General features: G+C 45.4%; 1 protein-coding gene across 1 annotated transcript; it reads left to right on the top strand.

The window, feature by feature from the left end:
- Window positions 1-7,618: 7,618 nt before the first annotated feature.
- Window positions 7,619-86,954, top strand: ITIH5 (inter-alpha-trypsin inhibitor heavy chain 5). Its single transcript, XM_055332417.1, has 14 exons — window positions 7,619-7,803; window positions 17,382-17,426; window positions 30,520-30,683; window positions 31,614-31,715; window positions 34,777-35,027; window positions 50,113-50,282; window positions 50,967-51,083; window positions 72,761-72,929; window positions 75,967-76,276; window positions 78,632-79,191; window positions 81,185-81,238; window positions 83,264-83,380; window positions 84,560-84,937; window positions 85,918-86,954. Exons 1-14 carry the CDS (start codon window positions 7,714-7,716, stop codon window positions 86,199-86,201), a joined length of 2,811 nt encoding a protein of 936 aa, XP_055188392.1. The 5' UTR covers window positions 7,619-7,713; the 3' UTR covers window positions 86,202-86,954.
- Window positions 86,955-129,270: the final 42,316 nt, after the last annotated feature.

The following is a 129,270-nucleotide window of genomic DNA, read 5'->3' as shown; positions in this document are numbered from 1 at the left end:
GACTTCAGACCTCTAGAACTGTAAGGGAATACATTTGTGTTGTTGTAAGCCACTAAATTTGTGGCCATTTGTTACAGCAACTATGTGAGACTAGCACAGGTGGCCTCTTATGGCATCTGCCACTGACAAATATATCACTTACCCATCATATAAATACAGTATAGAAAAATGATATTTCACTCTCATAATTACAAATTTATCTTAGCAAGATTCTGTATACAAGGGGAGCATGATTGGTATTCTTGAAAAGGTGGTAAAACCCTGGCAGCATAAAAATAAAAAGAAACTCCATTACCAGGTTAAATTACATAGTCAGGGGCATTTCCCATGCTATATTTAGTGACTTTGAAAATTTAGGATAGAATGTGACAAAGACTAAATGTTCAATAAAAATACAGCAGCCTTATGAGGAAACATAAGCCATGTAGCTGGGATTTTGAATTTATTTATTTTTTAATTTAAGTATAGTTGAGCCACAATGTTCTGCTAATTTCAGGTGGACAATATAGTGACTCAGCAAGTTATGCTGTGCTCACAAGTGTAGCTGCCACCTGTCACCATGCACCGCTATTACAGTACCAGTGACTGTATTGCCTATGTGTTGACATTTTACTCCAGTGATGTATTCATTCCATAACTGGAAACTTGTATCACGTACTCCCTTTTTTGCCCATCCCTCACTGACCTCCCCTCTGGCAATCATGAGTTTGTTCTGTGTATTTATGGATCTGATTCTGCTTTTTGTTTGTTAAGGTTTTTTTTAATTGAGGTGGTTTATTTTTTTAGAATCCACATATAAGTGATATCATATGGTATTTGTCTTTTTCTGTCTGACTTATTTCACTTAGCATAATACCTTCTAGGTCCATCCGTGTTGTTGCCAATGGTGAGATCTCATCCTTTTTTTATGGCAGAGTAATATTCTAGCATGTGTGTGTGTGTGTGCCTGTGTGTATGTGGTACATCTTTATTCATCTCTGGATGGACACTTGGGCTGCTTCAATATCTTGGTTATTGTAAATAATGCTACAGTAAACATAGGGGTGCTTACATCATTTTGAATTTGTGTTTTCATTTTCTTTGGGCAGCCATATAGCAGCTTTGAAGTTCAGACATATGGTCCTAAACCAGATGGGATGATGCACATGCCAATACGGGAAGGTTGTATCAGTCAGCAGTAGGCTGCTGTAACAAAATACTACAGACTGCGTGGCTGAAGCAACATTTATTTCTTATAGTTCTAAAGTCTGGAAGTCTAAGATCAAGGTGCTAGCCAATCCAATTTAGTTCCTGGTGAGAATTCTCTTCTTAGCTTGTTGATGGTGGTTTTCTCACTGTGTCCTGACACAGGTCTTCTTATAAGGACATGAATCCCATCATGGGAACCCCACCCTCATGACCTCATCTAATCCTAATTACCTCCTGAAGGCTCCACCTCCAGATACCATCATATTGGGGATTAGGGCTTTAACATATTAATTTGGAGGGGGATACAAACATTCCGTCCATGACACAGGTGGTGACCAAGGACCAGAGGCCGCTCCTTTATGCCTTCCCTCTATTCCATGATGACTTAAAGAAATTTAGAACCAATCCAATGGATAAGCAAGAGGGCAAAGAACCTTAAACTAGGAAAACAATAATTTAATTAAAAAACCCCATATTGATGGTTTATCATGAATTGGCAAGAGTAATGTTTGTTGTTCTCCATGAGAGAATGGGAACTCAGTATGGAAAGACCTTGAGATACAGGGAAGAAAGGATCACATATTTTTGTTCAGCGAGTCCGCACCTGTGAGATCCAAACCTGCTGCACATGTTACATAGACAAGAGGCTTTCTCGCTTGCCAGCAGGCAACTAGCCCATGAGCAGCACCGAAAGAACCTGATGACAGCTCTGTTGTTAGGTCTGATTCATGGAGTACAACATATCTCTCAGCATCAACCACAAAACCAACACTGTTTTGTTTTAGTCAGAAGCCTTCCAAAGACACACCTGTGGCTTTTAGTGAAAGTTCTCTGGACATCTCCCAACATCTGTCTGGAAAGGATCTGGCAAATCTTCAAGGAGAAAACACACCCTGTAGATCAACTGCAGGTTTCGCTGGCTTCTCTGTCTTCATGCCTTGGAGTCGTAGACAGTAGCAGGGTGGGGTGGTCATGCGGGGTGCAGAGGCAGGTTGAACTGAATGTCCGTCTCCATGATATCATCAGTGGATCCTCTGTGCTATTCCAAGTCTTCTGTGGTCCCAGGTTAAGCCCCAGAAAACTAGGACAACACTTGTTGCTCTAGGCATCCTTCCAAAAGAAAATAAAAGTGATTTTTTAACCTTGCACTGCGATTGTTCACTGTTTAATGAGCATTTCTATAGGGACAAAGCCTTGTTCGGCTAACAAATATTTCTCCATAACTGTTTCCTGGGGCAGCCCGGGTGGCTCAGCGGTTTAGCGCTGTCTTCAGCCCAGGGCATGATCCTGGAGACCCTGGATCGAGTCCCGCATCGGGCTCCCTGCATGGAGCCTGCTTCTCCCTCTGCCTGTGTCTCTGCCTCTCTCTCTGTCTTTCTCATGAATAAATAAATAAAATATTAAAAAAAGAACTGTTTCCTGGCTTTGAATTATACGTTAATGCAGATGTAGAAGATAAAGACAGCCATTCACAGCTAATACCAAACAGTGAAGAACTGGCAAAAGGAAATAAGCCAAAGTTAGTGTTAATTGTAGCTTCTGATGACCTTGGGAATATTAAAAATATATTACTACATAGAGACCTTAAAATTTTTCAAGGGAGGGAGGTGCTTCTTATGTGTGTGTTTGAAGACAGATTCTAGCAGTTTCTGAAAGAAGATTTTTTGAGGGGAGATACTTAAAAGAGCAAGGGTATCTGGAAACTAGAGGTAGGAGTGGGGAACTGTTGGATTAAAACTCATTTCTCTCACCACGGAGAATTCAAGTATATCAGGAATGTAATAGTCTAAGAGAAGATGGAACATCCTAGGGTATTATATCAAAGATCTAAAATTCACTTGTTTTCCCCCAGTTCTTATAATTCTCACAAAGATAGATAAATAATGAAGACAAATAATTGTGGGCTAAAATTTTTTTGAAAATTGAGGGGTCAATATTATGTTTTTCTTTAAATATATTTACTTCAAGAGAGGTCAATACTGTCTATGGTCTTGCATCCAGTCACTGGCCACACAGATTGGTGTTACAGAAATTCTCAATGAACTGCACACTATGGAAAGCATATGATTCTGAGTCTTCCTTACTTATTCAATAAATATTTCTCAAGATTAGGTGACTTGCTGGATGCTGACAAAGCATATAAAGATGAATGCAACATGAAGTCTGCCCTTCATTGGGTCTTGGTTTAGTGAGAAATACATGTAAACACAAAGATGAGGGCTCCGTGAGAGGTATAAATACCATTTACCCCTTTGACCAGAACCACGGAGGAAGTGACGTTTGTAGGATTGGGTAGGGAGTCAAGGGGAGGCATTCCAGAAAAGAGAAGAATCCATGAAGAGTGAGGGCCAAGAAAGAACAAGAGGCTGTTTAGGAAACTGTGTTAAAGTAAAATATGATGCGTTGCACTTTGCGAATAGTTGATAAATTCAGCAAATCATTATCAGAAGAAATTAGAAGACTGTATTCTCTGTTTCCATTTTCACAAATCTACTCCCTGGATAAAACTCGGTGGTTGGTAAAAAATAGGTAAAAAGTGGGTGTGATTAGACTCCCAAGATATCCCGGGCTCCTGAGAAATATGGAGTCAAAGTTGAAGGGAACCCATTTCCTCCCTAGGCCTTTTGATTAAGAAAAAGGAAAAAAAAAAGCCAAGGTTGTAAGAAACTGTAGCAATTATGCAAAGTTGTCAGGAGTCCAAGGGAAACACAAGGCCATATAAGTAGATAAAAAGGTGAGACCAGGGGGTGAGACATGGCTGGCCCAGATTAGAACAGTGACCTTGTAGACACTCAAAACAGAGCAGGGGGAAAGGAGGGACCAAAGGAGGAGCCCAGAGGACTTGGGGAGGACTTGATTCTCAGAGCAGCTGGATGGAGGAATTGGGGGCTTCAGGGTACAAATTCAAGGGAGAGGAAAAGAAAATAAATGGACAACAACCCACTGTTTCCTCTTCAGTCTCTGCCTTGGCTGGCCTAGCCAGGCCTTCAGCTGGCATCGGTTGGCAGGCTGCAGCAGGAGAAAGGATGAGCCCCTAACTCTAATGAGTCTGGTGCTAAAATTTTGGAACCCTTGGCCCACCCTTTAGTTATGCGGGGAGTCATTTCCTAGCAAAAGCTGGCACAGAGGGCCTCTCCGACCCTGGCAGGAAAGCTCTTCATCCTTCTCTCTGAAGCCCTGGATGCTGAACCCCACACTAGATTCTGTCGATGAACAACTGGAGCCTTGCCAGAGATTTCTCTCTAATGGAGTGAGGTCCTGGGCAAGCCTTGTGAGGTGTCTCAATGGAAAACTCAGGAGTGGGCTAGATGTCCTTTAGGGTCTTTTGAGCTTTGAGCTCTGAGGTTCTACGAGTTCAGTAGTCTCAAACTAGAACACCAGCTCCTCTGGAGCAGAATGAGAAACATAAAAAAAAAAAAAAAAGAACGAGAAACATGACATCAAAAGACAAATGTGTAAGAGGACACCTCAGCTCCCTTTTCAGGGGACAGTTGATTTTTTCATCCTTATTTATAAGGCTGATATAAATCATGGCCTATGTTTGTGAATAGCTTTGGAAAACTTTTACTGGATCTTATTTTTGTTACACTTACCTATTTTTTTGTATCACTCTTCAGTCCTATAGATGCTTGGAAGTCACAAAGAAATCCAGGCTATTAGAGTTTGCAAATTCTGGGAATTTTGGAAACTCTCCCGAGTCATGCAGCTAGATAGGGGCCAAGTTGGGACTACAGCCCAGCCTTCCGTGTAGTCAGCACAGCCAGCTCAGGCTTCCACCCCCAGCTCCCAGCTCCTGATTCCCTTCATCAAATGTTCATTAGGTGCTAACCATATATTTACACAGCGCTAGACCTTGTGGGAGATGCTTTTCCTCAAGGACTTTCTGATCCAATTGGTAAAGCTGTCCTAAAAATGATCTTGTAGGAGATCTTGTAGGAGAGTCCTACAAGATGATGCAAGGAAAACTCATCTTCCTTGACACTGGACCTCTGCAGAAACCAGTGGGGATGGATTTGGGAAAAAGAGCAGCTACAAGGCCCAAAAGAGTGTTGAGATGGGGAGGGGAGTGGTAGGAAGGGGGAGACAAAGTTCTGTTGGAGGATGGAAATAATAGTCACTGCTGTCCCATTTCAAAACCTGGCTTTGTTCCAATTCAACTTTCAGTTCTCAAGTAGGTATTTTTCTTTCGGGGGGTGGTGGTGGTGGTGGTGGTGAAATAGGCAAGTTTTGATTCCAGGAGGCTAGGGACTGTCCTCCTTAGTTAACCTAACCAACCTCTTGGTTAGATTATGTCAAGGAACTACAGATAAAAATCCTCTGGCCCTCTTCAGAGTTCTCCTTTACTGGTGGTTTTTGTGGTAAAACCTCGCTGGACCCGCTACTGTTGCTTCTTGTTGGTTTTGTGCATTTCAGCGTGTGAGTGGTTAGGGGCGGAAATGATTCAGTGCTAATGACAACAATTTTCTTCCTTTTATTTTATTATTTTTTTTGAGCCTGTGCAGCCTTCTATTTATTTGCTTCTCTCTCTTTGAAATCTCTTTTTTAAAATTAAAAAAAAATTAAATTGGAGTTCAATTTGCCACCATATATCATAACCCCCAGTGCTCATCCCACCAAGTGCTCCCCTCAGTGCCCGTCACCCAGTCACCCCAAACCCTGCCCACCTCCCTTTCCACTACCCCTTGTTTGTTTTCCAGGGTTAGGTGTCTCTCATGTTTTGTCACCCTAACTGATATTTTCACTCATTTTCTCTCCTTTCCCTTTATTCCCTTTCACTAATTTATATATTCCCCAAATGAATGAGACCATAAAATGTCTGTCCTTCTTGACTTACTTCACTCAGCATAATACCCTCCAGTTCCATCCACGTCGAAGCAAATGGTGGGTATTTGTCATTTCTAATGGCTGAGGAATATTCCCAATCTCATCTTCCTTTTATTTTAAATGGCATCATGTTTCCCCCTTCTCTCAATGTCTTGGTTGGTTGAACAAACAGCATGTCCATAAGGGTAAATAAAATATTTTAAAAAGACATATCACCATACACTAACCACCCACTCTCTTCATTTTTTACATTTTTCCTAGTTCTTATGTCCATGTGTATGCATTTTTACCTAGTTACAAGCATACTGTTGATATGGGTGTGTAATCTGGTATATTCCCCTCTAGATTACACGATAAACATTTTTCACGTTTCCACAGACCTCATGATTATTATTTAGTGGCTGCATAATATTCCATAGGACGGATGTTCCATTCTTTGAGCGAGCCGTTTCTCTGCCCTTGGCCATCGAGGTTGTGGCCAGTCTCTCCCTATCATTCAGTTCATGGACTTCGATGCAGTTTTTATAGAGACAGAGAAAGTGTCTTTCAAGTGATTGTCCTTTGAAAGTGGAACAAAGGCGCAGCTCTAGCTACATCGTGTGTCTAGCAGATAAAAAGATGGTGCCCAGGGTGTAAAAGCTGGAGGTGTGTCGAAGCTGGAGCTCCCAGGGTGGAAGGCTGGAGGATAATAATTCTTCTTACTGCAGAACAGAAGGATCACCAATAGTTTGTAACTAACATACGCAGTGATAGTCATTTCCATGATTAATAACCCAAACCTTAGAAATACCACTACACGGTGCCAGGGCTAGCCCCTCGTTTCCTGCCGGAACCGCATAAAAGGGGACACATTGCTAGTACTTTCTGCATTGGACTAGTAATTAGCGTCGCTTAATTTGGCTTCTAAGCATCAATGCAGGATGCCAAGAGGCCTGTGCTGCTCTCTGGGCAGAGGTAAGAAGGTCTCATGTTGGCTTTATGCTAGCAGGTGGGGAGTGGTGGTGGATGGTACAGATAGCAGGTGAGGGATGCCGCGGTAGACACGGCGGGTGGGGGTGGGATATACAGGTGAGGGTGGATACAAGGTGAGGGTGGGATACAAGGTGAGGGATGCGGAGGTAGACACAGAGGGTGGGGGTGGGATATACAGGTGAGGGTGGATACAAGGTGAGGGATGCGGAGGTAGACACAGAGGGGGTCAGGCTCGCTACTCGCGCATCCTCCTGCCACGGGAATTCGAGCTGCTGGGGGAAGAAGCATTTCACACCTCGCAGGAGAGAGATTTGGGGGTCCGGTGGCGGGTGCCCCCAGCCCTGAAGGTGGCAGCAGAAGGCGACGGAGGGGACGGGGTCTGGAGGGCGGAGCAGAAGGGCGGGCCGCCCCCGGGGGCTGTGGGGACCCGACTGGGACCCGGGTCGGCGCGGGGGGCGGGGCCGGCGGGCGGGGGGCGGGGCCGGCGGGGGCCAGGGGCGGGGCTGGAAGGCGGGGGCGGGGCCGGCTGGCGGAGGCGGGGCTGGCGGAGCGGGGCCTGGGTGGAGGGGCGGGGCCTGCGGAGGAGGGGGCGGGGCCGGCAGGCGGGGGCGGGGCCGGGCCCGGGGGGCGGGGCCGAGCGCGGCCGCGGAGCGCGGAGCCGGGAGCCTGGAGCTGTCCCCTGCGCGCGTCCCGCCGGGCCCCGGTGCCGCCGCGCGCTCCGGCCCCGCCATGCTCCTGCTGCTGGGGCTGTGCTTGGGGCTGCCGCTGTGCGCGGGGTCAACGCGAGAGGCGCGGCCCCGGGATGACACTTCGGAGCGGGTAAGTAGAGGCGGGAGGACCCCGAGACGGCCCGGGGCGCGTGGCTGTAGGACAGACGGCCTTGGAGGGCTCCCGGACGCCAGCAGGCAGGGATCACCCCCCTCCTGTCGCATCGTCCCCCCTTGTCCTCTCCGTCCCCCCAGCGGCTGCTCACGAGCCTCCCCATCTGTTGGTCCCTCTGGGCGAGAGTCTGGATGTCACTCGCCTGCAGAAATGTGTCTGGGACTCGAGAGCCCTGCAGAACCAAATCCTGGCTCCTGTTGGGGGTGCTCCGTCTTGGGAGAAAGCCCCAAGTTAAAGCCAACGTTTCTTCTTTAAGATGCATGTAGGGGGTGGCGTATTGCGACTTGTGCCCAGGTGATCAGAGGGAAAAGCACGATCTAGAAGTTGCAAACTCTCCTCCACTTTCTCCATCTGAAAGCCAGGGGAACCCGACTTTCCCATCAGGTTCTTTTTTTTTTTTTTTTTAATTTATTTATGATAGTCACAGAGAGAGAGACAGAGACACAGGCAGAGGGAGAAGCAGGCTCCATGCACCGGGAGCCCGACATGGGATTCGATCCCGGGTCTCCAGGATCGCGCCCTGGGCCAAAGGCAGGCGCCAAACCGCTGCGCCACCCAGGGATCCCTCCCATCAGGTTCTCATCAGTGGGGCAGCAGCTCGGAGGTGGCCTGATGGCCCGGGATCGACCACCAACCAAGAGCTCACTTACCGTAGTTCATGTTCTGTGCATCTGCCGCAGATTTCGTGTTTTGAAAGGTTTAACCTCTCAGGTAGGATAAACCCTGCAGGTATGAAGTCTCAATGCCATGTCTGAGGAACGGAAAAGCTTTTTGAAAAATATAAGCCGAACTGATGCAAATATCAAGGTGAAGACCTTATAGGGAGAAATGGCCATGTCCCAATGAAAGTAGGCAGTGCTTATCTGCATCCCCTGGTGCTGCTTACACACGTTATCATTAAAATTATTTTAAAATCGTTTAGCTTAAAGCGTGTTTCCCGTGATGGGAACAAGAGATAAGTAGTCATACTTCTCCTCCCCTTTTCCAGCATCTCGGTTCGAAGAGAAATCTGGAAGATGGTTACTCTCTTGTTGACTCTGCACATGGATGTGTTTTCTGTACCTTGAAAGAAATGGCCATTCTCTTGGAGGGTCGTCAGGAGGACTAAGCAGTCCACGTTCCAGGGGCCTGAGAGGCTGGGGTCAGGGGAGGGCACAGGCTTTGGATCCAGAAAGAAAGACTTGTCTTGACTTTGCCTTTTGCAGTGGGCGCTCGAGAAGCAGTAGACGTGTTAGTAAGTGGTTGAGGGCACGCGCTTGGTGTCAGGCAGCTGGGTCTGTCAATTGCCAGCTCTGTGATGCTGGGAAAGTTCTCCAGGGCCTCAATTTCCAATTCTGTAAAGTGGGGGAAATAATAGGGTATTAAGGATTGAGTAGTTAATACACCTAAAGTGCTCGGGTCAGGGTCAGCACTTCCAGTTACCTCTTGCTGTCCGGCCTGGGCTGCTGTATAGCCCAGAGGGAAGGAATTTGGGATAAAGAACTTGAAAGTTTTTTTTTTTTTGAGGGGGGGGGGGAGTGGAGAGAGGAAAGTGTGGGAGGAACTGAAACAAGGATTCTGTTTATGAGCTAGGAGGAGGGATTAAAGCTCCAACATCTGCCAGTGCAAGTAGGCTTAACATTCTAAACTTTTCCTGCATAGAGTAACATAGGTTTGGCCCATTTTAGCAATTTCATGCTGCCTTCAAAACACAGCACTATTTATTCATCTTGAAAGTGACTGAGACAAAAATTTCTAAGACATGAAGTTCTATGAAAATCAGCAAATTTTACCTTTTTGTCTCTATTAAAAAAAAAACCTTCAAAACAACCACCTGTGTGTGTGTGTGTGTGTGTGTGTGAGAGAGAGAGAGAGAGAGAGAGAGAGAGAGAGAGATGTAGGATTCTCCAGAACCAGACTTCTCTGGTCCATATCCTGGCTCTGCCCTCCCTGGAGAGTTACTTATTGCCTGTGAGTCTCTGTTTACTCATCTCTAGAATGGGGATGGTGAAATCACTTAATTAAAAGGATTTTGAAGATTGAAACATAGAGCAGTACCTGGCTACCTGTAGCACATAGCTGATGTTTATTCTCTATAATTATGGTCTTCAAAATGATGTGTAAACTCAATTTATAAATGTAAATGAATATGTCAGTTTTATGTAAATTCTAACATATGCGAACCTGCCTGTTAGCTTGCACTGCAGTTGTTATTTGCTGCCTACCTTCAGTTAGCAATATTCCTAATAACACCTGAAATTCAAATTCCTTTCTCCCCTCTGGGTCCTCTGCTCCATTTGTGAACAGTATCGCCCAGAGTGAGGGACTGCTCTCAGCAATGGTTTCCAAACTTCGGTATGAAGAGGACCCTCAGAGGGCTCATTAAATACAGAGCTTCCTGAGCGCCCACTCCCATCAGTTTAGATCTACAAGGATTGGGGCGGGGCCTAGGTGATTCTGATACAGATGATCCACCGACCACATGTAGAATAATATCACTTTAAAAGAATCTTTCAGGAAATGTACATTCCAAAGGAAGACTCGTATAAAAGCAGCCTGTTACAGATTTACCTGTTTCTTAAATTTCAAATTGATATAGTTTTCCTTAAATCAGGATAGGGCTGTATTCCTGTTACCACAAAAGCAGTTTTTAATTTACAAAATAACGCTAGCCACTAATTATTTTTTAAAAGGTTTTATTTATTTAATCGAGAGAGAGAGAGAGAGAGAGACAGAGGCAGAGACACAGGCAGAGGGAGAGGGAGAAGCAGGCTCCATGCAGGGAGCCTGACGTGGGACTCGATCCCTGGTCTCCAGGATCACGCTCTGGGCTACAGGCAGCGCTAAACCGCTGAGCCACCCAGGCTGCCCCGAGCCACTGATTATTATTGAGTGTTCCTAATGTCCCAGAGAATTTGCTAGTGGCTCCATGTAAAAATAAGAAGAAACAATAAAGGAGATGGTGAAGAGCACTCCAACTGGAGCCAGGCTGCCTGGGTTCAGTTGTGCATCCCAGCAACAACCGGCTGTGTGTACTTGGGCAGGTGACTTAACCTCTCTGGGTCTCTCAGTTTTATCATCTGCAAGATAGAATCATTACTCTCATTGGCAGGAGTGGATAGGTTCTTTAGAGGCAAGTAAAGTTTACATAATTGGTAGAGCCTCTTGAAGGAACAGAGTATCAAATTATGGCCACAAAAATTAGGTGCCGAAGTAAACATTTATTTAGGATGATAAATGAATCACAACAAATGCGTGGTTTTACAGGCTGACAACCACCCCAGACATCACCTGTGGTTGAGGGACTGTACCAGCGAGGGATCTTGAAGCTTATGTGTTATTAGCTTCTAAATAATAATAATAATAATAATAATAATAACAACAACAATAAAATAATAAACCCACTTTTGCTTTTACAGTGGCTTTGAGGATTCAGTGGGTTAATTCACACAGAGTACATGCATTCAGTGAGCGTTAAAGTGGTATTAGTTATTTTTGTTGTTTATGGACAGCCTGGCTCTGCCCACCACTACAAGGAAAGCCTCAGTGTGCTGCTCACTTTCCAGGAGAACCACGGAAGTCCACCCAGGGGAAGTGATAGGCCCAAGTGATACATGCGGAGCCTGGATTAGAACCTGAGTCAGGCTTTCAAGGACTCCTCCAGAGACCAAGCCACTTTCCTCTTTATAACATGATAGAATTTGTTTCAATGTGATTTTAATTTTTTTAATTTTTATTTGTGGCTCCTGGCATATGGACAGTGTTCAGGATATGCTTGTGGTACCATGTCGATGGTGGGGAGACATTTCTGATCCCCTGAATTGAGAATTTCTGGAGTTTTAGTTTTTTAAAATCTGTCCCTCAGAACCAAACCCCTGCATTTGGAAACGCAAATCAAGCATCAAGACAGCATTCTTTAGTTTTTTTTTTTTTTTTTGTTCTTAAGTCTTTAAAAAGTGAGGTCAGGGAACCCTGGGTGGCGCAGCGGTTTAGTGCTTGCCTTTGGCCCAGGGCGCGATCCTGGAGACCCGGGATCGAATCCCACGTCGGGCTCCCGGTGCATGGAGCCTGCTTCTCCCTCTGCCTGTGTCTCTGCCTCTCTCTCTCTCTCTCTGTGACTATCATAAATAAATAAATTTTTTTTTTTAAAAAGTGAGGTCAGTAAAAGATTTTGGGAGCTTGGGACCACTCAGTAGTGTCTCCTTTATGCACATGCATGTGATTGTTAAAAGGAGTCATCGAACTGAAGGGGAAGGAGGATACTGTGGGAGAGAGTCCAGAGATGTACTCACTCCCAAACCAGCCATCTCTTGTTTCATTGAGTGGAAGGGGGAGGGCGGAGAGGGGCGTATTGAGAACCAGGTGCATGAGTTTATGTGACTTCATTTTCCTAACCAGCAGTCTTCCCTAAACCTTGGATGCTGCACTGAAAGCAGCCTTGCCTCCCGTGCTGTTGGGGGTCCCGTCAGAGACCCCGGCTAGCTCTCTGTAGCCAAGGAGCAGCTGGCTGGCTCCATTTAGGAAGTTGGGGCCATGGGATGGAGACCCAAGCTTTTTTTCAGCTTGTTTCCAGAATTTCCTCCTTATTTTCCTACAGGCAAAGTCCAATTCCCTTGTTTTTCACAGATGAAAAAAGAAATAGTGACTTGCTTAAGGCCATTTTTTTTTAAGACCTACCTGGAAATTGTTTGATATTGTAGCCCAGAAGTGAAGTTTCTTCTTCAGGGCTGAGGTTACGGGTGCCCTGAATTACCAATGGTTATTAGCTGAACATCCTGCAGCAACATTACTCCGGAGGAATGAAACTTTTGTGCGAGGCATGTCGAGTTACCGAGGTGACAGATGGCGACTCCACTGCCTTTCCAACTGGTGGCCCTTGGTTATGTGTCAGGTGCTCTAACAGATCTGTGAGGCACTGACTCCTGAGTTCGTGAATCTTGGTTTCAGGATCACAAAACCCTCAGGAGATGGGGATAGGAGCCGACTGGTAGGTAGGTTCTCAGTACAGAGCCCTGCAGGAATTCACCACTTCTGTCCCTTGCTGGGGGTGTGGCTGAGGTTGGCCCAAAGGCAGCATCCCCTGGACCTGTTAGGGGACTCAGACATCTCTGTTCAGGCAACCTGGGTCGTCAAAGCATCCATGCCCAGAGAGAGTGTCTGTGTTCTGTGTATTCTGAGCATCTTTCACCCTGGTTAGAATTAGGTCTCACTATTTTCCTCGCTTTCATGCTCTTTCCCATTTATGGACTTTTTTGGAAGGCTCTAAGGGTATTTCTCTTCTCTTCTAGTCGTGATCCAACACTGTGATAAATCTTGGGGGAAAGTACAGTCTCTATTATTCAAATTATGAATATATAAGCAGTGCCTGCTATCTATGTATAGCTGGACTAACTATCATGTAGATGGGGGATTCCAGACTCCAAAGCCCTGACAGTGTTATGGCTGCATTCTTTGTGCAAAGGAAATCATCACCCACCCTCTACCACCTGGTGGTGAGCGCTGCTTGGTTCCTTCCTACGCATTGGGGAGGTGGTGGTAGATCTCTGAAACTATTTCTCAGTGTAGTTGCTGTATAGAACCTGATGCTCCATCAGTTTCTCCTGCCCTTTCATCCCACTCCAGCAAATGCCTACACGACTGGTTGAACCATTCTTCCAAACATAAAACATCTCATGGTCACTCTGGGGCATACTGAACTCTACTTTTTCCCATTTCCTTTGTAACTTGCAAAAACTACCCTATTAAGTTTTCATGTTTCTTTCTTTCGAGTTGTGTCATATGGTCCTTGATGGCAAGGATCATGGCTTAATGTTTCTCATGGCTTGTGTTTCTCAATAAATATTGTAGCCTGGACATCTTCCATTCTGATGCTGGAGAAATAAGCTCAGCTCAGTAGGGGTAAAGAATCTTACTTGAGCCATCTCTTATGTCTATGATTTAGAACCCTCAAGCTCTTGAGATTACTACTCAACGGCAGTCCTTGACAGTGAGCCGAAGTGGGTTACATATCTGTCCTGAAACCCTGTTCCCAGATTCTTATGAGGCATGGGGAAACACTCAAACAATAAAAGGGATCAAGAATTCCTAACTAAAAACAAGGATGACGACCTTGATGTCGTTTCCAGTTCCAGTCTCAGCTGGCACCAGGAGTCTGTCTGTACCGGGAAGCTCTGATTCTAGTTCAGTCTCGTTTGAACTTGGACTGAAACACTGCCATGGCGATCCCCTGAGACATCAGATAGAAATCTCAAAAATGAAAAACCAACTTCTCTTATTCTCCTTAAAGCTTGTTTGTTTTCTTGGAAAACCTATTTTCCAGAGGAGGAAACTTCAAAGAGAATACTTTAGATCAATTACAGATCAGAATACCTGAGAGAGGTTGGGCTTTCCTTCTGACCATCGCTATGCTAAGCAGTCCCCAGCCCATTCCACAATTCGAGGAAGGGAAAGGCCTGACACGAACCTGCAGAACTGGTGAAGACCTTGCCCAGAACGTTTACGATGGCTTTCCTTGGATAATGCCTCAGACTTAACACCTCATTTTAGAAAGACAAACCAGTATCATCCTACTAATTGTTTGGTCCTCATTTGGACTCAGGGTGGTGAGTGTCAACCTAAATCCTGTACTATTTCTCCTATTCCATGTTCTATGGAATAGGAGGCTCTGTAGCGGCTTATAATGATAATTTACAATAGTATATATAGATTTTTTTTTTCCAGGGGGATATTAAGGGAGGATAGGGATGAAGACAGTTACTGTTATGATTGGAGTTTTCCAAATGGAAACATCTTTACTGTTTTGTTTCTGTTATGGAAGTAAAATGTTAACTTGTGAAAAACTGAGATAGTACAGGAAAGTTTAAAGAAAAAGAATTCAGTCACCCAAAGGCAGCAGCCGTTGGCACTTTGGTGCTCATTCTACACATATCAACACTCAAACTTACAAAAATTAGATCATGTTAAATATAATGTTTTGTTACCAGATTTAATCACTTAACATGGGTCATGGATCTATTAATCAGGATGGGCTAGGTTATTCTGTGGTAACAATGTCTTAAAAATCTCAGTGTCTTAAATTCCAAACATTTATTTCTTGCTTGTACAACTTGTCCGTCTTGGGTTGGTGGTGGTCACTTGGGAAGTTGAGCTTGATGAGCAGCTACCATTTCAAACATTGCTAATTACTGTACCAGAAAGAAAAAGAGCAGTTCTGGAGGATTGTACATCTGTAACTAAATCACTTGACCTAGAAGTGAAAAGTGCTACTTACATTCCTAACTTGTTGGCTGGAGCTGGTTGCATGTCCCTGCCTTCCCGCAATGGGTCCAGAAAATGCAATACTTCTGGCAGACAGCTAGAGAAATATTTGGTGAACAGCACTGAAGTCCAGTAAAATGAATGTTTATTGATGCCAATAAACATAGATACACATCATTCTTTTCTTTTTTTCCTTTCCCTTTCTTTTCCTTTTTAAAAGATTTGTTTATTTGAGAGCAAGCGAGTGCAAGCATAAGCAGAGGGACAGAAGGAGAGGGAGAGAGAGAGAATCCCAAGCAGACTCTTGGCTGAGTGGGGAGCCTGGTTCAGGGCTCGATCTCACTACCATGAAATCATGACCTGAGCCGAAACCAAGAGTTGGACACTCAACCGCCCAGGCATCCCATACATCATTATTTTCTATAGCTGTGTTCTAATGAATCCCTGCATCATAATATACTGAATGATATACTGAACTACGCTTCGTTTTTTAAATAATATGCTGAACCACTTTTTTCCCCTTTTTTAAAGAACCACTTTTTAAAATAATATACTGAACCACACTTCTTTTAACTTTAGGCAATTGCTAATTATTAACAGTTGTTTTAAACGTTGCAAAGAGTTTTCTTATTTTTCTTTTATGCTAATTTTCTGTAAGTAGAATTTCTTAAATTAAAAGATATGCATACTGATGGGAATGGAAGAATGTTTCAGCCACTTTGGAAAATAGTTTGAGACTTTCTTAAAAAGTCAACCTTAAATTCACCATATGACCCAGGCATTCCACTCCTGGGTAGCTATGTCCAACATAAAGATTGCATGGGAATGTTTATATATGTTTCATGTTATTCAAAATAGCCAAAAACTGGAAACAACCTGGACATCACCTGTGAATGGATAAAAAAATGTGGGAAATTCATACAGTGTAATATTATTTAGACATGAAAATGAGTGAAGTACTGATAAATGCTATAGCAGGGATGACTTTGAAACGATTATGTTAGGGACCATAAGGGAAAGGAAGGAAACTGGGGAAAAATTAGAGAGGGAGGCAAACCATGAGAGACCCCTAACTCTGGGGAATACACAAAGGGTCGTGGAAGGGGAGAGGGATGGGGAGATGGGGTGACTGGGTGATGGGCTCTGAGGGGGGCACTTGACAGGATGAGCCCTGGGTGGGTGTTACACTATATGTTGGCAAATTGAATTTAAAAAAAAAAAATATATATATATATAGAAAAGCTTATGTTCAGTGAAAATGGCCAGTCACAAAAGACTATATATTTTATGATTCCATTCCTATGAAATGTCCAGAATAGGTAAATCCACAGGGTCAAAGTAGATTATGGTTGGGAGGTGACAAGTAAGAGGTGCAGGGTTTCTGATGTAATAAAAATGTTCTAAATAAACAGTGGTGATGGATGCACAACTCTATGAATATACTAAAAAACACTGAGGTGTGCGCTTTAAGTGAATCATTTATGTTATTTATAAATTACACATCATAGAGCTGTTAGAAAAAAGAGATGTATAAAGTCCAGGCATATTTTTCAAGTTTTTGATCTACATGATCACATCACCCTCCAGAAAGGATGACTTATTACTCACAGCAATAGCAGTTTAACACTTTCTTTAAACAATGATTTGCTGTGAATAATGTTCAACCACCAGCTAGGACTTTTAAATTACTCCAGAAGTGGCTGATTCATTAATACAGTTTTTTTTTTTTAAATGAGGATTTTATCACCGTCCCATGCCCCTCCTCCACATGTGGGAGAGTATAGTTAAAACAGCCAGAAAAAAACGCAGTGAAAAAATTCACAGTGAGTTCAGTTTTGCTTGCAGAGTTTCCTAAAGTTTTGAGTTGAATAATTGAGCCCATCAGAGTAGAATTGAATCCATTTACTCCTGGTGATAGACGCAATAGCAAAGAGCTTCTTTTCAAGCCAGAAATAAAATAAAACGGGAGTACAGATATTCTGGTGAATTCTTTGTTCTTGTCATTTCATGGTCCTCTAAGAGACAGAAGAGCATGCAGGTGATGGGGTGGTGCCCTCGGGGGGGTGGGGTGGAGGCAGTCAACCATACCTGAGAGGGATGGATCCTGGCTCTAGTTTGGCAGCTCCCTAATCAAAGGTCCAATCTACTTTTCAGGATGGGTTTTTTTTCAGGATCAAAATCTGTGACTCTGAATCGATAATTAACACCCTCCCCCCCCCATGAAATTCATTTCAGAATGAGCTCACAATCGTTATTTCATGACTGTCTTCTTCTTACAGGTTGGACTCAGGGTGCCAAGGCAGGTCCGACTGTTGCAAAGGCTGGTATGTATGTCCCTGGTGCCCCTGCAGGGTCTCTTCCACCCTCAATCTTCCGAGTATTTTGAACCAGGCCCTGGCTGTGCTTGCAGCTCCTCCAAAGCTTGTAAAGTTGATTGTAGAAGAATGTTGACATTAAACAATGTAGTTTTTATAAGGCTTTCTAGAAGTGGACTTTTCTTTCTGGAAAGAGGCTTGCTGATTTCAGTAGGGCTCTAAGGACAGAGGATGGAGTTTCAAAGCCTTTAAGAAAAAAAAATTAAAGGGACGCCGGGTGGCTCAGTGGTTGAGCATCTGCCTTCGGCTCAGGGCGTGATCCTGGGGTCCTGGGATCGAGTCCCACATCAGGCTCCCCGCAGGGAGCCTGCTTCTCCCTCTGCCCTCTGCCTGTGTCTCTGCCTCTCTCTCTGTGTCTCTCATGAATAAATAGATAAAATCTTTAAAAAAGAAAAGTAAAAACTCAACTCAACCTCTACTTTCTATGGCATTCTTACACAAGAAGCAGAGGCTTTGTAATGAAATGAACCACCCCAAAGCAAGCAAAAGCTGGACCTTGGTAGATAGAGCTGCAGGTCGTGGAGCTGAGCAAGGCTCTCCTTGCCTCTGGGCAACTTGCAGATTGGAACTTGGGTGCATGTTCTCGAACTCGAAGAGTTTATTCGAACCGACCTCGGTTCTCTGTTACCAGCGTGTAGGCAGGGACATATCAGAATGTGGAGACATGCCTTCAGGCTCTGGGGGTGGGCATCCCTCCAGGGACTCTCGATTCTAGCCGCAGTCGGGCTGTGACGTCGGATTCTTGTTTTTCTCTGCTTGGCTTCCCCCTCTCCCTTCTTCCTTCTGGTCTTCCCACCCTTGTCAATCTCTTCGTCATTCATCACATGTTCACATAATCACAGACAGACATGCATGAACGTGAGCATGTCAAAAATCGCGAAGATCCTGGATTTCCCCCCACAACCCAGCCAAGAAGTGAGTTCGTTGCCTTTGCGTGGATGCCAGCAGAAAACAGGAGGCTCCCAGGTCAGGGACAGAGGGCGATTATTGCTCCCAGAATGGCAGTGCCCAAGCGTCTGTGTTTGCCCGGTTCCTGGGCCCCGATCCGTTCCCATGTGGTCACCCGGAGAGGCCCCGATGACACCGACACCCGACGGGAGCTCTGCACGTAGGGAACCTGACCCTTTTATGAGCACTAAGCCTGCCTGACCTTTGTCCCTGGAGGGCCACATCATCTTTACTGTTCTAGATATTAAACCAACTTCTCCTTTGCTCTGGAGGGAGACGCCGCCTCACTTGGCCAGAGCCATTCTCCAAACATCCTTGAAGAGACAGTTCAGAACAAAGGTAGCTGGTGCCTTGCTTGGAAAACGGGCGGAAACATCAGAAACTCATGGAGAATAGCCTCCCGGCAAGACCGGTGCATGCCCTCATTCGCTCATGCATGCATTCATGCCAACTGGTATTTTTTTTGAATGCTCACTCTCTACGCTGTCCCAGCGTAGGCATCGAAATACAGCAATGAACCAGAGGGACCAAAGACCCTGTCTTCCCTAGAACTTGAATTTGAAAGCGGGGTAGAGAGGGGTTGGGGTCCCACAGCTGGCTTCTGTGTGTGCTCTTAACACACGCCCCGTCTTCTCAAGTACAGGTCTCTTTTTCCATTTCTTACTATTTTTGAGCAACAATATTTCACTTGGCCTAACTGTATCCATTCCTTTAGATGGTGAAAAATATTCCAGGTCATTGGTCGTTGGCACACCGTAATGTATTAGGCATTCTGCAGTGGATGAGCTTTCAGGTTGTCTCCAGTTTTATGGCCCCTGTAAAAAATGCTGCAAAAACTTTTTTAAAAAAATTTATTTATTCTATTACGTGGGTGTTTTTTATTCTGTGGGCTACCTTTTCAATAGGAAGATTGCTGGATCAAAGTGCATGGACATTTTACATTTTTGAGAGATGTCATCAGACGGCTTTTGAATACTATTGCTCTTAATACTTACTATCTGTCTTGGTTTCATGTCTATCAGCAATGACTAACATGCACATTTCTGCCAGCAAACATATAATTACTCCTTTTGGCTTGTCGGTGTCTTAGATATAAGTGCTGTCTCTGTTCCTTTAGCATTTGCCTGTCTACTAATGAATTTATTCCTTTAAAAAATAACATTTATTGGCTGCTTAGAGTGATTCTTCTGTGAATTGTTTGTGCGTGTGTGTGTGCGTGTGTCCTGTTCCCGACTTTCCATTGTGTTTTTTTTTTTTTTTATCCCTCAGTGGCCAGTATGTTAGAGATCTAGAGCTGCTCTGTCTCCTGAATTGGAAGAACTCCTCCCCAAATGTGTTTTGTCGACTAACATTGCTTGTGGTAGGTTTTCCATGTAGAGGTTTTTAAGTTACCCAGTAATAAATAAGTTCATCTTTTCTTCATAGCCTTTGAGTTGTCATTTTTGGTTTCAAAGATTTTTTTGATCCTTAGGCTTAGAATGTTTATTTAATCACTTAGATTTTCTTGGAAATCTCCAAGAACTTTAAAAAGTCTTACTTTTCCATGCATTCTCTCTTTTTAACATGAACTTTATTTGTACATCCAACGGGTACTAGAATGATCTTTCCGGCAGTAGACCTGATGCATCATTCTCTTTGGAAAATGTCTTTGGTGAGTCCATGTTACCTATAGAATATACTCCAAGGACATGTAAGGGTCTGTGTGGTCTGACTGAGGCCTGCCTCTGTGGCCTCAGTTTATCCTATGAGTCTTCTATTTTATGCTCTAGCTGTCTGCACCAATGTGAAGGTCTCTGAATGTTCTCTAATGAATAGAATGTGGATGGCAACAGCTGTTAGTCTCTTATCACTGCCAGCTCATGAACCATAGGGATTTGCTTGATTTTCTTTTGAATTGATTGGATACCCTTTTTATGATGCTCTTTGGCAACACTCATGCAAAGAAAATTTTTATTTTAAAAAGCAAGGGTATCTTGTATCTGAGTATCCCTGGCCCTTAACAGATAGTGGCCTGGTTTTCACTCTCATCACTTAACCTCTTGGTGACAAGACCATGTCTTAGCATTTTCTTCATAGCAGGTATTCTAAAACTTGCACTTGGGGTTTGCTTTAAGCAGACATGGTAAGACATGGAGATCTGGAAGTGATCATCATGAAGGAAGATGATTGTACTCACAGATTCCCTAAAACAGGAGGCACCGTGGGGGTCTCTGGTTGTCTGGGATCCAGCCCTGGGGTGATGGGGAAAAGGGAATATTGGCTTGGTGTGAGCTCAACAAAGGAGGTGGCTGGGAGTGTAGGCTCTGGACTGGTGGGTTGTGTATCAAAGGTGTGCTCATGCAGGAGTAGTTGGCTGTCTCTGGGAATCAGCTTGCCCTGGGGGGACAGTCTCTCCAGGAGCAAGGTCGCAAATGCCAGAGCCTCAAGAACACAGCAGATATAGTCAACCAGCATGGTGCTGGGCATCGTTACCTCACTGAAGGTTAGTTACTGTTAGTGTCTGTCTCCTTTGTTCTGCCTCCAGCCATCCGGTTTATCTTTTGTTAGGAGGTATACAGAGTAAGGTTTTTCCCTCTATGTAAAGGTGATACTTGCGTTTTATGTTTCCTCCCCTATAACGCAATGAAACGTTGCTCAGTAGAATGTCATTATCAGGGCAGCCCAGGTGGCCCAGCCCTTTAGCACTGCCTTCAGCCCGGGGCGTGATCCTGGAGACCTGGGATTGAGTCCCACATTGGGCTCCTTGCATGGAGCTTGCTTCTCCCTCTGCCTCTCTCTCTCTCTCCCTCTCTCTCATGAATAAATAAAAATCTTTTTTTTTTTTTTTTAAAAAGAATGTCATTATCACAAATAGGCAATCCAGAGCTGATGTCACGCTCGGTCTACAGAGGAGCAAAATTGTTTCACTAGGTGGGGATGTCATGTAACAACGACATGGGTTGGGTTGTTTTTTTTCTCAAAAGGGAGAGACGTGAAGGTGCAGTCAACATCCTTGGACCCAGAGTCCACCAACTGCCAGGTAGCCAGTCTTATCCTTTATCATGTGAGGCGATGAGGAGTTACATGATGTCTAAGGTCCTCTACCATCTCCAAAGCTATTTCTTCTAATGGTCACTAGAGAAATGTTAGACCAGAATAAAACAATAAAAGGTTAATCTTCTGGAAGAGACCTGGTTCTGGCCGATGCCATTGCAAACATTGCTCAGTTACATTTCCAGATGGCATCTTGGGTAATTCAGGACATCCTCTGGGTGGCTTGATTTTAAGTGACTCGCATGAGTCACACAGAAGGCTTTGGTCCCCTGAGCAGCTAATTAAGACACTCCCTGCCTCAAACTGTTTTTCCATCTGTTTAGCTTTTGTAGGAGAAATAATGAAGCAGCTGTTTTTTCACAGGAAGACTTGATTTTTGCCTCCTATTTTCCAGTTGACATCCTCCCCTGAAATAATGAGTTAAATATAAATACCGAGAGCATGTTGGATTTTTAAGAACGGTGCATTGGGAAAAAAAAATTGAAGCACCTCTTTTATATCCTTCCTTCTATGACAAATTTTTACAAGCCTCTGCTGCTCCAAGTTCTCTGCGCTTGGCTTTGGGCATCGGGGTTTCCTGACAGTCTTATGTACCTGTCCGGGGTTCTTCTCACACCGTAAGCCCCTTTATAATTAAACTCCTCGATTTTTTGTTCCAGGAATGTGCTAAGGCTCATCCCTGCTTCTGTGCCTTTTGTGTTTTTAGAATGTTCTTTTTGTTCTTCTTCCTTCACCGTATACAAATTCCACATCTATTTTTAAAACCTTTTCTTACTGTTACAGACCTCACTGATTTCTCCTTCTTCTGAGCTCTGGAAGGTCTTCCGGGCAATGAGTGTATATGTGTATCCCTATATATCTGCCTATGTTGCTTTATGGGTTTTTTTTTTAATGCTTTCTTCCAAATGTGATCATAGGTACCTTGAGAGAAGGATCCATGTGTAATAGTTCTTCCATGGAATTTAATCTATAGTAGTGGTTAATAAATTTGAGTTAATTACCATTTCTTTTAGTGAAGGGATATTCTTCTTTAATTGTTCAACAATTAAATTGTTTGACAATTCCATTTTATAAATGTTTCTGAGTTTTGCTCTATGTTGACAGCTATGGGTAAAAAAAATGAGATGAATAAGTTCTGGTCCCGTTCTGCCCATGTGTACAGTCTAGTAGGGTTGGGGGAAGGGATGAGCAGCCAGGGGGTGGGGGTAGATATGCGCATGAGTGGTTTTAGTAGGTTGGGGACTAAGGGTGCTGTCCGGCAGGGCAAGGGCCACCGGGCCTAAGTAGCAGTGGGGGCTCCCGTGGGAAATAGTAACTGGGCAGGAGCAATAAAACTAAAATAGTTTCTTGAAACTTTTCTCAATCTGTCTCTTGGGCTCATAAACTATGTGTCCTATTTTTGATGTAATAGTGTGGAAAATTTCTACAATATCCGTAATCTTAATGTGAGGCCAAAAAACCCCCCTCTGAAACAAAAAAAATCCCATCATAGTTCAACTTACGGTTTTGTTGGGCGTCTCCTAATTTCACGTTTAATGAAAGGATAACTGACAAGGATCTCATGAAGAAGGACAAATCAGCATGACATCACAAGCAGTCTCAAGTGTACCAAGTGAAGACAATTTCAAATTATTGTCAGAACAGTGATGGGCAAGGATTATCTATGGAAGGAGCTCGATTGCATTGGGAATGGCCTGCAGCTGTGCACTTTGTGTCTCTCAGCTAGGAACTTACTAGGTTCTTTTCCAAATTAATATTCTACTTTTGTGTGAAAGAGGCAAGCTGGAGGTTGATAAAAACGTTTTTGAAAAAAAAAAATAGAACGTTTGGAAAATGGTGGAACATGAAAGCAGCGTGGAGTGGCTTGGGCTTGTGTCCTGTGTGTCAAATGTTTATGGTGTGATGGTGGAAAGTGAGGCATCCCAGTCGCTTGTGAGTCCGCCCCAAAGACCGAATGATATTTAGTGTATGTTTGGAGGGCTGTATTTTACTGGCTAGCTGACAGTGATCACATGGAAAAGCCTCGAACTGCTGAGCTGCAGGGCTGCCTCTGAGCTCCTTTCATGAAAGAGGTGGGACTGGAAGTGAGGGCTCCAGGTTCTGGCACTGGAGGGATGGCCTCCTGCCTGTGGGACCTGAGGAAGTAAACTGCTGTGGCCTAGGCTGGGAAAGCAAGGGGGTTAGACTCTTATTCTTTATATTTTATCTTTATGACTTTGTAACTTTGTGCTTCCTCCAGGGAGATTCCTGGGGTATTTCTCATACATAGAAGTTCACAAAACAAAATAAAATGCATAGAGATGATTTGTGTTTCAGTTTCTATTGCTCTATAAAAATCTTCCCCCAACCCAGTAGCTTAGAGTTTGGTGTTTCTGTTTCTATTGCTCCATAAAATGCATAGAGATGAGGTGTTTCAGTTTCTATTGCTCTGTAAAAGTCTTCCCCAAACCCAGTAGCTTAACGAATGCAACAACCATTTTATTAAAGCACCTGTGGGGCAGGGATTTAGGCAGGGCTCAGCCTAGTGATTCTTCTGGCCACAGGATGTCCATGTAGTCACTTGATTGGCAGACGAGCTGATCTGGAGGGTTCACTATAGTTCTCTCGTGTGCTGGGCTCCTTGACAGGCATGGCTGCAGCCAGGCTCAGCTGGTTCTGTCAACTGCAGTCCTACACATGGCCAGCCCAGCACAAGAGGCTCAGTCTAATGTGGTGACTCAAGGCCTCCAAGAGAGTGTTGGGAGACACCTGAGCACAAGAGCTGAGGCTTCTTTGTGACCCGGCCTTAGAGTCCCAGATCATCACTTAAAAAAAAAAAGATTTATTTATTTGAGGGGCTCCTGGGTGGCTCAGCCAGTTAAACAGCTGCCTTCACCTCAGGTCATGATCTCAGGTTCCTGGGATGGAGCCCTACGTTGTGCTCCCTGGTCATCGGGGAGTCTGCTTCTCCCTCTACCCATCCCCACATTCTCTCTCTCTCTCTCTCTCTCTCAAATAAATAAGTAAAATCTTAAAAAAAAAGATTGTTTATTTATTTGAGAGGGGAGGCGGGGTGCTGAGGGAGAGAGAAACTTAAGCAGACTCCATGCTGATCAGGGAGCCTGACGCAGGGCTCGATCTCATGACCCTGAGATCATGACCTGAGCTGAAACCAAGAGTTGGGCGCTCAACTGACTGGACCACTCAGAATCCCCACTTCCAGTGTGTTCTGTAGATGAAGCAAGTCCCTGTGGCTCAGATTCAAAAATAAATGAATTATACTTCACCTGTCAATGACAAGAAAAGCAAAGAATCTGTGGCCATCAATTTTTTTTTCATTTTTTTGCTATCAAAATACACATAACCTAAGAGTTACCTATTATAAAACACTGCAAAGTATACAGTTTGGTGGTCTTCAGTACATTCACACTGTTCTACAGACATCACATCTATCTCTAGAGCTCTCTTTATTTGCAAAACTGAAACTCTGTACCCATTAAACACTAACTCCCCATTCCCCCTCCTCCCAGCCCCTGGCGACCACTGTTCCCCTATCTGTCTCAATGAATTTGATTATTCGAGGTATTTCATATAAGTGGAACCACACAGTATTTGTCCTATTGTGACTGATTTATTTCACTTAGCATGAAGTCTTCAAAATTCATCCACACTGGGGGCCCTGGGTGGCTCAGCTGGTTAAGCATCTGACTCTCAGTTTCAGCTCAGGTCATGATCTCAGGGTCATGGGATTGAACCCTGAGTTGGTCTCCATGCTCAGCATGGAGTCTGCTTGAGATTCCCTCGCTCTCTGCCCCTCTCCCTGCTTGAGTGCACTCTCTCTTTCTAAAATAAACAAACAAATCCTGTAGCGTGCATCAGAGTTTCCTTCCTTTTTTTTTTGAGTCATATTCCATTATATGTATAAACCACCTTTTGTTTGTCCTTCCATCTGTCAACGGACACTTGGGTTGCTTCCACACTTTGGCTACTGTGAATAATGGTGTACTAAGCCTAGGTGTACAGACTGTGGCCATGTAAAATCTGGTAAAACAGAGGATGTCAATGAGTAGAATAGAGTTGGAATAAGAAAAATTTTAGTACAAGCACAGTGCAAATGGCTGCTCACTCTCAGTGTCCATGAGACGGTTGGGATTGGTAGGCGTGGGGAGCTGGGAGTGTAGGATTTGGGTCTGATCTAAAGCAGCAGCACCATTAATTAATGCCAGCAGCTATGGCCATGTGGGAATGTGCATGCAGAGTTGCTCCCACTGTCTGTTCCAAGAGAAATGGCATTATGGATGTTTATGTCAACTTTCCGATTTTTAAATGTCAAATGAAAAATTTTAAAAGATTGTGCAAGTCAGATAAAAATTCCCCATGATCTATATAATCTGAGATTTCTTCCTAAAACACACCAATTAGTAAAGGTATGTAAACGACCGATCTCAGGGCTTTATTTGCTTAAATAGTACAAACCTCCGGGATCAGCAAACTTTTACTTAAGTGGGTAGATGGCAAATAGTTTAGGCTTTGCGAGGCTGTCGAGTCTGGCATGATTACAAAGCTACTCAGCTGCCCTATGTTGTAGTGTGAAAGTCGCCACAGACAGTATGCAGATGAATGGATGTAAATGAATTTGTGTTCCAATAAAACTTTATTTACACAGTCTTGTGGCCTACCCCCTAACCCCTTGATGTAGGTGAATCAGAGGGCAGGGGCATCTGAAGGGAGTTTCAGACAATCATGAAAAATAATTCTAAAGGGTTGGTGCACGAGAGGGGACTGGTTAAATAAAATATAGTGTGTCTGTAAAAAGAAAATACGAGTGGCTACTAAAAGAAGGATGAGAGGGATCAATTTGTATGGTGGCGGATAGCATTTTTCAAAGATAGTGGCACTTTGATACTCCTCCCATAAGACAGGACCTGGACCCTCTGCCTTTGGAATTGCATGTCCTTTGGCGATTCTTGTGCCCGGTAGAGTAGGGTGGAGTGATGCTCGGTGACTTCCAAGGTTAGGGCATAAAAACAGATAAAGCTTCCACCTAGATGTCTCGCGAAGTCTCTGGCTTCCACGTCATCGGTCTGACCAATGTGTGAGGTCCATGCTATGAGTCAGCCTGAACTTGACCTTGTGGAAGGAGCAGATGGAAGGGCCCTGGGGCAACATGAGATAGAGATACCGGCCAGCTCCGGGGCCAGTCACCTCCTGACTGGCTCCCCCTGGCCAAGCCAAGCCTTTCTAGAATTCCTGCCCACAGAAACCACAAGAGAAAGTGTCATGATTGCTGTTGCTAAACCACGAAGTTTTAGAGTGGTTTGTTACACAGCAGCATTGGGTACTTGGAAGACGCACAGATACACACACTGTATCGTTAGGTGAAATTAAAGCAAATCAATACAACATATACTTAGGGAAGGACAGACCAAAAACTGTTCATTTAACTGCTGTCTCTAGGGAACAGAACTGTAGATCCAGAGCAGGAGGGATACCACTGTGTTTCTTTTTATTTTGGGCATAATTTGAAGTTTTCACCACATGCATATGTTACTTGATACTTTTTAAAACACTGGTTTACATTTTAAATAAAGTGAAGATTGAGAGTTAAAATTTTCTGAGTTCATAGGATCTTCCTTCCTTCTTTTTTTTTTTTTTTTTTTTTTTTTAAGCATGGGCTCCTTTTTACCCAATGCATCTATAGAACTCAGAGTTGTGAGCAATGGTATCTTAGACCCTTCACAAATTCACATATGTAAGAACATGAAGACATTGGAGATAAAGGAATATGTCAAAACATAGATAATTTAGGAAGAAAATCTATTTCCAGGGAAACGTAAGTGAAAGTAAAACACTGTGTCTCCATTTATGCTTTATTTTAGGGTTCCATTTTGGAAAGATGAGGAGATACAAATTTTAGTTAAAAAAACCCAACAGGTTATTGTGTTCTTAAGACCATTATCATTACCACTTTCCCCAGTCTACTCCCATTGTCTTTACTGAAATTTGCTATATGTGTGTGTATGTGTATATAAATATATATATATTTTTAAAGATTTATTTATTTTAGAGTGAGAGAGTGTGAGCCCATGTGCAAGTGGGGGGAGGGGCAGAAGGAGAGAGAATCTTAAGCAGGTTCCACCCTCAACAGAGCCTGATGCAGAGCTCAATCCTACAAACTTGGGATTATGACCTGAGTGGAAATCAAGAGTCAGATGCTTAACCAGCTGAGCTACCCAAGCGCCCTGAAATGTAGTATATATTTTTAACAAGATCATTTAACAGAAGCGTTTGGCTAAACCACATCTAGAATCTCTTTGTAATCCAGGTCACTTCTGGAGAGATGGATATTGTCCTAAGGAGGAAAGATTTTCTTGGAGACTATTTACAATCAAGTATTTCTAAATTCCAAAATAGTTTCCTAAAACTCAGTTTTATTACTTACTTTCAGTTTTGCCTTAGAGTCTTGGATCTCAGACATGGACGTATTTTTTCAAGCCCTCTTAACTTAGAGACGAAGAAATATAAAGAGGTCCACCTCCTCGTGTTACTTCAAAACAGTGGTTTTGAAGGACTTGAGCATCAGGATTTCTGGCCCCATTCCCTGTGTTTCTAATTCTGCAAGTTTGGAATGGATTTTGAAATTCTGCGTTTTTAATAAGTTTCCAGGTGATGCTAATGGGCCCTAACTTGAGAACCACTGCTTTGACGTAATTCCTTCTCAGACCAAATCGGAGAACTTCTTTTCCTCTTGCAGGTGAAAAATCTTTCAAATATGTTTGGATTTGTTTTCTTCTTCATCATCACTTCACTGAACCTATATGCTTATCTTTTCCCAACTTTCCAAGAAATATACACATTCTCTTGACATTTTTCCTGAACCTGTTGCCATTTGTTTCTATCCTTTTGAGTCACCAAGACCAGAAGTTCAGCCACAAAGATGAATGATCCTGGCACTCGCCCTTTCTGGTCTTGCCCATGTGGACTCTGCTCCACGCAGCTCTCCGTCTTGCAACTATTTGTGCATGTTCTCAGATGTGCTTTGTGCTGAAGGGGGCTCAGTCCTACCTCTCTAACATATCCTATAAGGTATCTGTCCAGCTTTTGGTGGTTTGCTGTGAAAGAGAAGATTTGACGCAAACATTTAAATATGTCTAAGTAGAACAATGCATTGTGAAACTCTCTTGAAATGGGGTTAAGATTCCCTCTGGATGTCACAGGAGCAGTATGCCTTGATATCAACAGGTCATCATCTTATATTTATTTTGAAAACCAGCTTAAGGCTGGAAAGAAATCTAGAGAGCAGATGAAGGTCAAAATAAACATGCACTGGGTAGGACAATGCCAGTAGGGGAAAGTCAAATCCAGCAGAGTAACCTGGTTCCATTCAGCATTTATTGAGAGCCTGCTGCATGCTGGAGAGCATGCGGGTTTGAGTACACAGAGATAGAAAGACATATCCACAGAGGCAGCCTATCATCATGATGGTGAGTGTGGACTCTGGAGCAGGTGGGATTGAATTTAAGTCCCCCTCTCCATTGATGCTGATGGGCCTATATGTAAACTTGCAAGCTTGACTCCTTCTCATGTATGAAATGAAGTAAAAAACACCTACATTGTATGTGTGTCCAAGTCTCTAATGAGATAATGCCTTGTCTTGGTCTCTTTGGGCCACCATAACAAAATACTGTAGACTGGTATTAAACAACAGAAATTAATTTCCTCGTTCTGGTAGCTGGGCTGTACAAGATCAGTATCTGGCAGGATTCATATTCTGGTGCTGACTTTTGTCTAGCTTTTGGTGGTTTGCTGTAAAAGGCAAGATTTGACTCAAACATTTAAATATGCTTGTGGATGACCACATTCTCATCCACATGGCCTTTCCTCCATGTACGCATGGGGAGCAAGAGCAAGCTCTCTTGTGTCTCCTCTTATGGGGCACTGACCTCATCATGACGGCCCTTGTACCTTATCTAACCCTACTCACCTCCAAGCGCCCCACGCCCAAGTACCATCACATTGGGGGTTAGGGCTTTACTGCATGAGTTTGTTGCAGGGGGAGGGGGGCACGGACATTCATTCCCAGCCTGTAAAGTAGTTCAGCCAGTTCTTGGAGTTAAAGAACCACTGTGCTGACTTTCCTTCTTAATGCTTCCTTCCTTCCTTAAGCTTCTGCTGCCAGCTGTCATGGGATGGAGCACTAGAAAGCTAGAAATACATACACTGAAAAGTTTTAACCAGCTTTTAAATCTTTTTTTTTAAGATTTTATTTTATTTTTTTAAAGATTTTATTTATCGAGAGAGAGAGAGAGAGACAGAGACAGAGACACAAGCAGAGGGAGAAGCAGGCTCCCTGTGGGGAGTCCGATGCAGGACTTGATCTCAGGACCCTGGGATCATGCTCTGAGCCAAAGGCAGATGCTCAACCGCTGAGCCACCCAGGTGTTACCCAGCTTTTAAATCTACTCCATGTAGTGATTGCTCTTATCAGAGGCTTTGGAGATAAATTTAATGAAAATAGACTTTCCTTTTTCTGGGTTCTAATGCCCCACATACTGTATTGAGCTCAGTATTGATTCCTACTTTACAGTAATGTGACCGTAGTGATGGTGGGAAAACCTCAGAATCCAGTCTCTAAGGGGATATTGAATGTAATTTGAAAATATGAGAGTTTCTTTAGGTATGCTCTGATGTTTTCATCAATTCAGGATCCTGTAAATATGATCTAAAAGTTTATCACAGGAAAGAATTACATACTTCACTTCTAAAATCCCAGTACTTCATTAAACTACTTAAGCGGTGTGTGTTCTCTGCCAAATGGGAAATCTTCACTGCGTTCATTTGTTAGGTTGAAAAATGTGCTTCTGTCTCACCAACTGGTTGCCCAACCACAGTTGTTTTATGAGTAGAGAGAGTGGTAAGTGGAAAGTCAGGACAAGACAAAGAAAGCAGAAAGGACTCCCATGCTAAGGGCTCCCAAATTGGAGATTATTTCTTTGTGGGAAACAGACTCACACCTACCCCAGAATGGTTAATTCGCATTTTCACAGGTTGCGGAAAGTAGCACGTGTTTTCATTCCAACAGAAAACCAAACCCTTGATGACAGAATTTTCGGTGAAGTCCACCATCATTTCTCGTTACGCCTTCACCACAGTCTCCTGTAGGCTGCTGAATAGAGCTTCCGAGGACCAGGAAATTGAGTTCCAGATGCAGATTCCAGCTGCAGCTTTCATCACCAACTTCACTATGTAAGCGACACTTTGGTCAGAGACCCTGGAATGAAGATGTCTGTGTGGGGTAGCCAGGGCGAGCCTGAGAGGATGTGAGCTCCACAGCCTTCAGGCATGAAGATTTATCTCAGCAGGTGGCATGTGGCTCACAAGGGTGACTCTCTGCCTTCCTCCTTCTCTAACTTCCTTCTTCCCTTTCTCTCTCCCTTCCATCCTTTCTTCCTCCTTCTCTCCTTTCCACCATCTCTTTAATTCTGTTCCTGTCTTCTTCCTGCCTTCCATTCCCCTTCTTGTATTCTTTCTTTCTCTCCTTCCAACAAACGAGTGCCCACTCTGGGTCAGGAACTCTTTGAAGCGACCAGGATACTTCTATGAAAAAGACGGTGTCGCTCTGCTGCAGAAATTGCAGTAGGTAAGCAAATCAATAGATGAGGTCATTTCAGACCATAGCAAGCGCTTTAAGATGGATGGAGAGGGGCTTGTCTAGGCAGGGAGGAATCGGGGAGGTGACTCAGAAGAGGCAGTGCTTAAGATGAGACCTGAATGATGAGATAGTGTGATCCCTCTGATATATAAAGTTAACCATATTTCTTCTTTTCTTCTGAACTAGGAGGCAAAGACATAGAAAGTAGGGTGGATTTTTTGGGTTTCATTTTGGGTGTGGGCAAAATTCGAGCTGGTGAATCTTCAAGGAAATTTGAGCAGATCGTATTTCCTCCTGGAACAATGAGAGGCACGATGGGTCAACCCTGACGATTTGAACCTGTTGAAAATTGCCCTAGAATGAAATGAATGATTCAAGAGTAGTGCCTTGGTCTGGAATGCATTCTTTCTGCATATCCAAGAGTCGCATAAAAATATTTTCTAGGGTTGTCATGGTTATGAGATCCATGTCTGAATTTGTCTTGGAACTGCAAGCCAGTAACATGGCTGTCTCTTGTGTTTCAGGCTCCTTGGAGACCAGGTGTTTCAGGGAGAAATTACAGAGAGAGAAAAGAAAAATGGTGATAAGGTAAAAGAGAAAAGAAATAAAACCTCAGAATATAATGGGTAAGTGCCATCTAATTAAGGAATTAAAAATCCACTTCAACTTGGAAGGCAACCATTTAGAAACATCTAGAACATTTTGACACAGTGATTTTACATGTGTTGAATCCAGTAATGAAAAAAATTGAACTTAAAAAAAATCCATTTCAGCAACATGTCACATATTCTGCTCCTGTGCCCACCCATCTTGCTCTCTTCCCTTCCTTTAAGTATTTATCTGCTTTTTTATTTTTAGCAGGCAGTAAATAATTAAATATATATAGGTAACAATATAGCAGGAAAGGGTTTATAATAAAAAGGAACATCTTACCACTACCACTACCCAGGTCTCACTTCCTAGAAGCATCCACTTCTGATACTTCTGTAGCTGTGTGTGGGTTTTTTGTTTTGTTTTGTTTTTGTATGACCTCTCTAACTCTAAAGTTTATGGTAGTCTTGTTTTTTTTTTAATTTCTTGATAGAAATCAGACATTATCTGTTGATTCTCTGCTGTGAAGGAAGAGGGTTTAGCATATATGCAACACTGCCACCCTCCCTCTGAGTTCCACATTTTTCCATTCTTATCTCTTCTTCCATCATTGTAAACCATGTTACATTATCTTAGCCTAGCCCTACTATCTTAAATGATAATCCCCTCTCCTTCATTGACACCTTACCTTTCCTTTCCCATTTCCACTGCTCGTCCGTTTTTACCTGATTATTTGCTTCTGCACTGTCAGAGTTGCCAACATTTAAATTTTGATCTGTAATGATATGTTTCTTTATTTTGTCCATAACGTGAATCTAAACATTGAAAACAAATAACTAGTATTTGGTTTTTAATGATTACATAAATGGCATTAACTGCAGAGTCACTTGGTATCCTAAGATTCTACTTCCCTCTCTGCCAGCCCACTTGAAGAAAAGTGATGTGTTCCCCTTGAAGAAAAATAATCTTGGTATCCAGATAAGGTGGTGTGAACATGGGAACCTGTTTTTGTTCATTAATAAAAGGATGTAGTTTTGAGAAAGCTTGTTCTCTAACATCATAGACGTCAGAAATTTTGCTGTTGGATATCCTATTAGCGAGAATGGAACATCTTACTCTTGCCTGGAAGATGTGAGTCATGGGTTTACTTTGATACAAAAAGCAGCCAAGGTCCACAGCTTCAGATAAGGCATCGTTGGACACAAAAGTCCACATTTATCTTAGCTTTGTAATTCCTAAGGACAGAAAACCTCAAGTTTGCTTCTCAGTCGAGGGTGATACTAACACTTTACACATAGCCCTGCTTTTTCTCGAGCCTCCAAACATTGCTTCATTTAACCTTATCTACACGCCACTTTTCCTCTAATCCTGTGATATTACCTTGTGTCTGCCTTTGGTGAAATTCTCCATGATGCGTTTGGCATGTAGTCTCCCTTACTGCAGCAATTTACTAAAACCTAACTTTGTTGGTGGATCTCAAGTGGTCTTTATCATATGAGTTTTATGAAGAATATCTTTCATCATAGTTCATAAACTGTTCATAATCATGCCACAGTTTAGTTGGATTACAACATAAGCATTTCTATGTTTCCTGGAGTTTTAAATTGTCTTTCTTTTTTCTTATGACATAAAATTTAATTTTGTCACTGTTAACACCATTTTGAAATGGTGTCTAAATGAATAGTTATGACTGAGTTTCTGCAAACAATGACATCCATGTTATTGCCAACAGCAGTTGGAAGGGATCACTGATAGGGAGGCACAGCCTGATTTCAGGGCTGTCAATCACGGAAGAATGGTGTGTCCAGGTCCATGGAATACTGCCATTGCTTTGCAGCCTTGTCAGTAATGTTTACCCTGGGATTTCTCTTCATTTTCTTCTGGGTTGCTTTTATTACTCCTTGTATTCCGTGTTTTTCACTTTTACTTTGCTGGAAGTAACTTCCCCAAGATGGATGTGTGAGAGGCAAACTTTCGAAGACCTTGAGTAATATTTTGACTGTATATGGAATTTAAGATTGAGAATAATTTGTCATCCCCATTGTAAAGACATTTCCCTCAGTGTCTTATAACATCTGGCATTGCTGATGATGCATCTAATGTGGTCTAATACCAATCCTTTTCTGTGTTTCCTCTAATTGATGTCCTGAGAGTTGATGATAATTCATTTCGGTGTCAGTCTTTTTTCGGTCATTTTTTCCATTCTCAGTGAAGCTTTTCCATCTTAATATTTGCGGGTTTTTTTTTTTTTGTTTTGTTTTTTAGCTCTGAGAAAGAGGAGTGTAGGAAGCCTGTCATCTTAGTCACTCATTCATATATGGGCTTGGAGCTCTCCTTCCTGTATTTGGTGTCCTTCCCACTCACATCAAATGCTGAGCCAGACCCTGCCATCTCTCTGACATTCTGTAGATGGTTTGCACCTTGATCCTTTGCTGCAGCTCTTTCCGACATAGTCGGACCTACTGAATTCTGCATCTTCCAAAAATGTCTTTAAGTGCCGTACCCACTGATGCTTGCCCCTACCACTCATCCCTTTGCTTTAATCCTTTACTATTCTTTTTATGGGCAGTCTGCCATCTTTAATCAGAGAACCTTCACTCCAAGCACTGAGAACATTTGGAATGGTTTGTATTTTGATATGCTGTGCGATCCTTTATTCTTTACTTGTACCCCTAGCCACATTCACGAAACTTTACCAAGTGTAAAAACCTAATGGATTAGCTATTTTAAAGTGACAGCAGATGTCAGGCTCCTTTGGCCATTCCTGTAAGGAGAAGAATGCAATTCATGCCTTGAGCCCAAAGCTCTCATTTCCAGGAGTTCACTTATTTCAATATGCCCTTTCCCTTTTGCCCCCGCAGGCCTGACTCAGGGAGAGGCAGGGAAGTTCAGCAGCCTTTGAATTTTGTCCTCTTCAGTACCTTGAACCTTTATAACAACCTTCTTCTAGTGCATGGCTTTGCTTCTCTTCCCAAGACTAGCCCATAGTTTTTCTCCTAAGGACCCTCTTGAGAAAGTGGCCAGTGCTCTGAGGGGATTAAGGGAACCTGGCTCTCTCTGAACTGACCCCTGTGCTCCCTTTTCTCGCCCTTACAGGGAGAAGGGGACGGAAATGTTCAGAGCCTCTGTGGTCATTCCCAGCAAGGACAAAGCTGCCTTCTTCCTCAGTTATGAAGAGCTCTTACAGAGGCGGCTGGGGAAGTATGAGCATGTCATCAGTGTACGGCCCCAGCAGCTGGTGGGGAGGCTGATGGTGGAAGTGAACATTCTGGAGAGATCAGGCCTTGAGTCTCTGGAGGTGCTGCCCTTACAGCACAGCAGGCAGAAGGGCAGCGGGAGAGGGGAAGGTGAGTGCAATTGCTGGATCTTCTAACTCAGAGCTGGGTGTTGACTTTAGAGAGATCTATAAAACAGATGGCACCCCTTCAACAAAGGCTCTGAGAGTTTGTGAGAATCAGAAAAATAGCAACAAAACAAAGGCAGTGCCCTGTATAGTTGCTGTTATTGTTTTTAAAGCTGATCCTATCTGGAGATTCAAAGATATTTAAATCATTTGACACAGTAATCTCACTTCTAGGCATCTAATCCAGGTGCGGCATCTAAAATATCAGGAGTGTTACGTGTGCATCCCTGTCTGATAACATTTGAAGTAGCAAAAACATTCTCTCATCCTAAATATTCAGCCATACAAATGTGATTAGTAAAATATGGTTATGAAAACAGTGCAACATGTGATGGGGGAAAGAGACACACTTGTATATGTTCTGCAATGTTAAACATGTTAAGCTTGTTAAATGTGAAGTTGACAAAAGACTAGATGGTTATATAAAATAATCCTTTTATTCTAGGGGGTGAGGGACTGCAGCGTTATTTTTCTAAAAATCCATTTTCGAAACATTAAACATTTAACACTAACATAAACATTTCAATGATGTGTGAGGCTCTTTCCAAAATTAAATAGTCAAAACTGTGTACCCTACATTTGATTGAGGGCAGGGACATTTTGGTGCATTACCCAGGACTGCTGAGTGTAGGTTTCTTTTGTATTAATTTCAGCTGATAGTTTATATTAAATGTTCGCTGGTGTTGGGCCTCACTTTAAGTAGACCAGTCAAACTTCATGTCAAATCAGATAATGAGACAGACGTGTCAGAAAGTTGCACCAGGATTGGAATCTCTAGATTTCAATTATCTGTGACGTTGAGGTCTGGGAATGGCTGAGCAGTAGGTGAAGATGCAGAATCTGAACTCATTTTTTTTTAAGATTTTATTTATTTGAGAGAGAGAGTTCATGAAGTGGGAAGAAGGGCAGAGGGAGAAGGAGAAACAGGTTTTCTGCTGAGCAGGGAGCAGGAAGCCCAACTAGGGGCTAGATCCCAGGACCTGGGATGACGACCGGAGCCAAAGGTATATGCTTAACTGACTGAGCCACTCAGGTGCTTCAGAATCTGAACTCAGCCCCTTGGCTACTAGGAGAGTCCATTGAGAGGATCCAAGAAGGTTGCTTGGGTGAGAATATTTAGGAATGAGATTGAGAGGAGAGTAGACACATGACTTGATGAGGGGAAAAGGAGAATGTTGTTATTTAACATAATGTGAAAATAGTCAAGACCCAGAGCTGGTATGTGGAAATTAAGTTAACTGTGCAGAAAACCAGCTTTCTTCTCATCAGCAGGCAGTTCAGTTCAGGACTCTCCACGTGGCGACTAGTTTCATCTCAGAGACTAGAGTGTGTTCTCGGTTCTGTGAAGGGGATCCAGGTCTTTTGTTATGTGTTCATTCCCAACCCTGAGTGTGACACCCTCAACCTAGATCACATTGAAAATTAAAAATATCACTAAGGTGTCTGACTTTCAGAAATGGTATGAGATATAATAACAACACCATTCTCATGTCCTACAGGCCAGCCACCTTGTGCGTGGTTAATGGATTTCAGTTCGGCTATTAACTAGAACCCTGGACAAAATTACATAGGCCTTGGAAGTCTCAGCTTGCACATCTGTAAAGCATGGGCAGTAACTGTTTCATAGGGTCATTGGAAAGCGTTTGTGTGTGTGTGAAATGCTTGGCCCAGAGTAAGGGCTTAATAACTAAGTATATTATTGTTATTGTTATTATTATTATTATTATTACCATTATCACCTCATATCGACTTTTTTTTTCTGTGCAAATTGTATCTCCCCTTATAGGTCCTAAGTGACTTGAAAGGCAGTTCTGTGTCCAATGACTTTGTCTCCTTATGATATTTAACACAATGTCTTTTAAACAGTTGCTAGGATCTCAGAGAGGGCAGGGCCGCTGTGGTCCTTGTGTCTAAGATGGGGAGCCTCGGGGCTGAGCCATGTGTGGAGGCGCTCACCTGTGTGGACACTACTCAAGTGGTCCTGCTGCAGTAAGGAAACGTGTGCACTTTGCCTAATTTTCAGAACCGCCTCGACTCTTCAGGGATGCGTGTGAGTTGTGGTGTGTGCATGTGTTTGGAGGCCATATGCATTACAAATGTTAGCCGAAAAGTTGCTTACTGTTTATATTCTGGGCCTGTGAGAATCTCAGAAGAATTTTTCCAGACCATTGATCTCTTGGGATCTGTTTATTTTTAAGAAAGTTGTTTTCCTAGCTTTTTGTACCAAAGCGGATATTTTTCCTTCCAAAGCATGGAGATTTCACAAGTATGTACCCAAGCCAGGTGCCGTGGACCTATTCCCTTTTGGCTGCTCATTCCTGTCTTTCAGTGGTCAGCTGTCACCGTCCCTGCAAAGTGGCAGCCCCAGCATCAAGAGGCATAGGATGTTGTGATTTTTGTCTGGACACTATTGCGTGCTACCAAAAGAAATCCAGGGGAGAGATCAAACTAGAGCCGGGCTTGCAGCAGAAAATGAGCTGTAGTTGTGTGAAGGTGGACCCCTGCCAGGACATTCCTCTCATAGATCTGGCTGCTGCTAAGGGATCAGACGTCTGGAATTTCTCAAAGCAAATCTCTGACCACTGGACCCATCGCATCCTCAGGGATGTGCTTCTGGATTAGAATTACTGTGTGCTTGGTACTAGGTTCAGCACTTCCTGTATTGTATCTCACGGAGTCTTTATAACAGCCCTCTTGGGTTGTACTTTCTATCCGCATTTTATTTGTGAAGAAGCTAAGGTCTACAGAGTTTACTATGACTCGTATTTAATTATTGTGAGAAACACAATCTGGGGACACCTGGGTGGCTCAGTGGTTGAGCATCTGCCTTCAGCTCAGGTTGTGATCCCGGGGTCCTGGGGTTGAGTCCCACATCGTGCTCCCCGCAGGAAGCCTGCTTCTCCCTCTGCCTGTGTCTCTGCCTCTCTCTGTGTCTCTCGTGAATAAATAAATAAAATCTTAAAGAACAAACCAGAGTCTGAGCATAGAGCTGTCTGACTCCCAATTTTATGCTCTTACCCATTGAACCGAGTACATAGAAGATCATAAAATACTGAGGGTGTGAATTCACATTCCATGTCTCACCCTAGTTGCTTAAGAATGAAAAGAAAGGCTCAAAGCAACAGAACCTGCCTTTGATCAATTTAATTGTCTGTTATATCGGGATTGGGCCCAGAGCTATTGCACCATAACTTCATGGGCTCCTTCTCAGTATAAAAGTTACTTCTGTGAGATGTAATTTGGAAGCCAAAGTATTACACTTACTGGATTACTAAAATAGTTAACTCATGTGCATGGCTCAAAATCTAAGAGATTATAAATTGGTTTCCAGTGACACACAAGACTCCCTCTCTCTTATGCCCTCCCACTCCCACTTCCTCCCCATGTCTAAAATATTTTGGTGATTTATGAGCTCACTGGGACAGAATCTTTGAAACCAGGACTTTCCTGGAACATCATGGGTTGTGTAATCTTCTGAAGGTGTACGCCAAGATAGCTCTTCCGTGTATGTGGTTGGTTCAAGGCTAGTTATTTCACTTTCTGTGTTAAAATCTTGAACTTCCTATTGTCTCAGGGCACCTAAATTGCTGCCATTCCCATAATTCCAAATTGTTTTTGGCAGAAAATTTTTATTTATGCTAAGGTCCCAGTTAGCTGGGAATAAAATAGAATGAGATAAAGTAAGAAATAAGATGCCTTGCCTGTTTTATTCTCTTTTGTTTTGTTCAAATCAGTGATGCTCAAACTGGGCTATACCCTTTAGTCACCTGGAGAGGTTAAAAAAAAAAAAGGATGTAGATGCCTGGGTCCTACCCTCAAACAGCTGAATGATTTCTCAGAGTAAGGCCTAGGTAGCTGTATTTTTGGGTGTGATATCTTATGAATTTATACAAGAAACCAAGCAATGTATTAATGCCTTTGACATATTTATTTAGTTGTAAAGCTGAAGAATAATGCTGCATATTTTTCTACCACTAAAATACGTATGGCTCTATGGGTTTGGTAGTTTCCCCTTTATATTCTTTACTTTTTAAAAAGCTGTTTTTTTGAGGTTTAGTTTACATAGCATAACATTTGCTTGTTTTAAGTGTATAGTTCATTGATATTTAGTAAATTTGCAGTTGTGCAACCGTCACCACAATCCAGTTTTAGAACATTTCTATCACCCCCAAAAGATCCTTGTATCTATTTGCGGTCACTCCCTCTTCCCACCCGAGCCCCAGGCAGCCACTAATCCACTTGCTGTGTCTCTTCAGACAGCTGTATTTTTTTTAATTTTTATTTATTCATTCATGAGAGATACAGAGGGAGGGGCAGAGACACAGACAGAGGGAGAAGCAGGCTCCATACACCGGGAGCCCCACGTGGGATTCGATCCCGGGTCTGCAGGATCGCGCCCTGGGCCAAAGGCAGGCGCCAAACCGCTGCACCACCCAGGGATCCCCCAGACAGCTGTATTTTTTAAAGCACGCGAGGTGATTCTGTTGCTCTATAAATGTTGGGGACCCTTACTTTGAACTTACCAGCAGACTTTAGAGACATTAACTATGTCAAGATCTTCTCCTACAGAAACACCTTTTAAAATAAGTAAGGTTGTTCTTTTACTATCATGGGACTCTCAGAATACTTTTGATCCTTATCAAGATGTATATCGTTCCTCTTTTCCACCAACATGTTTTCACTATTGGTTACAGGCCAACATAGGATTGCTCACACAGTTGGTGGAAAATAACCTCTTCCCGTGTGCAGCTACTTCTGTTCATCAATATAGATGGGACTTGTAATGGAAAAGTACCAACAGGCCATCCCAGTGGGGTTGGTGCAATCTTTCTAGCATGGTCTTGAGCTTATTAAACTACGTATCCCGTCTTCTCTTGGAAGAGAGAAACGTGATCATTCAGTGCATTTGGGGGGTCAGAAGAACTTCTCTCCTTTCCTTGATTCCCACCATGGCTTCTTGGACATCTCCTTTTCTTCCACACTCATCCCCACTGCAGTGAGAGCAGAGGCTCCTACATTTTGAAGCCTGTTTTACTGTTTACCTCCACCCTGCCTGTTTCACACAGCTCCTTTGCCTGGCTCAATGGGTCCCAAACACCAGTGCACATTAGGATCAACCGTGGAACTTTTGGAGATCTTCTGGGGAGCATGGAGATTAGCCATGTGAATTAGAATCACCAGGGCTGGAAACCAGAGGATTGCTGTCTTGTTTTCAAGTGTTCTTTGGCTTCATCCCTACTTCTTTGTTCTCTAAAACTCTAGTCCTGGGCTGTTGATTCTGTTTCCAAGCCTCCCAGCTGGAGTTCCTGAGTGATCCCAACTCCTAGTCTTTGTCAAAACCAATGGACTCATGTGAAGTCACCCTAATATGACATTAAAAGGAAATTATAGTTTCAGGAGCTAGGAGACCAGCAATAACTGTCTTCATTTTCTCCCAGTATCTGGTTCATCTTTGAAGAGGCCCCACATAGAGGAACCCAAAAGAAAGCTAAAGACTATCCATTGTGCTCTTAAAATACATTCTAAGAAGACAACCTACAGAATGGGGAAAATATTTGCAAATTGTATGTTTAAGAGTCTAGTGTTCAGAATATATAAAAGATTCTTAACAACTCAACCAAAAACAAACAAACAAACAATAATCCAATTGAGACATGGGCCAAGGACTTAAGAAAAAAAAGGATGCAACTAGGTTTTCAACCATTTCCTGGTTTAAGTTGATTAATTTTGCCGGATCTTGGGTATTGCTCTTATTTTGTTGTGAAGGGAGGATTAGAAGGCAGAATTTGGTTCTTGATGACCGGTTACAAACACATAGATCTCCTTTCCTTGGATCACCAGGTAAAATATAGGATGCTCAGTTAGAGTTGAGTTTCAGATAGAAGGTTCTATCCTGTGCAATCTCTGGGACAGACTTAAACTAAAAAAAATTTTTTGTTGTTGTTTATCTGAAATTCAGATTTAACTAGGTATCCTGTATTTTTATTTGCTAAATCTGGCAGCTCTTGCTCTATTAAAGGACTGCATTGTGACTGATGGCTCACCCCTGGTTCCAGCTCCCTGCTGCTCTGTATCCTTCCCCCAAGTCCAGTCTCCACTCTACAGCTGGAAGGGAATGGCTCTGTTTGGCCTCTGTACATTTGCCAGGAAATAATAATCTGGTTGTTATGTGAGGGTTTCCAACATTGTTCAGTGCAGAAATTACTCAGGTATGAATCATTTGGCTCCATAGTTGGTTTTGTTTTGTTTTGTTTTTAAGGCTGATATGAGAACCATGTTATCTTGTTTGTTCTGACATAAGCTGTAGTTCAGTCTGGGCCAGCTGTGAGCAGGATGGCTCAGAGACACCCAGGAGGGTGGCCTTCTCTGTTTAACTTGACATTGGTGAGCAACCTACTCTTCTCAGGGAGACCCCACTCTATCTCTTCCTTTCTCCTGCTGTCTCAGTTTGGTGTACGAGGTGGAATGTTGTCCAGGCCTATGGCACTGTCCACATAGCTGTGGCTGGAGCCAGAGATGTGTCCATGGCACATGATGTAGGTTACTGAGAGTATCTGCCAGCCACCAAACACTCTGAAGATGATCCTCTTGAAGGGTTCACCTCTTGTTCTGTCCAACTATGTGCCAACATGTTGAATCATCTCCATGTTAAATGTTCAACAAGCTTGTCTTGAACTGTCACCACATTCCTGGCAACTGTGCTAGATGCCTGGAACCCAAAGATGTCTAAGACATTGTGTCACTGCCCTTGAAGAACTTTTAGTTGGCAGTTCTTAACAATTAAAAAAGTTTTAAATTCTGGCAAAAAAGCATTTAACATTAAGTTAACCATCTTAACCATTTCTCTGTGTACAATTGAGCAGTATTGAGTTTACTTACATTATTGTGCAACCAATCTCCAGAACATTTTCATTTTCCCCAACTGAAGTTCTATATCTATTTGATGACAGTTCCCTGCTGCCCACCCTCCACCCCACCCCCAGCCCCTGGCAACTACCACGTTCCATTCTGTCTCTGCGAGTTTGACTATTCTGGTTACGTCATGTAAGTGGAATCACACAGTATTTGTCTTTTTGTGACTGGCTTTTTTCACTTAGTGTAATGCCCTCCAGGGTCATCCATATCATGGCATAGGACAGGATCTTCTTCCTTTCTGAAAAATACTCTTTTGCATGTATAGACCACATTTTGTTGGACACTTGGGTTGATTCCAGTCTTTTCTATTGGGAATAGTGTTATTTATATAAACATGGTGTACATGATCTTCAAGATCCTGCTTTCAGTTTGATGCGGTACATACTCCAAAGTGGGATTATACTGGATCATATGGTAGTTCTATTTTTAATTTTTGGAGGAACCTCCGCCCTGTCTTCCATAGTGCTATGCCATTTTATAATCCCACTCACAGAGCACAAAGTTTCCAGCTTTCCCACATCCTCTCCAGCACTTATTTTCTGTCTTTTGATAGTAGTCACCCTGGAGGGTGTGTAGAGTTGGCAATTTTGGATAATAAAGGAAAACCCTCTGTCAGGTTGAATCTGTGCAATGCCACGAAGGTTTTCCCAGCGATTGGGTCATGTTTCAACTTTGTGTGAGAGGGTGATGTAGAGGGATTTAGCAGAAATCTCTCCATTTTAGATTCCTTTGCTGCTCTGGCATCATGTTTGGTAAGCTTCCATTTGGTTCAGTTTCAGATTCTTAAAGCAGCTAGTGTTTAAGGTCTTCCACAGACACAAAATGATATCAGGAAGGATAGAACACATATTTTTAGGGGGTAACTGTGGTGTAGAATGTATCAGTGAAACAAGTCAACTCCTGTAACCAAGGAGGTCAATCACAGAGGGGAAACTGAGGCTCAGGAATGTATAATTTTAGGAAGAGAGAGCATTGAGTAACTAGTGAAGAAAGCAAATTTGCTAAGAGATTGAGCAAACACCACTCATGAAACTATAAGGTGATAGAGTTGAATTTGAACTTTCAGCTGTCTCCTTGCATTAGTGTGTTACCCCAACTCTTGCCACCACATCTATACGATGCTGTTTGCCAAGAGGATTTAAAATACCTATTACCAGTCTAGGGGACAAAACTCCTCCCCCCAAAAAAAACCAATAATGGGGGCTTATAAAGGTATTTAACCAAATTCCTTCTCATCTTTATTGCTCAACTTTACTGCTTTTCCCCACAAGACCTCACCTATAGATGTTTTTAATTGAAGTGTGATTCACACACAACATTATATTTGTTTCAGGTGTATAGCATGACTTTATATTTGTATATGTTGCAAAATGATCACTACACTAAGTCTGGTTAACATCCATCACCACACGGTTACAGAATTTTTTTTTCTTGTGATGAGAACTTTTAAGCTTTACTCTCATAGCAACAGTCACATGTGCAGTTCAGCATCATTAACTGTAGTCGCCATGCTGTACATTCCTTCCTCATCACTTTTTCTTCTAACAGTCTGCCAATTTGCTTGAATTTTGTCTGTGTTGCTGCCATCAAAGGGTAGTTTCCCAATTATTCAAAAATACTTTTGACTGCCCTATACTGAAGAAATCTCCCCACTGGGGTTCAGGTGAGTCAGTTATATAAACGAATGTAGATAATTTAGCCCCTTTTCCAAGGGAAATGAACAGGCAATGTTTGTTTGGAAATCTTTTTGTAAAAGCACCAGATGTTGGCCCAGAGTCCACAGGAAAGAGGCAGGAAACCCCCCTGTCAGTTGACCCCAAAGGGCATAGCTTCCAGCTGGTGTCCTTGTCTGTGGTTCTTTGCTCCAAAATCGTTTCACCTTTAGACACGTTACATAGCAATTGACTTCCTTTTCTCCCCCATGTGGTTGTCTAGGCAGAGGATGTTTATTTGTGAATAACATCGATATGTTCGAGGACAAAACTGAGGGTATACACGTTCTCTAAAGTACATGAAATGTTTTGTCATTACAAGATAGAACCAGCAAGAAGATTTTTTTAAAAGATTTTATCTATTTATTCACGAGAGACACAGAGAGAGGCAGAGACACAGGCAGAGGGAGAAGCAGGCTCCATGCAGGGAGCCGGATGCTGGATTTGATCCCAGGACCCCAGGACCACGACCTGAGCCGAAGGCAGATGCTCAACCACTGAACCACCCAGGCACCCCCAGCAGGAGGAATATTTAATAGCATTTGTGGGCATGCTTCTCAACCTTTGGTAGACTCTTTAGAGAGTCTAGTAAAGGTTGTGGGCCCTCTGTCCAGAAAAAATACATACGGGATATACTTTTCTGCAAAATTCTGATATAATTTCAGGGGCATCTTGGAAAGCTACCACCTCCATTATACTTTATAAAGATTGTTTTCTCTATAAACATCTTGAACTCCCTGTTATGAATGTTTACTACGATCTACCTTTTTTCCTCCAAGTAATGATTATTTTATTTTTACTAAGCTCCTGTTTTTATGGAGAAACCTATTACAGGCAAAAGTTTAAAATGAAAGAGATTTTCTTCCTTCATAACTTGCCTTTCATCCTAGTCAAAGAGTATCAGAAGCTCCTTCAGAAATAGCAGAGGCTGGGGGCTGATATGTACTAAGGGCCTACTGTGTGCAGGCACTATGCTCAGTACCTTATATATCATGATCACACGTAATTCTGACAGTGATTCTATGACATGGGTTTACTCCAGTCAAGTGCATGTGGGCCTGAGGCTCAGAGATATTAAGTCAGTCATTTTGAGTCTTTCAAACCCTAGAGCTCACTTTCTTGGGTATTATGTGGCTTCTAAAATAACATGTATCTTCTTGTTTGAAAATATGGGGCTCTAGACAGGAAGAGTGCATCCTGGGGATGCTGGTGACCTGAAGAGAGGTTAGTGAACCTTCCTGGGATGCACTTGAGGCCCTGGTGGGCCACAGTCTTGCATGAGAGGACTGATGCTTGCATTGAAACAGGCAGATGGCATGAGGAGATGGGGCTTCCTCCAAATCAGAGAAATCACTGCATACCACACTCCTTTCCCCTAACCAAGTGGGCATGGAGGAGAGAACACCAAGAGAAGGAAATGACATGTGGGTTCTCATTAGAAAAGTAGGTCAGAGTCTCACCCTTTTGGTCTGCTCCCAGCCTCTTCCCTTGTACTCGTCATTATGTTGAGAACACATGCTGTGACTGTGCAGGGCCTGCTAATCATGCTCATTGTGCTCAGGAGCTGTTTTGTGGCTGTCAGCAGTATGAACCACAACTCACAGAAGGAGAAGCTAAACAATGTTATTCTGGTTTGGGATGTTGGTCAGTAACTCCAGGGCAGCCTAGATTAGCCTCATTGATGAAAAGGTTTTTTCCTTTTGTAGTAAAAAGAGGATTTTTATTTTCTAGAGTTATTGCTCTGGAATTTTTCCCAGCAAACTACTACTACTACTACTACTACTACTACTACTACTACTACTATTACTACTACTACTACTACTACATCCCCTTCTTCATATTCTTCTTCTTCTTTTTTGGCTAGTTTGTGGAAAAGTCACTGGGTCACATTGGTACTTAATGGGTGGAAGTCAGCCTCAGGGGTTAGGCGTCTTGGTGTTTAACCAAAGTAGGAATCAACCCACTCTTTGGGCTTAGAAAAGAAGCCCATTTAGAAGAATCTTATGAATTTTCATCATGAATTAGCAAACATCAGAGGTCAATAGGAAACCCAAATAATAATATACTATCTTTCTCAGGGCTTATATCAAAGAGCCTAGTCAAATGAATTATGGAGAGAGAAATTATACTTTTTAATCCTCAGCACTTTCACTCAACCATGAATGGTATTAATTCAGGGGAGTTGTAAAGAGCATTTCAATGAGAGAGCTTTGGAACAAGGAAAAGTAGGTACATGCTGATAGTATAAAGAGGGTTGAATCCAATGTAGAATTTTAAAGTTGGGGATAATCTAGTGCCACCTAATTACATACACCAAAGGCACGTGACCATTGTTTCCATGCTGGAACCAGAGTCACCTGCAAGGCTTATTAAAATACAGCTTTCTGGGTTCCACCTCCAGAGTTTCTGATTCAGAGTTTCTAGGTGGGCCCAAGAATTGGTGTTTCTAGCAAGTTTGCAGATGCTGCTGCTGCTGGCCCCAGACCACGTCATGACAGGTGCTCTGCACCATCCCCACAGGTGATCAATCCATCCAGAGTTTGCCTGAACACTTCCAGGGAGATGGGTTGTGCTGCTGCCTCTGCCCTCAGGACATCTTTCCTAGAACTTATTGATGCTGCACAAAGAATGCTTCCCAGTAACCCTACCCCAGTCCTAATTCTGCCAGCTGGAATTACTCTGAATACACCTAATCCCCTTATAAATGCCTACACTAACAGACTTATCCTAAGGAAAAGAACGGATAGGCTCTGTTTGGCAAATAATGCTGTTCCGTTCCATACTAGGGAATGCCTGTTCATTCTCTTTTGCCATCCAACTCCCAACAAGTTTAGATTAAAATAATAAAGTTGGGGCATGCGTAAAATAAAGTGTGTAAATCTCATGTGTACAGCTTGATGAATTTTCACATGTGTATACACCCAGACAACTTCTTCTGGGCCAAAACACAGTATTTTCACCACCCAAAAGACTCCCGTACTCTTCCCCGGTAGGTACCATTTTTCACCATTCTTCTGAGTCTCATGGACAGGTTGTGCTTGCTTTTGGGCTTTATGTAAATGGAAGCATGGAGAGTATACTCTTCTATATCTATGTTCCCACTCAAAATGACTGTGAGATGCTGGATAGACAAGAGTAGTTCTTGCTGTGTATAGTATTCAAGTTTGATCTGTTGCATTGTCTTACATTTAATTCCCTGGCCCTTCTTCTGTTTTGTATATTTTTAAGGTTTACAAATAGCATTAGCTGGCACTACTGCCTACCATGAATCAGGATAGCCTGAGTCCAGTAGTTCCCCCATATCCATGGTTTCATGTTCCTCAGTCACCATTATCCCCAGTCACCCATGGTCCTGGAAGCAGATGATCCTCCTTCTGACATATGGTTGGAAAGGCAGTAGTGGCCCTCATGCTCCATCACAGTGTCTGTGTCACTCACCTTGCTTCATCTCAGCATGTAGGCATATTATCATCTCACATCATCCAAGAAGGATGAGGATGGCACAAGGAGATATTGTGAGAGAGAGACCACATTCACGGAATTCTTACTGCGTACGTTCTTAGAATTGTATTTTATTATTAACTGTTGTCATCATTCACTTAGTATGCCTAATTTATAAATTAAACTTTGTCATATGTATGTATTCAAAAAAAGCACAGTATATCCAGGGATAAGGGTGGGGATAAGGAGGGACTACTGCCCATTGCATCAATCTTTTCAATAGTGTGAGTTTGGTAGACCATAAATCCATTTTGCAGATGAGATAACCGAAGCTTAGTGACTTGCCCAAAGCCTCAAAGATCATGAGAGATGGAGCCAGTATTGAATGCAGGTCCATCTGACTCATTCATGATTCTGGGTTCTCAGGTGTGTTATCATGCCTGTCACTCTTGGTGCTTTGCTAGTAATCACCAATGAGAGAGTGACTCTGAGGAGCATACATTTTCCTTCTCTTTTAAAGACCTTTCCATTTTCAACCTTTTCTTCCTTCCTCCTCTTGAGTGGGTCTCAGGCATCATTGACCATGCTGGTGAACTGGAGGCCGACACTTGCCAACGTGCTGTTGAGATTTTCCCAGCTCCTTCAGATGGGCAGATCTTTTGGAAGCATGTTATCTTTCATACAGCTGTCTTCTAGAAGAATGAAATCTCCTCTTTGCTGGCTTTCTGGTCACTTCTGAATCCTCTTCCCTTGGTGGGTGCAAATAATAGAAGAATTAGCTCTGCCCTGTGGTTCCTGTTAAGGTTACACCTAAATTGCCTCTGAAAAATAATTGTCCTGTTGAAGGAAATGTCCAAACTTCCTTTGACTTTAATGTCTAATAAACCCTTACAAGAGGAAGTTTGTTCTTGAGTACAAGTTACCATGGGCAAATTATGCCTTGTTTCCTATTTTATTTAGCTAATTAGGGATGGAAGATTGCTGGTCAGCTCACTCTATGTATGGTGTCAACTTGGATAGATTAAAAAAAAAAAAGATCAGAAACTTTGCAGCAGTTTTAAGCCTGGCTTTGATTCAGTATCCTGGTAAAGTCTCCACGTATACTATAATATTTATGTATCCTCCACTTTATTTTTACATTCCTCTTGTTGCATGCAGAGCTACAAAATTTGAATTTCTGTTATTACATATATGGACATGGTGGAGTTTGGATCTATAAAGGTGGGTAGTTGTGAAATAATTTTCTTTTCTAATAGGAAATGAAGGTCAGGAGTAAAAAAAAGGGCTATTTTTGCTTTACTTACTCTTTCATCCCACTAATTTTTCTTAAATCATATAAAATCCATTTATGGATTTATCCTTCTGTAATTCTAACTCATATTCAAAGATTTATGCTGGGGAAACTTTGGGAGAATTTTTTTTTTAAGAGCCATCAACTTTCTGGACAAGCAGTGTGTTAGCCCAACTGGATGACTGGTGGGGGAAGGTGTTTCTTATGGAAGACTTCAATATGGAAGGAGTGATAGAATTAGACACCACCCTTTTGCAGTTCTAATGAAATAGTGGAGCCAGACAGACATTGTCAGTGTCTGGTAAACCTATGAAGTAAGAGATTGATGAGGAGCTTTATAATGGGTGATCAGATTGACAATCTGGGAGCCCACCATTTTATTACAGCTGAAAGCAGACAAGTAGACACTGTGTTTCTGATGTGAAAGAGTGATAAGCGGTCAGCATCACCCATGAAGTATTCTTGTTAGTACTGACCTTTGTCTAAGCAAGCCTCTAACTTTCCTCCCAGAACACAGGGAAGTATAGAAGATGGAGCTGTGGTTCTCAACATTGACTGCACATTAGACTCATATGGGAGATTTTTAGTTCTGATGCCCAGACTATGCCTCAGACCAATTAAATGAGCTCTTGGCCTCGATATTCATATTTTTTCTAGATCCCCCAGATGTGACAGTGTGAATCAGGGATGGAAACCAGGGAAATTGAGAAGCAAGTTAAAAAATAGGACAAGAAAACAGTCACAAAATGCAGAATGTAAGAAATTCCATGGGACAAAAAACCAGAGTTTTATAACACATTTATGTAGCCTTAGAAGAAAGGCAGTGGGAGGGGGCACTTGTAGATTAAAGGAGATTTAAGAAACATAAACCCGATGTGATATGTGGTCTTTTTTTGATCCAGATTCAAACAAATCAGCCATATCAAGACCTGTTCTAAAGAATCAGAAGAATTCCAATACAGATTGAGTATATTCAGGGATAATATGGCATGGATCATTGGTTCTATTACTTGTGGTTATGTGGAAAAAAGTTCTTATAGTTAGAGATACATTCCAAAGTATCTACAGATGAAATAAGATGCCTAGGATTTGTTTTATTTTATTTTTTTTTTAAATTTTTTAATTTTTATTTATTTATGATAGTCACATAGAATGAGAGAGAGAGAGGCAGAGACACAGGCAGAGGGAGAAGCAGGCTCCATGCACCGGGAGCCTGATGTGGGATTCGATCCCGGGTCTCCAGGATCGCGCCCTGGGCCAAAGGCAGGCGCCAAACCGCTGCGCCACCCAGGGATCCCCTAGGATTTGTTTTAAAACAATAGCAAGAGATGGTGAGGGGATTCAAAGAAACAGAGACAAAAGACTGGTAAGAGGTTGATAATTGTTAAAGTTGGGTGAAAGGATACGGGTGAAAGAATACTCACTATTCTCTCTACTTTTGTGTGTTTAAAAAATTTATGTAAAAGATGAAAAAGAAGACATCAAGGTGAAATCTCTAACATCTCTTGTACTGTGATGTATTATCAGTATGAAGTCTGTGAAGTTCATATAGAATATAAACCTGAAACTAATAAAATCGAGCCCTCTGCGCCCATGCAGAACAGCCCTGCTTCTTTTCTGAAAAGTGTTAATGTGTGCCATTGTGAATTATGATTACATCTTGCTTGCAGATGATTCTGGGCCACCTCCGTCTACTGTTATCAACCAAAACGACACTTTCGCCAAAGTCACCTTTAAGCCCAGTGTGGTACAACAGGCCAAGATTGCCCAGAATGGCATTCTAGGAGATTTCATCATTAGATATGATGTCAACAGGGAACAGAGCATTGGGGACATAGAGGTAATGGGCTCGTGGTTGCCATTTCTTGTTAGTTGCTTGATACTTTTAGTTAGATTCAGAATGAAGGATTCCAGTTCTTACCTAAGGGAGGGAAAACTTTCTGGTTCCTGGAAATTGGTTTGAACCTAAAATATGCCTCCAAGGGGACTAGGGGTGTTCCCTTCCTATTTCCTGCTTCAGTAATCTGGAGAGCAAATGAAATCTGTAATGTAATTTTCCCCTGTGGTGTTTTAGATGAGGTTAGAATTTTAGCTCATCTTCAGTTTTAATTAAGAGAGCCTGGTCCATGGCTCATTTCCCTTTAGGTTTTAATGCTCCAGAGACAGGGTGGGAATATTAAAATGCGTTAGCATGCATCCAGAATGTAGACAACTTTGACATCTCAACTTGCAAAAACCACGTATTGATGGAAGCAGGAATACCAAGTGGCAAGGGCCATAAAGGGATAATTAAAATTGAGTTAGTCAACATAGTGATTAAGTCACAAAAGGAGGATTTTATCTTTATACAGATTAAGCTAGCAGTTAGTTCTCTTGGAGGGATCAGGACAGTAGGTACTTTTGCTCTGAGTGTGGAATCTGCCCAGACTCTGTTTCGTGCTCTGACTTGTGGAAGTTATATAGACTGTCCATTTTAGGTAGTTTCCTGTACACTACCATTTTTACTTTCTCTTCCCTCCACCAGGTTCTAAATGGCTATTTTGTGCACTACTTTGCCCCCAGAGACCTACCTCCTTTACCCAAGAACGTGGTATTTGTGCTTGATAGCAGTGCCTCCATGGTAGGAACCAAGCTCCGGCAGGTGAGTGAAGGTCAACTGACAATTTAGTTCTCTCTCGCTTTTGCCTGGAACCATGATGTGCTCTGTGAATAAAATTCAGTTGATGCCAAATGTCCACTTTACCATCCAGCTATTCCTGCCTACAGCAGAACCTTCCTGAACTGATCCAGTTCAGTCACTGACATAAACTGTCATTTTAGGATGGTAGTCTTTTTTTTTTTTTTAAGGATTCTATTTATTCATTCATGAGAGAACACAGAGAGAAGCAGAGACACAGGCAGAGGAAGAAGCAGGCTCCATGCAGGGAGCCCGATGCGGGACTCGGTCCCAAGACCCCGGGATCAGGACCTGAGCTGAAGGCAGATGCTCAACCACTGAGCCACCCAAGTGTCCCCAGGATGGTGGTTTTGAGAGAACAGAGGGACATACTATAGAAACACTTTGAAATAAAGGGGACTGTCAGAGTAGAAAATGTGAGACAGGAATATGCTGAGAGGGACACTCAACAGCACTATTGTTGATGGAATAATTCTGTTTGGTAATGACGTCCTTTCAAATCAATGGAACAGAGCCATTGACAGCCCCATTGGCCTACCCTTAGAACAAAGGGCTTCTAACTCAAGAATTCAGGAGTGATATTCTTATGGCATTTAGGATAAATAGTGAAAATTCTAAGGATAGGGGGGCATTAAGGGACATGTAGTCTATGCTGAAATATTAAACTATACTGAAAATACAAATATTAAAAATTATTTTAACAAACCACTGGAAAGAACTATTCCTTATCTGGTATCATAAATATCACAAGTGTGTTTTTAATATTTTATGTATTTATTCATGAGAGATACACAGAAAGAGGCAGAGACACAGGCAGAGAGAGAAACAGACTGCTTGCGGGGAGCCTGATGCAGGACTCAATCCCAGGACCCTGACATCATGACCTGAGCCAAAAGCAGATGCTCAACCACTGAGCCACCCAGGGGCCCCATAAATGTGTTTTTATAATATAGTTTCAACTCACATAACAGAAAACAGAAAAAACTACTGGCTGCCAGACCAAATAATAGCTACCTTCTCCAAACACTTAGTTGTCTTAGCTTTTCTGTCTTAATTCATTATCTATTTTTAGTAATTAATAATACATATGTGGCTTAATAGTACCTGAAACCTCAAAGGAACCCTCTACTTTATCTCTTTCCACCCCTAGATCCCCTTCAATATGCAGTCGAACCTGATCTTAGCTGATAAACTATTGTAAATATTTTCTCTCAGTTACTACTTTGTAAGTTCTTTCTTTGGCTATTTGAATTTAACAAATCATGTAGAACTTGTTGATTTTTTTCTTCATGGCATCTTATGTTTCTCCACTCCAAAAGAGTCAAAAATATATTCCATGCAAAAATAGGGTTTAACTTTTTTTTTCCAGAAGTTTGCTAGATATGATTTCTAACTTGTATAGGGGCAAGATAACTTCTCCCTGCGAGTCGGTTCCCTGTAATTCTTTAGCACTACATCCTAGCGCAGAATTCAAGCTGCTGCTGACTTCTCCACTTCGCCTGCTTTTCCTTCATTTTGCATCTCTGACTTTCCATCTGGGATTACTTTTCTTTCCCCTAAAGAACACTCATTGGTATCTTCTCAAATGTGGGTCTGCTAGTAAAGAATTCTCTTAGTTTTTGCTTGTTTGAAGATGACTTATTTCATTCTCATTCTTGAAGGGTATTTTTACTGGGAATGGAATTCTGCATTGACAATGATTTTTCTTTCCATTGAAGATAGATCCCATTGTCTGCTGGATTCTGTTGTTACTGTTGATAAGTTGGTAATCATTTTAACTGTTGTTCCTTTAAAGGTCATCTTTTATTGTTGACTGCTTTAAAAATATTCCTCTTAATCTTAAGTTTTCTGTAGCTTTAATATGATGATTTCAGATATAGATTTCTTTCTTTTTTTAAAATTTTTGCCTGAGGTTCCTAGGACTTCATGAATTTGTGGATTCATGGGAAAATCCTCATTCATTATTTCTGACATCACATTGGCTCACTTTTCCTAATCCTAATCCTAAAGGATTCCAGCATTAGAAAATGTCTCCGTATCCTGTATCCTGTGCTTTCTTCTATTTATTCCAGCTTTTGCCTTTTCATACTTCCAAACCTATGCTACAAGCCACAGATTCTCTTTTCAGGTATGTCCAGTGTGGTCTCAGATGCATCCATTAAGTTACTTCAGTTATTGTGTTTTTTAGTTCTAGAATTTCCATTTGGTTCTCTTCAAATCTGCTCTGTCACTTTTTAGAATGTTCAGTTATTTCACAAAGTTTTAAATAACACTTCTTTTTCTCCAGTACCATAGACATAGTTATCTTAAAGCCCATATCTGATCATTCCGAACTTGAGCCCCTTTATGAGCTGTTTTTATTGTTTTCCTTCTGTCCTTGTGTGACTGGTCATTTTTGATTGTATTATGAACATATTCAAACATTTTTTTAAAGATTTATTTATTTATTTGTTTATTTATTTATTTATTTATTTATTTATTTATTTATTTATTTATTATAGACAGAGAGAGAGAGAGAGAGAGAGAGAGAGGCAGAGACACAGGAGGAGGGAGAAGCAGGCTGCATGCTGGGAGCCTGACGCGGGACTCGATTCTGGGACTCCAGGATCACGCCCTGGGCCAAAGGAAGGCACCAAACCGCTGAGCCATCCAGGGATCCCCATATTCAAACATTTGTTTGTAGAAATAGTTGAAAGCCTAGGATGATGAGCTTTTCTGCTATAGGAAGTTTGGGGTGTTTCTGTCAGGTACATGGGGGATTATAACCTGGATCATTATTTTTTCCTGAAGATTTATTTACTTATATGAAAGAGAGAGAGTGAGCATGCAAATTGTGGGAGAGAGAGAATCCTAAAGCAGACGCCCCACTGAGTGCAGAGCCTGATGCAGGGCTCTGTCCAACGACCCTGCAATTATGACCTGAACTGAAATCAAGAGTCAGCCACTTAACCAACTGAGCCACCCAGGTGCCCCAATCTGGGATCATTTTAGTCCATTTTCAGGGCTTGAGATTTTTCTGGGAAGCTCAGATGGCTCAAAGCTGGATTTCAGTCCTTTAAAGATTGGTTTATTTCTATATAGCACAAAATGTAGAGATTTACCAGAGCACCTATCCCTGGTGGGCTCTAGACTTCAACTTTTGACCCTCTAAGCTACTGAAATGATGCTCAGCCTCTCAGATACTTCTGTGTCCTTGACATACATCCTTTAGATAAAAGTGTTGCCAAATGCTGAGGCTGCTGCTTTAAATTTTCATCTTTTCCCAGATATTTTTACTCACTATTTTGATACTCTCAAGATTTTTAAAAAAATATATTTTGTATATTGCTTTTTTAGTTCACAGTGGGAAGGTTGGGTATGAAATTACCTGCAGGTTTTCTTTATGGGCAACGTTTCTCAAAGTGATTAATCACATGTACATGAAATATTCTTTTGTAGTGGTTAATTTTCTACTGATGTTTGAGAAGCCTCATAGCCTTTTCATATTTACTGAATATTCTGTAAAGTTCTTTGCTTTATGCACTCCAAGTTCTTAAGTGCCATTATCGTTTTTGTGACTTTGTTGGGTGGATAACAGATGCTGACAAAAGCAGAGTTGTGGCTTCTTGGAGACTACTGTTGGTCATTGAATGTACTGTTAATTAGGTCTTGCATATCACTCAGTGTGGTAATTCCCATTTGGATTTTGAATTAATTAGCAGTTACTGAGTAGGTGCCATGTACTAGGTTTCTCTGTGTGTGTCATTAAATTTCTAAGTACCTATAAATCTTCGTATTTTCTTTCTTTTTTCTTTTTCTTTAAGACAATGACCTTCATGAGGCCAGGGTTTGGGTTTCCTCTGGGAAAAAAAACATCACTTGAAGGTATTGATAATTAAAATTATTGCAGCCACTATGAATTTGTGTTATTACCAAATATCTTGTATTTTTATATTTTTACTTACCCTTGTATTATGAATATATCAGATATTATTAAATATTCTTGTTTTTAAAAAGCTGGTTTTAATGGCCATAAGGCAACACTGTACAGTGGAAACTCCTATGAGAATGGGAATGTTCTATACCTATAGCATCCAGCGTGGTAGCCACTAGTCACATGTGGCTGTTAGCACTTAAAATGTGACTAATGCAATTGAGGAACTGAAATGTTTTTTTTTTAAGATTTTATTTATTCATGAGAGACAGAGAGAGAGAGAGAGGCAGAGACACAGGCGGAGGGAGAAGCAGGCGCCATGCAGGGAGCCTGACGTGGGACTCGATCCCGGGTCTCCAGGATCATGCCCGGGCTGAAGGCAGCGCTAAACCGCTGAGCCACCAGGGCTGCCCAGAACTGAAATGTTTTAATCTTATTTCATTTTAATACATTTAAATTTAAGTAGCTATGTGTGACTAGTGGTTCTGTATTGGAGAGTGCTGCTGAAAAACATTGACTCACTCTACCATCCGTGAGAGACTTCAAGCTATTTCCTTCTTTTGCTAATTATTAACAGCATTGGAATGACTGTCTTCATGTAGAAATCTTTGACCACATGTCAATCATTTCTTAAGTTAGATTCTTAGAAGTGGAATTACTGGGGTAAGGAAAACCAACTAATCTGTGATTTTTACAGATATTAAAACCACGTTTTCTAGAAAAGCCATACCAACTCATTAACATGTAAAACTGTTACCAGAGTAAGAATTCCAAATGGATTAAGCAGCAAAAGGTAATCAATGAACCACACCCAAAAGTAAGTAAGAAAATAGGTATATTTAATTAGTTTTAAAATAGGGAAAGATTTTTAAAACCTAACAGCAATGAAAAGTAATTATAAAGGGAAAAAAATCAGTAATGTTAGCTATATAAAAAAGTTTAACTTTTGTTTCAAGCAAAAACAGAATAAAAGTAAACAGAAGGCTGGAAAAGTGTATGCAGCAAAGAGAAACTTATCTTTAGCATATAAAGAGCAATTCCAGGTCAATTAATATTAATCCTATTTAAGAAATGGGCAAAGAAAATGAAACAATTTACAAAAGAGAAATAAAATTCAGTAAGATTATGAAAGAGTCAAATGGACTAATGACTAAAAAATGCAAATTAAAAAATACTATTTCTGTGTTCATATTGTTCAACTTTAAGTAATGTAAATTACTTACAATGACATCTTCCATAGTATACATTTGTAGAATCCAACAAAATTATAATATTTAAATTATTTCCCAATAAATATTAAGAAATGCCAAAATTATAAAAATGCACAGTCCGTTCTGCATCTTCACACAAAGGTCATGAAACCACCCGAAGGCTATAGCAGCTTGAGTGGCTCATGTCAGGCTTAAACCTCAAACCCAATTCATTTCAGGCCATAGGGTCTTCCACTTCCGGTGGGAGAACAGTCAAGAATCTTCTTACTAGACCCCCGGAAAGATAAATCCTGCCCCAAATTGTTCAGAGAAAACCAGTGAACTAAATCAGAATCTCCTAGACTCACTGTTAATTGGGCACTTCTTAAAAATACAACATGGAACATTTGGAACATGGGAGGCATCATGCTAAAGGTATTATATGAGTTATTGGATAAAAGGATAGTTAATCTTTGTAATAATTTGGCTGTCATCCCCATTGTAATGATGGAGAAACTGAGGTTTTACAGGTGAATAACTCAGCTAGTAAATGGCAGGGTCCAGGCATCAAAGCCAGGTCTGAGTGTGAGGCCCATGAATCAGACCACGATGGTGTGGCCTCTTGGTGCAAGTTAATGGTGTGATGACACAATGCTCTCATGTACACTAGTAGAGTTGCATGGGGATCCAAAGGGAGTGCAGTTTGACATTTCAAGACCCAGTGAAGAAGGCTGTGTGTCAGGAGGGATTTCCATGCACTGTGCAAGAGCAGTGTAATGATACACGTCATTCCCGTTGTTTTTCTCCCCTCCTCCCTCATTCCTGGATATTAAAATTCCATTATTTGCTGGGCACTGATGGAAGTCTGGCATGCACTCTGCTGGCTTCTAAGCTACAGCATGGCCTCTTTCCAGGAGAACCACCCTAGACCAGCCAAACACATGTCAGAAGCCTCTAAGGCAATTTCTAAAGCCTGTTGCTGCCTTGGAGTGTTTTAAAAACTGCTCATGATTTTAGCAGCTCTCAGCTCCTCAGAGACCACAGCACTCACTGAAAAGCTTAGTGGACTCCAGAGCCTTGTACACAGTATCATGGCCACTGGTGAAGAGGATGATTACCCCAAACACAGCGCTTTCGCGGTGTGTCAGCAGGCTTCGGTAACATCGGACATTAGTCATAGGTCCTCTCAGATCCTCTGAAAAATCATTCGCTGTAACACTGGGGGTTCTTGGCTCCCCTTGTTGTTGATGGGCCCGAAGTTCTTCACATTGCTCATCACAGTGAAGGGCACACAGTTGGTATTTAATAACTATAATTTCAACAACTGATTTATAAATAATTATAAGATCCTTTAACCTTAAAATGTACACTCACTAAAGGGTATGCACTTTCTGGTTCTGGTCCTGGTCCCAGTGGGAATGGGAGTTGGACTTTGCCGGCCTGGGAACAGCTATAGAGCCTCCTGCAGGTTGCTGGCACCTGACTGGGCTCTGTTTTCTATCCCATCTATGTTTGCTAGAGAATCTGTTGAGAGAGAGGCCAGGTGCTGGGTTGGGCAAAATTTCCACCTCTTGATTTCAGCCTATAAAACCTCTAAGTGGGAGGAAGAGCTGAGAAGAGCCACAGAAAATGTGAGCAACTTAGACCTTTTTTTCCTTATTAGTTTCATGCTTTTAAGTGCTCAAACTAGCTAACATCCATGTCCTCGGGAGGATTAAGGAGAATATATGTGAAATACATTTGTCCTTGACCAAGATTTACATGTTCTTCTCTTCCCTTTCCCTAGTCTATGTAACTAGATCTACTTTCACCTTCATATTGAGGAACTTGGCTAAGGGCCTCTCTCTGAGAACCAAGCACTGGATAGTGTATCACTTACCAGATGCCTTTCATGCTAGAACTTTCTTTAGACTTGTTTCCATAATCTGGGTTCTTCCGTGCCAATCATAGATTCCCATGTAGCTTTTGGAAGTGTGTCTTCCTTTCTCCATTGAAGTTAGTTGTCAGTTTTGGAGGGTAGAGAACAAGCATAATGTTTCTTATCTGTAAATGCCAAATTAAAATGAGGGGAAAGGTGAACGTTGCTTGCACTTCATTCATTGGCTTACTTCCTGCTCCAGGACATCAGTTTTGTCTTCACATCCAAAATTCAGTGTCTAAGAGCCACCTGGGCATTTTATGTGCAGCCCTGTAGGCAAATAGCCTGTCTGTAAGCTCCATAAATTTGGGAAGCATCTTGTTTTTGATCATTAGAGTACATAGTCCCAGCTCTCAGCACTGTCTCTCACACCTAGTAGGTAAATATTTTTGCTGAAATACATACCAACACGTAAACATTAAATGTGGTGTGTGCTTTTGAGTCACAGTACGTGCCATGGAGTGGCACATACCAAGCACTCGAAGCATTTTATGTACATTTTTTTCATTGAATCTTTGAGCAATCCAGTGAAATGGACATTGTTACCCACTTCTTATAAATGAAAAGGTGAGGGGCAGGGAGGTGACATCACTATGCTAAAATGCAGAACACAGTAAGAAGAAAAGTTCAGCCTCAAGCCCAGTTCCCGCTAGCTCTTCCCCATACCATTCTTCACTCTACCATTAGACATAGACCCTAACATTAGACCACCTTTTAAGTTTTCAGACTCTACTTGTCCTCATGGGACAATGATGTGATGTGAGTGCACACGGATGTCAGCTGCCCTAAGGCTGAGGGGCTCCAGCCAGCAGCTAGTGTCGTGAAGAACTAATGGAGCTGTTCTGCTCTGATGCATAGAATTAACTATTCATGATTTATTATTTAACTTACACACACCGTGGGCATGGAGGGGGATGCAGACTTCTTTCCTTTCACGATTTGGTTGGGACAGACCAAGGGCCAGCATGGAGACAGTGGTGGTAAGGAGAGCAGGAGAAAGTTGGTGACTGTGAGGTCCAGTGATGTCATGACCTTTATTCCAGCCATATTCTTCAAGAACATATGGCTCTGCCACAGTTTGAGAGGGGAGATGCTGTAAAAATATTAGGATGTCGAGAAAGTAGCTTGTATGTGATGGGGGTCAAAGGAAGGGCAGGCTGAGGGTCACTGAGCAGCCAGGAAGAATGCCAGACAAGGCCAGCAGAACCCAGAATGGCGTCAGGGGAGCAACGAGCTGGTTGGAAGAGAGAGCAAATAAAGGATCTCAGGAAAGGAAGATGCAGGAAGACCAAATGAGATCATGTCTCGAAAATTTGGAGGGTCTCGCAGATAGGCAATATACGGCTATCAAGCAAATAAGCATGGATGATGGAAGGCTTGGGTACTCCTGTGTTACCTTTTCAGGCTACAGGCCTTATTATAAATATCTAAAAGCATAGCTCCAGGTAATAATAAAAATGTCTAGCTTCCCCCTTTCTGGTTTTCTAGAACAGGGGTCAATAGACTTTTTCAATGACCACAGATCATACATATCTTAAGCATTGCAGGTTAGCTGGTCCCTGTCTCACTGCGTAGCCGTGCTGCTGTAGCACAGAGGCAGCCATAGGCAATCTGCAAAGAAACTGTGTTTGTCAAAAAACAGGCAGCGGTCTGGATTTGGCCCCCAGCCATAGTTTGCTGACCCCTGGTCCACAGGGATGACTGGCATGGCTAGAGATCATTTAGTTGGTAGTATTTATTCACATCTACTGAGCTGCTCTTGTCCAAACATGGCCAGCAGTAGATGCATGTGTCAGAAATGCATTGCAAAACAGAGATCTGGGACTTTGGGCAGGGGACAGAAGGCAGTGGGGAAAACGTGTTTTTGACTCTGATTCAGAATATGAGGAAATAAATGATGGACACAGGGCACAGTAGTTCTTGCCTGAGGTGACCACTGAAAACTTGGGTTTTTTGTTTCAAAAAACGTTGTTCTTCCACAATGATGATATATATCATTTTAAGTAAGTCAGAAGCATCCGAGTTATTTAGAACACTTTTTTGTTGGGGCAGTTAAAATTTACTCAAATGAGATGACATTTAAAAAGTTTTGAGGCTCTCTGAGTTGAAGGCACCATGTGGCTGTCATACAAAGAGAAAATGAACAACGTAGAGCTCTGAGTTCTCCCGCACAATCCGTCCAGGTTGTAGGCTCTTAGTCACCAGCATCCAAAGGCATGGTCCTGGTGTGACCAGAAAGCCCAGCTTCTCCTTTCTGGCATCCTAATTTTGTGGTCAAGTCCCTCCAGTCATATCTGCAGATTTTCTCTGTAAAGGACCCGGGAGAGCCCCAAAGGAAACTGGCTACAAGTAACCACGAGATAAATTCTGCAAATGCAAGCAAGTGGATTGAAAGAGATAACAAATGTGGAAGTGCTTATCAGGGACTGCCCCCCCCCGGCTGGCGGGGGAACCTGCACATGGGTGGAATTCCTCAGTGCTGTCTAAATGTGCAGACTCCCCTTTCCCTCCTTCAGGACACTCGATCCTGCCTTCCGATCCCTCCTTGGCTCTGGCTCCAGACTCCAGATTCTCAAGGAATGAAACAAATATGGATTATATGCTGTGGGAGAGGCACTAGGCATAGGGGATAAAAAAAAATAAATGTGACAGAATTTTTCTCTTGAGGAGTTCAGAGAAGAAAAGTCATGTGACTGTTGTATGCAGAGCGCTCCCTGTATGGTCCAGTCATGGCACAGAGCAGGTGCCGATCAGTTCTTTGTAGGAGTGGAGAAGGGGATCATGGACTTATCAGGGCAGGGGTAGTTGAGTCTTAAAGGTCTAACTTTTAGAAGTTAGTCATGTTGTAGGGTGGGAAGGGACAGAGGGGCCAAACAGAGGGAGATAGATAGCTTGTGCAAAGCATGGAAGCAAGAAAAAACATGTGCACACCAGAGAAGTCTATTTAAGTCACCCTAATTAAGGACCTTAGAAAAAATAAGATGAAACCAGAGAGGGAGACAAACTATAAGAGACTCTTAATTCTCAGAAACAGACAGTTGTTGGAGGGGTGGAGGTGAGGGGGTAGGGTAACCGGGGGATAGGCATTAAGGACGGCATGTGATGTAATGAGCACTGAGAGTTCTATGCAACTGATGAATCACTAAATTCTACCTCTGAAACTAACAGTACACTCTACACTAATTATATTGAATTTACATTAAAATACTTTTTTTAAAAAAAGGACCTTAGAATTTTTCTGGGGAGAAGAAATATGAAACAACCCTATGTTCATCAAACTAACATGTCACGTAGATAGTGGAAAGAATTTTAGGGAAAGGAAAGAGCTTGGGGTAGTCAATGAAAGATTGATGCCAGAGGTGACATAGGAACTAGTCCTTGAAGATGGGACAGTTTTCTTGAAAGGAGGGAGTGAATTCTTGATTGAGGAAAAACATGAAGAAAGCCATGAAACAAGAGTGCAAATGCCATTGCCAGGAAGTGGGGATTTGAGCCTGAGACCCTTCAGTAAACCTGGTTCCTTTGAAGGACAGCATAGCCAGTGGAACAGTGGGCAGAGGAAGACTCTTGCCTTTTCTACTCCAGACCCTCAGGCTCTCCGGAATCTAGTTCCCTAGATAAGGGTCAGTGTTACCAAAGCTCAGAAGAAAAAGTAACCAAGATCCTCCCCAACCCCCAAGAACAAAGTTCATCTGGTTTTATTTTTTTTTTTATTTTTATGAATTAATTTTTATTGGTGTTCAATTTACCAACATACAGAATAACACCCAGTGCTCATCCCATCAAGTGTCCCCCTCAGTGCCCGTCACCCATTCACCCCCACCCCCCGCCCTCCTCCCCCTCCACCACCCCTAGTTCATTTCCCAGAGTTAGAAGTCTTTATGTTCTGTCTCCCTTTCTGATATTTCTCACACATTTCTTCTCCCTTCCCTTATATTCCCTTTCGCTATTATTCCTATTCCCCAAATGAATGAGAACATACACTGTTTGTCCTTCTCCGGTTACTGTGGCCAAGTTCAAAAAGGGTGTTGCCTGAGTTCTTCTCTGGGATTTTGATGGAATCTTGTCTCACATTTAGATCTTTCATCTATTTTGAGTTTATCTTTGTGTATGGTGCAAGAGAGTGGTCCAGTTTCATTCTTCTGCATGTGGATGTCCAATTTTCCCAGCACCATTTATTGAAGAGACTGTCTTTCTTCTAGTGGGTCGTCTTTCCTCCTTTATCGTATATTAGTTGAGCATAAAGTTCAGGGTCCACTTCTGGGTTCTCTGTTCTGTTCCATTGATCTATATGTCTGTTTTTGTGCCAGTACCACACTGTCTTGATGAACACAGCTTTGTAGTACAACCTGAAATCTGGCATTGTGATGCCCCCAGCTATGGTTTTCTTTTTTTAAAATTCCCCTGGCTGTTTGGGGTCTTTTCTGATTCCACACGAATCTTAAAATAATTTGTTCTAAGTCTCTGAAGAAAGTCCATGGTACTCTGCGCCTTTTGATGGGGTCATTAAGCCCATTCACGTTCAGAGTTACTATTGACAGATATGAGTTTAGTGTCATCATGATATCTATTTAGTCCTTGTTTTTGTGGATTGTTCCACTGACCTTCTTCTTAAAGGGGAGTTTTAAGAGTCCCCCTTAAAATTTCTTGCAGAGCTGGTTTGGAGGTCACATATTCTTTCAGTTCCTGCCTGTCTTGGAAGCTCTTTATCTCTCCTTCCATTTTGAATGAGAGCCTTGCTGGATAAAGTATTCTTGGTTGCATGTTCTTCTCATTTAGGACCCTGAATATATCCTGCCAGCCCTTTCTGGCCTGCCACGTCTCTGTGGAGAGGTCTGCTGTTACCCTAATATTCCTCCCCATGAAAGTCAGGGACTTCTTGTCTCTTGCTGCTTTAAGGATCTTCTCTTTATCTTTGGAATTTGCAAGCTTCACTATTAGATGTCGAGGTGTTGAACGGTTTTTATTGATTTTAGGGGGGGATCTCTCTATTTCCTGGATCTGAATGCCTGTTTCCCTTCCCAGATTGGGAAAGTTTTCAGCTAGGATTTGTTCAAATACATATTCTGGCCCTCTGTCCCTTTCGGCGCCCTCGGGAACCCCAATTAAACGTAGGTTTTTCTTCCTTAGAGTGTCATTTATTTGCCTTAATCTGTCTTCGTGGTTCTTTAATTGTTTATCTCTTTTTTCCTCAGTTTCCCTCTTTGCCATTAACTTGTCTTCTATGTCACTCACTCGTTCTTCCACCTCGTTAACCCTCGTCGTTAGGACTTCTAGTTTGGATTGCATCTCATTCAGTTGATTTTTAATTTCTGCCTGATTGGATCTAAATTCTGCAGTCATGAAGTCTCGTGAGGCCTTAATGCTTTTTTCTAGAGTCACCAGTAGCTGTAGAATAGTGCTTCTGAATTGGCTTTCTGACATTGAAGTGTAATCCAGATTTTGTAACTCTGTGGGAGAGAGGGCTGTTTCTGATTCTTTCTTTTGAAGTGAGGTTTTCCTTCTAGTCATTTTGCTCAGTGCAGAGTGGCCAAAAACAAGTTGTATTGGAACACGGGGGAGTATCACTGGTCCGTCCAGCTGGTCTTCTGGGGGAGGGGCCTGCTGTGCTGATTTTCAGGTGTTAGCACTTGGGGGAGCTGCTCTGCCCCTGCCTGCTGCCGGGCTCAGCGGGGGTTGTTTACCCCCGCCAGGCCCCAGGAGGAACAGCAGCAGTTGCTACGGCAACTCTGGAAGCCTGGATTCAGCCTCCGCAGGAACTACCGGGCTCGGGGCTCTCGGTTCTCCGTCCGCAGGGCCTGGAGGCTCCGGGGCGGGGCCGCTGATCTGCTCAGCTCGGGGCAGGAGCGTCCTCGCTGTCCTGGGCCCTCCCGGCCTCTGCCTGTCCCGGGGGAGGCCGGATCCTGGGCTGTGTCCCGGCGCCCTGTGCTCCGGGGCCTGCGCTGTGGGATTCGCGCTCCCGCCCCGCAGCCCCCTCCGCGGAGCCACCGCCCGAGCCCCTCCGAGCTGCTCCGGCCCCGCCGTGCGCGCTGCAGCCCTTAGGGAGCTCGGAGCACTCTCCCGGGGCGCAGGTGTCTGTTAGTGTCCCCGGGAGCCCGAGGGCATCCCCGCCCTCCTGGGTCCTGCTCCAACTCCCTGCGAGCCCCTTTCCGCCCGCCCGGGAAGGTTGGTGCAGCTCCTGCTCCTCCGGGACGGGGCTCTCCTGTCCTGGGGACACTCGCCCCGGCCTCAGCCCGGCTCCTGGCGGGGCCCCTCCCCCTCGGAGGCCTTTTGTTCCTTTATCTCTTTTTCCCCGTCTTCCTACCTTGATAGAAGCGCGGACTTTTCTCACTGTAGCATTCCAGCTGGTCTCTCTTTACATCTCAGGCCGAATTCGTAAATTTTCAGGATGGTTTGAAGGTTATCTAGGTAATTTGGTGGGGACAGGCGATTTGGGGACCCTGCTCTTCCGCCATCTTGCCCCCAACTCATCTGGTTTTAGAATCTCTTCCCGGGATCCCTGGGTGGCGCAGCGGTTTGGCGCCTGCCTTTGGCCCAGGGCGCGATCCTGGAGACCCGGGATCGAATCCCACGTCAGGCTCCCGGTGCATGGAGCCTGCTTCTCCCTCTGCCTGTGTCTCTGCCTCTCTCTCTCTCTCTCTCTCTCTGTGGCCATCATAAATAAATAAAAAAATAAATAAATTAAAAAAAATAAATAAATAAAACTCTTCAAAAAAAAAAAAAGAATCTCTTCCCTCCTGCAACCAGAATCTCACTTTCTAGGGTCACAGTGTCTATAAGATTATGGGAAGATGAAAAAAAAAAAGAGTATGGGAAGATGAAGGACACAGGGATGTCCTCACTGTCCCTGCCTGGTGGGGGATGGTCCCATTTCCTCTAAATATGTTCTTGTGTACACCATCTACATGTGCTGGTATGCTGTGTTTACTTGCTCATTGTTCCACTGTTTCACATTTAGCATGGCTTTTTCTCAGCCTCTCCAATCTTTTTGTTATGGTATTAATGTATGTCAAGGCCCATCCCTGGAGATTTATAGCAAGTGACACAGGGTGGACCCATGCGAGGGAAAAGGGAATCATGCAAACTCACACGTAGTAGAAAGTTGCATGAGTCAAAGGGCAGTCAAAGTGTCAGTCAGACACCAGAAGAAGTCTGTAGAATGAAACAGGCAGGGCTCCAGAATCCAAACATGCAGTTGGGCAATATAAACTTAGGAATTTAGACCAAGCACGGGGGACTGAGGATTCCATCAAGATGGTCAGGAGGTGTGTCAGAACATGGGTGAAGGACACAGGTTTACAAAGGAGATGTGTAAACGTGGGTGAAAATCTCGTGGTCAGCATGCTCTTATTTACTTCCTGTTAGATTTACATCCTGCAGATGAACACCTGGACCCTACAGGTAGAAGTGGTAAGGTTGCCTCCTTGGCCAGAGTGGGAAGTAGGGGATGGACCATGAGAGCAAACCCTGAGGAGTATCAACCTTCCCTACGAGGAGGAGCAAATTGAGTCTTGAGTTATTTATACACAAAGCCTGAACAATGGATGTGCTTAATCCCTAAAGAATCAAAGAGGTTAGTGTTATTGGCAGAGAGTCTTTTAGAAAAATGTACAATGACATTATTAGGCAAATGTTTCATACATTTGTCAAAAAAAAAGTCAAAACATTAGGTCATGGATCTTAACGTTAGCCAGAGTCTATTAACATGAGAGATCCTTTGCTTCTCAAGTTAAATCAATGTTACTCCAGCACAAAGACTTATGAAATGTGATTACGTTTATATTGCAAAGGATGTTCTAATATCTAAACCAATTCAGGCCTTTTTTTTTTTTGTTTAGCCAGAATATATAATGATCATTTTCTTTTAGATTCAGTCCTGAAGTAATATCTATATTTAGGCTAAAAAAGTGCTTTTCTCTATGAAATAACCACCACTTTATATTTTTACACAGTTTGGGTAAACACATAAGTAATTAGGTAATCGGAACAGAGCTGCAACATGGCCTAGCACAGTACTGCCCTGAAAGAGCATTTGAAATTAGAATTTAAACAGTAAAGGAAATTACAGCATAAAATTACACATTTTTAAAAACAGGAGTCTTAGGATTTTGCTTAATTTAAATATTCCCTTCATAATAGTGTGAGCATTAAAATGTGGAGACCAAAGAAATAGTGTTTTTTACATTTACTTCTGGGTGAAATTTTAAGTTACTATTTAGCATCTACTAAACTTTGAAAGTATTAGATGTGATGACTTCTATTCCAAATTTTCCATTTACATAAAGCAAACTTCCTAGTTTTTGCTCTTTCTGTAAAGAACATATTGGCCAATAGAAAAAAAGTTTTAGTTTCTTTCAACAAGACCCCTCAACTCTGACAGAGACACTTTTTTTTCTAATGCTTTGTGTGTTATAGTTGAGAATTTTTATTTTTCATGTAAATTATATAAATTTAATGTAAATATATAAATTTAAATTTTCATGTAAATTATATAATGAGGTTGGTCTTAGCGAGTACTTGTGACAGAGAGGTACTTGTGACAGAGAGGCATCGTGTGATCACTGGTTTCCTTTGTGAGTTTACAGAACTTCCTGAGTTCTGCAATTAGTGGAGTAACAGTATTTTTTTAACATTTTAGTTTCTTCTCTGAAACCAATCTGTGGCTAGGTTTTTTTTTTAAGTGTAAATGATATAGAGATGAATATGTTATGGAAAACCAGTCTTTATCACTCAATTTATTACCTTGCTTCTAAAGTTGGGATTAAAAAAAATTGATAATTTGGTGGGTCCATCACAGTAAGATTTCTGAAAACTTTCCTTCGAATCACTGAAAGACTTGTCATGTGTAAATATAAGGTTCTGTTGCTTTTTATGGACTTTTTGTGATCTTGAGATACCATGGTCTTGAAATACTTTCCCTGAAGTATAACTTATACCCATGGGCTGCAACATCTCCTGGCACATTGTGGTTACTGGGGTCTTTTTTTTTAATAAATTTATTTTTTATTGGTGTTCAATTTACCAACATACAGAATAACACCCAGTGCTCATCCCGTCAAGTGCCCCCCCCAGTGCCCGTCACCCATTCACCCCCACGCCCCACCCTCCTCCCCTTCCACCACCCCTAGTTCGTTTCCCAGAGTTAGGAGTCTTTATGTTCTGTCTCCCTTTCTGATACTTCCCACACATTTCTTCTCCCTTCCCTTATATTCCCTTTCACTATTATTTATATTCCCCAAATGAATGAGAACATATAATGTTTGTCCTTCTCCGATTGACTTACTTCGCTCAGCATAATACCCTCCAGTTCCATCCATGTTGAAGCAAATGGTGGGTATTTGTCATTTCTAATGGCTGAGGAATATTCCATTGTATACATAAACCACATCTTCTTTATCCATTCATCTTTCGATGGACACCGAGGCTCCTTCCACAGTTTGGCTATTGTGGACATTGCTGCTAGAAACATCGGGGTGCAGGTGTCCCGGTGTTTCACTGCATCTGCATCTTTGGGGTAAATCCCCAGCAGTGCAATTGCTGGGTCGTAGGGCAGGTCTATTTTTAACTCTTTGAGGAACCTCCACACATTTTCCAGAGTGGCTGCACCAGTTCACATTCCCACCAACAGTGTAAGAGGGTTCCCTTTTCTCCACATCCTCTCCAACATTTGTGGTTTCCTGCCTTGTTAATTTTCCCCATTTTCAATCTCACAGAGGAAGACATAGACATGGCCAACATGCACATGAGAAAATGCTCTGCATCACTTGCCATCCGGGAAATACAAATCAAAACCACAATGAGATACCACCTCACACCGGTTACTGGGGTCTTGACCATGACCCTGACTTCAGGGAGCGCCATACATGGAAGCCCGTGGAGTATGCAGGCAGATGCTGGGATGGCCATACATCCTTTCTCCTCCTGAGGGCCTAAATAGGCACTTTAAGGTCGCAGTAAGGATCTGATGTTGCCAGCTTTCATGGAGTAACAGACTTTTATTTATTTATTTTTTTAAGAGAGAGAGAGAGCAAGCAGGGGGAGGGACAGAGAAAGGAGGAGAGAATCCCATGCAGACTCCCCACTGAACATGGAACCCAACTCAGGGGTCCATCCCATGACCCTGAGATCATGACCTGGGCTGAAACTAAGAGTTGGGCACTTAACCAGCTGAGCCACCCAGGCACCGCTGAGTCTCAGACTTTTTTTATTTGTGCCTGTCGCTTCACATAGAATGACTGCAAGGGCATACTGGGTGCCACCCAGGAGCAGGGCACCCCAGCATTGAGGGCTCCCCGCTGCTGTTGTCAGGAAGGACTGCAGGCTAACAGGAGGACAGTATAAATGAGCCCCTCCCTTCTCCCCATTACCTGTACTCGCCTAGGAAAGGGAGAAGGCTGACCCATAGCCAGAGTTTCTAGTGGACCTAGTCCATTTCCCGGGATTCTCTCTCAGAAACTTAGGGCTGTTTTCATGGTGTGTATCTGTTGATCGCAATTCTCATTTGTGGCCCAACTCAGAGGTGAGAAGGGCTTAAGTTTCCTTGTGAGATTTTTTTTAAAGCTGTTTATCATAGGCGATTTTTCTCTTGGGTTCATTCAAAAGGACCACGTGGAAAAATGAAAGGGAAAATATCCACTTCTTGGTAAACATTTTAGAATGAGGCAAGTGATAGCGCGGCTCAGGAGAACAGCACGACCATTCTGCTGGAAACATAGAATGGCTAATATCTGATACCCTTGAACTTGGATTTCATCTATGATGTCATGGCCTCCCCTTGTTTTATGTCCAAGAACCCAGACTTTGTGGGACAAAAGGCCTTCTGTGTCAGAGTTATTTCCTGTCGAGTGTGGTTTGGTGCAGACACAGAAATATTTGAGAAAACCTGCATCCTCGGGAACCCTGATGGATGTGGTACCAAGGGTCGGGCAGGCAGCTGGGTTCGTCATGGGCTCCACTGACATTTCACTCTGAGGGTCTTATTATATAGCATTTCCCTGCTTGTGAGATGTTGCATGGTCATTCACCATGGTAGTTAGCGCAGTGGAATGCTCACCCCCATTGAGGGCTGTGCCAAGAGCCCACAGCTGCTAGGGTTCAGTTTTGTAGGGAAGAGGGAGAGGAAGTTCCCATCCCTTGCCATGGTCTGATACAGGGACCCACAATGCACAGGACAGAGCTGCGTCCTGGACACTCTGTTCCCTGGTCGTAGCCCTCCCGAAGGTCAGCCTACTCGATCTCGAGGGTCCCCGCGCTGCCCTTTGCACAGATGCCATCAGAGGATACCATATAAGTTTCTTTCCTGAAGATCCACTAGAACAGGGGGGCCATAGCCAACCATGCTAAATGGATGGAAAATCTGAAACAGAGTTTATTTGTAGTTATTTATATCCATCTTGTTCCCGAGGTACTTAAATTTAAGGACAGAGATTAAAAGACTTAAGAATAACCCCAAGGCAGAGCTGGAATGAACTTCTGAGGCCTTGTTTTGAAAGGAAATGCTTCCTCCTGGTAACCTAAGGAAAGCACACAAGAGAAGAGGAATTCACTGGCATAAAATAGTTTCAGGCAGAGCACAGTCCCCATTCTTGGTGGTTCTAGATGGCTAGGACCAAGAGGCGTCTTTAATGACCTTGCAGGCCAACGTACTTACTTCCTCACCACCCGAGTGGTAAGAAATATGTCCTTTTATTTTATTAGTTGTATTTGTGGTCCTTTTTCATCTTTCTTCAGTCCAGACACCATCTGGAATGTTCTGGTCATGTAAGTGGACCGGTGTCTGCGGATTGCCCTCTCTGGTCAGCAGGGATGTATGGGTGCCTGTGTCCATGGACTGATGTCTCCAGAAAGCAACACCCACCCACAGAGGAGACGCACCACCTCTGGGGCTGGGCGATCTCTTTAAGGACTCTCTCCTCCTCTTCAGTTGGATCTTCCTTACTCCTTACTTTCCTCTCCCTCTGCAGACGGTTGGGCTTTCTGGCCTCTTCCCACTCACCCTCTCTCCGCAAGACTTACTGATTCCTCCCCAACAGGCTGACCACCTGGTAGTTGGATACAGTGACCTGAACCTCTGTTCCCCAGAAAGCCCTGTCCCTGTCCCTGAGAATAAACATGAACGGTGGGGACACACCAGGAGTCCTCTTATGACCCCGAAGAATAAGAGTAACTTTGCAGTGCCAGGCGCTCAGCCTTCCTCCCTAATCACAGCCACCAGTTGTTTTAATCGCCACCGAATATACAAAGTACGTAATCGTAAGTTGTATACACCTATTTTAAAAGGTCTCCAAGGAACACATTGGCACAGTGTCCTGTGGTCACCTGTTAACAGGTTAATTTCCAGGGATCCTCACTTCAGTGGGTGTGTCTTGGAGTTCTGGGTCTCAAGCGGGCAGGCTTCTTTCTAGTGTGCAAGGGCAGTAAGTGGCTCTCTGGGGGCAGGGAAGAAGGCCAAAGAACATGGCTTGGTGGGACATCTGGGGTATTTCCCTTTAGGTCCCATCCCTGGGGGATGGGTGGTGACCATCCTCATCTGTCTGCCCGTGCCTGAAGTGTCCACGGGTCTCCTTAGGTTGTCATCCTGGCCCTTCAGGGTTTAGACCAAGCCCCGTCCTGTGACACCTCTTTGCCTTCAGGGTAGTTCAGGCCTTCCAACAAGCTTGGGCTGGCCATTCTCTGCCTTTCTGGGCTTCCTCTGATCTTTCTGGAATGTGCTTACCCTGTTCTCTGGATGGTAGTCTTGGAAAGTCTGGCAAGGTTTGTGTTAATCTTCAGCATGTAAACACAGCGTGCAGAAATACCAGCTGAAGTCCACCCACCTGCAGTCTTCCATCTGGACACTCACCTGCTTGCCTTTCAAGCCTTCCAAGAATGCAGAGCTCCCAGGGCTGTCAGCCCACCTAAGGAGAGAGTAAGAACCCACAGAGCGTAAGAGAACCCACAGAGAGTAAGAACCAGGGCTTGGTCCTGGCTGCAGGCCGCAGTGGCAGGGTCTACCCAGGCCCCTTGGGATGAGGCGGGGAGGCCATCCAGAAAGTCCCAGTGCAACTGGAAGGGGAGCCATGTGAGCCCGCTGGCCTGCCCGCCCTTGGTGCCCAAGAGGATATGCGAGCTGTGGCCTTACAAGGTCATAAGAAACCCGCAGCTGCTGAGTTAGGGGAGCAGGGCCAGGAGGCTGGGACTGCAATCCCCAAGCAGAATATCCATCACAATGGGAGGAAAGCAGGGGCAGAGGAGCCAGGCAGGCCCTCTGGAGCTCTTCAGCACAGTATTTAAGGATCCCTAAGGAGACCAGCAGCTACACAGACCCCAGTCTTCGAACGGGCTCCCCCCTGCCCAGGCCCCCACCCCGGGGAAGTGCCGAGAGCTGGCACTGAGCTCCCACGGGGGTGGCGTGAGAGGGGCTTTTCCAAGTGGTGCCTTCCAGCTGGGCTCCCAGCGGTGCCGGGTGCTGCAGTCCGGTCCCCTTGCAGCTGTGACCTCCAGGCTGCCCAGAGGCCACACTGCAGGGCTGGGAGCCAGGCCGCGTGGGCTCTGAGTGCAAGAAAGGGTGAGGAGTCTATGCTCCGCCCGCTTCCCAGCTGACACCGAGTCAACTTAGGGCACCCCACCCACATCTGTGTATTGTAATTCTCTTTTACACGATCTAGCAGTTGGTCCTGTGTTTCCTACACATCATCCTTCTCTGTATTATCCTTCTGTGGTTCTCTGGGGTGGGGACAGTGGTCGTTCTGACTTCCTTGGTACTTATGCAGTGTTCTGCATTCCACACACCTCTCTCTCTCCCTCCACCCCCCCCCTCACTTGTCTTTACTGCTTTCCAGAATGCCCTTCCAAGGCTTTCAAGTTCTCCGGTTCCATTACAATCCTATCCCTGCTTCCTTGTGAAGTCTTCTCCTATTGCCGCAGGCCACCCCCTCCAAGTTTTCCTTCTCTCTCAAATTCCTATGGTGTTTATTGTTTATACCTTTAGTCTAACAATTTGTAAACTGTTAATGCATGCATTCATTCACTGAACCCCTGTTTCTGCGCCCCGTGTGTCGGGGACTCCCCTGTGTACAGGGCCATGTGAGGATGAGTGGAAGCTGCCTGCCAAGAGCTTACGGTACAGTAAGGGACAAAGGTAAAAAGCAAATCATCAGGACTGGGGGAGTGTGCACTTCCTAACACACACATTTTGAGGGCAGTGCTAACTAGCCTAGAGGAGAGGGGACCAGCTCTCTCTGGAGGAGTTGGGAAATGTTTCAGGTGGAGGATATAGCTGATAAGCTGGGTTTTGAAGAGCGAGTAGGAGCTCGGCAGGTGACAAATGGGTGTCCAGCAGAGGAAGAGAACCTTCCAGGTCAACAGGATTGCCGCTGTGACCGTAGGGAGGCCTGAGACACCAGGACTTGCAGCTACCTGTGACATTTCATATATTAAACACCTATTCGTGTCTTGTATAATTGTAACAATTTTTTTTCCAGCGAGGTGACAAAGCTCTGCTGACATTTATCCAAGTCCCTTTACGTCTCAGGCCCTTAATTTTAACCCAGGGATTGTTCCCGGCATACAGTTTCCAAGCCAGGAGATGCGAGGACTAACGGGATCAGCTGTGATTGGTTTTGCTTCTGTGTCGGTTTAGACCAAGGATGCCCTGTTCACGATTCTCCACGACCTGCGACCCCAGGATCATTTCAGTATCATTGGATTTTCCAACCGTATCAAAGTGTGGAAGGACCATTTGGTGTCAGTTACTCCCGACAACGTGAGAGACGGCAAAATCTATATTCACCACATGTCGCCCACTGGAGGTAAACACCAGTCCTTGTTGTCATGTTGCCTTTGAGGCGATCATAAGTGAGTTGCTAATTTTCTGCCAAGAGACGAGGATTTGAAAGCTGAAGCTGATTGCAGGAAAGGAGATAAAAGTGAGTGCTTTCCCAGAAGCTCGTTTCCCTGAGCACCACGTCTGGAACGTCTCATCTTCCAGGCCCCAAACTGAGATGGTTAGGTAAGGTAGGGGGGAAATACTTGATAGGTTTTGGAACCTTTCCTGGTTTATCTCACAGATCCGAACAATGGAGCTGTTTTTGTCTGTCGCTCTTGGGTGAGGGATCCAAGCCAACGAGAAGGTTTGGTGTTTTGTGTGCTTGAGCGTTAGCATTTTAGGAGGCGGCTGTTGGGACCACACTGCTGAACCATTCATCGTATTGGCAGAGCCGTGCCAGCGAGCAGAGCATGAATCCTGGGTGCCCTGGGACATGATGTGCACGGAAAGTGTGATGGGCTCTGAGTCTTTGTGCACTTGACTTGGGTGTGGTGCCCAGGGGAGAGTGTGAAGGATGGAAAGGTCATACGAGGTTCTAGGGAGAGGAGAGAATCGGGACATACGTCACCCAGCTGTGCTAGAGGCAGGCTCCTTCAGCTCAGGACATGTGGGGCTTACTCTCACTGCCATCTCTGTCTCCAGTTCAGTGGACCCATTGTTGGAGCATTTATGGAAACTCCTTAAGACTCTCTCTGCCCTTTCTAAAGGGCCTTTACAGAGATGTCATCTCCTGGGTTTAGTGTCTCAGTTGGTTCTCATTTGGTTATTGGGGAACATAGAAAACACCCAGGTCAGTTTTCTTCCGACTTCTCATCTTTCACCTAGGTATTATTTTCTCTCCACGATGAAGCTCTGATCTCCAAGATGAACTTTGTTTAGAACTCGATCTTGTTTGGCTGGAACTCTGACTTGCCATGGGATTTCCTACCTGTCTGTACAACAGTGTGGTCTAGGGACTGATTTATGGTTGATGAGAGAGAGAAAAGATTGGATTTAATGATTTGGGAGGAAGTCAACAGGGCAGTCAAGTTCCTGGAGGGAGGAAAGTGTTCTTCATCTTCAAAGGGCCCTGGTTCCCAGCACAGGACCTGATGTGTATAGCTCGTGCTCCATGAGTGTTTGTTAAGTTGAATGCATTTCAGTGGCACTACTCACTCTTAGAATGGTGTGTGTGTGTGTGTGTGTGTTGGCATTGGGTGTAGGGATAGAGCTTTAGGAAATGGCTGGTGTGTATTATGTTCCTTTGGAATCCACACCTTAGAGACCTTATTAGTCTCCTTTATTTTTTTTCTCAGCATTTCATCACCCAAACCTCTACAGGTGAGCAGAAAGTTAGTCTGTTCCTCTCAGAGAAGCAGATGGGAAGGGCTGGGAGCGTAGGTTCCAAAGCCAGACTGTGTCTGAAGCTGGCCCTCTCACCTACGAGCCATTTACTGTGTCATAAACCTGAGTTTACCCATTTCCAATGTGGACAGTAATGGGGTTGTGATGAGGATAAAATCAGTTAAAATATTTGAAGTGCCTAGAACGGTGGCTGGCATGGGAAGTCCTCTTTCAGTGTCAGATGTGGTCATTTCACCCAAGCAGCCCCTCCCTCTGGTGCTCTTGGGTCCTCTGATGACCTGGGTGGGCTCTCAGTGGGATGGCTGGGTCAGCTCCCTGTGGAGACCCCCTCCCTATTCTTAAGAGAGCAGGACATTTCTGCCCGGGGTTCACATAGGTTTGATTTGATGCCCTGCTGTGCCTTGGTGCCTGGGACTAGGAAAGCTAAGTCTGTCCCTTAGCTTGGGCTCTCTTTGGCCTTAAAGTAGAATGAAAGATTTGACACCATTGCCAAGTTCTAGATTAAAGGAAGGATAAACACCTGCCTTTTTGTCCAGGCTCATCCATCCAGAGGTGAGGTGAAACAGGCTGGGTGCTCAGAAAGCCAAGATAACAAGCCCAAAGAAATGTTAAGTACTGTTTGAGCCATAACTTTCCTTTATCTTCAGACTCTGTGTGCATCTCAGAATTATTGATATGTTTGCAGACCTAGACTTTTTTTTTTTTTTAACCAGAAATTCTGGAGAATGTGAAGCAATTGGGAGAAATGATTTGGTTCACTCAAACATGGTGCATTTTGTGGGTGGACAAACATCACTCAGGACAGGGTGATGGCTTGTGGTGATGGGTCTACAGCTTTATAAATGTACTAAAAGTAATTGTAATTGTGTATGTAAAGTGACACGATTTTATGTAAATTTTGTTTGTAAATTTTATCTCAGTAAAGCCATTAAGGAAAAGAAGAACCCACTGGAGGCAGGGAAAGGAAGCAGGTATTTACTCTGAATTTTACTAGGTGGTGAAAGAACAGCAACAGTGTCCCCAAATGAAATTCTTAGCTAATCTGAAAGCTCATGTTGGCCAGCAGTGTCCACCTCAACCCGCCACCCACCCATCTCTCCGCCTACCAAGCAGATGCCTGTGTAACGATGGCCACAGACACTGTCCAACTTTAGCCAGAGCTGTTGGTGACAAGCCCAACAGCTCTGAGGGAGAAATGGGAGGGCTGACAGGTGTAAAACTCAAAGCCTTTGCTTTGTGGCGGTTCTGACAAGTAGAGAAAACAGAGGCCTTCCAGGGTCGACCCCACCTCCTCATTCAGTGCCCTTTCTTTCCCTCTGGGATTTTTCCCTCCCTCCAAATTCCTGTGTCCAACCCCCCCCACCCCCGCCCTTTGCAAAGCTAGTCCCCAAAGAGGAGTAGGAACCTTTGACACTAAGGTATTGAAGACTTCTAAGTCAGATACGTTCAGAAGTGGGATTCGGCAGGATAATTCAGTGCCATTCCCAGTCATTTAGCAAACGCTTACCAGGGGTCCAGATAGGCTGCCATCACCCCGTACGTGCAGGTGACTTCTCTCCCCATGCACATCCTCCTGCTACTGCTCTGACGGTTGTGGGTACACCAGAGCCATGACCATGCACCCCAGTGAAGGAGACGGCACAGATGCTTGAGCTGGCGTGTTTGGTGTCCCCCAGGCACAGACATCAACGGGGCCCTGCAGAGGGCCATCAAGCTGCTCAACGACTATGTGGCCCACAATGACATCGAAGACCGAAGTGTGTCCCTCATCGTCTTCCTGACCGATGGGAAACCCACCGTTGGGGAGACCCACACCCTCAAGATTCTCAACAACACCAAGGAGGCTGCCCGTGGCCAAGTCTGCATCTTCACCATCGGCATCGGGGACGACGTGGACTTCAAGCTGCTGGAGAAGCTGTCACTGGAGAACTGCGGTCTCACACGGCAGGTCCTGGAAGAAGAGGATGCAGGTTCACAGCTCATCGGGTCCGTATGTCTGTCTTCTCCAGACAGTGGAACTTGGGCTCTTGGGAGAGGGCAGATGGTTGTGTGGTCATAAGTCATCACACTGGGAGACGTCCCAAGTAATTTTTAACCCAGGTCAATCCGGATTCAGATTCTAGGCTCTGCTCTGTGACTTGAGGCATGATTGAGGCTATGCTTGCTCAGTTTCCTCATCTGTAAAATGAGGATTATAGTTGGTTGACAGAACTGAGTGAGCAAACCAGTGTAAAGTCTCAGCGGGATGGCTAACACACCTACTGTGTGTTAGGTCTTCAGTTAGCTGCTGAGATTATAATTGTCTTCTTGATACTTCTGGTAAACCTGCTAGTGCACCAGTGCACTGATGCAATGTCTAAGGTGTTTGCCTCAATTCCACCTGAGGCATATGTAGAGGTTTGTGCTGTCTCCTTCTTATGTACTGGTTGCAACTGGCCACTGATTCTCTTTTCTGAGGTGGGGAAGAAGCTAGATCTTAGCTTTTCTAACTCTGTTTGGAGCCTTCCCACAGCTGTCATGTTGCCAAATATGGGGTGGGCTTTGCTGTTGATTTGGAGAAGTGCTGACACTTAGTGCCACATTATGTGCTTGGACCTTCTTTACAGTATATATAGTATATACTTAAAAGAAAAAGTGAGGTTTGGGTGGATTCACAGCTGTTTAATAGCCATATTCAAGAGAATATTCATTAATGACAGATCGAATTGGAGGTCTCTAAGGTGGGCAGTAAAGGTGAGTCCTTGGGATAAGGATAGCCACTGTTCTCCTTCCCCCAGTGTTCTGGTCAAAGATTTAAATAAAAAGACAGATTTGCTTCTCACATTTTCAAAATTATTCAAAACTATATTCAAAGAGGGAGAATCTAGTGCATTGTGTAATAAGATTCAATAACGTGCTCAGAAGCAAAAGCAATTACATTGAAACAAACCAACTGCACTGTTGTATTACCAAAACCATCATCAATTACCCAACATTTATCACAAACTTGCGATGCACCGGGCTTTCCTACATCTCTTGTCTCAGGGGATCCTCACAGAAAGCCTAGGAGCGAGTGTAGTGGGTCCAAGAGAAGCTTCCATGCAGATGACCCTCTCCTGTAATATCTGGACACACTAGACTCTGTTCCATGAAGTAACTCAGAGATTCCTGTTCCTCTTCTTTGGTTGCTCTGCACCCCTCAGGTGTCGTCTTTAACTGCAAGGTTGAAATTAGGTGACTATCACTTCTATAGAATATATTCTAGCCCCCAAGAGGGGGGAAAGAAAAGAAAACCAGAGTAAGAAAGCCATTTTATTTCAAGCAAGCATTGCAGAAGCAGTCTGTATCACTTGTACTCATATTCTGGTGGTGAGACCATGGCCATATTTGGCCAGAGTGGAGGCTAAAAAATGTAGTTGGTAGCTGGCTGGATAGAACTCAGTTAGGAAAGAAGGGAAAGTGGGTTTGGGGGGACCCCTCATAGTCTACCAAAGCAGTTACTCCAGCATTCCAACTTTATAGAGGAAGACACTGAAGTTCAGAGAGGTCACGTCACGTGGCCCAAGACACCCAGCAAGGAAGTGGCTGAGCTGGCCTCCACAGCCTGGGCTGCCTAGATCATTGGAAGAGGGTTTAGATTACCCCCTTATGCAGCAAAAAGCAACCTTGTGAGAACCAGGAGAAAAGCCAATGCAAACCAGTGAGGCATTACACACAAGCTTATTGTTAGACCAAGATGAGATTTCTCGAGGATAACGCGCTGCTCAAAGTTTATCTGGAATATGATTGGTTCTAAAAATTGTGTTTTAAGAGCCCTTTTGAGAAGCATAGGTGTGCACAAAGGAAAGTTACCAAGAGGCCGCTCAGCTCAGGGTGCCCGAAATCGTATCATATGAAGAATAGTTACGGACTGAGGACAGGAGTGGGGGGATCAACAAGGCGACACAAAGAGGACATTTCAAGGCGCACATGGCAGTGTCTGTCAGACATTTAAATGCCTGTGGTTTTGAAGCATCTGAATGTTGAAGGTGGATTAGACGCCTTCGTGGGGTGTTGCTCCAGAAGCAGAGCAGAGATCTGCGGGTGGGAACTGCCCGAAGTAGAGATCTGTTCCCTGTGACCTACCCCAGGGGACGCCTCCTCCCTGTTAGAGCAGTGGAAAGGAGGTGGGAAGCCTGTGGGATGGTGAGTTCTCTGCCACAGGGGGGTGTTCAGGCTACCGCTGCCTGGCCTCCTGGCTCTGCTGGGTGGTGTTGGACTTGTGGGCCACTGAGACCCGCGGGCCCCTGGCAGGTGGGGCCTGGGTGGCCTGCAACCCTGGCTCGCCCCAACTGTTTCCATGCATCCCTCCTGACGCTGCAGGTTCTACGATGAGATCAGGACCCCTCTCCTCTCAGACATCCGTGTGGATTACCCGCCGGCCACGGTGGAGCAGACCACCAGGACCCTGTTCCCCAACTATTTCAACGGCTCGGAGATCGTCATTGCGGGGAAGCTGGCGGACAGCAGCGCAGAGCAGCTGCACGTGGAAGTCACGGCCAGCAACAGCAAGAAATTTGTCATCCTCAAGACAGACGTGCCCGTGGGTCCCCGGGAGGCAGGGAATGGCATGGCGGGAAGCGCCAGGCCTGAGGGCGGTGGCGCGGGGGGCCCCAAGCACGTGGAGCGGCTGTGGGGCTACCTGACAGTGCGCGAGCTGCTGAGCTCCTGGCTGCACGGCGGCGGCGGGCCGGAGAAGGAGCGCGCGCGGCAGAAGGCGCAGGCCCTGGCCGTGGCCTACCGCTTCCTCACCCCGCTCACGGCCATGCACCTGCAGAGCTCGGCCCTGCGGCTGGACCAGCCCGGGGATGCGCTGGGCATGGCCGCTGCCGCCGGCCCGGAGGCCCTGGTGCAGAGCCTGCGGGGCGCCAGCCCGCAGCCAGGTGAGCAGCCTCCGGGCGGCAGGTGCACTTCCGGGGCCCCCTGCTGTCCCTCCCCAGCTCAGATCGTGCTGTGCCCCATCTTCAGCGGCCGTTGTACACTCCGGGGTCTGCGTGGTGGCAACGAGTGGATCTGTAGAGAAATGAGGCATTAGTCCCGGAAATGCTGTCCTGTAAAGTCCATCTGCTGATCAATCAGCGACATTGGGTGCGGCCCACGGACGAGGCCGTATTGGAGGCACCAGGGTTGAACAGAGGGGTGAACACAGATGTGTTCCCAAGTGCCCTCCTCCATCTGTGAGCCTCCAGAGCCGGGCCCGCTTACCCCCTGGGCGTGCACGTTCACCAGCCATGGGCACCTGGGGCTCAGCCCTGCGGGTGGAGACACACAGCCCCCGGGGTGGGGTGGGACCCCACTCGCTCCGCGGCACACACACTTTGTGGAATGTCAGAACACTTTCCCCTGCGATGCCTTTTTTAAAAAACATTTTATTTATTTATTCATGAGAGACACACAGAGAAAGGCAGAGAGACACAGGCAGAGAGAGAAGCAGGCTCCATGCAGGGAGCCCGATGTGGGACTCCATCCCGATGCCCCAGGGTCACGACCTGAGCCTACGGCAGATGCTCAACCCCTGAGCCCCCCAGGCGCGCCTACTGCTTGCTTTTTATTGTCTTGAGAACGTATGTGAGGGAGGACGCTCTGGATCCTCGAGAGAATTCATCCTTTGCGTGCTTATCACTCAGAATCTACACAGAAACTGTCGTTTCCAGTCTCAGGCCATCTCGTTGGGGGAAATCAGCAGCGACAGGCACAGGAAAAGGAGAGGGGAAAGTAGTTCTGCCAAAGCACAGCCGTATAATCTCAGTAATAACGGTTTGTGGAAAAGAGCGTGTTTCGTATGTGCAACAAGTTTACTGAATTCCGGCCAAGTTCACATCTCCTAAGGGGAGGGAATTGACGTGAACCCAGGGCCTGCAAACACTGTCTTACTTATTCCTCAGGTCCTAAACCCTGAGCAGCACCTGGGTGTGGTAGGGAGAGCGGAACGGGGGGGACCCAGCCCCCGCTGTTTCTGCGGTGTGGCACGTGGCAGGTTTCTGAACCTCTCTGGGCTTCTGTTCCCTGGCCTATGAAATGTAGATCCTAAGCATCCCCCTGAAGGGCCGTTGCAAGGATTAGATTCGTCAAGTATTCGGTACATAGCGAGCGCTCCACAAATACTAGATCCCTCTGCTGCGGGGGATGTAGGACTAGCCATTTATTGAAGATTTCAGATGATAACTCTATCTGGATTATAACTTTTATTTTTACATTTTTATATTTTTTAAATTGAAAAAAAAACCCCAACAACGCACAATTCACCATCTTAACCATTTCGAAGTGTACAGTTCGGTAGTGTGACACATATTCACAGGTCTCCAGGACTGTTTTCAACTTGCAAACCTGAGCCTCTGTACCCATTAGACATTCGTTAGTAGGATAGAATGTTTTCCCTTATTATTATTATTATTTGCTTTGCTTTCCCTTACGATGTATGCAGAGATCTTAGGAAGAATATGACCTAATGTATAAAGGAATAAAATAACCCAGTGTTCACGTGGTACTCCTTCACTTGCGTGTTGGGAGGCCCAGCTCCTTGGTTAAAACAGGTGATGTTGGGAAGCCCGGGTGGCTCAGCGGTTTAGCGCCGCCTTTGGCCCAGGGTGTGATCCTGGAGACCCAGGATCGAGTCTCGAGTCGGGCTCCCTGCATGGAGCCTGCTTCTCCCTCTGCCTGTGTCTCTGCCTCTCTCTCTCTCTCTCTGTGTGTGTGTCTCTCATGAATAAAATAAAATAAAACCACAAAAATAAAAAATAAAGCCAAACAGGTGATGTTTTTAAATGACCACAGGTGCATTCGAGAGCTGTGTTTCACTCACCCCGGACCTCTTGTCTGTGCCTCTGCCCTCATCCCCCTTAATGAATAACAATGGTGGCTCTTCCTTCCTTCTAGGACCTGCTCTCAAGAAACCGTACAGCCCAAGAATTAAGGTCTCCAGAACGTCAGGTAAGGAAAAGCCTGTGGTTGTGTGTCCCTTGAGGGCTGAGATGTTTACCAGGTGGATCACCAGGAGTTCCCCAAAGCCAGTAAAACGCCAGCCCCTAGAGCACGACACGGGACCCACGGTTGTTCAGCAAAAGGCAGCAGCGAGAGGCAGTTCTAAGAACAGGGGGAGGGATCCGTCCTGCAAACACCGAGGCCGTGGCCCCAGGGAGCCCAGCAGCCCTGACTTGGGGGAGGGCACATGCAAAGCAGAGGCACGTTTCCATCATTACTGAGCTTAAAAGTCACTTGTTTCAAGAGATGCGAAGGGGACGTGCGTCCCGCCTCCCGTGTTACGGATATCTGTGAAGTGCAGAGTCTATTATTATTGTTGTTATTTTAATCTTTGGCTTTAGAAGGGAAAGACCAATAAAAATAGCATAAAATTTCCTTCGGCCAGCTTCCTGGGATTATGAGGAACATCCAGACAGACTAACAACACAAAGGCAGAGTTTTAGTCCTCAAAGGTCCTGCAAAGAACACACGTCATCTTCTGTGGGTATCACTGCCTTGCTGCTGATATGCTCGACGGGCCAGATCGCAGAGCCAGGAACGTTCTAGAAGTTAGCCATGCGGAGAGGATGCTCGCGGGCTCCGATGCGAAGAGGACAACTCTTTTGCACACACACATGCTTTGTGGGATGCGAGGAGAGTCTCCCCGTGGATGTGGCGTGGAGTAATGACTTTCAGACCCGTCCTCTCCTTTTTGAAACAAGCAGCATCTTTCCGTGTAAAAGGATTTGGAGGATTTGAGTAGAAATGATGTGGTGTGAGCTCAAGAAACTCTCAAAGAACTGTCACATAATTGGTTTTTTTTTTTTTAAGATTTTATTTATTTGAGAGACAGAGAGCAAGCGAGCAGGGGGGAAGGGCAGGGGGAAGGAGAGCTGGACTCGGGGCTCCAACCCAGGACCCGGGATCATGACCTGAGCCAAAGGCAGACGCTTAACCCACTGAGCCACCCAGGCTCCAGAATTGTCACATAATGTTCGTACCTGGAGAGTGCCAAAAATACGGACTAGGATTTTACCTCTGATGGGTGTCTTTTTTTTTTCTTTCTCATCTACAAAAGACCACCTTGTATCTCTTTGTGTGTCGTAGGGTGCCCGAGGCACTTCACAGTGACTTCAGCCAGATTCTTTCATGGGCCTTTCTGAGTCATGACAGAGACAGAAAGTTTTTTAGCAGTTACACCGAGGACATTAATTTGCTCGCGACTTGAAAAGACTGACCGTATGCAGATGCATGCACGAGCATATGCGCGTGATGCGCAGAGGCATCCAGAAACACGTTGCGTTTGGCATAAAAGTTAGAAAGGAACTAACTCTCTAGTGAGGGAAGAGAACTGATGTAGACGGTTGGGAATTATTTTGTCTGCACAGCCGGAGGCAAGGCCCTTCGTGTCTATTGTCCAGAGGCGAAAATGAGGAGAATGTTCAAGGAACAGGGACCGGCCACACTCTGTGGTCTTATCTGTGGACAAACCCGTGAGAGCGTTTAGGTCCACGTGCCTCAGAGGAGGGGTTTCCAGGGTCATCGCTGACCGTCTTTCCCAGCACCCAGTGACTCTGTGGCCTTCCTGCTCACCCCCCCCCCCCAATTGGGCTCAGTCACTGTCATGTAGGGACTGTGGGGCCTGGCCACTGTGCATCTAGTGCTGTGGTACTCCGGTCACTGGAGACGGAGGGTTTGCATCCACAGCTCTTCCCTCGGGGGGTCAGAGGAGAAAGGAAATGATTTTCTTTGACCTGAGTGGGGTGGAAGGAGCATCCTGTTGGATTCAGGGGACCCGAGTTCACACCCCTCACACGCTGACCCCGTACCCCAGGTGTGTCCCTTCGCCCCCCAGTCCCCTTCCTCGTTTTGACGTCGAGGATCAGTGACAGGCAAAGCCAATCATGCGTGAGCAAGTGGGAAGGAGTATTCACACATGGAAGGCGCCCAGTAAATGTCTCTCTTGCTCTCTCCTGGTTTTTCCTGGTCGGGCAGTGGATGGAGATCCCCATTTTGTCGTGGATTTCCCCCTGAGCAAGCTCACCGTCTGCTTCAACATTGATGGGCAGCCGGGCGATATCCTAAGGCTCATCTCTGACCACGCGGACTCTGGTAAGTTCCATGTCATGCTCCCTGCGACCTCCGGGCAAGGGCGAGTTAGGTGTGAGGGCCCCCTCTGTTCCTGGGACGGATGTCCATGTACAGAAGGGGCCACATGACAGACACTCCCCGAGGATCATGGGGGCTTAATTAAAGGAAGCCGACTGCGTGCGGGGCTGGAGTCAGGAGGACGACGGCTGGAAGCCCTGCTCTGGCTTAACTCATTGAGCCTTGGGCACGCGTCTGCCCTGGAACCTGGGGACAGGAGTACTCGCTCTGCCACTCTCACCGGCTGTTGTGAAGACCGGATGAAATAGCGGATGTGAAGTGGTTCTGTGAACGCCCAGGTGCTGCATAGATTCACGATTGATTACTGTCGGCACGTCTTTCCGTTCCAAAACTGTGACAGCGGGAAGGCTGGAGCCCTCAAGCCGTCTCTCCCAGCTCCTCGTGACGTGAGGCTAAGCCTCCAGCTCTGTATGCATCCAATGCAGAGGTGAAAAGGGCTCCGATCTCCTGCAGGCTGTAGAGGGGCTGGGTATAAGAGGTCTCAAGACACCCGCAGGGAACAGTGCCTGAGGGATGGCTCTGTGGCGTTTCTGGAAGGCTAGGTGACACCTGTGGTGTAATCACCTAATACGTGATCCCAAGGCTCCTTTCCCACCTTGTTCCCTTGCAAGGCTTCCGAGCCTTTGGGCTAAGTCTCCGCGCATCCTAACTCAGGCTCAGCAGCGAGATGGGGGCCTGACCGTACCCCTCCCTGCAGGTGCCCACCTTCCTAGGGGCCTGTTCCTGGCGCTTCTGTGATCAGCATGGTGTCTGTGAGGAAACGGCCAGAGATGTCTGGAGCCTCCAGGCTGCAATAGCTGGCCTCTGCTCGTGCTGGGATTTCTCCTTCCCCCTTTCCCCCTGCCCCAGGGAAGGCAAGCCCACATCTTCGTTCCCCTGCTCCAACATAGGGACGATGTCACGCACACCTGCACACATGCACACAGCCATCCAGTAGGACAGAGAGGCACCTACCTGTGAGTCAGACTTCATGGTGCTGGAGACACAGAAGTAAGGCCAGAGGAAGAAGGAAAATCTATGAGATGCCTTTAGCCTGACGGTGGGATGGTACGCTAACCACTGCCCTCGTCCCCTTGGTGGGATGGTGCGCTAACCACTGACCTCGCCCCCTCTGCCTTCCAGGCGTGACGGTGAATGGAGAGCTGATCGGGGCCCCGGCTCCCCCAGGCGGCCACAAGAAGCAGCGCACATACTTCCGCACCATCACCATCCTCGTCAATAAGCCTGAGAGGTCTTACCTGGAGATCACGCCCAACAGAGTCATCTTGGACAGCGGGGACAGGCTGGTCCTCCCCTGCAACCAGAGCGCAGTGGCGGGGAGTTGGGGGCTGGAGGTGTCCGTGTCTGCCAATGCCAACGTCACCGTTACCATCCAGAGCACCATCGCCTTCGTCATCCTCATTCACCTGTATAAAAAGCCAGCCCCCTACCAGCGAAACCACCTGGGCTTCTACATCTCCAACAGCAAAGGCCTCTCTGGCAACTGCCACGGACTGTTAGGTAGGCAGCTGCTCTCACGCCGGTGCGGGGCGTAGAGCTCCGTTTCCCAAAGCGAGGCTGATACCAGCCCATGTGTTTAGTTTAATTGAGAAATGTGGTGGTGGAGTGACAGGTCTTGTCCCCCAACCCCACGCCCCCTGCCCCAGTGACTTTCTGGAACGGGAACGGGCATATCAGTGAATTCTCACTGACCTTCTGGGAAAGTGAGCAAAGACTTTGCGAGTCCTCCTCTCAAGGCCTTGGCTCCTGACTCAGTGAGAAGAGGTGAATACAGGGCAGTGCACGGCCCAGCACCAGGCCCGAGTCCCTGCCCGGCTCCGGGCCGCAGGCGGTCCCCTCCTGCGGGCGACGTGTAGGCCCCGTGGGCCCCCTGCCCACGGTGAAGGGTGAGCTGCTGCCAGGGCCCAGTTTAGAAAGCAGGATTTCCTGGCGCTGGAGCTGGCTGTGTTTCTGTCCGGCTTCACTGCCAAGCATGAGCCGCCTCTCCCACACGCAGGCCGGTCTTGCTGTGGCCTCGGCGGTGCCCTCACTTGACCTGAAGAGTTCCGGGGATTCGGATCGGAAACAGGCCAAACCGACTGCCATTCCCACCGAGCGTGCCGTCGGGGAGGGGACCGGGGGCCCCGGGGGAGGTGAGAGACCCAGCCTTCCTCCCTGAGTGTCCGTCCCGTCCCCGTCTCCCAGTTCCCGCGGACGCCGTGGATAGCTGTCTATCCTCATCGTTAGGCAGCTGTTCAGTGTCCGCAGCTGGGCGGCTTCCAGAGAGGAGGCCACCGCGAACCCAGCCTCGCACTCCCCGAGTCTGCGCCCTCCCAATGCGTGTCTGATGCCGGGGAGTCCAGCCCAGGATGGCGGGTGGGGTCGTGGCCCCTGAGGCCCGTACACTGGCTGGTCACCCGTGGCCTACACCGAAATCGGCTCTTGCAGCCCAGGGTGCCCTGCCCCCGACTTAGAGCCGGTGCATTTCTGTGTCCTGCCAGGTCAGTTCCTGAACCAGGAGGCCAGACTCACGGAGGAGCCTGCCGGGCTTGGCAAGGACCCCCAGGCCGGCGAGCAGCCCGAGACCGTCCTGAAGGTGAAAGGACACCGGGTCCCGGTGGTCTGGAAACAACGGAAAATCTACAACGGGGAGGAGCAGGTTGACTGCTGGTTTGCCAGGAACAACGCGGCCGAGCTGATAGACGGGGCGTACAAGGATTACCTGGCAGCCCATCCCTTTGACTCCGAGACTTCGTTTGGCCTGGGACCGTCCAGGGCACTCTGATGCCAACAGCCGTGACTTCGGCATGTGGACAGGGAGGTGGTCTTCGGGGACCCCCTGGTGCGGTTCCTGTCGCTTGCAGGTGCCTGGCATCCCGGCCGTTTGCTGCCACTTTTACCCCTGGCGGCGGGCAGGCCAGATGTCCACTGGAGCGAAGGGCAGGGTCGGCCCGGGAGGGAGCTTGTTGTTTCCTGCCACTGCCCTGTCCTGCCTCCCCTCTCCCTCTGGACCATAAAGCCGGTAGCCCCCAGGGGCAAAAGTCATACTTAAAAGCAAGAGGTCTGCGTCTCTGTCCCCATAGCCTGTCCAAAGGGACGTTGCCACAAAGCTGCTTCTCTCCACGCAAACAGCCAAGTCTGGGCGCTCTGCTTTGCGCCTCACGCTGATGCTTAGGACTCTGTCCTCTCAGAGCCACCGTGTTCTCCAGATGTGTGGCCAGCCTCTGCCTCGGGGGGACCTCTCATGGGGCCCAGGCCATGGGTCAGGCAAATAGCTCGTAGATTTGATCATTGTAAGCAATTAAGTCTTTTCTTAGGAGAGGATTTTATTTTTTTTTCTTTTCTTTCTTTCTTTTTTTTTTTTTTTTCCTGCTGTGGTATCTTGCCCTGGAAAGTGAATTTTCATTAAAAACAAATTGGCTGAAAATAGAAAATCTGCATCCCAGATGCTGATGTCTAGTGGACTTTGTAAACCACTCAATGGTGCCGATGGGTGCGCTCCTGTTTATTCCGGTAAGCTAATAAAAGGACTACCCCATGTGGCTGTTTTTTACAGACCCATCTCGGTTGGAGCGTTGGCCCACCTTGGACTTGGCGCTCTTCTCCCGTTGTCAGAATTCTGGCCTTCTTTGCTCCAGGTCCTGGCTCGCAGGTTCTCGGCAGAAGGCGTGCTTACACAGCTGAGGAGCCTTCCCGTGTCTCAGGCCGAGCCAGGAAATCAGCCCAAGAACGGGTCCCAGAACGTGGTCCCAGAAAATGGACAAGCGATCTGATCCCACGAGGCAAAGGTTAAAATCAGTGGTGGGGGCTTCAGAGTCAGGGAGCACCACCCTTCTCATGGCAGGATTCCCCCCCACCCCACAGCCCATCACGCTATCTCGGAGAAGCGAGGCTGAGGGTGGCATCAGGGGCCCCCCACCCTGCCTCCTCGCCAGTTCTTGCCTTTGCTCTGTTTGGTCTTCTTGGGGCCACCAGGGTTCAGCAAAGCCTGGTCCTCCCTGGGTGCAGAGCGTGGCCAGGACGCAGTTGGACGCAGGTGCCACTCAAGCCGCAAGGCAGAGAAAAGGAAGATTTGGGTCGGAGAAATGGAATATTTTAACGTGAGGCTGAACTAAATAAAAGCTTTTGTGCTGGCTTCACAAGAGGTTTCTCCCAGTCGGGAGTGACTCCAGAGCGAGCTTTCAGGAGACATGGAACCATACTTAGCACTTGGAGGGAAATCAGAGTCAAGAAAATTGTTTATCGTATTTACTCTCCCATGGGGCACATTCGAGCGGCAAAATGACATCCACATGTTCCTGTCGGACCAGGCGGCTTCAGGAGGTTGTTAGCGCAGCGGGGGTGGGGGGAGTGTCGGGTTCTGTCTCGGAGACGCGGTGTCCCTCTGGTGCACCCACCAGGCCCGGCCCCGCCAGCTCTGGGTTTTCTGACTCCCATCTTCCCAGACTCAGCTGCCTGTTTTCAGGCCAGCGGTGTGAAGACACCAGCCCAGACTGCTGACAGAAGCGTCCATAGCTCAGAGCTCAGAGAAAGAGGAGATGTGTGCACCGGGGGTACCGGCTGGGCCACTGTCAGGCTCCCCCAGGTCCTCCCTGTTACATAACTTCGGCCCCCGCTGGGCAGATGTCCTGCCAGCCTAGGGGCTCGGCCCACCCTGTCAGTGTTGAGGCAGTGATTGACCGTCCAGGTCCAGGTCTCGGGGCTGCAGGGGGAGTGGCACCGAGCCACAAGCAACGCTTGATCTCAGGGTCGTGAGTTCAAGCCCCACATTGGGTGTAGACATTACTCAAAAAAAAAAAAAACAAGAAAGAAAGAATAAAGAAAGGCTGGAGGGAAGGCTGTTATTGCACATTACCAGTTACTGCTGCTTTCTAAGAGCAGAGAAGAATATTCCAGAGAGGTATCCCTCACTTTCTGACACTGAAAAAAAAATGGTTTTTGGGTATCAAGGTTGAGCTTTCCTGTTAATGTTTTTACTTTAGGCAAATCCCACTTTTCTTTTTTCCCCTCTTTGTACTGTGTCTTTCTTTCTTTCTTTCTTTCTTTCTTTCTTTCTTTCTTTCTTTCTTTCTTTCTTTCTTAAGATTTTATTTATTCATTCATGAGAGACACAGAGAGAAACAGAGAGGCAGAGACACAGGCAAAGGGAGAAGCAGGCTCCATGCAGGGAGCCTGACGTGGGACTCGATCCCGGATCTCCAGGATCACACCCTGGGCCAAAGGCAGCGCTAAACCGCTGAGCCACCCGGGCTGCCCTGTACTGTGTCTTTCTATTGCAAAAGTTATTTACCATTAAATGGTCTATTTTAGCCTCAGGCTGTGGGATCTCCAAAAAACTCCACAGCCATGTTATACCTAGGACTTTGTAATTTAATTGGAAAACATAGTATTTTGTTGGTGATGTGTGTTGTGGATAGCAAGCTTTATAAAAAGTAAATGTAGGGGCGTCCAGGGGGCCTCTGCATCTGACTCTTGGTTTCGGCCCAGATTGAGATCTCAGGATGGTAGGATGGAGCCCCTTGTCCGGCTCCCTGCTCCACGAAGAGTCTGCTTGACGATTCTCTCCCTCTGCTCCTCCCTCCCCGTGCTGTCTCTCTAAAAAAAAAAAAAATGCAGTTAAAAAAATAACCACTTAAAAGTAAATGTGGAGGAAAGAAGGAATTCCCTTCTCTGGTGGGGAAACTGAGGCAGAGTACTGTTGAGTGGTTTTTCCCACATTATGTGAAAGACCTAGAACAAGGCCAGGCTGAACCTCCAGAATTAATTTTGCTGGCTTTGCCTTGGTTTCACCACGTGGGCCCCCACTGTCTCCCTTGAGCACCTATACATGGGGGCGAGGTGCCAAGTGAGCGGTTGAAGGAGATTGACCACCGTGTTGCAGTCAGAGGAGATAACTCTCAGCGTTCTCACCACAGCCAGTGTTGGCACATCCAAAAAGTTGACTGAGTGGGGTCTTAGCAGGTACCCTCCTGGGTCCTTATCCCCTCCCTCATCTGAAAAAAGAGAAACATCTGCGTGGGTGTCCTCTCTAATTTATTTTCCCAAATAAAATGGACAAGATGTTCCCTATCCCCCCATACTTGGTGCTTTATCTTCTCCATTCTGACTTTTCAATGATTTACTACTTCTGACCAGAGAGAGTGGGATTGGGAAGCATAAACCGGGGTGACACTGCATCACGGCCTGGGCTGCAGGGCGCTGGGAGCTGGAAAGGACACCTCCTTGATCCTGCCAGGCCTGACAGTCAGTCTTCGATTGAATCATGTATCCTCCCAGGTGGATGAGGGACAAAATTCTTTTTTTTAAATTTATCTCTTGGCTAAATGGAATGGAATGGAATGAATGTTGGTGTCCTCCCAAAATTTATAGGCTGCAGCCTAAATCTTCAGTGTGGTGGTATCAGGAGGTGAGGCCTTTGGATGGTGATGAGGTCATGGGGGGCTGATGGGATTTTGCTCTTACAGGAGGAAGAGGAGGAGGAGGGGTTGAGAGGAGGATGAGCAGGAGGGATGATCTTTCTGCTCTCCGCCGTGCGAGGGCAGCGAGAAATCAGCTGTGAGCCAGGAAGAGGGCCCTCACCAGGCACCGAATCTGTGGGCACTCCAATCCTCGATGTCCAGCCTCCAGAGCTATGAGAAAGAAATGCTCGTTAAGTCACTCGGTCTATGGCGTTCTTGGAATAGCAACCTGCGCTAAGACACTGAATCCAAAGTATGAATGCTAGCTCCTTGGTTAAGCTAATATCCAAAATGTGTCCAGTGCTGTTATTAAATCAGAAGGACTCTTGGAGCCATGAGAACAGGATCCAGCTAAAATAAACAGCAATTAAAGTAACATCACTAAGCAAAGACTTAGAAATGTAACTTTAAATATTTATTTTAGTCAGTTTAATAAGTAGGGTATGAGACAGTTTGCATTCAAGAGACTTTTTTTTTTTTCTTAAACAGGGAGAATGTTGTCCAAAGACAAACAGCTTCTAGGGACATTTCTGTGTTGAGGGCAAATGGAGTGAGGGCTGTAGAGAATAAAACTTGGTGATTCTAACTGTACTGCTTGCTTATAGAGATTTCTGATACATTGAAAACCCACATAAACAGGGTAGCGAGTGACATCGGAAGAAAAATAGAACACAAGCTACTCTACAGAACAGCAGATGCACAGCAGACATTCCTAGACTTGTTTATGTAACTGCCAAACCCATAGAGAAGCACCTTAAAGCCCTCAGTCCCTTAACTTCTGGGACGCTGACATCCCAGAGCTTATGCCACCTCATCGGGTCCCTCATTTGCACACACCAACCACCACTGTCTTGCTGCTGCTTCTTCCACTTGCATTTGGGGGCACTTTCCCTCATCAAGCAGACTTTCTAGCTCATGGTGTAGCACTGCCCTTCCAGTGCTGAGTGGTTCTGCAGGAGCTTCTAGCTCAACTACAATTTCCATTGAGTGATGTTGTTATTTTATTATTATTAATTATTATTATTAAAGATTTTATTTATTTATTTGCATGCATGGTTGAGAGCAAGAGAGAAGAGAGTAGGTGAGGAACACAGAGAGAAGCAGGCTCCCCACTGAGCAGGGAACCCAATGCAGGACTCCATCTCGGGACCCTGGGATCGTGACCTGAACCAAAGGCAGACGCTCCACTAACTGAGCCACTCAGGCGCCCCAAATTCTGAATGGAGTGATCCTGGGTTAGAACCGGCACAGACACAGAATGTGAGCGATGGCCCTGGAAGGCTCCATGGAAGAGGAAACCAGCAGACGCCCGAGAACAAGGGCGTCAAGTCGACCTCTCTGGGCTCTGGCTCCTCCATCTGTAGCACGAAGGGGCTCTATGAGCCCGGTGTGGTCTTTATCTTCCGCCGGCAGATGAAGATCCTTCCTGAGCGCCCAAGAAACAATTGCAAAATGATTCATGTGATGAGTCCCGTGGGTTTTGAGATCCAGTGATCCAGACCCAGGGATTCAGAGGAAAACAAAGCACATGCCTCCTGGCAGGTGACATTTAGAGCTGGAGGTAGAACGGATGCAAAGATGGAAACAGAGCGCCAGAAACACAGCAGGTGAACTTGGCGGTAGGCAGCGCGCTACCCACTTTCCTCCTGATCAGGGGGTGGGTTCGGTCCCCAGCCCCACACTCCTGGCTGCAGAGGACGCCTAGGGAAAGTCACCGCTCCACGGGGTCCATCCCGCCCTCAGGGATCCTGCTGCCATTGAGCAGACTTAGGTCCCCTCTGTGCCCCCAACACGCCCTGGCCTCAGCAGCGCCTCTGCTCTCTGGCCCTTGGGACTGCCTCACCCCACAGCTTCCCCGCCGTCTGCCTGCTGTTTGGCTGAAAATGCTGCGGAAGGAGCTCCTATCAAAGGGGCTCTGTCCTCTTCACACCCCTTCCTCCTTTCTCACTTCCCCTGGGCAGGTGCTTCAGTGATTTTCTCTCTTCTTTAGAATCTCCAGACTTGTCTCCCACCAGGTTCTGCTGTCTGGATTCCAAAGATCACTCTGGAAGTTTTCTCTAGTCTGAAACAGTTGTGCCCACTGGGCTTCCATCTTCTCTCTTTTGTGTCGGTGTCAGACTCCTATAGTGGTTGGTATTCAAAACTGCGTTTATTCTTTTATTTTTATTTTATTTTATTTTTTACCTCTTAGGAGCTTACCTCATCAGATTCCACTTCTGTCCTCACCTCGTTGGTGGACGTGTATCTCAGGCGTCACAATACCTTTCCTGACGCCCACTTCCAGGAGGCAGGGTCTTCAACCTCTACTACATATGACCATGTCAGCCTCTTCCTCTCTTTGAAATTCTGGATCACTTCGCTCCCTTTGTGTGATTAAAAATCTTTTTTTTCTTAGTCTCTTCTTGCTGAATTTCTTTCCTCCTACCAACCTGTGGACTTACCCTAGGTTTCCCCTTGGTCCTCTCCATGCACTTCCTTAGGGAACTCACTCACTTCACATTTCAGCATCTGGCTCTGCAGAGCTGACCCCTGAAAATAGATTTATGGGCTTGACTGCCCATCTGGGGATGCTTCCTCTTTGTTATTCTGGCATCAGCTCAGACTCGGGAATAGAAGAAAACCTTCTGTCTTCAAAGTGTCTATGTTTTTATTATAAGTATTTGGAATTTGGGATCTGGGAAGAAACAAATTCTAGCAACAGTCAGAAGTCCTTTTTATTTCAATTGTGGCAAATAAAGGTAGAAGGTGTGTGTGTGTGTGTGTGTGTGTGAGATACATTTCATAGGACAATTTAAAATTAATTTTTATTGACACAGCATTCTTCCTGAAAATTCTGTTAATCATATTATTTTCTCAAAACAACAGCTGTGTTTGTGTAAGACAAGGCCCAATGTCCTGATTGCTCACTGGGAATTTCTGGTTATATAAGATGAAAATCACACATGCTAAGTTTATTGATATGTCAGTTAAATAACTCCATTGCACTATCGGTACAAAATTCGTTATAAACACATTTTCTTTCTTTTTTTTTTTTGAACACATTTTCTTTCTTTTTTTTTATGAACACATTTTCTTTCTTTCTTTCTTTTTTTATAAACACATTTTAGTATGCTCTTTAAAAATAAATCTTAATTGAAATGTGTAAGGCCAACGTAGTAAAGACAATAGTCCCAATATTTGGGAATGAAGGTACGTGTGGTATACACAGCCGTTTTATCCTGTTAAATTTCCCACTGGAAGCAGGCCTCACGTTGCTAGGATCTCTCAGTCTATAAATGTCATGGAATGCTGAAAGCCAGCCTCTAGTCGACAAGCTCACATGGATGTTACAGAAAAAAAACCCTTCCAGGGAAAGGCAGGAACAGTTCAAAGTCTGAAGGCATAGCCCAAAAGCGAAGTATATTTGCTGGAGCCCAAAAATATTCTAAAAACTGAAAGTTCTCCAATGTAACCTGGAGTCAACGCTTTATTATTATTATTATTTTTTGATACCTCTTCATCTGCCTGCCTGGAGAACTAAAATCAAGCACTCTGAGAACTTGGGACAAAAACATAATGTACAGCTGTGTGTATTGCTGACGGGCCAGGACCGTTTTAATTTTTCATGCAACCTTCCCAGAAGACAAAATGGTTCAAAACTAACAAATTTACCTAAGTCATTCGTTTAACCAGTATTTAGTGATAACTGACTATGTGGGCAGGGTGGAGGGCCCTCCCGATGCATGTCTGGAGATAACATTTCACAGAATTAGCTGTAAAAGACAGGCAGCCGGTGCCCACACAAATGTATGCAGGTTTGAAAAGGAAGGGCCTGTTCGCGGCCTTTCAGGGGACGAGTCACTGGCATTGGGTCTAGTCTTACGGAACTAGGGAAGCTTGGTGGGGAAAACTAGGAATATTTTACATAGGAATTTATTTATTTATTTATTTATTTATAGATTCATCCATCTATTTGTGTGAGAGAGAGAGCGAGCATGAGTAGGGGGAGGGGCAGAGAGAGAAGCAGGCTCTGTGCTGAGCGGGGATCCCGTCTCAGGGCTTGATCCCACGACCCTGAGATCATGACCTGAGCTGAAACCAAGTATCGATTGCTTAACCCACTGCACCCACCAGACACCCACCAGAACTTATTCATTCTTAATAAAACACTGAAGCAAAGGAAAATAAGTTGTATCAAAAAGAACTAAAATGTCAGGGACGTCGAATGCCTCGCCTCACCACAGAGCTGTTCTTTGGTCGTAGGCCGGTCTGGCCACAGTGCCTTTGCTCATCCGATGACCCTGGGATGCCCCAGACAACCCAAAGGTGGCTTCTGCTGGGACTCCAGTGGATCCCTGGGCCTGCGTTCAGCACCCACCTGCGTGGGTCAGCTGCGTGTCATGGGGCAGGGAGAGAAGATGGGGCGCCCTGAGGCAGTGGGTCCAGCATCGTCTTTTCCCTCTGGCAGCAGGTGTCCACGGCAGCACATTTGGGCCACTTTCTGACTCTGGTCCAGGTGCCAGGTGGGCAGGGGATGTGCTGGGCCCGAGGCCATGGGATGGCTCCATGTGTATCTTCCTCCCTCTTCCTTAGAAACAACGTGGGAAGCAGCCCTCGGTGGCAAACCATTGTGGACACATGTCTGGCGAGCTGGGGTGTGGGGAGCGGCTGGGGAAGGGGGTCCCCACCTGCAACCATTACATTTGCAGACACGGAGAGCCACAGAACTCACGTGCACACTCGATGGCTTTTAAATGTCACTCGTCCTCTTCGGAGAGGCCCAGACAATGCAGCTGTGGACGTGATTAATGAGCCTCGGGTGCACCTGGCAGGGGCTGGAGGGGGCTGGAGGGGGGTGGGCAGGGAGCTCGAGCGACTTCCCTATCCTGCTGTCAGAGCCCTGCAGCGCCACACAGGTGACGTGTCCTAGTTTCTGAGGAGGAACGGGCGAGCCCCAGCAGAGCCCTGTGTGGGCAGGGAGGAGGAAGGAGCCTGCAGTGACTCGGCCCTGGGGCCACAAGCAAGGACAACAGGGGGTGGTGGGAAGGTACTGCAGGGGGTCCACGGCCCGGAGGTGAAGTGCCTGGAAAAGTCTCCGTCGTCACCCCCCACCCCCGCATTGGCACACCCTCCGTTGTCCCTGGGAATGAGTGACAACCTGCCCGGCCTCGTAGGACAGACACAAGCCTCGCTTCCTCTGTGTCCCCTGCTCGGACTTCCTTGCCCTCCTGTCTGGGGCGCCTCACCCCCACCTGAGACCCACAGGCGACTTCAGGCCCCATCTCCATTGTGAGGTCCCCTGGCTCGTGTTCACCTTCTCCCCGACCTCCCTCAGCTGCTTGGAGCAAAAAGGGAGGGACAGGGAGAAGGCCGTGCATCTTCACCATCATCACAGAGCCAAGGGGTCTTGACAGATGACAGCATCTGACCTTTTTCAGTTTCAGTTTTCATTTTATGGATTTATTTCAGAAGCTCACATGAAGTTGCAAAGCGACATGTGCAGGATGCTCCCTCCTGCTTATTAATAGTGTTTAAAACAAGCACACACATGGCAGGTCTGGGTGGCTCAGTCCGTTGAGCGTCTGCTCTTGGCTCAGGTCATAATCTCGGGGTCCTGGGATCGAGTCCTGCATCGGGCTCCCGGCTCATTGGGGCATCTGCTTCTCCCTCTGCCCCTCACCTCACTTGTGCTCTCTCTTTCTCTCTGGCTCTCCTACTCAAATAAATAATAAAATAAAACCTTAAACACACTCCACCCCAAGAAATAGCACAAATGGCCATCAGAAGGCGGGAGCATGTGTTCATCGTGGGAACACGAACCCCAGGGCTTGTGGCTGTTGAAACGAGGTGGAGCTGTAGGTGTTACCGCAGAAAGCAAATGCCTGTGAGATTAGGATACAGGTTACGGTATAGGCACATGGAGGCTGATCCTAGCAGATCGTAACGTCTTGCTGCTTAATATCACGTTAGTCATAGACGCTTGTGAGCACCTGATAAAATGCAAAAGCTAAAATACGAAATCTCTCTCACTCTCAAAAAAAAAAAAAAAAAAAAAAAAGAAAAGCTAACCCCAGGTGACTCTTGCTAAAAGCTGTCCAATGCAGATCTTTTGCTGCTTCACTCAGGTGGCCACCAAACTAAAGTCAAAGCTAAACGCCCTGTGCTGTGATGTAAGCCAAATTCACCTGGTACGGGGTCCTCGAATGACCCTCACTCGCCTGAGTTACCCGACGGCCCGTCCCTCTTAGGGAGCAGAGCCTAATTCTAGGTACAATACCTGGCCCTGTGTTGGGTTCGTGTCCCTCCCTTCAATCCCTGTCCTTCCTCCACAGTGAGGTGAAAGCAGCCTCCAGACCTCCCTGCAAGGTCAGGGGGAGGCAAGTCTCTTCTTTCGTGCCTCCAGGGTCACGGTGCAAGCTGAGAGCCAGCGACCCGCCGGTGAGCGCACCGTCCACCAGGCCCAGGCCCGGACTGTCCGCAGCTCAGCCGGGCGCCCCTCCACCGGGGCTGCTAGGGTTACCGCTGAAAGTGCTGGCGGAAAGGGGAGACTATCCGGCAGGCTCAGTGAAGCCGGTGTCCCCACGCGGGAGGTCCCGGGCTGGCCTTGCTGGCGGCTGGCGGGAGAAGAATGGAGTTTATTATGTGGGGCGGGGGGAGGAGGGGGCTGCGAGGTGTTAAGCAGAAAAAATGGTTGAAATTCTAGTCGCAGGGATGCTGGCAGCTCGGCGCCTGCTGTTAGACAGTCAGATGAACTCTGATAAACCCGGAGGCACTTTCCCCATACCCGCCTGGAAACCCTAGCACCCCACAGAGAGTGCAGGGCACTGGGAGGGGTGCGGGGGAGAGCGACTGGGAAGCCCAGGGAGGGGGCTCGCTCTGCGTTTCCAGAGGGCACGCAAGAGGCCCGCTTTGCTCAGGTCAGGCCGTTCAACCCCCGGCCTGGTGACATGATGGGTCCGCAGGGGCAGGTGTACAGCCAGGAGGGGCCCTGGCTTGGGACCTGGGCAGGGGTGGGAGGAGGAGGGATGGGGTGGGCAGCAGGAAGGCCCCAGTGCACCAGAGCGAGCAGAGGCTGGGGATGGGGGTCCCTCCTGGCAAGAGATCCTTTGTCAAAGCCTCCTCGACGAGCTGGAGAGAAGCTTGCCCCACGTCTCCCTTTCTAGGCCTGGAGATTGGGGTGACCTCTCCCTTGGGGGAGTCCGAATCTGCGTGCTCAGTATCAAAATCCTCAGGATAGCCACACAGCGATGTGAACGCCCTTATTGCCACTGAATTTTGCCTTCAAAAAGCGGTCAAAGATAGATCCAGGGCAGCCCGGGGGCTCAGCGGACCCAGGATTGAGTCCCGCGTTGGGCTCCCTGCATGGAGCCTGCTTCTCACTCTGCCTGTGTCTCTGCCCCCCCTCTCTCTGTCTCTCATGAATAAAAAAAAAAAAAAAGCAAAAAACAAAAACAAAGATAGATCCAGCCTGTGACCCAGCAGTCCCACTTCTGGGTATGGATCTGAAGGAAATGAAATTGTTTCAGAGGCATCTGTATCCCCGTGCTCATATTCTTCACCATAGCCAAGGTACAGAAGGAAGCTAGGAGTCTTTCGATGGATCAATGGATAAAGAAAATGGAATATCACTCAGCTTTGAAAAACAATTTGCAACAACATGGGTAACTCCGTAGGGCATTCTACTAAGTGAAATAAGCCAGACGGAAAAAGACAAACACTGAGCGACATCACTTGTATACGGAACCTAAAAAACAAAGACAAAAAACAAACAAACAAATAAACAAAAACCCGCTGAACTCATGGAAGCAAAGAGTAGACAAGTGGTGGCCAGGGGCTGGAAGTGGGGGAAACAGGACACAGACTTCCCATTACAAGATGACTAAGATCTGAGGATCTAATGTATATCTAGTGTAGCTACAGTTGGTAACACTGTATCATGGAATTGAAATTTGCTAAGAGAGTAAAATTTAAGGATTTTAAAAAATGGCCCAAATGGAATTTTGAAGAGATATTTGCACACTGACATTGATAGCAGCATTACTTATCAACCCCAAGGGGTGGAAGCAACCCAAGTGTTCATCGACGGAGAAATGGGTGAGCAGAATGTGGTCTCTCCAAACCATGGAGTAAAACTCAGCATGAGAAAGGAGGGAAGGGATCCCTGGGTGGCTCAGAGGTTTAGCATCTGCTTTCGGCCCAGGGCCTGATCCTGGAGACCCGGGATTGAGTCCCATGTCAGGCTCCCTGCATGGAGCCTGCTTCTCCCTCTGCCTGTGTCTCTGTTTCTGTGTCTCTCATGAATAAATAAATAAATAAATAAATAAATAAATAAATAAATAAAATCTTTTAAAAAGAGAGATAGAAAGGGAAATCCTGTCGCATGCTCCAACATGGATGTACCTTGAGGATGTTGTGCTAAGTGGAATAAACCAGCCACAAAAATACTGTACAATTCCACTTGTATGAGGTATCAGAAATAGGATCATAGAAAGAGAAAGTAGGATGAAGGTTCACAGGGGCTGGGGGAGAGGGAATGAGGGGAGTCGTTTGAGGCATTCGGAGTTTCAGGTTGGCAAGGTGAGAAAAGGTCAGGAGATCTCATTCACAACTTAACGCCACTGAACTGTGCACTTGAAAGTGGTTATGACGGTACATTTTATTTAAGATTTTTTAAAATTATTTATTCATTTATCATAGAGAGAGAGAGAGAGAGGCAGAGACACAGGAGGAGGGAGAAGCAGCCTCCATGCCAGGAGTCCGACACGGGACTCGATCCCAGGACTCCAGGATCGCACCCTGAGCCAAAGGCAGGCGCTAAACCGCCCAGCCACCCAGGGATCCCCTACATTTTATTTAAAATGTAAAAAATTAGATGACTTTAGAGCAATTTTAGGTTCACAGCAAACCTAAGAATTTTAGGTTCTCTCTCTGGAGAGAAAGGCACACAGAGTTCCCTTCTGCCCCTGCTCCCACCCAGCCTCCTTGCTGTCAACACTCCCGACACACCATCAGCCAGCGTTAGGTGCTTTTACAAAAGGACAAAGTTGGTGCAACATCAATAGAATCTCCTGGTGGATTGCACAGTGAAAGAAAATGACAAAGCTTATTTATGAACATGGAAGCAAAAAATTAGTGATTAAATATTGGCGAAGAGAATTTGCATGAAAAGAATAACACACAAAATATGGTTAAATGGTTAAAATTTTGTTATTTATATATATATGCATATTTTACCATGATTTTAAAAAAAACTTCCGGGTCTTTTACTTTCCAACCAAAAGTACAGACCCTCAGGGGCCCCACAGTGAAGAGGGAAGGTGAACCAGGCATCGAGGACCATGTCCATGACCGCAGGGCAGCCCAGGTGGGCGCCAGAGTCCCCGGCACAGCTGCAGGCGGGGGTACCCAGAGGCTCACAGGCCTCTAGGATGTTTCTGACTCAAGGTTTTGCTTGGAAGATGGGTAGTGAGCATCTGGGACAGAAAGGGGATCCCAGACTCCTCAAAGCAGGGCCTTAAGAAGAGGTCGTGGAGGGGTACCTGGGTGACTCTGTTGGTAGACTGTGGGACTCTAGATTGCAGTGTCTTGCGTTCAAGACCCCCACCGGGCCTAGAGCCTACTTGAAAATAAAATACTATTAAAAAAAAAAAAAAGAGGGCAGCCTGGGTGGCTCAACAGTTTAGCACCGCCTTCAGCCCAGGGTGTGATCCTGGGGTCCTGGGATCGAGTCCCACGTCGGGCTCCCTGCATGGAGCCTGCTTCTCCCTCTGCCTGTGTCTCTGCCTCTCTCTCTGTGTGTCTCTCATGAATAAATAAATAAAATCTTTTTTAAAAAAAAGAAGAGGTTATGCAAAGACAAGTTTCCTGAGAGGTAGGAAGCTGAGAAAAAAGGACAAGTGGATTACAGATCCGGAAATAGTTTTGAATTCTAAAAGGAAATATCTAGCTTCTCTGTGGGATGAGATGGGGTAACTCCTCTCTCTTTTCTTCCTCCCTCCTCCTGGGGCCCCTCCTCCCTTTCCTCCCTGACTTCTTTCTTCCCTTTTCCTCTTCATCTCTTCCTCCTCTTCTTCCTCCCCTTCTGTTCTCCCGATCAGATCCTTACATGGGTTCTTATGTTTCTTAATAAGTCACCCTAGTGTTTGCACACAAGCATATAGCAGGTCTTTCCCACTTTTCTGATGTGACCTGGAGGCACGATGGATCATGAAGGAACGTGATGGTACAGGTTCCCACATGGCCATGCTCAGCTGAGCCTGTACACCCTTTCCATCCGTACACCCAGAACACCATGACCGGCCCCTCTCATGGCAAGAAGCTAAACATTGAAGAAGAAAAAAAAGTCTTGAATGAGTTGTTGTTGTCATAATTCAAAATATCTGAAAGGGATCATCATTCAGACCGTGGTTTCAGCAATTTGACATCATTTCTTTCTTTCTTTTCTTTTTTTTTTTTTCAAACAAAGAGCCAGGGCCTAGGTTGACGTGGGTCTGTGGGATGAGTGGTAGATGCTCCTACCTCCGAAATCACTTCTAGAATTATTGCAAATACCTTCAGCTTTTGAATCTCGTATTTAAGCTATCGACGGTGGAAGAGGACTTTGTTTCACTTCTGAGTCACTGATAAGGGATAACGCGTGTGGAAGGGCTTTGTTCCGTGGGACGTGGAAAGGACATTCCAGAAAGCAGAGCAAGCACCCCAACTCGGGGTGGAGGGCATTGCAAAACGGCACTCTGTGCGCCCACTGACAGCTGGGCTGCTAGCTTCCTGTTTGCAATTATAAACAAAGAGCAATTGTTATCTGGTTGCAAAATAAAGCGTATTCACGGCCTAAATAATGAAACCTTGGAGAATACAGGCGATCACAAAGAATCAATTTCTCTTTAATTAGATTTTTGTATCTTCTCTGGTCCTGTGAGGTGGGGGGGTAGATTGTTTTCAAGAGAGACCTATTCCAGGAGATGATCCGTAAGGAATAAAACACCCCTTGGGACAGTTTGAGTAAGCCAAGCTAGGGAACTGCAAGAAATGTGTTCTCAGGAGTGAGATGCTGAATATTTAGCCAACATTGAGAAAAAGATGGGGGCCCAGCAATTTTTTATATGATGAGATTTCTTGTGCCTCGCCAGTGAATGTCTATTTGACCCTGGAGAAAGACCAACGGCCCGTGGAGAAGCGCACCCCGTGATCAGGAAATGGTCCTGGTGTCTCCCCACTGGGCTGTAAGTGAGCACGTGGTGACCGGACACTTTCCTTGCCTCTGATCCAGAAATCCCGGCGCCGGCCTCCAGTTGTTGAGAGCAACCAGTGAGCTCATGTCCGGATCCTGGAGCCGGGTCTGGCATATACTAAGTATTCAAAAAAGGTGGCTTCATAGCCAGTAAATAGCCAAGCAGCTGGGTTTCTCTACGAAGCAACAACCCCTTGAATCACCACGAATATCTCTAGGTAAGTGAGCCTTCCTGAGTGAGACAACAGATGTGTGTGTGCATCCAAGAGTGCTCAGCTTGCTCCTTTTTTTTTTTTTTTATCTTGAAGTCAGTTTTATTTTTTTTTTATTTTTTTTTATTATAAATTAATTTTTATTGGTGTTCAATTTACCAACATACAGAATAACACCCAGTGCTCATCCCGTCAAGTGTCCCCCTCCGTGCCTGTCACCCATTCACCCCCACCCCCCGCCCTCCTCCCCTTCCACCACCCCTAGTTCATTTCCCAGAGTTAGAAGTCTTTATGTTCTGTGTCCCTTTCTGATATCTCCCACACATTTCTTCTCCCTTCCCTTATATTCCCCTTCACTATTATTCATATTCCCCAAATGAGTTTTTTTTTTTGGATTTGGCTTCTGATGCTCGGAACCTGCGAGGCCCTATCAGGTTCTCGGGACTCGGGGTTGGGGGGTGGAGTCCTGGGCCTGGAGGCGGCCTCATCGTGTTTCTGTCTTCCTGCTGTGCTGCAAGTGAGAAGTGTGTGATTCCCTGGGCCACAGGCCAGAGAGAGCAAGAGCGAGAGCGAGAACGACAGAGAGAGAGAGAGAGAGCGCATCTGCACTGGTGATGATGCTCTATTCCTGTGCTGAGTTCCACGGGAGACACCTCATCCCTGCACCTTGTTCCAAAAGTGTGGGCTGCCAGCAGGAGCAAACGGGGTCCAGTGATGGGACTGAGCCGTTCCCCTTGTGTGCTCACTGCGCCCGGTCTGATGCTCGCTCGCTGTGACTGTTGAGAGCCACGTGGCTAGTAGGACCGAAGCCCGGCGTGAGGCCTACCTGACCTCCCCATCTCTGTGGTGTAGATGAAGACCCTGAAAGCTGTTTTGTTCTTACACATGGAGTTATCACGCCATCGCGAAACCTCTGCTTAGTTCTTGGAAGTTCTTCGTGATTTCATTGTGTGGTGTCTTCCTCTGCGAGGCCGGCTGTACCCAAACACTGCAGCCAGAGGGGCTAAACAACCTTCATCTCTCTTGGTTCTGGAAGCTGGAAGGCCACAATCAAGATGCTAGTCAATGTGGCTACTGGTGAGAACTTCCTGGCTTGCTGCGTCCTCATATGAAGGAGACAGAGAGAGAGACAGACAGAGACAGAGAGAGAAAGAGAGAATGAAGAGCAGGCTCTGTTGTCTCTCCTTACAAGGCCACTAATCCTATTGGATCAGGGCTCTACCCTCATTGCCTCATTTATCCTTCATCCTCTCTTTACTCCAAATATCAGGACATGGGGGGGGGGTGAGGGATTCAATGTATGAGTCCTTGGAGAGCACCATTCGGTCTGCAGTATGTGGTTATAACTCAATCTCTGCATCCCTAAATCCAGATCATTCATGGAACAGGTGAGATAACAGCATGTGAGGAGCCAACCATGGGAAGAGGGCATTCCTGCAGGAAGGAGGAGGCTTGGACGCCTGTCTTGTCCGCCAGATCTAGAAAACCTGTAGGCAGGTCCGAGGCACGGGCTCCATGTGGCTCCCTCAACTCTGGGTGGAGACTGCCGGTGTGGCAACACATGCTTTAGGAGCCCTAAAGCCAGTTATCACTACCGATATCTGACCTCACTGGTTACGAGAGGAGGAGGGCTCCACGGGTGTCTTGGCCAAGAACAGAGCTTCCTTCTCATGGGGAATGAACGTCACTGTGACTGGTTTCCCATGCAGAGCCACAGATGTAACTCTAGCAGCTGCCCTACGCTCGGAGCCCACTTGGAAGCAGGAAACCTCATTTCAGGGACTTTTGTTTTATTTTATTTTATTTTATTTTATTTTATTTTATTTTATTTTATTTTAGCCTATTGCTGATTGCCTCAATCACCACTTCACTTTTTAGGACTGGACATTGAGGCCCAGAGAAGTAAAGTTGTGCAAGCTTGTCAGGGCAGGACTGGAACTCAGGACTCCCAAACATCATTTGATTTTGGAGAATCTAGTTCTTCTTTTATGAGCCACCATTCCTGCCTCATCATTAGCAGGTCTTCTCCAACTGACTCTGGATTCCACATTGCAGCCCTGCTCTAGCGTCCATGAGATAGAATAATTCCTATGAAACAAGCACCTCATACAATGAGGATGAGAGGGAAGATTGATGCCAACTCTCTAGGGGCAACTTGGCAGCAAGTGCGATCATAAGCATGCACATGCTCCTTGACTCAGTGTCCTGCTTCAAGGGGTGTTATCTATGAACATGATCACGATGTAGCAAGAGATCCCTAGACGATGGATGATGTAGCCCAACTAGAAATGGTTCAGGTGTCTAACAAGAGAGGGTTGGTGACATTGATCACTGTGTACTCCTACGAGGCAGTCTCATTGTGCAAAGCGTGTTTCCTGAGATGGAAAAATGTTCATCTATGCATGGAAAAGCAATCCATATAGGGACCCCTAGCCACTGACGTGGCTCAGTGGTTGAGTGCCTGCTTCCGCCCAGGGTATGATCCTGGAGTCCTGGGATCGAGTCCCACATCGGGCTCCCTGCATGGAACCTGCTTCTCTCTCTGCCTGTGTCTCTGCCTCTCTCTATGTCTATCATGAATAAATAAATAAAATCTCTTTAAAAATAAAATAAATAAAAAAATTTAAAAAGCCATATACAAGTCATAGAAAAGAAAACTAGAAGACATGTGCCAAAATAATAATAATGATTATCTTTGGGTGGTAAGGTTATACACGACTCTTACTTCCTTTTTTTTAAAACTAGAGGTATCCAAAGTTTCTACAATAAAATAAGTTTCATGAATGAATTTATTTTTAAAAAAATTTTATTTACTTATTTGAGAGAAGGAGAGAGAGTGGGAGCACGAGTGGGAGGAGGAGGGATAGAGGAAGAAACAGCCTCCCCACTGAGAAGGAAGCCCAACATGGGGCGTGATCCCAACGTCCCAGGATCCCAGGATCATGACCTGAGCCAAAGGCAGACTGAGCCACTCAAGTGTCTCTAACGTTATGAGTGAGTTTCTATGTGCGTGTGTGTCTACATCTTTTGTAACAAACCTTGCAAATATAATTGCACCCTTTCTGCACCCAGATGCCTGACTTAATGCATATTGACTCTGCTGCAGGATCACGTTTAAAGTTGCGTGGACTCATCTGAACCTGACCCTCTCCTGCTTTGTGACTGGTAGACGGCCCACTTCCTGCCTACATTAAAGATTGTCACTACTAGTTGTCTTTCTTTTGGTGCTTCCTCATGATGGAGTTGTCCACCACCCAGGAAATGTGGCCTCAGAAAGAAAGTAAGATACGTAAATGTTAATTATTATTATTATTGATGGGAAATGATTTTGAATAAAATCCTGATGGTGGATTGTGAAGATGGTAAAGCACGTGTCTATCAGAAGGTCTTAGAAGGAAGGGAGGAAACGAGGACATGGTACATTTACGATTTCTTGTCCATGTGTCTCCAGTTGTCTCTCCGTAGCTCACTTCCAACCGTCCCAACCATGTGTTCATGGTTATCTGATGCGTCTCTGGTGAAGGAATATTCCAGCAGCTAAGGAAATATAAGAACAGAATGTGGGAACAATCTCTATGATTAAAAGTGCTTGGGGAGAAGGGAGGAGATGCTGTATGTGGTGTAGAATCACAGCGATTTGAATAAACCAAAAATACCTGAATGCACTAAGGAGCTAAGAGGTCATTCTACTTCTCATAACTGATGCACTTGGGGTTGAAATAAAGACAGATTATTTTCCATTTCCTGTCCTTTGACTGAACTGAGGCAGTGAGAGCCACTAATCATGTTAGTTTAAACTTGCCATCACACTGCTTCATTTGGAGGCTGAATGTCAAGGACAGGAAGCATCAGAACAGGATTCAAGTCACCAGTTTCCAGGCTGTTCACAGAAAACCAAGTGAGATCTATGCCCCAAGGAGAATACTTTGAAAATAAACTAAGCAGAACTCCAGTGTGGGACATGTGAGGTGCGACCCTCACGCGATGCACACTCTGAACACATGTGGTTCTTCTGTCCACTCAAGAGACAGATTGCTTTATTGCTTTATGGGTTCCTTGGGGGAAATCTCAAACCTTGAGGGAACTTCCTCTGCCAAGGATGACACATGGGGGTTCTGTAGGCCTCCGTCCCATCCTGAACAGAGGAGGCTCAGAGGCCAGTTTTCTGTACGGACCCACGAGCCTGGCTGTCCTGCTCCATTTTGTTCTCAGAATCCTTCTAAGCCCACTTATGGTGACAATGAAAGGCACAATAAGCATCATGAGGACCAGCTCCCATCTGGTCTGGTCTTTCTTGTGCAGAGAAATCTGCTGGAGGTAGAAGGGAGAGTCACGTCACCATATAACAACATAGTAGAGTCCATCCTGTGGTCTTAGTCATCGACTCCACAGCAACCTCTCATGGGGGAGCTAAAATCCCCTGTGCTTCTCGCTATCATCAGGAAAAGTGAAGGAAATTGGATATTCAATATATAGCTCACAATCATACAAAAAAACGAATCAGTGATGCTTAGGGCCATTGAATTGAAATCAAGTAGAGACAATTCTCCATTATTCGTGGTAACAGAAGTACAGAGAGAAGACCTGAACTCCATGAAATTTTCCCAGCCTCAAGAGAATTCCACAGGGGTTTCATTTTCATTTTCTGCCCCAATATGTGTTTCACCAAAAGTGTTTCAAGATGAGGAAAATGGGCTGGTTTATATTCCCTTGGGGATTAGGGAAATGATTTCTTAATGGGCTGCTTGAATCCCTGTAATCAGTGCTAGAGTAGCCAAGAGTTGGCCAGATCCAATCCGCCTTCTGGCTCCAAACCCCACCACTTTGTTGACCACCAACCCACAGAACCACCAGAGATGTCACCCAAATTCTTACTGTGGCCAGCCTAGAATGCCCAGATCAAGGCCGGCGGCCACCTTGTCACACACCATGCTCAGCGAGATCAGGAGACACTGCCCAGCCCACTCCTTGGCTTGCAAGCCCAGAACAGGCCCAGTGGGAGCCACTGACTGGGGATGCCCCAGGGAATCACATCAGGCCATTGAGCCAAAGGTTCGGGAGTTCAGAGCTCAACTTTTAATTAGGACGAGGCTAGTTTCGGGCTTTGGAATTTTAATAACTGGTGCCATCTGGCGTTGAGCACTGGTATTCCCCTTCTAGAGTTGAGTCAACCAAAGGGCAAAGTAGGGAAAACATGCTTGCCCTTGGCCCAAGAAGTCAGGGGGCAGAAGCAGCCGGGGTGGTATGTGCTATTTTCCAAAATACACCAGTTTGATTGGGATTGCCTTCCACCTCCCAGATTAGGATACTCGTCAGGGTGATACCCCAGTAACCGCGTTCTTCCCTCTGCTGCTGCTTAGCTCCCAGAATCTGAGTCAGGGGACTTCCTAGTAGCCCCCGCCCGGTTCTCCACATACCTCTCTGTGTCTATCAAACTAGATGACCCCTGTTCCTTCCACCAAGGAGAAGAGTAGTCCTTTGATCGCGGGGGCCTCTTGGCTCAACTTTCTTCATCTCCTTCCCTCCACCTTCCTCTGACCTCCCTCTGCATGACCTGCCAGCACGGCAACCCCCCACCCCAGCCAGTTATGCCTGGACCTTATCATTTTCCCAAATATAGGGACATGCATTGCCATTCTTTCAGGTTTTATACAGGCATACAACACAGCCCTGTGAGATCTCAGAGTGAAAAAGTCTCTTCCCATCCTTCTGATGCTGACGAGGAAAAAGCGGATGATGTGACTCTGCCTTGAACACCTCTCGAATATCCATTTGAACAAAGGAGTCGCAGGCAAGACCAGCAGCAGGCCACAATATCCATCCGTAACTGAGAAGTGTACTTAGGCCCACCACAAGAAAGAGGTGATAATCACGTGGCTCAATCGAGTTGCTGAAGTGACCTGGGCCATCAGGCTGCAACGTATAAATGAATCAAACCCACATGGAGCACATCTCTGGTTTGCACAAGTGGCAGAGAAATCAGTGTAAAGGCAGACCAAGCTTGTGGCAAGAACAACAGGAAGGTGGTTATGATTCACGAAGGAGTTCAAGTGGGGACACACTTGAAAGACCAGTCATCTTTTCCTCCTTCTCACTGCCTTTCTGCGTGGACCCACCTGGCCAACGTCTCCAGGCCGTGCTCGGCTGGTTCGGAAAGGAAACCAGGAGAAGGTGCAGCAGGAGGTGGGCGCTGCTCACACAGATGCGTCTCCCACCAGTGCCTGTTTCTGCACCATGTCCCTGCAGTGCCCAGGCCAGTCTGGGACCCCGGGCAGCAGTGCCACCTTCTAATTCCTCTTCCCTGGGGCTCTCCCACTTTGCAGTGAAGCTCGTGAGGCAGGCTCAGCTTTGTGGAGTCTCATTCATCAGAAATCACTTCAAGGCTAATGAGTTAGGCCTCCGCCTGGGCAGCATGTGGGCAGATCGTATATCTGGTGGCTGCCGATGCGGGACAGCGAGGGCGCAGATACGTGTGGCGACTAAGGTCTCAGGAAGGCACCGGGGTGTCCATTATCCTCGGCTTTCTGGGTAATGCAATCTGAAAATCAATTCTCGTTAAATACACGTGAGACTAATACCTCTGACAGGTTACATCTTAAATGATAATTAAAAGCATATTTCCTGACGCTTGGCTGCTATGAAATGCATCCCTATTTATGCCACAGAGGGGGTCTCATGCTAAGACCATGGACACTCATTAGCTCCCCCAGGAAACCTCAGAGGTCCTGGAGTGTCATTCATTATTTTAATCTGATTTTCTTTACTCAAGTGAAATAGAACCTGGCACTGGCGTTTCTTGCCCCTGCTCCACCAAGAGTCCTTAACACAATTAACATTGTCATAAGCCAAGGACTGAAAACCTGTTTTGCACGAATGCAGTCTTCAGCGCCATCCGTGGATGGAGTTTATTAATCGTCAGTGGCATCCCGCTAGGTTTCACAGACCTCCCTCGATTAATCAGAGGAGGCAGGGCAGCTGAGATGTTACATTCTTTATTCGCAGGGTCACAGTGGAAAGACTCTGTGTCGGGAGCCCCGCGGTGGGCAGTGGGGCTGACAGGAGCTCAGAAACTCAGAAAATTAGGAGAGTTCTGACGATGGCCCACCCCAGTGACAGCTTGGGCCCTTTCAGTATCAAGATACTGAATTTTAGCCCAAAAACTATGAATTGGGGGGGAAAATGGGAATGTTGAATATCTTTTTCTTCTGAACTGGATTTCCAGTACATGAAAACGTATCACTAACACATAGGGAATAAGCCATGAGTACAAAAGGACAAAAATATGTTGTTTTAGTTCCCTGGGGCTGCCAGAAAGAAGTGTTGCAAACTGGGTGGCTTCAAACGATAGAAAACTATGGTCTCCCAGGTTCTGCAGGTGAGAGGTCTGAGCCCAGGGTGCCGGCAGGGCCGTGCTCTTTTGGAAGCCCCCGGGGTGTTCGTGGGCTCGTGGCCACATCACTCCCGCCCCTGCTTCTGCCTCCTGCTGCCCGTCACCCCTCCGTCTCTGTCGTCTTCATCTTTTTATAAGGACACCAGTCCTATCGGATGAAGCCCCCTACCCCTGCTCCGGCATGACGCATGACCTCATCTCAACTAATCACATCTTCAGTGACCCTGTGTCCAAAAGAAGGTCCTATTCGGAGGGACCAGGGGTTAAGGCATCAACATATCTGTTGTGGGGACACGATTCATCCAGAAGACACCTGCAAAGAGAGATTTGTTAATAAATGACGTTTGGATAACTAACTAACCATTTGGGAGAAAAGTGAATTCCTCAGTTCCTCGCTCCGTACGCTTGCCACACCGAAGGGATCAACGTTTTATTTTTTTATTTCTTGTTTTTTTTTTTTTTTTCAAAGGGACCGAAGTTTTAAATGTGAAATATCTTTAACAGGTTAGAATCGCAACAGGCAGTGCAGGAGCCTCACGCGTGGGCATGGTTGGAAGGGCTTTACACGCCTAATGGTAGCTCTGCCTTTGTCTGCATTTTGCAGCTGAGGAAACTGAGGCACAGAAAAGATAGTAATTTGCCCAAGATTGCGGAGCTGGCAAGCTCTAGCTAGAATCTGGTTTTAAGCTCCAGAGGTTTGGTTCCATAGCCTGTGCCCAGGAAGACAATTCTAATGTCCATGTTTACTTTATGCTCTTCTGTAGTGCTTACCTTTGTTTTTTAATGGATATGTGTCACTTTAAAATTCTTGAGAAAATAATGTGACCTCTCTCCTCTTTCTCCTGCCCACCACTCCCTTCCGGCCCATGAAGCCTCCCCGGACCCTTATATCTGCATGAAATCTGCAGCTAAAGAACCCAGAAGCTCCTGCAATGCAATGTCTGCTTTAGAACTACACCCCCTTCCTATAATGTTCTAGAACGTTCTTTCTCCGTGCTGACACCAGATAACTTTCTAACTAGGTCAAGGACACATTCCCTCCCACAGTTCTGAGCACTGCTCCTCAGGTTCTTCTCTAAACCCGTCTTCCCAAGCATGCAAGGACTCATGAATCCCCCGGAGAATTTGCAAAATGCTAGACTCTGAGGTTGGGTGGGAGGAGGTGGACCTGAGATCCTCGTTCCCAACAAGCTCCCGGGGGCATGCCCAGGCCCATGCCCTCTGACCTCACGCCCAGTGGTGACTGTGGATGCCTCGACCTCTTCCCTCTCATCGGGCTTCATCTTGTGCTTCTATTTCCCCCTGAGAATCAGGACTGCAGAACTTGGGACTGGTTTTGGATCGAGAAAGAGCAAAGTTGAAAGCCCCTGCTAAGAAAGCCTCTCCCCCAGCAGGCTCCTGGTAGGAGCATGGCCCCCTGGGGAAAAGAGAAAAATGAGGGTGGAGTGCAGAGCTTTCTCTTTCAACTTAAAACTTGGCCCCGCGATACAAAGCCCTCTGAAGGCTTCTATGTGGGAGGCAGGGCTCAAAGCAGAGAAGTTCCCCAAAAGCTGGGCGTGTGCCCAAAGGAGCAGACAGCCAAAACCTGACACATCGCTCTACCGATGTCTAGGCTTTGCTTCATCATTCACTCAAGCATTTTACTGGTTATCAGGCCCTCTACCAGACACACATGAGTCTCGTTGAAAATAGTAGAGCAAAGACCTGGGGTCTTGAGCCCTCTTTTCTTCTGAAGTCACCAAGTGCTCTAAACATAGTGTCTCATTCCTGTGCAAAAACAGCCATCGCTCCCTCATAGCAGATGACAGAGGCTAATAGGATTCCCTGTGGGTCACCTAAGCAAGGTGGCACAGTCAGAGCCAGCACACGGCTCCAGGCTCGAGTCTCTGCCCGTGCAAACTGCTAGGTTCTTAGCAGCAGGAAAAGGAAAGGTAGGCCCTGGGGTTTACTGAACTACCATGTGTTGGGCACTTTGTGTCTAGGAGATCTCATCAGAGCAAATAAACAGCCTGAGCCACACTGCTAACCCCACCTACTGACACTAAAAGTGCATCTAGGGGCTTCTGGGGGGCTCAGTGGTTGAGCATCTGCCTTCTACTCAGGGTTATCCAGAGGTTCCAAGATCGAGTTCATCCCCACAGGGAGCCTGCTTCTCCCTCTGCCTGTGTCTCTCTCTGCCTCTCTCTTTGTGTCTCTCATGAATAAATAAATAAAATCTTAAAAAATATATAAAATAAAATAAAAGTGCATCTAATCACTGGTAGTGAGAACACAGGATGGTGCAGGCTCCATGGAAAACAGGCCTGAGGTTCCTCAAAACATTAAAACTAGAACCACCATGTGATCCAGCACCCCCCACTTCTGGGTGTATATACGGCCCAAGGAATTAAATTCAGGATCTCATTGAGAGACCCACACCCCCATGGTCATTGTGGCCGTATTCACAGTAGCCAAGACAGGGAGGCAACCCAGGTGTCCATGGATAAAGAAAACATGGTGTACACACAAAATGGAAAGTTATTCAGCCTTCAAAAGGAAAGGAAAGCCTGTAACAACATGGGTGAAACCTCACACACTATCCTAAAATAAGCCAGTCACAGAAAGACAAACACTGCATGTTTCGTTTTATATGGGCAATCTAAAATAGCCTCAGAGAAGCAGAGGAGAACAGAATGGTGGTTGTCAGGGCCTGGGAGAAGGGGAGACGGGGAGCTGGTAATCTGTGCGTGTGGAGTTTCAGTTCTGCGAGGTGAATACATTCTGGAGGTCTGCTGTGCAATGTGTGTCTGTAGTTAACAAAACTGTATTGTACATGCAAATCAAAACCACAATGAGATACCACCTCACACCAGTGAGAATGGGGACAATTAACAAAGCAGGAAACCACAAATGCTGGAGAGGATGCGGAGAAAGGGGAACCCTCTTGCACTGTTGGTGGGAATGTGAACTGGTGCAGCCACTCTGGAAAACTGTGTGGAGGTTCCTCAAAGAGTTAAAAATAGATCTGCCCTACGACCCAGCAATTGCCCTGCTGGGGATTTACCCCAAAGATACAGATGTAGTGAAATGCCAGGACACCTGCACCCCGATGTTTCTAGCAGCAATGTCCACAATAGCCACACTGTGGAAGGAGCCTCGGTGTCCATCGAAAGATGAATGGATAAAGAAGATGTGGTCTATGTATACAATGGAATATTCCTCAGCCATTAGAAACGACAAATACCCACCATTTGCTTCAACATGGATGGAACTGGAGGGTATTATGCTGACTGAAATGTCAATCGGAGAAGGACAAACATTATATGGTCTCATTCATTTGGGGAATATAAAAAATAGTGAAAGGGAATAAAGGCGAACGGAGAAAAAATGAGTGGGAAATATCAGAAAGGGAGACAGAACATGAAAGACTCCTAACTCTGGGAAACAAACTAGGGGTGGTGGAAGGGGAGGTGGGTGGGGGGTGGGGGTGACTGCGCGATGGGCACTGAGGGGGGCACTTGATGGGATGAGCACTGGTTGTTATTCTATATGTTGGCAAATTGAACACCAATAAAAAATAAATTTACAAAAAAAATAAAATAAAAAAATTATTGAGAGTAGATCCCACATTATATGCTCTCCCCTCCAAAAAAAAAAGTGTTTCTTTCTAAAAAAAAAAAAAAAAGATTTTATTTATTTATTCATGAGAGACACAGAGAGAGGCAGAGGGAGAAGCCAGCTCCCTTCAGGGAGCCCGATGCAGGGCTCAATCCCAGGACCTCGGGGTCATGCCCTGAGCTGAAGGCAGATGCTCAACCACTGAGCCACCCAGGCGGCCCAATAAAGGTGTTTCTGAGGATGCTAGCTGTATATGTGAATCAAGACAGTGTTATTTCAGTGAAAAAAAAAAATGTGTTTACCACACTGCAGTGCGTGGAGTACCCTGTGTTAATACACAGTACAGATAGGTCCAGGACAAAAGAAAAGTGAGTATTGCTTATGGATTTACAAGATCATTGTCTTATCTGTCTCATGGGAAGAGCGGGATATTGTGAGGGGAAAGCCATCTGTACGGTCACCAAAAATTTCCTGGTAGGTTAAGGAGCTCTGACATTACACCATCGCCTTGTGTTTGACACCCTTTTTGGTAGATGGTGACTCATGAAAACGTTATGATATTTGATTTATGTTATTTATTTATTTATTTTTAAAGATTTTATTTATTTATTCATAGAGATGCAGAGAGAGAGAGAGAGAGAGAGAGGCAGAGACACAGGCAGAGAGAGAAGCAGGCTCCATGCAGGGAACCCGACGTGGGACTCGATCCAGGGTCTCCAGGATCACGCCCTGGGCTTCAGGCGATGCTAAACCGCTGCGCCACTGGGGCTGCCCTGACTTGTGCTGTTTAAACAGATATTTGCCATGTACTTATTATGTACAGAATGTGTTACTCAGGAGGTACAAACATGGGCAAGAATGATGTCTGTCCTCAATGAATTTGCTGTTTAATAGGAAAGATAAGAAAAGCAAATAAATCATGATTTCATACTTTATCAAATGGAAAAGCTTAGAAAAAATATTCAGATAAACTGTCCACTTTGGTAACTAGGATGGGAGATGGAGTAAGTGGGAAGAGGGAGCAATTGTGAGATGGGTGGGCTTGGGGACAAGGGAACCTGACACACCCTCTTTTGTAGAAAAGGCTCAAATATTGAAGCCACAAAAGCCAGCCACAGCCTGTGCTCTTGTCATTAACTCTCCTCCACCCCTTTGTCTCACTCTGGTTCTTGCCCCTGCAGCTGCCTGTGTCTCATGGACACAGAAGCCCCACTGGGCACACGCTCAGTGCACCCTGCGAGCTCACATAGTCCTGACAGAAAGGAAAGGAGGTGGAGTGTTTGCAGTACCCCGGGAGCAACTCCGTGTCTTTCTCCAGGACCATCCCCTTCAGGTCCTTAGCCTAGGCTCGTGTACTTGCCTGATTCCAGCCAGAGTCAAACTTTCACATACAAAAACCAGAATATCAATCCCCAAGGGTCCTTGATCACTTTCCAACCTGGCTAGCATCATGCAGGGCAAACCGTCCAAGTAGGCTTGCCCAGAGTGTGGGACGCCCGTGTTATGGAAATATTTCAGGGCACCATGGCAACAGTGCCGAGGGCCCCACCCCCTGCCCCCCCTGCCTCCACGGCTGGCAGGATGTGTACCTAGCACAGGACTGCAAAAGACCAGCCACGTTCAGAGTTAACCTTATTTTGTAGAGGAATTATGCCCCCACATCCTTTGGACAACAAAGGATTGCAGATCCCAAGGACCATAGTTATAGATAGAGTCATGGGAAACAAAGAAAAGAGAGAGAGAGCTTTGGCTTATTTTGGTTCAGACTTCATCTGAATGTAATATACAGTTTTGTTCTTACATAAGGAGGAGAATTCATGTCATATTAAACTTTCATCTTGTTCTCTGAACATGATATTTTTGAGTTCTTACCACCAGGCAGCCACACACTTGCTATTCTGCATGATGTCATATGACATATTCTGGGACTTTCTCCTAAGAAACTGTCTCTGTCCTCAAGGAGTTTGATCTCAAAAGTGCAAAAAAATGAAATAAAATAAGGCTTATCCTTGAACTTCAATCTTAGCTTTAAAAGTATGGAAGAATTGGGGGAGCCTGGGTGGCTCAGTAGGTTAAGCGTCTGCCTTCAGCTCATGTCACTATCTCAGGGTCCTGGGACTGAGCACCACGTCAGACTCTGCTCAGTGGGGAGCCTGCTTCTCCCTCTCCCTCTGCCTCCCACTCTGCCTACTTGCGCATACTCTCTCTGTCAAATAAATAAATAAATTAATTAAATCTTTAAAAAGAATACGAAAGAATTGAAATGGACACCTAACATGGTAAAATAAAAGTTTTCTCACCCTTTATCAACCATAGCCATTATTTGTCAACTAAGAATGAAAAAAAAAACATCTATTATCCATGAATACCTGGTACAAATTTGTCTCACTCCTGAAGCTACTGTATTTCCAGGACACATTTCACTGCCTTAATTCAGAGAACTTGTAATATTAAACAAGTAGAACACTATTTGAAAAGCAAATCTTGACACAAAAACGGCACACCATATTTTAAATAAAAAAGAACTAAATTCTGGATTCTCCCCTCTGGCATGAGTGACAGGATCACCCCATTCCTCTAAACCCATTATGGCTACAATTCATCTCAGCTCCTCAGCCTTCGTCCATACCCCCAGGGAGCCCACCGCTGGAGAGGACGCCTCATGGTCTGTTTTTCACTTCTAACCAGGGCACATTCTTCAAGACCTTGGCCTAGAGGGAGGGTCTGGCAACCCCCTCTGCCAAGAACGTTTTCTGAGGACAACCCAGAGCAGAGTTATTAAATGAAGAGATCAGAGGAAAACAAACACGAATTCTCACAAACTGTGCTTTTCACACTAGGGAAGATACATAACCTTCACTCATAGGGACAATGGAGCCTCAATAAGTCCATGGAGATTGCCTCTGGAAAAGCATAAGCGTTACATTAGGTAGAGTTGGGGTGTTTTGTTGGGCTTTTGAATTTCTTCTCAACAGGTCAATGCCATGGCTCACCATCATCTACTTCCCTAACTAACCAGTTGGGATTTGGCCTGAGAGTGGCTTTACTCCCACCCACTCCCAGTTTTTGGAGCAACTTGAAACAGTCATTTCTTCCACCCTCTCACCATCTGCTCTTCTCGACACAAAGGGAGAAAACGAGGAGTGCCCCAGCAGATTCCAATAATGCTGACCCTTCCCAGCTTCCTTCTTTCCTACCACCCCCAGAGCTGCATGCCTCAGAGTGCTTTTTATGCTTAATTCTAAGCAATCATGAAATGATCCAATTCTTCCCATCCCTAGAGGTACAAAGCCACGATTGCATGAAGATCAGAAAAGCAAGAAGACAAATCTGACATTTATTTTCTTGTATTTGAAGGGCAATCCAGCACTCAAGTGAGATGTCACATTTTTAAATAGGTCATGGGGCTGCAGTTTTCTTCCGTGTTGATATGTAACCCATGGAGACTAACTTTACAGTGATGCGATGAATGTATCATCTAATCAAGACCATTTACTGAATGCCCACTCTGTGTAGGGCAATGTAAGAGATGCCAAGGGGTTACTATTCTTTGAGAGGCAAATATGCACACAGGAAAATTAACTCACAATAGAAGGAATTATATGTAGGGCTCAGTCAGTGGTATAGAGTCAAAGTTCAGGGGATGGAGAGACTACTGTGAACTACAGAAGCCAGGGAAGGCATGGGAGTTGGTGTGGCTGACCCTTGAAAGATGGTAGGATAGTAGGAGTAAAGGGGAGAAAGAAATGCTCAGTGCCCACTCTGAGAAGAGCCCTTCCTGAAACAGAGGTTAGCGTAGGAGTGCAGTGGTGTCACCTTGTCACGGTGACAAGGTGATCTGCTGTCCAGAGTGCCCACCTACCATCAAAGGATGTTGCTGCTTCCATATGGCTCTCTGGGTGCTTCCACACAATGGTCTCTGGGGCAGGTTTTGTTTTCCAAAAATGGGATGGGGCGTCTGGGTGGCTCAGTGGGTTAAGCATCTGACTCAGGTCACGATCACAGGGTCGTGGGATTCAAGCCCTGTGTCGGTCTCTGCACTCATCATGGAGTCTGCTGGGGATTCTCTCCCTCTCCCACTGTCCCTCCCCCGACTTGCATGTCCTCTCAATCAATCAATCAATCAATCTTTTTTTTAAAAAAAGATTTTTATTTATTTCTGAGAGAGAGAGAGAGAGAGAGAGAGAGGCAGAGGCATAGTCAGAGAGAGAAGCAGACTCCATGCAAGGACCCTGATGTGGGATCAGTCCCGGGACTCCAGGATCACGTCCTGAACTGGAGGCAGGCACCCAACCACAGAGCTAGCCAGGCATCCCTAATCAACCAATCTTTAAAAGAAAATGGGCACAGGGATATTTTAGTCCTACATGCTATTCCAGAGTATTGCCAATGCCCCCATGAAGAGACAGAGCTTCCTCTTCCCTTGAATTTGGGTGGAACTCCCTTTGTGGCTGCCTCAATGAATAGCTGGCAGTGGGCTTCTGAGGCTAGGTCATAACCAGCGATGTGGCTACTGTCTCTCTCAGGAGGCTCTCCATTGGAACTCGGCTGCCATGTTGTGAGGAAGCCACATGGAGATGTTCCCGCAGAAGAGCCCAGCTTGGGTGCTAGCCAGTCACCAGTGTGAATCCCCAGACATGTGAGTGAATGAGATTCCTGAAGATTCCAGCCCCAGCCTTGGAATTGTCCCAGCTAACAGAGTGTAGAGCAGAGACAGAGCCCTACCAGCCCTGCTGGATGACAGATCCATGAACAAAATAGGTCTTATTATTGTTCCGGGTCTCTAACCTTTGGAATGGTCTGTTCCACAGTAACCAATAATAAATAAAACAGATCCCGCACCCACCCTTTGCTTAGTACCAGGTCTCCAGTAGGAAATCAGAGTATCTGAAAAGATGATGAGGTTAAAGTGACATTTTGGTTGAATACACACTTTGAATTTCAGTGATGCTGATTAACTTGTTTTTTAGGTTAAATTTCCTGCTAAGGCTGCATTAGAATGAATGGTTCACATCCCTTTATTTAAACTTGTCTTCCTGTTCCTATGGATCAAAGAGATAAGTGGTAGGGTTAGAACTTTACATAATTTTGAAATTTATTTTTAATTTACTTTTTAATGAAAATTGTATATATTTAAAGTATAAAATGTGATGTTCTGTTATGTGTATACCTCATCAAATGATCACTACCCTCAGGCCAACGTATTTATCTCCCCCCATAGGTGCCTTATTTTGTGAGTGTGATGAGAAAACCTGAAATCTACTCTCTCAGCAGATTTCAAGTACACAATTCACTATTAACTATGGTCACCAAGCTGTATCTTGCATCTCCAGAACTCATTCACCCTAAAGCTGAAAGTTTGTGCCCCTTCTCCTTCCCCCCACTCCAATCCTCAGCCTCTGATTACCACCGTGCTACTCTCTGCTACTCTGAATTCGACAGTATTTTAAGATTTCACATATAAATGAGATCATGTGATAGTCATCTTTGTGTCTGGCTTATTTCACTTACATAATATGCTCCAGATTCATCCTTATCCACGTGACTCTAGTAGCCTCTCAAGCAAGCCAGTTTCTCAGTCTTACACTTGGCTTTGGAAGAGGACACACCTATATTTACTGAAAAACAAAACCAAAAAATTTCCAGTTTCAAGTCTCTGTATGTCTTTTTCATTGTTGATAAGTTGATGCATACATTCATTATCTTGCAAACACTCGCTCTCTTTTTTCAGTGAGGTAAGGCAGTCGTAAAAACTTAGCAAGAGCAAAACTGGGGTCTTTGGCAAGTGTAATGGAGGCTTCCCTAATTGATAAGGTCTGTGTGGGATGCTGGAAATTAGTTTATATTTGGTTCTCACCTAAAATAACGGGCGGTTGCCAGACTCTCCTCCATCTAGAAAGAGCCCCAGCTTACAATTCACTACTAGGTCTGCTGAGTATCTAGTTATCCACTCCCTGGAGCATGATTATTCCCGGATTCTCTCCTTCCTTACCTCCCTTCCTTCCTTTTTTCCTTCCTTTCTTTCTTTTTGCCATTCAACTCGTCTTGACCTAACAAAAAAAAAGGGGCAGTAAATTCTAAAGACAGTTAAAGGAAACTTAAATGTATGCTTTTCAAATAGGGTTTTCAGTAGGAAAAGGATAGCACAGCGGTTGAGAACCATGAACATAGAACAGGTGTCTCTGAGCCCTGGTGCCTTAGCTTCCATCAGGTCCCTTAGCCTTTTTTCAGGTCCCTTTCCCTCGGGACCCCGCCTTTTTTCATCTTTCTAAGTTGCAGATAAGAAACTGTGCCAAATTAGAGTGTTATGTGGCTTAAAGGAAAAAATCCCACGTGAGAAATGCAAGACCTGGCACGTAGTAGGCGTTCAGTGGATGTTAGCGAGTATTGTTTTGAATCAGAGAAGATCCACTGGGATTTCCTTAAGTCTTCTGTAACCTTCTAGAAGCCCATGTTAATACCCAGTAACACCAGTGTGACAAAGAGGAAGTGGGTACCAGTTTATTTCGGGGAGTCCATGACAAAGTAGCCATACCTCCATCAGGTGACCGAATTGGAAATATTCTCCGAAGGACCTTGCAATGGTAAATGTAGTGGAACCTAATGGAAGGGTAAATGTAGCTCTCTTTGTAGGGAATAAAAGTTAAGAATAGACTCATCTTTTTTAGTGGAAAGCATATCATGAGGAAGAACAAAAAAAAAACAAATTTCTTTAAAGAAATTTCTTTTACATTTTTAAAAATTTAAATTCAATTTTAAATTACTTTCAAGCTCTTTCAGTTTTCAGTAGCATGGATCCCTTGGTCTTCTCCTCTGGGTTGATAGTTTTTATTGTTTGGTGTGTAGATATACCAATGTGTGCGTACAACCTACCCCAGGAGATACTCCCTGGGTCAGGATCTGCAGGGGTGAGACCCACACGTCTGAAATTTTTAAAGCTCCAGAGGTGATTTGCATACACTATAGGCTGGAAACCACTGTTCCAGTATCTCCAAGAGATTTAACTGAGATATTGAGATATGCAGCAAGGTTTGTGACTATTCTCTACAGAGAAATCAAGGCTTCAAAAGATGTGCATTGCTTCCAAGGATGAAAAATCATTTACTGGACATGGGCACTGGATTCAAGAGCCCATGATCCTCCCGTTCCATCTCTCCTGTAGAGCAATCATTGATTAATTCACTCATGCTTTCCTTTATTCCTCTATACCTGTGACAAAGGTTCAAGGGGCTGCTCTGTGCAGAGGACTGCTACCCTACCACACAGGCACCAAGATGGCCCCATTTTCCAGTGCTTACGGGAAAGACAAAGAAGTCCATTGCATGGTTCCTTTCCCTGAGGACCTCACAACATTAAACTCACATTATTCTGACCTTAATTCTTAGGGTTGCTATACCCAGGATGCCTGGAGGCCTGTGAGGGGGCATGCTGAGAAGGGGGGAGGATCTCATAAACTGCAGAGGAGCCTAATTATGAGGAAATACTGGCCCAAATAAACCCGGGGCAGAGATAAACAAAAAGGAGGTGAGGGAAGTAAACCTTACATGTAGCATGTACTTCTGATAAGAAAACGGTTCAAAGTAGGGAGTCAAGAAAGAATTTTTTTTTACCAAGTCAGCTGTTGTAAATCTTTTTGAGCTTTTTGTCACAAAATCCATAAAGAGTAGGTTTTCTGGTCTGATGGTGAATGAAGAATGTCTACCAAACTATACCAAAAAAGCCTGCAGGAGAATTTTCGTCCAGAGGACTACTGTTGCCCTCTTGTGGGATGGTTTGAGAAATACTGGAACAGAAGTCTATTTGGGTACAGCGTGAATAGAGGCCTCACAGACATTTCAGTGGGAGGGAATTCGGATCAAGGCTTGGCGTATTTCACAACACGTTTGAGGAGGCTCTCATGAGATGTCGTGAACCAAGGCTGAGATCACCAAGAGCTCGTGTCTTACCAATAGTGTTGGAATTAAGGAAGTGTGTGTGGAACAAACCCAAGGACTGGAAGCCTTAACTGATGCGGAGTGAGGGGAACGGGTTTTACCACCTTGAGAGGACTGACCACTATGCTCCAATGAGCCCTCATGGACCTGAACTTCTGGTTTGTTTTTTCATCTCAAACAAACAAACAAACAAACCTCAAGGGTTCTCATGATGACCAAAGAATGCAACAGATATGAAAACATTTCAAAGGAGAAAGGCGAACGATGACTACATTATGTGCTTTAATTAGGACCTGACTCGCCTGAAGCACTGGTCAGTGGTCAAGACAGAAGCTCTGAGCATTCACTGCCTAAATTCCTTTGGCTGAAATTTTGAGAGAAACTCAAAACCTTGAAAGTTGGTCACTTTATACTGATTTGGGGAAATGGGCAAAAATAAGGAGACTTCCATGTTATTTACAGGAAAGGTGGAAACTTAAGATCATTGTTTCAGGAACTCCTGTGAACACCCATGAACTAGACTAGGAGAATCTTTTCTGTAAGTTTCTTTGTTGGTTTTGTTTTAGTAACTTAACTAGTCATGCTTATAATGGAGATATTTTTACCCCCACATCTAGGACAGAACTTAAACAGAATTGTTTGCCTTCTATTAAAACCAGGAACAGAAGTGCATCTGGGTGGCTCAGGGGCTGAGCGTCTGCCTTCAGCTCAGGGCATGATCCTGGGGTCCTGGGATTGAGTCCCACATTGGGCACCCCACGTGGAGCCTGCTTCTCCCTCTGCCTGTGTTTCTGCCTCTCTCTGTGTGTTTCTCATGAATAAAAAAATAAAATATTTTTTTAAAAAAACAACCAGAAATAGTGATACCTGAGCTTTGATTTTCAAGACGCCATACGTGAACTGAAAAAGAGTTGTTCTAACTGCAGAAGGATGAGCCAGCGGCTTCTGTAGACTGTTTCGCATACATCTACCCTTGCCTCCTCAAGGGCCACTGCTGTACTTCAGGGAGTAGGGAGGTGAGACATCGGTTAATGGTGAGTGATGGTTCATTTTCCGTGTCAACATGGGTGCACCATGAAGGTGCCCAGGTATGTGTTCAAACATGATTCTGGATGTGTTTGTAAGGGTGTTTGTGGGTGAGATGAACATTGAAGTCCATGGACTTTGAGTAAAGCAGGTTGCCCTCCATAATGGTCGTCATTCCATCAGTGAAGACTCGAATAGAACCAAAGAGTGGTCCTCCTCTGAGCAAAAGGCAATTAGGCCAGCAGACGGCCTTCAGACTCCCTCTGCGTCATTGCCTTTTCCTGGGTCTCCAAGCCTGCCCACCCATTCTGCGGATTTGGGACTTGCTAAGCCTCTCTAATCACGAGCCAATTCCTTGATAGAAATCTCTTAATGTATGTATCCATGTCCTATTGATTCTTTCTCTCCAGAGCCCTGATCAATACCGAGCACCAGATGAGATCTATGTTGGGCCAAACAGAAGCAACTGCTTGGGATTCGAATTCCAAACTACCTAGAAGGGACAGAAGCAGCGTGCCAGGCATGCTCTGCACTGGCCTGGATGTGGCCAATTGATGAACTCCCAGAGCCTCAGCTGGTTTGATGACAGCGTCGCAGCTCCCTGGTGGCCCAGTTCTGCATCGTGACTTTGGGAATCACTCCTGGAAACTCCACTTAGAGTTTCTTCAATTTCTCCAGCCTTCCTAATGATCCCAGGAGTCATTTATCTCCCTGTAATAAATCCCTCTCTGCTTTGACGCTGCTCTTTGCAAGTGAACCCTGACCAATGTGGCACATTGGTCATTTCAGCTCCGGGAACTGCTATTGTTAAAGGAACACCAGAGTAGCAGCGATCTGACAAAGAGCCCTTATGAAAGCCCATGGTGTGAGGGAAATGAAGTGGAGGCTCAGAGTAAATGGAAACTCCACCCCAGTGTCTTCTTGCCATCGTGCAAAGACTAATTCTGCCCAAACTGGATTTCATCTCTACTCAGCATCCTCTCCAAACACCACCAGAAGAACCCCGGCATCCCCCTCATTCCACTCCAGACCGTATGAGTAGCATTCCCACCGTGGCATCCAAGACAAGATTCACTGGTTTAACTGAACAGAAAGGGAAGGGAACAGGACCAGCCAAACCAATGCTTGTAGACTTTGCCCATCAAAAAAGTCTCCACAGTTGGTCTCCACCATGGAAAATGTGGCTTCTCTTTCCCTGGTTTAATAAAATTCCAAGTCTTTACATTGGCAGCCAGTTCTTTAATGGCGATCCCATTTTATTTAAATGATCCAGTCTTTTCCCACTATTCTTTGGCTGAGGAACACAGGCACCACGATTTCCCAGCAATGAAGGCATGGCCTTTGCCCTTGTGGGAAGAGTAGTCTGCAAAGTAAACAGGGGTTTCACAGGTCACAGTATTATTTTCTTCTACCGTCTTATTCACTCTGCCATTTTTTCATGGCCTTTTACAACAGATAGATAATGAATAAAATCCATTATTATTTTTTAGTGTTCCCCTGGAAGTAACTTTATTCCCAGGGCCATTGGTCTATTCTGGTAGATGGATTATAAAGACCAGCCTGACAAGCCCCATCTGCTAGGACTAGCTAGGCAGCACACACGACACAGTGCCCTCATTTAGGCATCAGGGCATAGGCGCCCTTCTGCTCTCCCTCATATATCACGAATCCTTTGGAGTTATAACCTCCACCAAGGTATGCTTCAGCATGATCAGTGCACTGAAGCCGGAGAGAGCCTTTCAAGATCCAAATCTGATATGTCACCTCTCCATCCAGAATGATTCCCATGAGGCCCACCATGGTTCGACTCCTGCTCTTCTTTCTTTCCTGGTCTTGCACCAAACTGCCTCTCCCACCCTGTGCTCTCTGCTCTGCTCATACCACTTGCTTCTCACCCAGAGCCTTCCCTCACTATCACATGACTCAAAGTACCCACCACCCTTCTCACTACTCTTGTCATGGGTACAGTTTTACATTTGGTCATGACAATCCCTCTTTCTTTCCCACTGCAATGAGCTCCACAAAGAGGAATCAGGTCTGATGTGGCAACTTGCCTTTGGTATCCCATATAGTACCCACCACATAGTAGGTACTAAGGAGAGATTTGTTGAATGAATGAATGAATGAATGAGCGAATGAATGAACTGTTAAATATACAAGTGCTGAGTAATTGATTATACCTTGAAATAAACAGAAAAGGGTGGGGCCTAGCATAGGACAGAGCAGGAGAATTAGATGTGTTTTTCACATATCCAAAAGCAGAGCAGAGACTTAATTAATTTCTCTGTGGCCCAAACCCAGCACTGTGTCTGGCAGGTGGTGGTAGGTTCCAATCAACGCCTGTCGGATTGAATGCTTGCCTCACTTCTGACAACCACCGTCTCTTCAGCAGCATTCAAAGAAACTGACCAATCCACTTTCCCAGATCAAAGGCAAAATGCAATGCAGCATATCCAGTGAAAATGGATTGAGCTGTTTCCCTAAAGATGTGTTCATTTAATATTAAATGCTATTAGTCAAATACATAAGAATTGAAGAAGAAAAGTGGACCAGAGGAAAAGCTTATCACCATGACATCAGATTTTCCTCCTTAAAAAGTGCCGGGGTGGCAAAGAAAGACCAAACATCAATTATAGGTTTGCTCAGCACTGCTGATTGCCAACGAAAGCCAGCTTTCTGCTGTAGAGCAATTAGTGACAGTTAAATACATTATATATACTTATTGATATGCAAAATTCAATTAATTTTGGTTATAAGGACAATGGCATGTTTTAGAGACAGAGTCTATGTGCAGAGAACAGAGTCCTGTCCTGCAAAATCTGTGGGGGAAATGTCAGCAAATGTATGAAAAGGGATCCTGTTACTTTTTTCAAGTTCTCACAGAACCAAGAAATATGTTTCCTTACATGCCATAATCATGGTGTACCACCAGAGCCTACCCTGCTCTGCTCTACTTCATACATTTGCAAATGCGTTCAATTTTATGCCATTCACGTGGGCAAACATTTAGGAAAGAATGAGAGGAGTGTAAAATATGTATTATAACTCTTCATACATTATGGTATTTGACCCGATGACCTCAATGAACGAATTAAGTGACAATATTATATTTTACTTGCTTTCACCAAAACTCTGATTGTAAGTAATAATCCCATTTTTTTTTCACAAAATGAGGAAATGAAGAGCTTATGAAATATCCTGGGATATTTATAAGAATATACATAAGAATCAGCCAGAGCGTGGATAAACTAGAAACCTGGCCCACATTGATTTACCCAAACCAACAGCATTTTACAAATAAGCTAAAGTTACAGTCAGGGGATATTTCTGTAGTCATTTTGTGTTTTTTTTTTTGTTTTGTTTTGTTTTTTTTGTTTTTTTTTTTGTTTTGTTTTTTTGAGGGTAAATGTTAGCTTTATCCTCTTTGAGTTTCACGTGTGGTCAGGAATAAGAACAACTTCTTTTGTGTGAGAGGTTATTTATATAAACTAAGAAAAAATGCCCCCCACGTCGGTCATGTTTGGAATATTCAGGCGCGAAAAACAATAGAAAATGAAAATGGTCAAATCATGGATGTCTTTCTTCCTTGGGTTCATTTAAAACGTTCCATGAGAGGAGAAGGAAAAAGAAAAGTCAGAATTCTCAGCACAGGGCTTTCAGATTCACTGAGGTAGGAAGAGTGGTTGACAAGGATGTGAGAGCAGAAGGCCTGCACCCCTCCCCTCTAACTTTGTAGAGTCTTTTTTCTTATTGTTATTAATCACAAGACCAAAACCTTTGAAGTGATCTTCATTTTCTACCCCGGGGGGCATGTGTACAACCTTCCCTGTCACTGAAGGTCTCCCTGGGGCCTGATCGGTTTCAGCAAAAAAAAATGTGAAGCATGTGGCATTGTGATCAAGCGAGCCCATTGTATCCAAACCAATCCTTAAAACAACAAATCTGTTGTTGGGGAAGTGGGGGGTAGAGGGGGCGGTGGGGGTATCCTTTTTTAAAAGCAGATAAAAGTAGGTGGAGCTGGTCTTAATTAATCACTCTTATTTTCAAAGTGGCTTTTTCAGGGCAAGTACACAAACCGTAGGGGTGCATACAATCACTGAATGGGTGTCAGACTTCTAGAGAAATGTGTGAGCGTTTTCTAACTTGACTTCCAGTTGAATATTTAGATTTCACAGCAAAAGGGCCCAAAGTCGGCCAGTTAGGTCCCCATGGAAGAGCCCATCTCCCTCCGTTGGCCCGCTGGCCAGCAGGATGCTCTTGGGTCATCCCAGGATGACATTGAACCTGCACCTCGAGGTTGTCTTTTTTTTTTTTCAGTTTTTTTTATATAAATTAATTTTTATTGGTGTTCAATTTACCAACATACAGAATAACACCCAGTGCTCATCCCGTCAAGTGTCCCCTCAGTGCCCATCACCCATTCACCCCCATCCCCCGCCCTCCTCCCCTTCCACCACCCCTAGTTCATTTCCCAGAGTTAGAAGTCTTTATGTTCTGTGTCCCTTTCTGATATCTCCCACACATTTCGAGGTTGTCTTGAAGGAGGTACACACAGCGTCCTGAGGGAGGGGTGTGTGTCCCTTGACCCCTCTGCCATTGAAAGGCAGAATAAATGTGTATTGATGGTTCTGCCTGGAAATTCTTGCTCTGCTGTGTTGCTACGGTTTGCAGAGATTGACCCTATAGCCCCTTCCCACTGCCCACTTCCTCCGGGCAGAGCCAATTTGTCCCGTTCCTGCAGCACCTGGCTGAGGCACTGCAAACTCCAGGAGGATCTATAGCTCATTTTACGCAAAATATGCACTTTCATTTTTAAATGTTTTAAAAAAGATTTGTTTATTTATTCATGAGAGACACAGAGAGAGAAAGAGAGAGGCAGAGACACAGGTAGAGGGAGAAGCAGGTTCTCTGAGGGGAGCCCGCTGCGGGACTCGATCCCAGGACCCCGGGATCACACCCTGAGCCAAAGGCAGATGCTCAACCACTGAACCACCCAGGTGCCCCCAAATATGCACTTTTAATAGGGTTCCTTTTTAATAGGATTTCTCTGAAGTAAACTAATAACTCCTTTGTGTCTTTGGCTTACCTTCCCAGATAGGAAAAATAAAGTGGAGTATGAAGTCCTTCTGTCCATCTACCAGTCTCCATCATCCATCTCTCTCTGTGTCCCTCTCTCTCTCTGTTTCCATCTCTGTCCTCTCTTTGGTTAGATGAAATGAACAATCAGTCGGCTCTCCCAATGACTCTATTTAGGTTGAGGAATTCGCCCCGTATTGCACAAGCTGTTCACACTCATACCTGCTTCCCCATAACTTCCTTCCTTCTTCAGATTAAAAAGTGAAATCAAAGAGGTGCCTGGCTGGCTCAGTCCCTAAACCTTGAACTCTTGATCTCAGGGTGGTGGGTTCAAGCCCCTGCCTTGGCCTCTGTGCTGGGTGTGGAACCTACTTAAAAAAAAAAAAAAAGAAGAAGAAACAGCAAAATCAGTTTTGGAAAGCACCCAAAATAAGTGCTTTTATTTATATATTTTTAAAAGATTTATCTGAGAGAGAGAGAGAGATTGAGAGAGAGCACAAGCAAGGTGGAGGGGCAGAGGCAGAGGGAGAAGCAGACTGTCCATTTAGGGAGGAGCAAGATGTGGGGTTCGAGCTCAGGACGCCCAGGATCAGGACCTGAGCCGTGCAGGCGCCCCCAAGATGAGTGCTTTTAGAAAACTTGGGCCATGTCTCCCAAATGGGTGGGAACAATATCCTAAAGTCCTCCCTTCCCCAACCCCTTCCCTCCCTGCCCAGGTGAAAGCAGGGCTGCAGAGCACAGGGCGCAGGCATGGGACAGGAGGCCACACAGGGATGGGGGTGGGTGGTGCATTGGCTTGAATTTCTCTCCTAAATGTGTCAGAGGCACCTTCCTGAGGAGCAGAGGGGCGTCACCATGGCGATGTTGATATTAATGCAGGTGGACGTGCCGCAGAGTGGTCTGGGGACAGCTGTCACCCTGCATCGCATCAACTCGGTGGCCTAGCGGGAAGGGGTGCCCCTTCCCCAGCCTTGGTGACCCCCCTGCCTCCCCCAGTACACTTCCAGATTGAGAGGTGGTCGTAGGCATGAAGGGTCTGGTCATCCCAGCCCACCAAAGACACGGGCGGTTCTTTGTGGGTTTGCAATAATCCATCCCCATACCTCCCCACCGCCCAGAATATTTCAGCGGAAACTTTGAAAAGGAAAGTTGTAAAAGAAAGTGACAGACGGTTCTGGCCGGAGGTCACAGAACAGGTAAAAATCAAGGTTCTGATGGGAGAGAAAGTCAGAAGAAAGGAAGGGAGAGTGTGCAGGACGCGGGGAAACGAGGCCAGGGACCCCCCAAGAAGGGCCGAGCTTCCCTTGTGGCAAAAGCTGCCCAGACACGTCCACGTGGAAAATGCACGCTTCCTCCTGCCCGCTCGGCCCTGGGGGCCCAGACCCAGGGACAGGCCTTGAAACATGAGCACTGGTCCCAAAAAGTAACATCACATGTGGCTTTATGGCTTCCAGATGACGGTCCGCCCCAGGCGCCTGGGGGGCCTGAGCTCTGTGCCCACTCTGGGGATGGGGACCAGCCCACTGTCCATCCTCAGGTGACGGCGGGCAGTCAACGGGACCTAAGACGCACTGGCTGGCAGGGCACAACGTACTGAAACGTGTGCAGGCTGTTCCAAGCATCTCATATCCTTTTCCTGATGCCCTCTGTCCACCTCCTCCAGGAGATCGCTGCCAAATCCCTCACGCCCATTGCTCCCTTGGGCAAGCGGAGCCGTGACGTGGACACTGGCACCTTCGTGGGCATTTGGTACTCAAAGGGATCTTTAGTTTATTGATTTTTTTAACTGAAAAGTTCTCTTTCTTTCTTTCTTTCTTTCTTTCTTTCTTTCTTTCTTTCTTCTTCTTCTTCTTCTTTTTCTTCTTTTTTTTTTTTGAGATTTTATCTATTACTTCATGAGAGACACAGAGAGAGAGAGGCAGAGAGACAGGCTGAGGGAGGAGCAGGCTCCCTGTGGGGAGCCTGATGCGGGACTCCATCCCAGGACCCCGGGATCACGCCCTGAGCAGAAGGCAGATGCTCAACCCCTGAGCCACCCAGGCGACCCTGACAAGTTATTTCTATGGATCTCTTGCCCTTCTCCTTTGGAATCTCAAAATTGGGTTCCAGGCAGCATTTAGCTGCACCTGCTGGATGGACGGGTGCATACCGCCATCTAGTGCATTAGTGTCATAAGGCAACCTGAACCGAATTAAAAACTGAAAGAGAAAATAATGGGTTCTCTCTCTCTCTCTCTCTCTCTCTCTCTCTCTCTCTCTCTCTCTCTCTCGGCGGAAGATGACAGTCTTTATTTATTTTGCAATCAGTATTTTGCGATCAGTAGATTTCCTTCCTGTCTCTGTAGTAGAGCTACTTTCTATTGCATCATGTGTATGCACATCCTATCTCCATAACGGACAGCTCAGAAGGCAGCCCACGGTCAGTTGTGAAGATGGTGGATCTCTTAACAGATTTTTGAATGGATACATTGGTTATGAAATTACAAAGTAGCCACTTCTTATCTTATCTTCCCTGCAATGACCACTGGGGATGTGGGAGGTCAGAGAGCCCAGGTGGGCATACACTGGGACGTGGGGTCAGGAACCTCCTGGTTCAGCAGGAACCAGGAGCAGTTATGACCTGGGACTGCTGGGCTGCAACCAGGGAGGCACAGGGGCAAGCGGGGAGCCCAGGAGAGACACCCACCTGCCTGCTGTAGACTTCATTTCATTCAATCACTTACTAAATGGCATTAATTATTTTCTATTGCTGAGTAAAAGATGCTATTAGTTCCCAAGCATGAAAGCGCTCTGTAGGAGTTGAAGAGCTGCCGTAATTTTATACCCTAGATGGGGAGAGGGACATGATCATGCTCTGAGCCCGTGGCTTCATCCTAAACTTTTTAGGGAGAGGACGTTTCCAGCTGTCAAGGATCCTCAACATCATCCTCATCCACACGTGACTACTCCCTTT

This window comes from Nyctereutes procyonoides, unplaced genomic scaffold (genome assembly GCF_905146905.1).
Source record: "Nyctereutes procyonoides isolate TBG_1078 unplaced genomic scaffold, NYPRO_anot_genome, whole genome shotgun sequence".
In the NCBI taxonomy this organism is placed as follows: domain Eukaryota; kingdom Metazoa; phylum Chordata; class Mammalia; order Carnivora; family Canidae; genus Nyctereutes; species Nyctereutes procyonoides.
Note: the sequence above shows the minus strand (reverse complement) of the source record. Positions and strands in the feature narration are given on the sequence as shown.

Coding starts and splice junctions, on each gene's coding strand:
- ITIH5 (XM_055332417.1), top strand. CDS start 7,714: ATGCTCCTGCTGCTGGGGCTGTGCTTGGGGCTGCCGCTGTGCGCGGGG. Junction 35,028..50,112: donor GGGCAGCGGGAGAGGGGAAG/GTGAGTGCAATT, acceptor TCTTGCTTGCAG/ATGATTCTGGGCCACCTCCG. Junction 51,084..72,760: donor TAGGAACCAAGCTCCGGCAG/GTGAGTGAAGGT, acceptor GTGTCGGTTTAG/ACCAAGGATGCCCTGTTCAC.